This window comes from Mesoplodon bidens, assembly GCF_964165515.1.
Source record: "Mesoplodon bidens genome assembly, chromosome: 5".
Taxonomy (NCBI): domain Eukaryota; kingdom Metazoa; phylum Chordata; class Mammalia; order Artiodactyla; family Ziphiidae; genus Mesoplodon; species Mesoplodon bidens.
In genome coordinates this window covers 117,438,250-117,582,428 of record NC_138161.1, presented here as the reverse complement: position 1 = coordinate 117,582,428, position 144,179 = coordinate 117,438,250, and the positions used below count along the sequence as shown (strand labels likewise).

Genomic DNA, 144,179 nt, shown 5'->3' with positions numbered 1-144,179 from the left:
TGAACTATTAATTTTGTTTGGGTTAAAGCATAAAATGTTAACAGTGTACAGTATCCACAATTTGCCAGTTACCCTTCACAATTCCTTCCAAATACGGATTTTTTCTCACATGACTGAGATTTTGTATAGCATCTCTGTTTTTCGTCTTAAATTCAAGGCAAAAGATAGATGGATTTATTAAACAAGAGTTCCTAGCAAATATCAAATTAACATAAAAAATTTCACGGATTAAGCAATTTGCCTTTTATAGTGCTTTCAATGATTTGGATGAAAATACAGTCCAAAATTCTTGGTCCCCTTCCTTAAGCTTCTATTTATAAAATACATCCAAACAAAGATTCTACTTCCTCATTGTCATTGCTACTTTTTAAAAATCACCGTATTGTTGAATTCTGTCTAAACCATACTAGGCACTATAGGTAGAACCATTTATACAGTTACAACCGCTGCCCATAAAAGACGGGGAGATGACAGTAAGATGGATTCACCCGCACAGAACATGCAGATTAGGAACTATAAGCATCGAATAGAATTCCTACAAGAAATGTAAAAAGTGTTGGATGTTAAATGCTGTGCTCTGGTAACATCTATGCCTTAGGTTTCAGCAGAAAGTTAATTATACATGTGCACACTCACGTACACTCACACACACACACACGTATGCACATCAAGCATAGCAATATAGGTCAATGACTTAAAAATGACTCAAACACAGATGGATATTTCTGCTAGGGGATAATTTCTTACAGAATTTTGGAAGTCCGGAAAGAAGTTGGAAAGCAAATGAGACAGCTGATTTTTACTTTGGTTTAACCAAATTCATTTATTTGTTTATTAAGTTATTGGGTTCTTACTATGTGCCAAACAGCATGTTTTGCTAAGTTCAATATAATTCGTGAGAGAAATAAAAAGCTCAAGAAAGAAATCAGTTCGATCCCTAAAGCACTTTCATTGCAACATTTGCAAACCAAGTGAAATGGATAAGCTATTATATTGTTAATGAAATATTTTAAATCTGATTTTTAAAATCAAAGAACAATTAAAGAGGTACTACCTTAACTGTCTTTTTAACGTTACTACTTGAAATATTTCAAATGTTATCTCATGTGTCCTTTTGTAGTAAACAGAATATATGATCCATGGCATTTAACTTTGAAGATACAACTGATCTGGTAACTCAGATGATCCAAATCACTGTCAGGCTTAATCTTCAGCTGGGTGTCTGCTTCTGAGCAGAACTAGCCATTAGATTTAGTGGAAAGGTAACTAAGAAGGGTTGTGTTCCCAGCAAGGTATGGCCAAATAAATGCTGAGGACATGACCATTAAATTTGCATTTCAGCATCATTTCAATTTGGTGACCTTGGGTCTGGAGATAGCACAATAGATGACATCAGGAACCCTTCCCCACCCCTCCCACAGGTATACTGAGAAAGCTTCATCCTATGGTCATCCCAGCTATAACTAGAGTGATCATACAGCCCATTTGCCCAGGACATCCCACTTTACTCCTGTTATCCCAGCATAATTATTAATAGCTTGCACTCCCTCTTTCAAAAAGGCCCTGGCTAGGGATGATTAATTACTCAGGTCCTCTAATCATAATACAGTCTTTGATACACACTCCAAACCCTGATCCATTAGAACAAATTCCAGTCCAGCCCCAGCACTAGAAATGTGGCAGTCTGCAAAGTTACAGACACTTGCTGGAATTTATCATCCTCTTTCCCCATGCAATGGACATGTTCTTTAAAGAAACTGACTGAACAAGTCTGATTCATGGACCTGACCTATAGACACATGTCCTGTTGAACCATAACTTTCCTCTACTCACGTCCCCCGAATTCACTAAGAATTCCTGGGATGAGCTGAGCTCTATTAGGTTTTGCACAAAGCCTGACTCTGTTACAGACTTCTTAAAAACAGAAGATGCATCTTATTCACCTTGGTGTCTCTCAATGCCTTTATCACTCAGCCTTATTTGTAAGAACCACTCCATAAACTTTTGTTGAAATGCCTGGAACATCCAGTCAAAACACCTGGATGGTTGTCCTCATTCTTTACTTTCCGGCTGTTTATCATCATGTAGATCCAAAGAAATCCAGAAAACCGACAAATGCCAGCCCTGAGAATGTCTGCGGGGAGAAGTACCCAGGTGCACATGGATGGAAATAACATCTACACTTAAACCTTTGCTTCCCTCTTAGTAACTTCTCAATCTATCTTCATGTTCTTTGCTAAGGCAACTAATTAGCCACTTTCTACAAACCAGATATTCTAGAGGTCGGAGCCAGGTCTTCCCCAACAAACCCAGCAACAAAACAGTTGTTTCCACCCAGAGCTCCTGGACAAATAAAGTCAGAGTTCAAGACAGAATCTTGCTAAAGAAATATCAATACTTGCTTTTCCCTTGTACAGCATCCCCAGAAGACTTGACTGCATAGAGGGACCAGTCATAGTGATGGCAGAATAAGGAGGAGATAATGGGAGATTTTAAATGAGTTTTTTGCTCATTCTGACTTTAGAAAAAAGTTGAAGTCTGTCCACAAGTTATTAGTAAGAATTGCAGTATTTGAATCAACCCTTATAGATCGTGCTGAAGCATTTTGCCCCCAGTTTTCACATTCCCAAATTTTTTTTTTAATTCTTTCTTTTTAATTTATTTATTTATTTAATTTTTGGCTGCCTTGGGTCTTTGTTGCGGTGCACGGGCTTTCTCTAGTTGCGGTGAGCGGGGGCTACTCTTCGCTGCGGTGCGCGGGCTTCTCATTGTGGTAGCTTCTCTTGTTGCAGAGCACGGGCTCTAGGTGCGCAGGCTTCAGTAGTTGTGGCCGGTGGACTCTAGAGCACAGGCTCAGTAGTTGTGGCGCACGGGTTTAGTTGCTCCGTGGCGTGTGGGATCTTCCCAGACCAGGGCTCGAACCCGTGTCCCCTGCATTGGCAGGTGGATTCTTAACCACTGGGCCACCTGGGAAGCCCCCCACATTCCCAAATTCTAATTCATGATTTTTGAAATCACATCTTTAGCACACTTGTGTTTTTTTTTTCAGATCACCCAAGCAGACTAAATAAATGAGGTGACTGCGCCTAATGGCTTTTATGAACCTACCATATTGGGATGGAGTCAAAACTGTCATGTGATTTGGCGTCATCTGGTAAGAAAAAGAGTTTCTACAACATCCATCCATGTCTGAAAAACAACAAGAAAGCAAAGTGAATTTCAAGCTGGAAAGAAGGGATACAAAGCCTTGGGCCCTGGATACCAGACTCCACATTCACACAACGTGCTCTTTCGGAAGTTTTGAAGCTGGGAGCTTTCTCCTTTCACTGGCCAACATAAAAGTGGTTTCAGCAAGAAGTAGAGAACAAAGAAAGACTTTCATTTACAAAAGCAGGTCAAATGGCACAGCGTCTGTTAGGAGCTTTTATTTTTGCCGCACCTGGCATTATTTTTAATAATGATGTGGCAGAACAGAATTGGCTGCGCCAACGCTAACCAGGCAAGAGTGTGTCTCGGCATCCATCGCATAATCCCTTGTCATGCACGTTTGAACCCCAGGCTCCCGTCAGCAGTATCGGTCCTGACCGGAGGAGTCCAGCCGAGAGGAGGTGGGCTGGCATTCTTGGTGAGGGCTGGTCTGCCTCTCAGCTTCACCAGGTAGAGGATTGTCACCAGGAGCTCTGGTCTGAGCCCCGCTACAGTTTGTGCCAGCTCCCAACTGCCGTTGGCAAAGCTCAGTGCTTCCCTGTCTCCAGCTAAAATGGTCTTTGAAACAGCCTTGCAAACAGAAGATGAACGAAGCTGAATTGAGGAAATCTTTTCATTCCTCCTGGCCAAGGCAAGATTTTGGACTTTTTAATTGTAAAATCTCTAACTTCATCTGAAAGCATTATCTTTCCTTTTTTGTGTGTGATACGCGGGCCTCTCACTGTTGTGGCCTCTCCCGTTGCGGAGCACAGGCTCCGGACGCACAGGCTCAGTGGCCATGGCTCACGGGCCTAGCCGCTCCATGGCATGTGGGATCTTCCCGGGCCGGGGCACGAACCCGTGTCCCCTGCATCGGCAGGCGGACTCTCAACCACTGCGCCACCAGGGAAGCCCCTCCTTTTTCTTTTTTTTTTTTAACCAAAGAAAATATGAATCAGGTATGTGGTTATGTCTTGCTCTGTTAAGGAGACCAAATTCAGTCGTTGAGTTAGCCTGGTTCGAGCCTAGAGGGAAACGCACAGCACTGGGATGGTGCTTCTTTGAACGTGCCACCTCATCTTTTCGTCCCTCAAACTCTCCCATCGGTACAAAAAGAATCTTGGCCCAGATAATCTCAAATTTCCATTCCGGCTGTAACACGAGTCCATGGTTCTCGAAGAGGAGTTTAACATTACTACCACACCCATTTTAGTTGGTTGTGAACATTTTATTTCGACACGTTTAAATGCTGATCATTAAGGAAAAGAAAGTTTTGAGCTACGAAAACTTCAGATCCTGACCATCAGCCCCAGTAAATTTGCAGATCGAATATTATCTTCTGCTTTGGTCAAACAGAAGCAGATAGAGAGCTAACCAGTTATTCAGACAGAGTCTGACAAACACATCCAGTGGCAAGTTATGTGCCTAATTCGCTCTGAAAGGAGATGCTGCATTTAATTCACACGTAGAACTCAAACCAGGGGTTGGGATTAACCTCGAGGCAACTTTAGATTACAAAAAAAAATAGTAATAATCTTTTGGAACATAGGAAATCTTAAGTTAGAATCACTTCTGGTTAAATATGCCATTACCCACAAAGAGTCCAGAATTTAGCCAGAACTCTGGAGACTCCAAATAGTAAGACTACAGCTTTTTTCCTTGTGGTTTTCAAAATTTGAAAGTTACAAGCCTGTAACTTAGAAAATTCCAATTATAAATTTGCTCCTCTGCCCTAAAATTCCTGCCCACCCTCCATCACATCGTGGAATGACTGCAGATTTGCCTGGCTTTCTGACGGGAGCAACCCCAACCATGTCAGCCAGAAACAAATCTGACTTTAACACATGCCCCTGATCTGCCAGAGTGCCTATAAAATCTCGTTGCAGAGGGCAGTGAAGGAAACAGTGCCCAGTTCCAAAAATCCTTCTCTGCCCTCAAATGGGCAGCTTGCAGAAGTGCTCATGTCCACTCTGGGGTCGTGCCTTCACTGGCTCCCTCGACTATAAGTAGACGTTCCCTCCCACTGCAGTTCAGGCATTTCCTGGGCAGGTAGGCCACCATCTGAGCTTGTCCAAGCGTTTCAATGTCACTGGAGCTGTGAGCTCCATTCCAAGTTTCCCTGCACCACACACTTAGTTGAAGCGAGGAGGGGGTGGGACAGAAAAGATGTACACAGATGTACAGAGTTGGCGTTTATGTCCTGTAAGGATACCCTTGAAACTTGTTAAAAAAGGTCCATCAAGACATCTGGTCAGCTGCCCTAATCCATATTGGGGTTTTTAGGTTACTGTTATGCCCCAATATGCTTTGAACATTGCCAATCTGCTTTCTCCGTAGAAGCAGCAGTGCGTCCCCTTTGGTTCTCAGCTCGTCCCCAGCCCTGGTGTTTATAGCGTCATGTACCGAGCACAATGAAAAACTACATACTGTAGCGCGTGTGTCTGGCTAATGAAACGGGTCAGACAAACCTTGTGCAATCAGGGACAGGGGCCGATTGGCTTAGGCCGGGTCCATCTTGCAGACTGCAAAAGAGTCAGCTGTCGCCAGGGCCATGCGGCAGATGGACAGTTTGCATCCGATTTCCAGGCCAGCGCCAAACCCTTTAGAAGCTTTGGCAGCTGAGCGCCATCAGGCAGCAGCTTTGATGTCCTACAGATGGCTGTGGCGGCCACCGAAACTCTGCATCCCAACAGGCCCAGGGCTTACTTTCAGGCAGCATTCACTCTGGCCGGGGTCCGCGGTCAGCCAGAGACGTGGGTCACTGGGCTGTGGTGTACTTGACGCCAGCCAAGACCTTCCAGCAGCTTCCACTTCCACATGGATAGCAGCTTAAAAATGTTATTTTTTTAAGTCTTTATTGAATTTGTTACAATATTGCTTCTGTTTTATGTTTTGGCATCCTGGCCACAAGGCATGTGGGATACCAGCTCCCAGACCAGGGATCAAACCTGCACCCCCAGCATTGGAAGGTGAAGTCTCAACCACTGGACCTCCAGGGAAGTCCCTGTTACTTTTTTAAAAAGAGTAACACACACACATGCACATACACATACACCCCTGCTCTGATTCCTCCCATTTCAGATTTCCTGACATAAACATGCCTCTTCACCTCTCCCCAGGTCACTATCCAACCCGTAGACACAGTGGCCTTTCTTCTTCCCTGGTAACTGAGAGGCTTCTCAGATATTTAGCAAAACCATCCACCTATGTCCACTTCTATAGAGATGGCACAGGCTCCTGGAGTTTCCTTTAAAACAAAACAATACAGACAAACATTTACAAAACAGAAATAGACTCACAGACATAGAAAACAAACTTATGGTTAACAAAAGGGGAAGGGGGGGATAAATTAGGAGTTTGGGATTAGCAGATACACACTACTTTATATAAAATAGATAACCAACAGGGACCTACTGTATAGCGCAGGGAACTATATTCAATATCTTGTAATAACCTATAATGGAAAACAATCTGCAAAAGAATATATATATATATATATATATATATATATATATATATATATATAGCTGAATCACTTTGCTGTACACCTGAAACTAACACAACATGGTAAATCAACTATACTTCAACAAAAAAAAAATCAGAAGAAAGAAAGAAAGGCAGGGAGAGAGAGAAAAATAAAGTATGGGCTGCTTCCTCCTTCCTCCAGATTTCCTGGTAAATAGTGCATGTTTTCTCCTTCCCAGGTCACAGGTTTAGCCCCCAGACAATCTCAGACTCCGTTTTCCCCTGGCATTGCCACCCAAAGTGGCAGCAATTGCAAACTGGGAGGTTTTGAATTTGGTGTCCATTTTAAGACCCCCCCTTCCCCCTCCCTGAGCTCTGCTTCATCTGGGTCTGACTTGCCCTAAGCCCCAAAGCATACTCTTCATGGCGGTCAGTCTCATCTTGTGCTCTGAATAGCCCAGAGTAATCTGTCGAAAAACTGAGGCTGGAGGTCTTCCAAACAGAGCCCTTGCGCATTTGGTAGGAGCAGTTAATTCTGACTGGTGCTATTAGAAAGAAACCATGTCACTGCACCAGAGGAGCAAGTGTGGGCTTCTCCCACCCCCAAGATCAACCTGGAAAGTTCCCACTTCCCTCCACACCCCCTTGATGAGCGGGCCAGAGAAGGAGAAGTTTAGAGCAAATGGCTGACAAAAATGAAAAACAAACTCAGTGAAAATAAATTCAATCATGTGTGATTTCCAGCCACTCAAAAGTAACAGAAATATTTGGTAAAAATATATAGATATAAATTGCCAGTTAATGCAAACTGGTTAAAGCCAGTAAATAGAAAAAAATTAAAAGTTAATTAGAGCTTTTTGAAGCTTTGTTATATATACATCTTTTGCAGGTGCTACAAAAGTGAAAAATAACCATTATAATTACTAGGATTCAAAGATTCATATTTTTCCCGTGAATTTATTTAGGATTATCAGTTTCCTTGTAGTTATACAAAAGGCCTGTCAAGGTGTATCCCACGTGTTTAGCTTGTATGTTCCAAAAACAAGCCAAAATGCCGTTGTATTTCACCCAGTACAGGGAAGCTACTCTGAGAAAAAATAGGCCAAGTTTTACCTGGATCTCTATCTTGGTTAAATTACCTTACATATGTTTTAATTTTTTTTTCTTATTCTTTCTGTCTTTATCTCTCTCTCTCTTTGTTAAAATACATCTGTGTTTGTTGACTGCCCCAGATTATAGCTAGCTAAGTGAGGCGTGCGTGTCCTAGCACCTGGTACAGTATATGTAGCTTAACAATACATATCATTACATTATTTACACCTTGTTTTATGGTATTCAGTAGTAAACTGCAAATTAACCCTTCAAGAACCAGTTGGAGAAAACGCTCCGTTCGGCATGAGATACCCAATTAAGCTTCTTTTTTTCCCCTGGTAGAATTGTTAAGAGTACATCTACGACTGTATTCATAAACAGGGAAGTGTGTTCATTACAGGACGGATGCCCACCAGAGCCAGCTAATTCCTCTCCCAGGAAATCTGTTTCATAATGATATTCCTTACTACACCACACTTGTACTTATGCTGATAACACAGGTTATAAAAGGGACTTAGGACTGCAGTCAATTAATGTACCGGCTCTTTAACCTCCTTTATTGAAGTACAGGAGGCACCAAAGGACCTCCATGTTATGTTGCTGGCAACAAAAAGGCCCAAGCAATACCATTTCATGCCGCCTCAGCCTTGTCTTCAGTTCCCAGGAATACACAGCGTGATCTGACCTCATTAGGCTCTGATTCAGCTGCAGTCCGGTGCAAGGACACAGGGGGAAGGTTGGTGAGAATGGGTGCCGAGAAAGCACTTTTCCCACGCCTGATAAAGAAATCTCCATCACCGAAGCCTGCGCCAGGGTCGTGATCGACTGTACCTCCTAGATCATCGAGCTCTGCTGACATTTTGTTCACGTTTGGAGGAACCGAAGCCCAGAGAGACAGGAACAACTAACCTAAAGTCACCCAGCTTGTTAGCAGCAGAGCCAAAACCACAGCATACAGAGTTCCTGGTTCCTAGAAGGGAGACCCCACTCGATCCCCAGATGCTTTCTAAATACAAAAAGCAATCACTAATGAGCGATCATTAAGGACTGGACCCAGAGAAGAGAAAGGAATAGACATCTAAATAGAAATGAATTTTAAAAGAGAGATACAGAGAGAGAGAGAGTGCGCAGGAATTTTAAATTGGACTGCAAGAGAAAAACTACGAGTTCCAAAATAAGTCCTCTATGTTAATAAGAAATTTGGTTTGGAGTTAGCAGATGCAAACGCTTATGTATGGAATGGGTGGACAACAAGGTCCTACTGTATAGCACAGGGAACTATATTCAGTATCCTGTGATGAAGCACAATGGAAAGAATATAAAAAAGAATGTATATGTATGTATGGCTGAATCACTTTGCTATGCAGCAGAAATTAACACAACATTGTAAATCAACTAGACTTCAATTTTTTAAGAAAAGAAATTTGGCTTCTCTTTTCTCCTCTAACAAGCATTAATGGGGAAATAAATGTATGTGCTAGACAGAACTCAAATACATTCTTAATAATGTGGAGTTTTCTAAAAGAAGCCTATGATGTAATTTGAGATAAGAAAGAGTCCTTTGCTAAAATGCTACCCAAACACTACTGCTAACCTTTAAGGAACCCAACAGTGTCTTGTTCCTAAATTAATCAGTCTCAAGACTATCAGCAATTTAGCTACATTTTGTTGGTAATTAGTTTGATAAATTAAGATTTGCAATAGAAAACATGGCATCTTATTGTTCCCGAGGTTTTATGGTATTTTTCTAAAAACAGCAGCTTTCTTTGAAAACGTTCATTTCTATTGCAAGGAGACAAACAGCAAAACCCAAAGTTTGCTGAGTTTGGCTCCAGATGACAACAGCCTGCCCCAGATCTGCTGGGCAAAATATCAGAGATTAGCCATTCATAATGCAAACTTCAATCATGTGGTTTAAAATAATATTCAAATCCTAGGACTGTGGGCAGTGGCTTCTAGATAGTGAGAAACTATCAGTTCAGTTCCTTCATGTTCTGCCTTATTTTCTATAATCATGAAACAAATGGGCTGGCGGAGAAATATTATGAAAAATGGTGAAACATGGAGAGATGTTTCCATGTTTATCCAAATGGCTCCCTGTGTATTAGGAGTGCAAAAATGACAAATTAGAAGTTAAGCTATTTTTCATCAAAACTGTCCACAAACAAGATGATTTCTTGGGGCTAATTTCCATTCAGGGGATAGTGAAAGTTATTTTAAATGACCAAAGCCATTTCAGAAGGGTATGAGCATCTCAACATGGCCATAGGGTCAGAACTGCTCCATCTCAAAGACTCAAGATGCTCCAGGACTGCCAGTGATACAATTCCCTCCCTTTCACAATGAATGGAAATGAGAAAGGTATCTTCCTCGGAAACATGCTAAAAATATAGCAATCACCCGATACAGATGTGGTGTTATAAACTCCTATTCCAAAGCATTCTGTTTCAGCCATGATTTCCGTTGCAGAAAACTGTACTAATAGAAACATCTCGATTAATCTGAATTTGAGATATTTCATGCAATGTATATTACCTTTCTGCCGCCTGCAACCTTCTGCCAGGTTTTTTTTTTTTTCTTTTTAGGAGGTGCTTTGAGGGGACCATACCATGAGAACAATACACAGCTGCTGCTGTATAGAGATATCTAATTGTCAATATTGTGGAAATTCTACAGCTTATTACGTGCATTCAGTCTAATTCTGGGCAAATTGCCAGTCACTTCGGGGACAATCAAGTGAGCCCCATTACACGTGGTACAGCATCACAGCTTTAAGATACCCGGCTGTTTTGCCTCTGGCCAGAGAATGTTTGTACCAGTGCTACCAAGTGAAGGGGGGTAACTCCAAATAAAATAAAATTGGTATTTTTTTCAAGTGGGCTACATTTCAAGCCCAGATGTTAGTAATGAAAGATTCAATTTAAGGATTTAAATTACAAATAAATAAAGTATGAAACAGATGTGATTTTTAAGGAAGTTCAAATTATCCAGGAAGAAAAATATCTCTGTGCATGACAAAGTAATCGGGATTGTCTTGAAGGGTCTGTTGAAGACAATCTGCTGAGCACAATTCACCCTTAGGACAGGATTGGTTTGGGATGGGAAGGACTGGTGGAGCTTGTCATTAAACAAAAATTGTGTTTAATAAAACTTTATAACCATGATTAATCCTACGAGGCCCTAAAGGAGTTTGCAGTTTCTGATAAACACATTTTCCTTGTTTGCAATGGTAATGATATTTTGAAGTGAATGGATTAAGAACAAAAACTCTAAGGGTAGAAAAAGGAAGGTTTGGCAGGTTCCATCTAGGCAGAAATTGCAGGGACGTATAAGAAACAGGGGCCACCCATTAAGAGATCGTCTTGATGTGTGTGCAGCACGTGTGCACGTAGACAGGGGCAAATATCACCGAGAAACCAAGCTACCGAGCAGACAGTAATGGAGCACATGTTTATTTATACAGACAAGCTAATAAGACTTTTTTCATTCTAAGCTGATCATTAAGTTTGCCTATCAAAAGGATGACAGTGATTTAAGGCACAGTGTCTCATATTTGGAGACTGTTCCTTGAAAATGAAATCCGAAGGGACCATCCAGAGTTACACTGTCCAGTACAGTAGCCACTGGTCATACGTGGTCATTTAAATTTAAATTCATTAAATTTAATTGAATTAAAAATTTTCATTCTTCCATCATATTAGCCACATTTCAAGGACTTAAAAGCCACCACGTGGCTAGCAAACATCACACTGGACAGTGCTGGTAAAGAACACTGCCATCACTGCAGAAAGTTCTATTGAATGGGATTGTCCAAAAGCAAGGCAGGAAGGTTAGATTTGGATGTCAAGGGGGAAAGAGTTTGACACTCAGCTCTCTTCATTCTAGCCACAGGACCGGGTGCCATTTGGTTCTCCCTCATCTCAACATCCTGAATCTCATGTACACCTGTGTGCGCAGACGCACACTGACAGCCGCTGATGCTCAAGCAAGGCTGACGAAAGTAACCATTATGGTAAGCTTCAGGAGACCCCGTGGAAAAGCAACCCCACAAGCCCAGCTCTGATGACCTGACCTCTCCTGCTGGTCAGTTATCTCCAACAGGTGACTGAGGACAAGCTCATCCTTGCTGTACAGGCATAACACGCATGCTGTAGCACCAACAACCAAACGTAGGCTAATCAAAAGGCCACAAAAGTGAATAATTTTCTGTGGCACCTTGAATGTGGGGGAATGCAAACTGGTAAAGCAATAGCCCTCTAACAGGAGAACCGATTCAGAAGAAAAACATTAATTCCCTAACATAAAAGTGCTAACATGGGCTTCCCTGGTGGCACAGTGGTTGAGAGTCTGCCTGCCGATGCAAAGGACACGGTTCGTGCCCCGGTCCGGGAAGATCCCACATGCCGCGGAGCAGCTGGGCCCGTGAGCCATGGCCGCTGAGCCTGCGTGTCCGGAGCCTGTGCTCTGCAACGGGAGAGGCCACAGCAGTGAGAGGCCCGTGTACCACAAAAAAAAAAAAGTGCTAACAGTTGGTCAGGTCTGTGGTGGAAATCTTACCTCCCGGGCATCTCCTTGGCACCCGTTGGGCATCCTTGGAGCACCAGCTCACACACAAACCCATCCTAGGAGAACCACACAGCTTCTTTGTGCACGGGGCACCGTCCCTCTGCCACGTGACCTTTTTCTGACTCCTTGGAACTGCCAACAGCCCTTCCACTAGGATTCTGGCTGTGACAAAAGCACCACTGCCTCCCTGGCATGAGATGGAAAATGTAATTTGATGAAAACTCCAAAGTCAAAAGCTTTCAAAACTCAAAACCCTTCAATCTGTGCCATACTATTAAGAGAGTTTCACAGGGGCTCCATAACCCAAGAGCACTTTCAAAATTCAGGTATTTTTCTCTGTATTAAAATAGATGCATTTCCATCAGCTCCCACGTGGCCCTCCCCTCTTTCTCTGTTTATTGAAGGATTTTTGTTTCATAATGCCACACATAGTTCTCTCTCTAATAGATAAAGGTAATGCAAATATTAAAAGAATCCTAGCTTATTGGGGACATTAGAGATGTTCTAGTCCAGAGGTCATAACTTGGGGTGCCCAGAAACCTAGGAGATTCAGAAACGGTCTACAGGAAGCATATGAATGTTTCATTGCATGGAAAATTGCGTGTGTGCATTTTTCTGAGAAGAGGTTTCAGAGCTTTTATCAAACTATCAAAAGACCAAAGAAATGGTCAGCTCCAGCCCATTTTTAACAAGAAACTGAGGCTCAGAGAAATGAAGTAAACTTCTAGAAGTCACACTAGTTAGTTGGACTCAAATCAGACCGCAAACTGTTCCCCCGAGTCATAATCAACCACTATATTCACTATAACAGGCTACAGAGGGCATTTTTCTTCTTGCCTGTAGGTAATTCGCTTGCCAAAGTTAATTCAAAATCCTTGGATCTTGCTGTAAGTCAGGAAAGCAAAAAAGCAATCATAATTGACGATTTCACAGAAATGCTCAATTGAAGGAGTGTTATGTTCTGTGCTACTACGACCCAGGCTCTCAAATTGTTACCTACATTGAGGGAAATTTGGGAAATTCAATGTTGCTTTGTAAAACTTAGCTTTTTGCCTTTCCTTAAATTTTAGAATTATTTTAGAAAGAAGCCCCCACCACTGGTTATTTTCTAGAGGCATAATATTTGTTTCATTTTCAAAGACACTCCTTTACTGGATTGTGCTATATACCTTGGATTTGGGGTCAAGATAAGCACATGGAAAACCAGGAGATGCATGTGTGTTAACATTACTTGCTTACAAGCAATTTTTTTTTTTTTTTTTTTTTGTGGTACGTGGGCCTCTCACTGTTGTGGCCTCTCCCTTTGCGGAGCACAGGCTCCGGACGTGCAGGCTCAGCGGCCATGGCTCACAGGCCTAGCCGCTCCACGGCATGTGGGATCTTCCTGCACCGGGGCACGAACCCGTGTCCCCTGCATTGGCAGGCGGACTCTCAACAACTGTGCCACCAGGGAAGCCCCCCAGCAATTTTTAAGAGCTTGAAGAGAAAAGAATTGTTTTGAATTAAAGCTTTTAAGACTCTTGGAGTATGTTTGTTTATTTCTTCCACAGCGTAATGGTTAAAAGCCCAAACTCAAAGCAGATGGACTTGGACTTAATCTTGGTTGCACCCCTCACCATCGCAAAAGCTCTGTGACCCTGGACAAATCACTTAACCTCTCTGAACCACAGCTTTCTCATCTGTGCGATGAAAATAACCATAGGAGCCATCTCAAAGAATTGTGATGAGGATTATTATAAACCAATAAGCTCAAAGACTTTGCACCGTGTACGGCACAAGAGAAAGTGCTCAGTAAAGATGAGCTCATGATTACGATAAATTTCAGATGGTCAGCTATTTTAAGGTATATAAGGGACTTCCCTGGCGGTCCAGTGGTTAAGACTTTGCCTTCCAATGCAGAGGGTGTGGGTTCTATCCCTGGTCAGGGAGCTAAGATCCCACGTGCCTCGTGGCCAAAAAACCAAAGCATAAAACAGGAGCAATATTGTAACAAATTCAATAAAGACTTTAAAATTTGTCTACTTAAAAAAAATCTTTAAAAAAAAAAAGGTATATAAGATCAACAAACCCACTGTAGCAGGTTGAATAATGGCCCCCAAAATGATGCATTGCATCCTAAGCCCAGGAACCTGTGCACGTAAACTGATTTGTAAAAAGGATCTTTGCAGACGTAATGAAGTTAAAGATCTTGAGAAGGTGATCATCCTGGATTATCCAGGTGGACTCCAAATACAATACGTGTTCTTATGAGAGACAGATGGAGGGAGAAGAAGAAGCAGGTGAAGATTCAGGCAGAGATCAGAGCTACACAGCCCCGCTCCAAGGGTCTCCTGGGGCCGCCGGGAGCTGGACACACAAGGAAGGATTCTCCACTTGAGCATGGCTGACCAACACCTTGATTTCAGACTTCTGGTCTCTGGAACTGTAAAAGAACATACTTCTTTTGTTTTAAGACAACACATTTGTGGTAATTTGTTACAGCAGCCTCAGGAGACCAATACACCCATTCTGCTTTAAGTGCAATTATATGTATTACTGATACACACATAGTCTGCCACAATAGAAAACTGGGATGATTTTAAAGTGGGTCTCACACATAATAAAATGTTTTATTTATACTTAACAAAACTGGCAAAAAGTTTAAAAGGACCTCATTCTTCTTGAGCATTTCCCTGACTTCTAGGTCAAACCCAAGAATGACCCCCACGACCACATTAAAGGAGCAAGCCCAGGAAAGGGCAGCCCAGCAAAGGCGTGCACTGATTCAGTCCCACCAATGGAATTTTTCTTCTGCCTCTTTTGAGGATTCAGAATAATCAAAGGAGAGTGCTGTTCAGAAGGGGAAAAAAATTAAAGCAATTTTATTTCATTCTATCGCAAGAAGGTTAAATAATAATCTCTTTTAAGAACGTGCCCATAGGACTTGAGGACATGGGGAGGGGGAAGGGTAAGCTGGGACAAAGTGAGAGAGTGGCATGGACATATATACACTGCCAAATGTAAAATAGATAGCTAGTGGGAGCAGCCTCATAGCACAGGGAGATCAGCTAGTTGCTTTGTGACCACCTAGAGGGGTGGGATATGGAGGGTGGGAGGGAGGGAGACTCAACTGGGAAGAGATATGGGGATATATGTATATGTATAGCTGATTCACTTTGTTATAAAGCAGAAACTAACACACAATTGTAAAACAATTATACTCCAATAAAGATGTTAAAAAAAAAAAAAGAAGAGAAATCAGCAAAGCACAAAAACAAAACAAAACAAAAAAAAGAACATGCCCATAAAGTGGCATTGCCCAGTCGGTACTCAGCAATGCCAGGTAATATTTATTCAGTGACGCTGGTCAAACCAGTTTGGTCACCTGCCTTAATGACCAACGTGGTCAAATGCATGACCCATCTGATCATGTCCGTGCTTGGCCCAGGGCGCCCCATGTCCCCTTGATAGGGTCTGTGCATCCATCCCCCAGTTTCTGTATTCTCCACTTCCAAGTTGCCCATTACAGCTGTAACTGCCTCAAGGACCACCCTTCCCAGACTGGGGCTGCCTCACCTCACATGCTGAAGCTGGATGTTCCTGGGAGTTTATAACCGCCACTCCCCTTCCCCACCCACCCACCCAACAGTCAAAAGTCCGTCACTGGCCCCATGTCACAGAACATCTGGTGGTCTGTAAGGGATACTGTCTTCTCTCTCTTTCCGATACCTCCTTCTTCCCCATGTTTATTCTTCTTGTATTACCACAGGAAGGAGCAAGAGAAAAGGGTTCTTTCCTAATGTGACAGCTCCAGAGAACTGGCTGTTTTCTCTTTTGACAAAAAGCACTGTCACCTTACAAGAACACCCCTCTAGACTGGGCTGTTCCTGGGTTAGGTGCCTGATCTATCTCACGTGAGGCACTTAGGGGTCTCCATCCGCCCCACTAAAGAGGGAGTCCATCCCGACCATTCCATTCCCCCTCCTTTGGTGGTTCCTTGGAAAAAATGCAACTGTATACATGACTGACCCCCGGTGGGTGCTTTCTAATGCATGAGACTCTTTGCCCAGCACTGAAAATCCAGCAGTCCCTACTCTCATCCATCCTCCAAATTGCCCATTCTAGAGCCTACAGGCATGACAATCCATCTTCAATATCTCTAGGGAACTGGAAACTCAAGGAGGCCTCTTTGGCCAGAACCATCACACCGTCTCTCCCCTGTGCTTTTCCCCCACTCAGAGAGCCAGGTCAGATCAGCAGGCCCAGTGGCTCAGAAGACACCCAACCCAGGAACAAGATGCTAGTGTCCTTTCTCTCTCTCAGCTTCTGAAGAGAAGGCCTGGTCAATACTGCCCACAAGGGAGGAAAGATGGCCAGCCTCTGCAGCAAAGTGTGGAGGTCAGCATGGACTCCAAAGCAAGGCCATCTGGGTTCCAGTCCTAGCTTCATCATTTACTAGCTGGATGTCCTGGTTATTTATCTATTTCCTATCATCAATAAATTCATTCTTTCACCCTTCTCTATGATGTACCATGAACTGGGGCTAGCAGTCTACAAAGCACATTTCCAGACTCCCTTGCCAAGCAGCCTACCATTTTACAGATTGAAGAAAAGAGGAAGGGAACTCAAGCTTCCTGCTCCCAACTCCAGTCTGCATCACTCCTTCAGCAAAGGACAGCTATGGCTCAACTGCCTAATTCCTTTGGCATCAAGACTAATAGTAGCCATGCTAGTGGTCCCCATCCCACCTTCATGAGTTGAGCCCCAGCTGGCCTTGTTCCTTTGGCTGCCTGAATACCAATCAAGCCTCCACACCTGCATTACTGGCTGTTTCCCCACTCCCACCAGATCTCAGAGAACCAGTCAGCCATGCCTCCTGCAGAAGTCTGAGCACCATGCCTTCAAAACTCCCTTCCAAGACTTAAACACTTGTGCTGCAGAAGCTCCTCCTCTAAGCTCCCAGCTTCTGGTAATGCTTCCTCTTCACCCTCCAGTAATGGCTGGGTCCTACACCCAGAGATTCTTAATTTATTGGTCTTGGGTAGGGTCTGGGATCGGGATTTGAAAATACACTATTATGCATCCAAGGTGGAGAACCACTGCAATAAGGCATTTTACAAATAATGAGAAAAGTTTTATGCAGATGCATCCACATCTTACCATACTAGTTCTCTAAGACATCTGCAGAAATGTTGTCCACAGGTAAGGTGGAAGCAAGGAGAGCTGTGTAAGAAGTTAGAAAGTAGTTATTGAAATTCCACATGCCCAGCCCTAAGTTGGGTATTACTCAGGACACCAGGAAGTGAAAGATGCAGTTCCTGATCATCATACAACTTTAATTTAGTTAGAGAAGTCAAGATTAATACACAGAAAAAAAGTTAAGGAACTACACGGAGATGTAAGGAGGTAATTGGCCTGAAAACACAAAAGTCAACAGAGATAGTTTAGTTTAGTGTTAAAAACAATCCTTCTCGGGCTTCCCTGGTGGTGCAGTGGTTGAGAGTCCACCTGCCGATGCAGGGGACACGGGTTCATGCCCCGGTCTGGGAGGATCCCACATGCCACGGAGCAGCTGGACCCGTGAACCATGGCCACTGAGCCTGCGCTCCGCAATGGGAGAGGCCACAACAGTGAGAGGCCTGCGTACAGCAAAAAAAAAAAAAAAAAATCCCTCTCTCTGCTTCATGCCTCACCGAAACAGGTGAACACACTTACTCCCCCCGACAGGTCTCAAATTAGACTGCGAATGCTCTACATCAAAACCATCAGTGTCATTTTTAGTTGAAGACTCTTGTGGTCTGAAGCAAGATGGCGGAGTAGAAGGATCTCGAGCTCACCTCCTCTCACAAACACACCAAAATCACAGCTAACTGCTGAACAACCATCAGTAAAAAAAAAAAAAGACTGCACCTACCAAAAGTCTCAAGCCCCACCCTATTGTCTCTGAGTCAGAGGGGCCTAGCAATCTGCATTTTAACTTTCCAAGTGATTTTTTAAGTCTCCAACTGATTCCCAAAGAGGTGGTTTCCAACTATACACAGAAAAAAAAAAAAAAAAAAAAAAAACCCTGGATTAGGGATTACTCCCTTCCATTTTCTTTAGCTAGCAGTGCCCTGCACCTGGGATCCGCGGTCTGGCCTCTCACCCTATGGCCCCCTTTCCTCGCCTGAGCTCCTGACCTCCTTGTCACAAGTTGTCTTTGGTACCAAACAGCTCCTTCAAGACTTGACCAAGAGCTCTGCACCAATCCCACCTCTAATCCCTACCCTCAAGTCATTATTGCTGACCTTGGATTCTAGAGGGCCCGCCAGCTCCCAGGGCCTTCTCCAATGCCTCTTACCTGCCTACCACGGCATTGTCTCCTTGCCCTTAATCTTGCCTCTGAAGCTCACAGCAAGTCTCCCTCAGGCCAGATGGGCTAACACATCTGAGCTGCCCTTCCTGGTAAGTGGGGCTTACTCTGTACCTTGCAGTTTAGCACAGAGTGATGCTGACTGGCCCTCACGGCCACCAAAACTCATAGCCTCAGTCTCATCAATTGAGAGTTTTGAGCTAACCAGCTAAAGGCAGGAAAGTATATTCAATTATAGAAATTACCAAATTATGCCTTCCTCCCTCTTGGGGAGGAAAACAGAAAGAGCTAACGGGCTTTGTGCTGTTCTGAATAATAATACTGCATGTGTGTGACAGTTTCTGCTACACCAGACCTCTCATGTGTCTTACCTCTGTTGATCCCTTCAACAGATTTGTAAGGGAGGCCGTGCTGTTATTTTCATGCCCATTTTGTGATTGAGAAAACTGAGGCCCTGTGTCTAGCTTTGGAGGACTCATGATCCTCCAGAAGGCTCTTTGGTCATCAGAGTTCAGATAGCCCTACCTCAGGGGTAAGGGGCATCAACATGTGCCAGGCATTTTGCACATAGGGGCTTTCTCCTCTCTTCCTGGCTCACTCCTCACCAGCTCCACTGGCTTCCCTGCTACTCCTCCAACACACCAGATGCCTCCTGTCTCAGGACCGTTAACCCTTGCTGGTCTCTGCCTGGGATGAGCCTCCTCCAGCCGCCTATATAACTGATTCCCTTCCTTCCTTTCTTCCAGCCTTTAGTCAAATATTCCTTTCTCTGGGAAGCCTTCCCTGACCAACCTATTTAAAATCCCAACTCCCCAACACCAATGCCTGCCCCTTCCCTGCTGTTTTTTTTTCACCATTTAACACAATATTTCTGTTCATTATTTTCTGTCTCCCCCACAATAGCATCTAAGCTCCACCAAGGAGGATTCTTATCTGCTGTGCTCACCACAGAGTAGGCAGTCAATAAATACTTGTTGAATGAATACATTGTATCATCCAAACCCTCAGCATCCCTGCAGGATGAGTGTTGTTAGTTCCACTTTAGAGATGAGGAAACTAAGACAAAGAGAGTTTAAGTGACCTGCACTCAATCTAGAGTTGCCACATTTAGCAAATAAAAATCTAGGAGACCCAGTTAAATTTGAATATCAGAAAACAAAACAAAACAAAAAATTTAAGTAAGTATATCTCATACTTGGGACATAACTTAGAAAAATCTGAAATTTTATCTGAAATTCAAATTTAACATCACATGCTGTATTTTACCTGATGGCCGTATTTAAATCACATTATAAGCAAGAGATAGAGCTGGGAATATAACCCATGTTTCTTTGCCCCCAAAACCCTTCCCAAAGCCCAAAGTCTCTCATTCTGAAAAAAGAGGTCAAAGACAAACCTATCCATCCCCACAAAAACCAAAGATGAAGAAACCACCTTTTCAGGCCTTGCCAAGTTTCAGTCGAGTCTCTGATACGGTTGTACCTACTCATCAAAGGGAAAAAAGCCCATTTCATTCTCCTGGGCTGTCAGTCTTACAGCTTTCATAAGCATTAAATTAATTTAGAAACCTAGAGCCTCTCAATGGAATTACAGTCCTCTAAGTCAGTTGCCTGTTACTTATTCTGTATTAATAACCCCATTCTATGACTGGCCATTGGATATAGAGGAGTTGATCTCATAAAATTTTAAAGTAAACCTGTTTCATTCCCAGGAGGGTCCAGTGTGACAGAGCATATTACAGAAGATTGACAAGAAAATATTTGGGTAGCCAGGACATTCTCGGGAGTAGCATAAGATATTTAAATGATTTGTTGGAAGTGAGGTGATACTCTGAGAAAAGAATGGGGGCTGACATAAAGAAACTTTTTCTGTGCATAAGTGATCCCTCAACCAATCAGGTAGGGAAACTAACCAAATCTAATGCTGTTTGGCTTCATCATCTCTCATTTAGATTTTCATTAGCAAATATCTTTCCTCACCATTACCAGATATTATCATTTCCTAAGTAGGAAGCTTATTATATATGTGAGGAATTTGAAATCTTGGAAAGAGCAAAGCTTAGACCTCACGATCTTTTGAGGAACTATAGGGTCCCAGAGTGTCTCTGAGTCTTTTCTATGTAGAGTTGCTCTAACCAGTTTGCTTAATAAATCACAAAACTCAGCACAGACCCAACTGAGCTAGGATTGATGCACAGAGGACCTTGGGAAGGCATTCTGCACATCAAGCAGAGGGTGGGGTGGCCTGTGAGGCATCTCCTGTAGAATAAATCACAACTTACTTTTTTTTAATGAGCCCAAGAATTCGTTCCACAGATGCTAGTTTACTGTATTTAAGTTATTCCTCAAGGTAAATTACAAGTTCAGAACCTCTCATGAACTATATTTTATTAATTCTCAGAACATGCCAGTGGCATATAAGAGATGTAGTAGTTCTTGCTGTCTCCCTATCATACCTTTCCTCAACTTCTTCTAAAAGCATAAGTACAAACACATGCCCATGCAGTTGTACACAAAACCCAGCCTAGCAAATCTAAGCCCTCATCCTCAACATCAAGGTGATTGATTGGGAGTGGACACGTGACCTGAAATTGACCAATCAGAGCCTTTCCTTGAGATTTTCTAATTGATACTAGCAAAGGTGTCCTCTTGTCTCTTAGGTTTCAGAGCTAGAATAGGAACCCAAGGCTGATTGTCATCATAATTTCTGGCCATGTAAAGACAGCTGTCTGCCATGGGAAAGAATGAAACTGAGTAAGGACAAGCTGGACAGAGAGAGAGTGTTAGCAGAATGGAGCTCCCGGGAACCCTCCTACACTGTTGGTGGGAATGTAAATTGGTGTAACCACTATGGAAAACAGTTTGGAAGTTCCTCAAAAACCTAAAAACAGAGTTCCATATGATCCAGCAATCCCACTCCTGAGCATATATCTGGACAAAACTATAATTCAAAGAGAAGTATGCACTCTATGTTTATAGCAGCACTATTCACTGTAGCCAAGACATAGAAACAACTTAAATGTCCATCGACAGATGACTGGATAAAGAAGATGTGGTACATGTATACAATGGAATACTACTACTCAGCCATAAAAATGAATGAAATAATGCCATTTGCAGCAACATGGATTGACCTAGAGATTTTCATACTAAGTAAGTCAGACAAAGACCAATATCATATGATATCACTTATATGTGGAATCTAAAATATGACACAAATGAACTTATCTACGAAACAGAAACAGACTCACAGACATAGAGAACAGACTTGTGGTTGCCAAGGGGGTGGGGGAGGGATGGATTGGGAGTTTGGGTTTAGCAGATGCAAACTATTATATAGACAATGGATAAACAACAAGGTCCTACTGTATAGCACAGGGAACTATATTCAATATTCTGGGCTAAACTATAATGGAGAAGAATATGAAAAAGAATGTATACATATATATATATATATGTCTGTTGTGTGTAACTGAATCATGGTGCTGTATGGCAGAAATTAATACAACATTGTAAATCGACTACACTTCAATAAAATAAATGAAAAAAAAAAAAAAAGAACAGAGCTCCTTGGTTTAGTCCCAGGAGCCAAGACTATCCGTTTCCTCCTCAAGCTCTTGCTTCAGACTTTATGAGATGACCCAGAATTCTTCCGATAAAACATTTTTCCTTTAACTTAGGCTATTTTGAGCTGAGTTTCCTATCACTTGTCACCAGAAGAATCCAGGCTTAAACACAGGGAGAAAATATTATTCCCATTTTATAAATAAGAAAAATAAAGCACCATAGGTTCTGTGGCTTGGCCCTAATTGTAAATATAACATCAGACTTTGAAATTGCTGCTATCTATCTGAAAACTAATACTTAAAACACATCTCTCCTAAGCAGTGACTTTCAGGGTCTTTTATAATTCACTTAAAAAAATACATTTTACCCTGTGGCCCAGTATATATATATGTGTATATGAAGCAAACATTTCACATAATACTTACCCTTATTAAATGTGATGCACTCTTTTATTCTCTATTCTATTTCATTCTTTCAAATGTTGTTTGTGACCCACTAAATTGATTCCACCTCCCACTAAGCTGATTTCACAACCCACTAGTCGATCCAAAACTGTAACTGTTCTAAAAAATTTGTACCATAGACCTTTTCACAATATACCGCTAACTAAATAATCCTTTCCCCCACTATAAATTTCCCTTAGGTGAAACTCTAGAATATGTAGATTAACTTGCACATTAGTTGTGGTTTGAGCATATGTAAATGCCAAGTCATTCCTACCAGGAATGATTAGAAAAAGAGAATATCGGGGGATGGAAGGAGAAAGAGGGAAGGTAGGAGAACTTGAAAGCAGGATTTTGCCATACATCAAGCCGCCAGAGAGATAAAGGGAATGAGTTCCTACGATGCCAGCCTGGCCTCCAGTCACTTCCTGTGTGTGTCTGTCTCACCACAGGTTTAACGTGTCCAAACCAGAGTTCTTGGATTTCCTGCCTCCTTCTGCTCCTCTAGTCTTCTGGACACACTATGGCACCACCATCCACCAGAGTGTTCAATGCAAAGACTAGTCTCCAGACCAAGCTCTGACGTCAAAGCGTATCCATAATCCAACCAGCACTTCCAATGAAAGCACTCAAGTTAGACCACCATCACCTTTCACTTGGGCTTCTACAATCGCCTCCTAATGCTTACCCCCAGTCCGTTCACCCGGCCACGATCCAGTCTCCACAGAGCTGCCAGAGTACTCTTTTAAAAATGTGAATCAGGGGCTTCCCTGGTGGCGCAGTGGTTGAGAGTCCGCCTGCCGATTCAGGGGACATGGGTTCGTGCCCCGGTCTGGGAAGATCCCACATGCCTTGGAGCGGCTGGGCCCGTGAGCCATGGCCGCTGAGCCTGCATGTCTGGAGCCTGTGCTCTGCAACGGGAGAGGCCACGGCAGTGAGAGGCCCGTGTACTGCAAAAAAAAAAAAAAAAAATCATTTTGTACTTTGTGTTTGTCTCCCTTCTTCAGACTGCAGGCTCCTCCAGGCTAAGACTTAATCAGTTCAGAAACTTCAGCATTTACTTCAGCTACGCATTTCTGCTGTCTAGTGATGCCCAGTACACACTGGGAACACAATAATGATGCCTAGACAAATGAATGAATGTAATTAAAGAAAAAAAGTTGTTATCCTTAATCAGGGAAAAGGTATGAAGTTACATAACAGTTTAACACACAGGTCCAGACCAAGAAACAGTTTGACACAACAGAAATACAGCCTTAGAACTGCAGAAGGATGCTTGCTCTTTGGGGATGATCAGAAATCAGCCAATAAGGAAAAAGTTTTGGGGTAAGGCAAAGATTGTTCCAATCAGCATTTAGCACAGGAGATACACTTTTAGTCTACCTAATACAATTCAATCTGTTGTAACCCAATAACCATGTTTAGGAATGAGTCCTAAAAGAGAGCTGCATTGGAGAACTGATCCTCCTCATTTCTGGCTTTTTTCCTGCCATGAGAGAACTTGCCTAATACCTGTAAAGAAGAGAAATTATAACAGAACTTACATGTCTCTTTGTTATATTTTTCTAAGGTTTTATTTAAGAACTTGAGGTGGCTTAAAATAAAAGATATCCCCCCAAAAGGTCTTTTTTAGTGTAAAAAGGTGTCACAAAGTAAGGAGGATAGTTATCTGTACCAGAATCCTAGCCCTGAGCATCCTGGTAGCCAAAGCAAGAAAGAAAATTTTACAACCCACACAAATCTTATTTTCTAATAAGGAAATAATACCAGAAAAGAGAAAATGTTCACTATACAATATGCAAATTATAGGCTCATTTGCATAAATTATACAAAGAATTTATGTACAAATCCTTCTATAGGGACCCCAGATATTATGGTCAAAGCCTTCAACCCAAGTTTTATAAAAGCTGAATTTATGCTCTTTAAATTTCTGTTTCTAATATTACTGCTTACTGAAAGCTAAGTCTGCACTGTTAAATCATATGTAGGCAACATATCCAGATAGGAAGCATTTGGTTGGTCTAACCAGATACAGAGATACAACTTAAACAATTTGTAGAAATAAAGTTAGAAAGTCTTTTGGTTCAGCCACTTCAGATATCAACTTGACCTTCACTTTGACCAAAGCTATATAGAGGTCAATTCTAGACTGAGATATAAATGCTCAAAGGGCAGAGATACATCTCACTACTCTTTGTATTCTCCATGCCCATCATGGTTCCTGGCACATAGTAGGTGCTCAATAATACTTGACAAAGAGCAGTAGTGAGTGTGGAGCAGCCACAGCACCCTGAGGTAGAAAAGATGGCCTTGAAGAGGACTCACGTTGGAATCTGGGCAGAGAAGGGTCACACCCTCACTGCCTGTGTTAGTGTAAAATACACTTCTTCAGCTTCAGGACTCTCTGCAGTTATGCAGTGATACCTTCATCTATAATTTTAGTAACATATGAAAGTTAAGTGCTCAATATCTGCACATAGCTTATTCTTTCATAGGGATTTGCCAACAAATCCTTTGCTGTTTCTCTAGGAAAGTAGTAAAAGAACTTTTTCTTTTTAAAAAAAATTTAGTGAAGTATAGTTGATTTACTATGTTGTGCTAATTTCTGCTGTACAACAAAGTGATTCAGTTACATATATATATATATATATATATATATATATATATATATATATATATATATATATATATATATACATATTCTTTTTCAGACTCTAGAAGGACTTTTTCTTTAGCGTCCAATGGATGCTCCTACAGTGTTGTGGCTCCCTAATCAGTGGGATGGGCAACGGGGCCTTACAGCATCGGTTCTCCTACAGGCAACCATGATAACACCAAGATCAAGGTGATTCCAATGACCCGCTTCAAAAATCAACCTGCCAGACAATCAGAACTGCCCTCCCAGGGGCCTTCTTTGTTTTCCCTAGTCCAGTGCAACCTGGAAATGAACACAAAACTGATTTTCTGAAAATATAACTTTGATTGTGTTATCTCTTACCTTAAAAACATTCCATGTTGGGGGAGAAAAAACAAACAAAACAAGAGCTGGGAACTGGAGGGCAAGGAAGGCATCCCTCAGGGACCTCCCCACTGTTATGCCCATGCCCAGATTAAATGTCCAGTAAGTCTTGGGACCACAGGTGGGTCAGAGCACAGGTCAAACCCTTTGGAACCAGAAAGAGTAGTTTTGCAAAACATACTCCATTATGCATCCTCCTGCCCTGTCTTTTTTCCCAAACATTCTAGGAGGGTAGAAAAGGAGGGTCTTCCTGGGAGGGTGTCAGCTTGATAAATGCACCTGTGACAAAAATGCTGTCCATTTGTACAGCAAGATACAGTTTCATATATAATCACATCTTGATTCTCATAGCAACCCACCTCCTGGATCCTAAGACAGTAATCCAGAGCAGGGCTTCTCAAACTATCCCTGGTGATGAATCACTTGATTTTTCTGTTTCCAATCTATTGTATATCAATACTTTTATAAAATAATGAATTATTTCTTCATTTTTATAATAAAAATGTACAAAGTATAAGCCCACACTTTTATTATTATATTCAACAGATATAAAAATAGGCTCAAATTGCTTTAAAAGTGTCTGAATATTTGCTGTCAAAATCTGGACTTGTCATATACCAGTAACGGTTGCAGACTGGCACCAGTCAGGGATAAACACTGAGTAGCAACAGTCTAAAAAGCGTGCTGGCAAACCCCTTAGCACACCAGACAAACTCTCTTTCTCTCTCTCTCTCTGGGCGCTCTGCTTGAGAAAAAAGTCAAACACACATGAAACACAAAATGCCTAAGGATTCATTTTTTAGAGGGGGATAAGAATATATTAATAAATCACATAGGTTTTATGACATGAATCCAGCTTGAATATCATGTGAGTTTCACTGACCTATATCTGTCACTAATGATCAAGGAGAGGTCAGTCCTTGGGATATGGGTGATTTGGTCTCTAGGGACATATTAACAATATATTTAGATCACCATACTAGTGATCATCATAGAGAGTGTGAACTTGTTTAACAGTGTCACATGCTTAAGTCCAAAGCAATTCCCAAAACAAAAGCATCCATCATTCCGAAAAGAACTCTGACCCTCCTGTTCCCCCTCCTGCTTTGAGTCTGAGACACTCTGGCCATTTCAAAGTTCACACCATGAGCAGGAAAGATTCCATGTTCCCATCTATGACAAAGACCATGCAAACTGTTCAACATATTTTCCTTCCAAAGGTAGAAGAGTCAGGGCATAATTCCTAACCCACTGGTTTCTTCTAACACCTCTGTTCATCAAACGATTTTCTCTTCTTCTTGGACTCGTTTACATTCTTCCCTGCAGAATGGGCCGATGCAACGTGGATAGAAGAGATGTGTATCTTATTTCCGGTCCTGTCCAATAGACACCTGCCAAAGCCTCGTCCTTCACGCTCTTTCCCTCTTCCATCAAGGTTGGAAGCTGCCTGCTGTAGATGAAGAAGCCACAAACTGGAGGAGCCAGAGTCCCTGAATCCGAGCTTGGAGGAGCCTCTCCCCAATCAGGAACATTCATTCCAGACACTGAGAGTGAATCTGAAATGGGGTTATGCCTTTGGGATTTGGGGGTTTGTACATTATAGCAGCAGATGTTACCTTAGTTAATATGCCTTCATAGTCAAATATTTCAACTATTTTTCTCCATCATTGTGCAAATTGGCTGGTGAGTTAGAGCTTCTTTATTCATCCATTCTTGTCACGATCCATTCAATGGGCCTGTTCTGGATCTTTTCATTCAAAAATTATTTGTTGAGCACCTACTATGTGTCTTCATTGGACACATTCAAAAATTATTTATTGAGCACTTACTTTGTGTCTTCATTGGGCACAATTATCATATCTAAGGGTCTCTTAAAATGAGACACAAGAGAACAATTCTTACTTCTAATTTGGTTCTAAAGTGACTGGGTTTAGAGCTATGATTACAAAGCAGAATTCATCTGTAGACTCTTTAATGCCCACCCCTTCCCTCCTCTCTACCCTCCTGCCACCACCCCTGCACAGCTGTGTGCCATACCACAGGTGGAGCTTCAGGCTGTATGATTTTGAGGAAAGAAAAGGAAGTGTTCCCCAGGAGGTTTTCGTGCTCATCCTTAGTTCAGATCCACGATTTCACAGGGATTTCAATATGGGAGGATATTGTTTCCATTGCGCTGGTGACATCAGAGAGACACAGAGAGGGAGCATGCTTTGCCTTGGAGAAATGAGAGATTTCGATTCTTTTTATATGTGATCCCGTCCTCTGGGTCCTCGAGTGACTCTCACTAAATGCCCAGATTACTTGTTAAGCCTTTTTAAAGTCTGGTTATTCCTCATTTGGTGTCACAGCCCTGAGACAGAGCTTAGGGGGAGAGCAAAAGGACCCAGAGTTTTAGAGCGTACCTGAATGTGGCATTCCGATGTACAGAATTAACTGGGATTTACCTGTGCACCTTACTCCAGATTCAACTCCCAAGCAGGCGTGTTCCCTGTCCTGTTTCATCATGCATTTGCCTCCTAGCTAGATGTTCTGCAGTCTTTGCAGAAAGTCTGTTTCACATGGACCTTCCTACACAGCTGAGGGGCTCCCTCACGAGCCATCAGATTTGTTTACTTGGAATGGAAAGTAAGGATTTGCAAATCGATTTTGATTTGATTTATTATAAGTAAAAAATGAAGTTTAGATGACTATAACCCAGTATATTTTTATTCTTTCCTGCCCCTTAAAACCAACCTATGGTCCTATTTCTCCAAGGAAAGAGCCTTTTATTGTCCCATTGTCCCATCCATACCACTCCCCACTTCACTGTTTGTAAAAATACTGCTGGGAAATAAAAACAAGAGATGCTATTTTCCAAAGAAACTGAAGCATATCTGAGCTTAGGCAAATGATGCTGTTTTAAGTGATATTGGCAACTCAGAACTGCGTCCTGTACCGTGTTTTGCCCTTTGTAAATGGTTAATTATGGTGATGGAGATTATGCAGACACCCACTGACCTATCAGGAAAAAGGAAAAGAAAGAAAGCCTCGGGTTTCCAGACTGCAGACCTAAATCAGGGACCAATGCTCACTCAGAATGCGGATTTCGGGAAACTTCCAATCACCCTCCATCTGCAGGATTTAAGCCCCCAAGGCCAGAACCTTCTATTTTTCACATTTGGGCTGTGATCTGGGGCTGAAATCAGATACCACGCCCCCTTCTCCTTACCACCCTCCCTTGTGCCTCAGTAACTCTGTTATTTCTCCTATTAATATCTCATCAACATCGGGCAGGTGCTTCCTGTAAGGAGGTTCTTCATTAACAAGTTGTCAGTAGGACAAAGTCAGATCCCCACTGCTGAAGGAAGCTGGCGTTGAGCCCTGGCAGGAGGAGGCCAGAGAACATCCTGCATGATGATTACACTTTCTATCGAGTCCGTGTTTTCCTGTCAAACTTAAATTTGGACTCATCTATCTGACTTCCAAAAACTTTCCTGGCACTTCCTCCTTAAGCAAACATTCGTTCTCAAATTAAATCTATTTTGATGCTCCATGTCATATCTGAATCAGCAGTTTTTAAATACTCGATATATCTTTAAATGCCAACAGACAAGTATAGCAGGTGTTTAATTGTGGTTTAAAGATCCACATTGTTCACATTTTACAATCACAATTAAAATTAAGCAATAACACCAAAGGAGTTCCGGTAGACAGCAATAATACTTACCCATATAGTGAAACTGATAAGGATCCAGATATAATGATGCCCATTGTAGTAACCCTGTGGTGACTGATTGTTATTCTGCCGTTAGGAAACGACCAAGAAATACTTTATTTTTTCAGAATTATCAATTTGTTTCTAGGATATGTGAACAATGGAAACCTTAAGGGAGAATGCAATAGTTAGTGAGGTATTAAAACAGTTATATAACTAATAGAAACACTAAATCAACTTAGATATGCAGCAGTGTGTCATTTCCATTTTAATAAAAAAGTACATTATTCTCTTCCCGAAATTACAAAATTTTATTTTATACTTTTACTCCATGCCAACATACTTGGAAAGTTAAAAAGTCATAAATCTACAGTTTCTGGAATTGTCATTTATGTGATTCTCTAATCTTTAAAAAGATAAAAGAAAAACAGGCATTTTCCTAAAACAATTGATTTGAAAAATTATTTGCATTCGCTGCTTGCAATTTTTTTCTTTGGGAGGCTGGGAGGGGGAGCACAGGGACTTATAAATAAAACACACTTGGTTTTCATGGCATCCCTGTTTGCTGAGCGTTAAGATCTCTGGATGTGCCTGCTCAAATAGGCGGTGTGTGGAAATGCTTTATTGAGGGGAGCTTTCACATCCTTTGTGGCGCAGCCTGCGCGGTAACAAAGGCTCAGGCGGAAGGTCGGACTCTTGTTCAATTAAATCCAGGCACTAGCCAGATGGGAGACAGTAGAGAAACTGAGCCGGAAGGCAGCAGCAGCCTCTCATATTTGCAGGCCTGAGGTGCCTTGGAACTCCCAGTTCCAAAACTGAGCCGAGCTGGCCAGACGTTCCACCAAGAAATTTAGATGTGGGACTTCCCTGGTGGTCCAGTGGCTAAGACTCCGCGCTCGCAATGCAGGGGGCCCAGGTTCAATCCCTGGTCAGGGAACTAAGGCCCCACATGCCGCAACTAAGAGTTTCCATGCCACAACTAAAGATCCCACATGCTGCAACTAAAAAAGATCCTGCATGCCACAACTAAGACCCAGCGCAGCCAAATAAATTAATTAATTAATATTAAAAAAAGAAAGAAAGAAATTTAGATGCATGCATTTTTCTTCTCTGAAAACATAGAGACAAGCTTACCAGCAGGGGCTGCAGGATGGTTTCCAAGCACCCTTGACAATTCTCCTGAGTTTATTGCCTGAGTTGTTGTGAAAACCCTCCTACGGGGAAGAGCCAAAAGTAGCTGTTGAAAGACCTAGCTGTAGAACTGTAGGACTGCAAGATCGTTTGAGAAGAACTGAGCAAGAGGAAAAAGGTGAAAACTAGAAAGGAGCTTTGAATTCATCCAGGGCACTGAGTCTCACATTTCCACCAAAGTACCCCAGAACACTGGTCTCTGCCTTGCCTGCACTTTAGTATCCCGTGGAGAGCTTTTAAATATGTACATATATTGATACATATTTAAAATATATACATAGATTCCAGGCCAGTTGAAGCCAAATCCCTTGGGAACAGAGCCTGGGTGATTCTGACACACACACACATCACCAAGGAACTTGAGGGTGGATCCTCTTGTCTTAAAATTTGTGCACATTTTGTAATTTGACTCAATAAGGCATTTTTGTTTCATTAATTAGATAGGTTTTCTTTGCCACGAATATTCAAGTAAAATCAATGAACCAGGAAGGCATGCCATATGTCCCCTGTGACTTGCCCTGCACCTGAGAGTGTTACAAATGTCAGGGAAGCAAGGGTCTGACTCACTGCATAAATGAAGAAACTGAGGCTCAGAGAGGTAAAGTCCTTTGGGATTTCTGATGACACTCTACCATCTGCTCCTTTGTACCATATGTAAAGGGCAACTTAGTGATGAAATACTCTGGATTCTATTCAAAAGAACATAAGAAAATATGAAATGGCTGGAAAGTCTGATAAGAGAACCCAATAACAAAGGCAGTTACGATTTACTGAGCCCTGCTAAATATCAGAAATTTGCATATTCATGCATTCATTCAACAAATTTTATTGAATATTATCGTAGGAAAAGCACTGATCTAGACAGCTGAGGATACAACAGATATTAACATGAGATGTGATCCCTGATTTCCTGGAACTTCAGGCTACTGGGGGAGACCAAGCTTAACCAAAAATCACAGTAATGAGGAAATAACTAGGACCTGTGATAAATGCTCTGTGGTTCCCTGAGAACAAGAAATATAATCTATGCAGGAGACTCAGGAAAGGAAGAGACCCCTGAGCTGAGAGCATGAAGGATGTAGTTCAACAAATGGTGGGAGATGACAGAGTGAGGAACAAGCATTCCTCACAGAGAGAACAGCATGTGCAAAAGTCCTGTGGTGAGAGAAAGCAAAGCACTTCAGAAGATGTGAGGGAGGGTTAGAGTGGCTGGAATAGAGAGAGCATGTAGAGCAGCAGACAGGAGAGGTAGGCAACAGCCAGGTCAATCTTTATAACCATCTTACATGGAGGATGCCTTGGTTCCAGGGTCTAAATAACACAATCCAAGGTCACATCACTAGTAAGTGGCTGAATGGAAATGAAGCAAATCTGCTTCCCTGAATTACCCCTTTTGCTGTCCTGCCACTGCTCATAAATGCTCAGAGGTTGCCTATTACACTTCCTGTGGATTTCATGCATTGCATAGTGAGCACCAGGCTCAAGAGCTTAGTCGGCAGGGTCTGCCATTGCTGAATGGAGGACAAAGGAAGCTCATAGGACAAGACTCAGCTTGGCCTCTGAATGACCGAGAGTCAAAGAGCAGTGAAACAAAGAGAGAGAAGCTACAGAACAGCTGAGGCAGCCAGTGCCACCCTGAAATCTATGTGAAATGTTTATATTCTTACAAACGACTTCTTTGGTATTATTTTGTATTTTTTTTCTGCACCCCACAGAAAACTCAACTTTAAATGGTTTAAGCAATGAGGATAGTTTATTGTTTCACATAACACAAGTTCCAAAGGAGGAGAGCTCCAGGGATGATTTATTCTGAGGCTCAGTGAGACCATCAAGGACCAGTTCTTTTCTGCTCTACCGTCCTTAGCTTGTCTGCTTTGTCCTCATTGAGCTTCCATCATGGTCACAAGACGGTTGCCGCAACTTAAGTTTCAACTGTAGACAGGACAACCACCAGCCAGAAAACAGTCTGTTTCTTCCTTGTGGCTCCTTTTACAGAGTAAGGAAATATCTTTCCAAATGTCTCTGCACCAGCAGATTGATCCTCAGATCCCAGTAGTCAGAACTGGATCCTATGCCCACCCCATGCCATTAACCATCTAGAGCAATGAAAAGACCACACAAGGTTTAGACTAATCAGGATTTATTCCCAAGCTGGGGATAGAGTCACCTGAAAGGCACTTATATGAACAAAACTGGAGTTCTTTCAGCAAAGAGGTAGGGGAACTTATTTGAGTTAAGGAACCAGTAGTATTGTTTCAACTCTACTTGACCTGATCAGAAGAAGTCCCACCCTCTGGGCAGCAGGAGTTGAATGATTTCAGGTAGATGATGCCTTTAAGATCATTTAAAAATCAAAATGGAGTAACGTGGTTCAGGCATCCAAAATGGAGCCACATGGCCATTGTGGATGTGGTTTCTGACACATACCTGCATCACTGAGAACTTGAATTTTCTCTGAACTGTATCAAACTCAAGGACACCACCAGCCATTTTCAAAACAATATCTGCTAGTAGCTGCCAGCTGCAACCTTTAAGTTTCAAAGACTGCCCCTGCCCTGTGACTATGTAATAATTTCAGACCCCAGTTAATCCTTGCTTAGCAAGCATCCTTACTTCTTGCCAGCTCCAATCCTAATTCTTTTTTAAAAAATTTTATTGAAGTATAGTTGATGTACAATGTTGTGTTAATTTCTGCTGTACAGCAAAGTGACTCAGTTATACATATATTTTTCATATTCTTTTTCATTATGGTTTATCACAGGATGTTGAATACAGTTCCTTGCACTATACAGTAGGACCTTGTTGTTTATCAATACTATATATACTTGTTTGCATTTGCTAATCCCAAGCTCCCAATCCATCCCCCACCCCCTACCACCTTGGCAACCACAACTCTGTTCTCTATATCTATGTGTCTGTTTTCATTTCATAGATATGTTCATTTGTGTTGTATTTTAGATTCCATATAACTGGTATTACATGGCATTTGTCTTTCTCTTTCTGACTTACTTCACTTAGTATGATCATCTCTAGGTCCATCCATGTTGCTACAAATGGCATTATTTCATTCTTTTTTATGGCTGAGTATTACTCTATTGTGTATATGTACCACATCTTCTTTATCCATTCATCTGTCAATGAACATTTAGGTTGTTTCCATGCCTTGACTATTGTAAATAGTGCTGCTATGAACATAGGGGTGCATGTATCTTTTTGAATTATAGTTATGTCTGGGTATATGCCCAGGAGTGGAATTGCTGGATCATATGGCAACTCTGTTTTTAGGTTTTTGAGGAACCTCCATACTGTTTTCCATAGTGGTTGCACAAATTTACATTGCCACCAACAGCGTAAGAAGGTTCCCTTTTCTCCACACACTCTCCAGCATTTATTTGTAGACTTTTTAATGATGGTCATTCTGACTGGTGTGAGACAGCACCTCACTGTAGTTTTTATTTTCATTTCTCTAATAATTAACGATGATGAGCATATTTTCATGTGCTTCTTGGCCATCTGTATGTCTTCATTTTTTTTTTTTTTTTTTTTTTTGCGGTACATGGGCCTCTCACTCTTGTGGCCTCTCCCATTGCAGAGCACAGGCTCCAGATGTGCAGGCTCAGTGTCCATGGCTCACGGGCCTAGCTGCTCCGTGGCATGTGGGATCCTCCCGAACCAGGGCACGAACCCATGTCCCCTGCATTGGCATGCAGACTCTCAACCACTGCGCCACCAGGGAAGCCCTGTATGTCTTCTTTGAAGAAATGTCTGTTTAGGTCCTCTGCCCATTTTTCAATTGGATTGTTTGGTTTTTTGTTATTGAATTGTAAGAGCTGTTTGTATATTTTGGAAATTATGTCCTTGTTGGTCGCATCATTTGCAGATATTTTCTCCCAGTCTGTAGGTTGTCTTTTCATTTTGTTTATGGTTTCCTTTGCTGTGCAAAAGCTTGTAAGTTTGATTAGGTACCATTTGTTTATTTTTGCTTTTATTCCTATTGCCTTGGGAGACTGACCTAAGAAAACATTGGTACGATTTATGTCAGAGAATGTTTTGCCTATGTTCTCTTTCAGGAGTTTTATGGTGTCTTGTCTTATATTTAAGTCTTTATGCCATTTTGAGTTTATTTTTGTGTATGGTGTGAGGGTGTTTTCTAGCTCCATTGATTGACATGCAGCTCTCCAACTTTCCCAACACCACTTGCCAAAGAGACTGTCTTTTCCCCACAGTATATTCTTGCCTCCTTTGTCAAAAATTAATTGTCCATAGGTTGTGGGTTTATATCTGGGCTCTCTATTCTGTTCCATTGATCTGTGTGTCTGTTTTTGTGCCAATACCATGCTGTTTTGATTACTGTAGCTTTGTAGGATTGTCCGAAGTCTGGGAGGGTTATGCCTCCTGCTTTGTTCTTTTTCCTCAGGATTGCTTTGGAAATTCTGGGTCTTTCAAATTTTAGGATTATCTGTTCTAGTTCTGTGGAAAATGTCACAGGTACTTTGATAGGTATTGCATTAAATCTATAGATTGCTTTGGGTAGTATGGCCTTTTTAACAATATTAATTCTTCCAATCCAAGACCATGGGATATCTTTCCATTTCTTTGAGTTATCTTTAGTTTTCTTTATTAATGGTTTGTACTTCTCAGCATATAAGTCTTTTACCTCCCTAGTGAGGTTTATTCTCAAATATTTTTTTGATGTGATTTTAAAAGGGATTGTTTATTTATATTCCCTTTCTGATATTTCATTGTTAGTGTAAACAAATGCAACCAGTTTCTGTATGTTAATTCTGTATCCTGCTACCTTGCTGAATTCGCTTAACAAGTCCTTAAATCCCACAATGTGATATTGCTCACCACAATCACTCTTTAAAGCTTCAATCATACACTCAACACACATTTTGTGTGGAATCTTTAGGGTTTTCTATATATAGTATCATGTCATCTGTGTATAATGACTATTTTACCTCTTCCCTACCAATTCCTATCCTAATTCTTGACAAACAATTTATGTAACCTTGTGGTTTTTGCCTTTTTAAGCCTCCCATATTTTATAGTCTGGTGGAACATAATTCAAGTGCTTCTTGAATCTGCGTCTCTGGGCTGCAGTCCTAACAGACCAGAAATAAACACCTCTTATTTCCATCAGGTCTCTGTTTCTGAAATTTTGGTTAACAAAGTTCATTGACAGTGCTTCTATTCAGTTCGACATGGTAGAAAGAAAGCAGTAAACAATGGGCAAAAAAAAAAAGACAGGGCTTCCCTGGTGGTGCAGTGGTTGAGAATCTGCCTGCCAATGCAGGGGACATGGTTCGAGCCCTGGTCCGGGAAGATCCCACATGCCGTGGAGCAACTAGGCCCGTGAGCCACAGCTACTGAGCCTGCGCGTCTGGAGCCTGTGCTCCGCAGCAATAGAGGCCGAGACAGTGAGAGGCCCCCACACCGCGATGAAGAGTGGCTCCCGCTTGCCACAACTAGAGAAAGCCCTCACACAGAAACAAAGACCCAACACAGCCAAAAGTAAATAAATAAATTAAAAAAAAAAAAAAGACAGTCCAACTTTGAATCCTGGATCCCTCCAAGCTGGGAGGGAGAGAACTGGACCCAATCCTGGGCAAGGCCTGACTGTGGCAGCTGTGAAGAAGTTATCAAACCTGCAGCTGTATCTCATGCACTCCACTGCCCAAGTTAACCTGCTCACACGTGAGGGTCAGTAACACTTTCAGGCCGACCAGCCCTAAAACCAAGGACAGAGTTTAGTTATCCTCAGAGCCTATTATCAATCAGGGGATGAAAATCATGGTGCAATCATTTGGCACATCGCTCCCTCTGTTTCCATCTCAGCAGACCAGAGTGAGCTATAAACATTAATTAGGAAAGATCCGTGACCCTCCTGAGATGATAGCAAGGTTGGAATCACAGATGCCCATCACAATTAGCTCAGAGGAGAAACAGGCAGACCACCTAGCACCTTTCTTGGGACTCAGTGACAAATGAGCTTAAGATTCAACAACTAGTGGGTGACTCAGAAACCACTGGAAGACTTTTTTTTAAAAAAAGTTCTTATGCATCTGAGTTGCTAACAGGACCACCAGCAAACTTGAAGTTAGGGCTCTTCAGTAATGTCGCATCCCCTGTCCTCTGCAGACAACATCTCCCTGTTCAAACACCCTTGATAATTCTGGGCTTTCTGATAGAGGAGGAGTCATGACATAGGTACACCAAGGAGTAGGATCAGACAGCCACAAGACATGTGGGATGGAAGGGACTCTCAGCAAACAAGGATCCTGGGATCAGAAGATGACAGAGGTGAAAGATGTATCAAAAGAGCGTAGAATGACCTCTTCATACCACGCTCCAGGCATCATGGAATCTCTTGACTCCCCCAGAAATTTAGAAAGATTAATACCACTAAAAAATTCTAGAGACCCGCTCCATGGCTGCAATATTATAAACAAGCCCTTAAATCCCATGATGTGATGTTTCTCACAACCATCACTCATTTTTATCTTATTTGTTTATTTATTTTTTTGCGCTGTATCGGGTCTTCGTTGTGACCTGCAGGATCTTCGTTGCAACACGTGGGATTTTTCGTTGCGACGCTCCTTGCAGTGTGCAGGCTTCTCTCTAGTTGTGATGTGCGGGTTTTCTTTCTCTTTGCTAGTTGTGGCATGGGCTCCAGAGCGCATGGGCTCTGTAGTTTGTGGCACACGGGCTCTCTAGTTGAGGTGCACAAGCTCAGTTGTTGTGGTGCTCGAGCTTAGTTGCCCCGTGGCATGTGGGATCTTAGTTCCCCAGCCAGGGATCGAACCCACATCCCCTGCATTGGAAGGTGGCTTTTTTACCACCGCACCACCAGGGTAGTCCCCACCATCACTCTTTAAAGCTTTCATTATGCACTCAACACACATTTATTTGGTACCTACTATGGACCAGTAGCTGTAAAGGTGACTTTAAGGCCCCACACTTGGCATTTTGCGTATGTAATTACCTGTCCTGGCCATGACCCTAAAGGGAAGCTACTACTTACCCCATTTTAAAAGGCTGGTATATTTCAAAACCATACCTGGTGGGCTTCCCTAGTGGCGCAGTGGTTGAGAGTCCGTCTGCCAATGCAGGGGACACGGGTTCGTGCCCTGGTCCAGGAAGATCCCACATGCCGCGGAGCAGCTGGGCCTGTGAGCCATGGCTGCTGAGCCTGTGCATCCGGAGCCTGTGCTCCACAACGGGAGAGGCCTCAACAGTGAGAGGTCCGCGTATCACAAAAAAAAAAAAAAGAAAACAACATAGCTGGTGAGTTTCAGAGATCAGATTGGAATCCTAACCTATCTATGTATTGCCACAAAAATGCTGCCAACAAACCACCCCAAATATCAGTAGATTAAACCTACGTTCATTTATTCTCAGTGATCTGGAGGTCAGCTGAGGGCCATTTGACCCAGGCTGGGCTTGATTCAGGGTGACTCCAAATACCTCTCACTTTTCTGGGAGCATCAGACTGCCTCAGGTTTGTTGTTGTCAAGACCACAGTAAGCACCGTTCAAACGTGGTTACATGGTCCATGCCAACGTTCCATTGGCCAAAGAAAGCTACATGGACAAACTCAGGAAAGGGCAGAGGAATATATTCTACCTTTTAGTGAGAGAAACTGCAAAGTTATATGGCAAAGGGGCCATTTAGGTAATCCACCACAGTCTAACTTCAAAACCTATGCACATTGCTGCCAGTCTCTCCAGATAAACAAATAAATACAATATGTGTAATCGAAATGCATCTAAGATTCTGGGAAACTTTGGTGAAAGGGAAACCTCACTCAGCCCAGAGGGTCAGGGAGGAGGTGCAGCAAGACAGGAGACTGCTAAAAAGAAAGTAATTAAGCTCAAATGGCTTCTGACTGAAGTCAAGGAGAGGGGCAGGCATGAAAATGTCAAGCTCTGGCCTCAGCAAGTTGGTCCCAGTGGGAAGCAGCCTAGGGAGTGGAAGAGGTTTTGATGACTCAGATTAACCCAGGAGACAAGCACACTGGAACTGAAACTTTCTGTGGTTTGCCTAAGCCAGGCATCAGCTCTCTGGAGAGATGGACGTTATGATCAGTTAAACAATTTCATCAAACTTCACACTGTAATCCTTGGGCAAAACCAGAAATGATTATTCACTGGTAGGGCTTTAATAGCAAGAGGTGGGCAAACCAAAATTCTGACGGAAGAGTGGCATCCAGTGGCCAGGGGTTAATTTGCAAGGAGCCACAGATGCAGGCATACAGATACGGCAGTTGCTGGCTAACCACATCTCAGGGGAGGTTCGGCACACCACGAAGAGTGGCAGGCACCAGCCTGGGACCCACAGAGGAGAGAATCCAACTAACGACAAAGACAAATAGGGTCCCCATCCTCCTGGAAGAACTCAGGAACCTTCTGAATTTCCTTCACTCCTGGTGTTCCCATCCAATCAGTCCTACCAAGCAAACTGTATCTTATATACTAGAATGTAGATTTAATTGCCTCACAATGCACATCTCTAGTCCTGGACCCATTAAATTTCTTAAGTAGCTAACGTAAATTTTATCTCTGATTTTTCAGAGTAGTTTGGTCTGCTTTTCCTTTCATTGCTGTAAAACAAAGCATACCACCCATACATCAAAACCTTTAAAAAAGGACTTCTATGCAAGTGATCCACCTTCTCACTCTGGAAAGGTACATGGCTATTGGAGACTGATTTTCCTTTATAGCTGGAGATAATATCTGAGGTCTCAATCAAACTTTAGCTAATTTAAAACATACACACATATTCTCTGACCATAATAGAATTAAAGTATAAATCAATAAAAGAAGAATAACAGGAAAATTTCCAAATACTTAGAAATTAAACAAAACACAGTTAAATCCATGGATAAAAAGGAAAAAATTTCCTTAGGGAATTAGAAAATATTTTGAACTGAACAAAATCCTTAGAGAGAAATTCATAGCATGAAATGCTTCTATTTAAAAAAAAAAGAACGTTCTCTAAGTTTCCACCTCAAGAAAATAGGAAAGAACAAAATGAGCCCCATTTAAGTTGGAAAAGGCACTAATAAAGATAAGAGCAGAAATCCACAAAATTGATAACAGGAAAACAATAGAGAAAATTGATGAAACAAAAAGATTTTTTGAAGATCAATAAAACGGACAAACCTCTAACAATACTGAAGAGCGCAGAGAGATGAAACAAATTATCAGTATCAGAAATGAAACAGAGGATCTCACTATACACCCTCAAAATATTAAAAGGATCATAACAAATGACTATGTACACAAACTCAAAAACTTGGATGAAATGAACCTATTCCTTGAAAACCACAAACTACTGAAACTCACCCAAAATAAAATAGATAACCTGAAAATTCTAAAAATATTAAAGAAATTGAATTTGTAGTTTAAAACATTCTGGAAAGGAAATCTCCAAGCCCAGATAGTTTCACTGGCAAATTCTACTGAACATATAAAGAAGAAATTACACCAATGCTACACTTTCTCTTCCAGAAGGTAGAAATGGAGGAAACATGTCACAAGTAATTTTACAAGTCCAGCATTACCTTTATACCAAAACTAAAGACATTAAAATAAAATGAAACTACAGACAAATATCCCTCAGAAAGACATAAAAATTCTCAACAAAATATTGGCAAATCAAATCCAGCAATATATCAAAAGAATAATACAACACAACCAAGGAAGTTTATTCTGGGAAAGTGAGACTGGCTTAATATTCAGAAATCAGTATAATTCACCATATTAACAGCATAGAGAAGAAAAGCCATGTGGTTATATTAATAGATTTAGAAAAAATATTTGACAAAATACAACAGCCATTCATGATTTCTTAAAATCTCTCAGCAAACTAAGAATAAAAGGGAAGTTCCTCAAAATTATAAAGGACATTTACAAAAAAATTGCAGCTAATATCATACTTAATAATGAAAGACTGAATTCTCCCCCTGTCAATCAGAAACAAGACAAGTATGTTAACTCTCATCACTCCTACTCAGTATTGTCCTGGAACTCCTAGCCACTGCAATAAGGCAAGAAAAAGAAAGAAAAGATATACAGATTGGAAAAGAAAAACCGATTGTCTATGTGGAAAATTCTAACAAACCTATAAGAAAGAAAGAAAGAGAGGGAGGGAGGGAGAGAAGGAAGGAAGGAAAGAGAAAGAAAGAAAGAAAGAAAGAAAGAAAGAAGACAAGAAAATCCTAGAATTAATAAGTGAACTTAGCAGGGGTGCACTATACAAGGTCAACACAGAAAAATCTATTATATATTTTTTAAGTCCCAGTTTACTAATCTGTAAAACAGGGAAAATAATAAATTTTGCCTGTAAGTTTGTTATGAGAAGTAAACATTTAATATATGCAAACCACATAGCATAGTGCCTTGTACATTGTAAGTGATTGATAAAAGTTAGCTATCACTTACTATTGTTAAGTATAGGAAGGTAGATATGGATGCATGTGAAGCTGATATGAAAAAGATCTATGGGTTTCATGGACGAAAATCTAAATGAGGTCAGTGGATCAAGCTACCCATAACTGCTAAGGCAACCTTAGGACTGCATTCTGAGCTCTGCAAAATAAGGATATATTAAGGCAATATGAGACCTCCAACTTGAGTTCTGTGTTCAGTTTTGGGTGCCATATCTTAACAGGTACATTGGGAAAAACACTGACTTCCTAACAGAGTATGAACAGAAGGATGAATGTGTGGGAAACCACGCCATGATCGCAGCAAGGAGGGTTGTTTACAATGGAAACATAATGGTTAACAGTTGTAAGATAGCTGTCCACAAATATCTGTCCTGTGGAATAGGGCTAGACATTCTCCAAAGCATTAACCTATGACCAGAAGGTAAACAGTATACACTTATTTAACTATTATATTAGAAATAATATTTAAAGCTCCTCTCAGCTAAAACAAGTAACCTTGTGGGGTGAACAGGGATTATAATTTGATCCACATACTTATAGATAAGGAAAATTAAGGCTGAATTAAAGTACTTGACCAAGATCTCAAAGCTAGCCTGTACAGAGTCATGATTTAAATCATGGCCTCTTGACTCTATCCAGGGATTTTCATGGTCCTTCAGTAAATCAGAGAGACTAGGACTGGAGTCTACAGTCTTTGGCTCTACTATTTGGTCAAGTGGCCTGGGCCTCATGAGTGAGGCTGAAGATAATATTCAACTGTTTTGAAGCAACATTCTAACTATGCTGAAGTTAGACCATAGTGCTGAGTTTAAATACAGACGGATGCAAAATCTAACCACTCAGCTAGCTACAACCATCCCCCAAATGAATGTGGGGTAGGGTGATGGGGTGTGAGCAGATGCTATTGATGGTTTTTGCCGAGTGTTTGAAAACCCACTGTGAATATTGATGCCAAGAGCTTGTTGCTGGCTCTTAGAAACAAACAGAAGATAGAACAGCCATTTTTTTCCTTTGATACAGGATACAGTTAGCCAAATGCAGAATTTCAGTTTGATTAAGAAACACAAGTCCACCATACATTTGCTCCTATTGTTAAATTGTGGTTGTTGATGCTTTGGGGAGTAGACTCTCCTGAAAGAATTATACTAACCACAGTGTACAGAAGCCAAGGCAACTATGCCATATGTGTGATGATGCCCTATCCTGACAGCCGGATCAGCCAATGAATGGATTTTTTAATGATTATTCAATCTCTTCCAACAGAACCTCATTAGCTCCAACCATTGTCACCTTCTATCCTGCCAATGAGTCGAGTTTTCAGTTCAGTGAAAGCTTAGAATTTTCCTACTCATGCAGGCAGATTAAAGCTCTCAACTAACTCAGGTGTAACTCATTTAATTCACCACCCAACTAATTACTGCAGATGCAGATAAACCAGGCTAAAGGGAAAGAATTCACCTCATAACACAAAACAAAGAGCAAGTAAGCATGTTTCTGAATACCCAGCAAAGGATGTGTCAGATGGCAGACATCTTAAAAAGCAAACAAATGTTCCAATGACTTCAAAACTCAATGAATTCTAAGAAGAAAAAAAATTATAGCACAGTCTTTGTGCATTTGGGGTCTACTTGGTTCAACCTAGAATGCCATCGAACAACAGAAATAAAATCAACTGTTTCAATCAAGTAAAATTTGAATTCATCAGGTTCTCACACAATTCTATATTAAACCATATAGTTTTTCTCCCCAGATTGGGCTTGATTAGCAGTGAATAGAGTATGGGGACTAGAATCAAGGACACTTTTTTTTTTTTGCAGTATGTGGGCCTCTCATTGTTGTGGCCTCTCCCGTCGCGAAGCACAGGCTCCGGATGCACAGGCTCAGCAGCCATGGCTCACGGGCCCAGCCGCTCCGCGGCATGTGGGATCTTCCCAGACCGGGGCACGAACCCGTGTCCCCTGCATCGGCAGGCGGACTCTCAACCACTGCGCCACCAGGGAAGCCCAAGGACACTTTTTAAAATGTGAACTCTCTGTCCTTCGGAGAGGTTAACTTTGAAATATGAACTTAATTGAATGTCTTTTGCTCTAAAGAACATCAATTGGATGTGTCTTATTGTGTTAAAAAAATTGTGTTTCAAAGGGAAATAATTTTAAAAACCAGACTTTTGTTTTGACAGGTCATTTTCTCAAAAGCCATATTCAGGAAATCAGTTATTTGAGTATATACTTTGAAAACAATACAGAACCAATCTTAATCATCCCGTTAGAATAATTCATTTTTTCATTTACAAAGGTTATGGACTGAATAAAATTTCAGTCTTGGCAGAGAGTGGTATTCTTACTTATGAAAGGAAATCTCCATACAATTCTTTCTGTTTAGTAAGTAACTACTACATGGTAACATTATATTCATCATATTCCTACTAACCCATCCCTGTGAGATGTTTGAGGAAATATTTCATGGTCCCATTGGACAAGAACTACAACCCATTCTGAGGAGAATGGCCAAGGAGAACAGTCTGAGAATCAGACAATGTTCAAGGACCAACTCCATCATTCAGTGTGTGTGACCCTAGCAAATCCCTAAGTCTCTGAACCTCAGTTTCTTCACCTGTAGAGTATCACAGCCTTGTAGTAACATGCAGCAAAACATAACAGAAATGAGCCTGTCAGCCAACATTTCATTAAAATTACCAGGTCATTGGAATCTTGACTCAAAATCAAACTGGAGAAACCCATTCAGTCTGAATTTCTATGTGCTATATGACAACACACAGAGAGTGTCTGAAATTAGCATTTGGGATGACTACAAAAGAATGTGTTCAAAATAATTGACTTCTGTTTCTATAGCGAGAATTACAGATGACTTAACACATACAGGGAACCAGATACCAACCTCCAATTCTGTCTTTCCTTCTCTCTCTCTCCCCCCTTCCCTCCCTCCCTCCTTCACCTAAGTGCTCTGTGACTGTGTTTTCTTAAGCAGCAGGCTCCCCAGCCATGGGGCAGCAGGCGAGTTGTTTTTAAACTCTCTTTGATATTAATTTACTTCTAGCTTGGAAGAAAAAAAACATCAACAACCCATTGCTCTCAAACATGGGGGCCATGATTCTTTTTAACATCCTTTAAAATTTGCTCAGCAACCATAACTCAAGATTTTTCCCAAAATTTATTCTCCAGAGTCAAATCCCAAGAGATTCATTGAAAAAACACAGGTAAGGAAGCTCAATGACTAAATGTCTGGGAAACATTGCATACTTCACTTTGCTCTTGGAAATTCTTCATTCTTCTTAGTTTAAAGGAGCTAATATTTGCAGGAAATAAACCTGTTTAACTTTGTTTAACTTGGTATTTCCCAAATGTATTTGACCCTTTCCTCAAGGTAGCTAATTAGAAATCCCACTTTAGTATTCTACCAAACACATTTAGGTAATTCTGATCCAATCACTTGGTACCCAGTATCATGTGGACCAGGAACATTTTTTTAAGACAACAGGAAAGTCTCAAAAGCCTAGAGTTTAAGCAACACTCTTCTGAATAATTCCTGGGTCAAAAAAAAAGTCTCAGAGGAAATTTTTTCTTTATCCTGAACTTTAGAAAACTCACCAGCCATGTTTATCAGTAATTGCTATTTCCAGGGAATTCCCTGGCAGTCCAGTGGTTGGCACTTGACACTTTCACTGCAGGGGGCCTGGGTTCCATCCCTGGTCCGGGACCTAGGATCCAGCAAGCCACACAGCGCAGCCAAAAAAAAAACAAATAAATTTTTTAAATAAATAATAATTGCTATTTCCATAATACCCAGTTCAGTAATTTTGCCTGAATTGTGGTAAACTCTTACAATCCATTGGCCTGGAGTTGTTTTGGTTTTGATGCAAGTTTTCTTCTTACATTGTTTCTGCCTGCTTGAATTATTATTTATCTGCTTTCTTCCCTCTAGTCAGTTTTATCATATTTTTTCCTCTGTGTTCTTAGAGAATATTGTCCTTTAACTCAGTAAATCTGAGTGGGGGAGGAAGGTTTGCAATCGGTAATGTGATTCTCTGCACACAATGAAAGTTTACATTACTATCTGCATCTTAGCCAGTTCCCCTTTTATCCCACCCAGCAACTTCATGGTGTACAGAAAGAGCCACCTGAGATAATGCAGATAATGCCCCTAGCATGGCATCCAGAACAGCAAACATGCAACAAAGGTCAGCTGCTGTTGTAGCCATTATTCCCATTTATATAAATAGCTGAGTACCCACAAAAGAACTAAAGTAATGTTTTTGCAATAAAAAAGATAGTATGCAAAACTAGATATAAAAAGTCATAAATGGATTCTTCCAGAAGACAAAAACAAGTGATAGTCATTAGGTTTCTTTACATTATTTAGATAGTAAAAACAATATGCAGAAAAAATAATGAGACAGGTGCAAGAATCACCATCCATCAACATTTCTGGAATGTCCAAGGTCAGGGCACTCCTCTAACCTCTGCTCAACCCCCTACACTTTGTTCTCCTGTGATATCCAGGTAGTAAATAGTAGGTTACTTTGGCTCTAGCTTGCTGTTCATACCAGGAATAAATGATCAGAGAACTCTAGCTTTAAAAAATACAGTTATTCGAAAGAAAGAAAGAAAGAGAGAATGAGAGAAAGAAAGAAAGAGAGAGAGAGGGAGGGAGGGAGGGAGGGAGGGAGGAAGAAAGAAAGAAAGAAAGGAAGAGAGAGAGAGAGAGAGAGAGAGAAAACCATACCATAAGAAAACTGTTTTTCACAGCCACATAACTGCAACAATAGAGCAGTAATGGCTACTAAATACTACCCTAATCCTACAAGTGAACAGATTATTGAAAATTTCAAAGTGGCAGCTTTGATTTGAAGATTCACCTCATTGACTATCTAATTCATTCCTAATGACATAATCATTGGTGAACAGTAAACGCAATTCAGAGGGTCAGAACTCTCCTATTAGTCATTAGCTTTTAAATCTAGGGTGCTGCTTTACTACTGAGACTTGTATTTCACTATTTAAAAGAAGAAGAAAGTATCCCCATTTCCTAGGTGATGATTGTTAAACGGCTGCCACAAACTGCACATGGTTATTATAGCGCAAATAGAGAGCTGCTGGAGACATACAACAAAACACATTTAAATCTATTCCACCAAAAAAAATATTTTCACAAATAAAAGTCAGCTAGAGAGAAATTAATTACCTTGTTATGTTCCACAAGGAAAACAAGTGTTAGATACCCTGCTGCATTGTTTGTGGTAAGCAATCAATATTTTACTGTCTAACCATATTTAACTTTACGTGTATATCTAAATTCCTTTCTACTAGGAATTCTAATACAATACTCTGAGCATAACTCGTGGCCATATTCAGGTAAATTAAAGATTCCCTGAAATACACCACATGAAGGAAGTCATATTTCATCCACATCTGTTTCTCTTATTCATTACCTAAGCCTTCAACCCCCAATTCTCTCCATGGTTCTTTATTAATTTAAACAAAATGTGTTCAACTGGACTTTTCTTCGTAAGGCATAAATCTGTACACTTACCTATCATAGACCATTAACAAAGACCAAAAAATTTTATATAGTGAGCACTATAACAAAATAATTTTCTAAAATGTTACATGATTAATTAGAGGATTGTACTTGCTTGTACTGAGCATCTTTGAAAGGTTTGCTTTAGATTCAACGGCCTGTAGCTCAAATATTGATCTGTTTCCTGGATTCTGAAGATGGATGGGACAAGGCCATAGTGTTTGGGTTTGCAATAGTTAACCTGAAAGCCTTTCATGGGTGCCTGAGAAATTGTTGAGTGGTAAATATCAAGAGCTCTTTAACCACAGGGAATGTTTTCATACCTACTATTGTATGGGGTTTTTTCTTATTTGAAATTTGCTATCAATGCCTCCATATTTCAAAATCTGAGATAGGGAATAATGTTTTTTAAAAAGAGATAGTGGTAAATAGAAAAAATGGATAAGGATGATATTGGTTTTATTCCTGTGTGTATATTAATGTGATGAGTCGTAGGAGAGGGCAGGAGGGGAAACCTGTCTTTTTGTGCCAGCTCGAAGCTCCTGGACTTGATTTATTTTATTTTACAGTTTATAAGATTAAAGGGTAATGCTCATTTGACTTTACACTTAATGTTTAAATTTAATAAATGTTTTCATCTCCATATCCATATGACTGCTACTTCCTTTTCTCTAAATTTCAAAAGTGAATATTCCCTTACTGCATATTTCTCAGTAGACTCTGAAATTTACACTAATATTGGGTATTTCCAAGGGCTGTCAACAAAGCCTTAGATGAAATAATGGGTCAATAGCCTTTAACATATCCATCCCAATGTTCACAGAACCCTGTCCTACCTCATCTGGAAAGACAGCAAAGAAGTAAAAGGAAAGGTTTCCATCTAATGGGGTTGAGTGGAATCGGTACCCCTATATGAGTGCATTCATTAATCCAATTACATTTATAAAAATGAACAAGTTGTTTGATAGGTGGATCATATAGCTTTGAGCAATGCCGTCATATATATTAATGACAGTATTTTGTAACCCACAGAGGCAAAGACAGGCCTATTCACCAATGGAAAGCTCTTTTGCAGATTTTTTCCCAAGGGCATTAAGTTCTCAATCTAGTACCTTTTCAAAAAGAAAAATTTCAATGAAGATATTTTTATTAGAGGGGTTAGGGAGAAATGTGGAAGTTTTGCCAGAGCAAGATGTTACTCCTATTTTCCCATGCCTCAAAAAAAAAAAAAAACTAAAAGTAGAACTACCATACAACCCAGCAATCCCACTACCGGGTATATACCCTGAGAAAACCATAATTCAAAAAGAATCACGTACAAAAATGTTTGTTGCAGCTCTATTTACAATAGCCAGGACATGGAAGCAACCTAAGTGTCCATCGACAGATGAATGGATAAAGAAGATGTGGCACATATATACAATGGATTATTACTCAGCCATAAAAAAAGAAACGAAATTGAGTTATTTGTAGTGAGGTGGATGGACCTAGAGTCTGTCATACGGAGTGAAGTAAGTCAGAAAGAGAAAAACAAATACCGTACGCTAACACATATATATATATGGAATCTAAAAAAAAAAAAAAGGTCATGAAGAACCTAGGTGCAAGATGGGAATAAAGACACAGACCAACTAGAGAATAGACTTGAGGATATGGGGAGGGGGAAGGGTAAGCTGGGACGAAGTGAGAGAGAGGCATGGACATATATACACTACTAAATGTAAAATAGCTAGTGGGAAGCAGCCGCATTGCACAGGGAGATCAGCTCGGTGCTTTGTGACCACCTAAAGGGATGGGATAGCGAGGGTGGGAGGGAGGTAGACGCAAGAGGGAAGAGATATGGGGACATATGTATATGTATAACTGATTCATTTTGTTATAAAGCAGAAACTAACACACCATTGTAAAGCAAATATACTCCAATAAAGATGTTAAAAAAAATACAGTAAAGGTTATGACACAAGCCTTCAGGAACAATTCAACTTCCAACCGAACCTGGGAAACACTTGCAAATAATCAGATTTTATAATGTAAAAATAACTGCAACATATTATGTGAAACTAAGTTCTTCTGAAGTCTCGATTAATCTAAAGTTCTTAGGAAGGAAGTGACTCACCAGCACTGTCATCTCATGATATTGGAAATGATTTCTCAATCTTTCAGCCTTTATTTACAGTAAATATTTATTTGTTTGCAACCACTTCAACAATGAAGGTTGTGAATAAGAGAGAATACATATGTTAGATTGGACCGTCTCATTGCTCTTTGCCCAAAAAAACCTCTAACAACTGACCACTTTCTATGGATTTCAACTAAAATCCACACCTTGCAATATAACTCTCTTTCTCTCTTATGGCTCCCTAATCTGTATGTAATGGCAACTCTTAATTTCCTCACTTTGAATAAATCCAATTAACTTTGACCATTATTCCTGTCCTGTCTGGTTTAATTCCATCTTGCCAGTAAGTGAGACCCAGAAAATGCCAGAAAAGTCATGATAAATCCCAAGAAATTCCCAGATAGTATTTTAACAAATTTAACATGAGATGCAGCTCATTTTCATCATGTTCATAAAGCTCAATAAAAGAATGTCACACCACAGTCAAAATTGTATCAGTAGGGTATAACTTCAGTGCTCCATCTAGATTCCCATAGATCTCTCAGGAGCTTGTTTTGGAGAACTTCCTTCAAGCCACTGGGCTCCTGTGCATTCTAATGACTGGGAGATTCAGGAGTATGAAAGTCCAGCTTCCTTGCCATAGGTTTGGAAAAACTGCATTTGTAAAACAAGAATTTATTGTCATAAAAAGGAGCAAAGATAAGAGAGTTTGGCAACTAAAACTACAATTGTCATAATAAATTTGACAGAAAAGATGAAAAAAAAGAAGAGTAGGTCTCTCAAAACACTGAGGAGAATTACAAAGAAATGGAAAATACGGGGGGGGGATCAATTGAATAGATTCATGAACAACATACAAGAAGAAACTAAGAAAATGAAGTGAAAAAATAGTTGGAGACAAATTTCCTGAGCTGAGAAAAGACAGCGCCTATGAGATTGAAGGCAACCACAAAGTGCCTAACAGGATGAACTTAGGAAGACTCATCCTTAGTGATACCTTAATGAGATTTCAGACTACTGAAGATAATACAAAGATCCAAAATTGGCCGCCAAAGAAGAACAGGTTACCTGCAAAGGAAGGAGAATCATAGAGACATCAGATTTCTCATCAGCAATATTAGCTGCTAGAAGATGATGGAATCATCCTTTAAAGTTATGAGTAGAAATTATTTTGAGCCAAAACTGTTATTTCATAGCAAAATCCTGCATTTTTAGACAAAATTTTATCTCCACTAATCCTTTGTAAAAAGTAACTTGAGGCTGTAAACAGAAATACGAGGAAGACATGGAATCTAAGAAATATTATTTCTAGGACTTCCCTGGCAGTCCAGTGGTTAAGACTCTGCACTCCCAGTACAGGGGGCATGGGTTCAATCCCTGGTTGGGGAAGATCCCACATGCTGCGTGGCATGGCCAAAAAAAAGAAATACTATTTCTAAAGCAGGAGTTCAGTGAAAACATATCCCAGGAGGAGAGCTGTGCAACAGAACTAGGAAACAATTATTCCAAAATAGAATGGGAGGTGAGGGAATCCAAGAAAATTATGTCTAAGAAAAAGGTGTAGGGATTTCCCTGGTGGTCCAGTGGCTAAGACTCCATGCTCCCAATGCAGGGGCCCCGGGTTTTATTCCTGTTCAGGGAACTAGATCCCACACGCTGCAACTAAAAGATCCCACATGCCGCAGCTAAAAGATCCCACATGCCACAACAAAGAGCCTGCATGCGACAACAAAGATCCTGTGTGAAGTAACTAAGACCCGACACAGCCAAATAAATAGATAATTTTTTTTAATTTTTTAAAAAAAGAAAAACGTGTATCCCATTCCATTCATTTTTTAAAAAACTTTTATTGGAGTATAGTTGATTTACAGTGTTGTGTTAGTTTCAGGTGTACAGCAAAGTGATTCAGTTATACATATACATATATTCATTCTTTTTCAGATTCTTTACCCATATAGGTTATTACAGAATATTGAGTTCCCTGTGTTATACAGTAGGTCCTTGTTGGTTATCTATTTTATATATAGCAGTGTGTATATGTTAATTCAAAGGTCCTAATTTATCTCTCTACCCCCCATGTTTCCCCTCTGGTAACCATAAGTTTGTCTTTGAAATATGTGTCTGTTTCTGTTTTGTAAATAAGTTCATTTGTATCATTTTTTAAAATTAGATTCCACATAAGAGTGACATCATATATTTGTCTTTCTCTGTCTGACTTACTTCACTTAGTATGATCATCTTTATGTCCATCATGTTGCTGCAAATGGCATTATTTCATTCATTTTAAGGCTGAGTAATATTCGATTGTATATATGTACCACATCTTCTTTACCCATTCTTTTGTCAATGCCATTCCACTTTTTTTTTTTTTTTTTTTTGGCTGCGTTGGGTCTTCATTGCTGCGTGCGGGCTTTCTCCAATTGCAGCGAGCAGGGCCTACTCTTTGCTGCAGTGCGCGAGTTTCTCATTGCCTGGCTTCTCTTGTTGCGGAGCACGGGCTCTAGGTGCACGGGCTTCAGTAGTTGCAGCACGCGGACTCAGTAGTTGTGGCTCGCAGGCTCTAGAGCTCAGGTTCAGTAGTTGTGGCACACGGGCTTAGTTGCTCTGCGACATATGGGATCTTCCCGGACCAAGGCTCGAACCCCTGTCCCCTGCATTGGCGGGCGGATTCTTAACCACTGCGCCACCAGGGAAGTCCCCACTCATTTTTAAATAGAGAAGCAAGTTGAGCTTAGCAGTTAGATTAAAACATATGTTTATTTTGTCATGGAGGGGAGGGGCAAAATATCAATTAGAAAGTCCAAGAAAAATTAGTTGTATAAGACAAAAAATGATTTAAATATAAAAGAAACTAAAATATGGCATGATTTTGAGCAATTAAGCTGGGTAAGAACACTAAAGTGGAAGGAAAATATGTATAATGGATACTTTGGTATTCCACCTGTGCCCTTCGTCAGGGCTGACTCACCCATTCCCGCAGTTGCTGGTAATATCAAATGCTGGCTGCTCACATCTTGGTTCCTCACTGGCAATTGCCCTCAGCCTCAGAGAACTGTCTTGCCCAGGGTTACATTCTCTGTAGGACTGTCTGAAACCTCACTTGTAACCACACTGCACATCAGCTTCTCCCAATGCCCGATCCTGCCTTCCTCACTTCTTTGTGAGTGAATCTCCCAAGAGCACTCCCTATGCAGTTCTCCATCTCAGAGCCTGTTTCCAGGGACCCCAATGTAAGACACATTGTAAAGTCACAAAGATAAAAGGGAGAGTAGAGAATTCAGAAAATTGCACGTGATTCTCCCTCTATAACTGGCACATAGCTTTCACGTGGAGAGATGGAGAGGTGAAGAGAGGAAATTAACAGAGATATGTGGAGGCCAGAGAGTAAAGAGATCTGGATGCTACACTATGGAGTCTGCATGGAAAGTCAAAGCTGTATGACCCTGGGCTGTGGTGAGAAAAATGAGACACTGTCTCTGAAAATGCTTTGTGATGAGATTCAAATGTAAATGATTAACAGACTTCAGCCTATGATGTTTGAGCGTGCCCGCAGGCCTGATAAACCAGGCCAACTACAAGTCTATTTACAACAAGAACTAAGAGAATCCTACCCTATGGGGAAAAGGCATCAGATATAAAAGCTGGTCTAATAACAGCGGTTATTGGAAGAGGGCACGATTCTGAGTTACGAAGTGTCACTTGGATTTGTCCACCCTGCCCTCACTGCCCTCCACCCCCAGCCCCAATGAACTTTGTGGCAATGGAGGATGGAGAGAAGGAGAGAGGACAGAGGAAGAATCATGAAGGAGAAGCTATGAATAAAAATAGGAAGAACTGAGGCAGTAGAGCTCTGTAAGGCCGTTGGCACAAATAGCCCTGCTTCATCATGTGACCCAGAATTGGGAGAGACATACATTACCTACTTCTGCCAGGAATACAGTGTGGCTCTGGCATCCTGAGAACTCCAAAAAGCACTATGCACAGTTGCCACCAAAGGAATCCCACACATCTGCAGCAGTGATGCTCAGAAGAAGCGGTAGATCCCATGGAGAGCAGCTCAGCCCCGGGTCCCAGAGGCAGGGAAGTGCCCCATAACTGGAGGCCTACACAGAAGGAAGCCAGAGCAGCAGGGGGAAAAAATGGGGGCCATATGTGGTACCCAGCAGAACCCATGTGGGACTCCCAGCAATAAATACTAGACTCTTTTCCAGAAGCAGAGGTCCTGCAATTATAGATGAGAGTCAGAGAAATCTGTGTTGCTACTGTTAATGTCATCCCATTTCAAGAAGGATTTATGTAGCCTGGGGAAGCATAGTAATAATTACTATTATTATTTACCAGATAATAGCAATCTTTATAAGAAAAAAAATGCCTTTCATTTCTTATTAATCTCTGCCTAGCCTAATCCCCTACAAACAGGTGCTGAATAAATGTTGACTAAATGAATAAATAAGTGCATGACTACTTTATTATCTCAGGTTTCCCTGAAATTGGAACATAAAAGATATTATGTTAAGGTGTAAAGAATGGCACATCCGGCTCATAATCAAAGGATGACTAGTGAATGACATCAAAGTCCACAGATTCTGGGATGTTGCAGAAGCACTGAAACTTCCATGAGTGTATCATCTGTAGTCTGAAGATGCCTCTGGAATTGATCATATTTTCCATCTGCAACAACTCCTTGAGGTGGTAAATGTCATATGCTACTACCTGCTGGGTAAATAGCATATCATTCTCTGTGCCTGTCTAAAACTCTAAGGAGAGTTATTTGTCATCGAGTGTGTCTTTCCACTGGGCAAAAGCTGGGTCCTCAGTGTTTGCTAATCATTCAGAGTGTGTCTTGAGCTATACCAAAACCTGGATCAGTTTCTCCTGCTCAGTAGTGGTGCGTTACAGATGTGGTCCTACCTTCTTCTTGGCATTGCCAACAGCAATGTGCTTTGACCTCTATGGATAAGAATTTAGAACACATTTCCGCCTTTTCAACTAAAATTTTTGTCCCAAGTAAAACTTCTGCCAACTAGACCTCATCTGAATGCTTCTGTGCTAGGCCCCAGGACTCATTTGGGTTTGAGCCCAATCTGTTCAGAAACCACAAGTTGAAAATAAATAAATAAATAAATATTTAGAGTATGGGGGTGTTCAAATAATTGTATGAACCAAAAATATTTTTTAAACAAAATTTTCTACATCTTTTTTCTTTTTTTTTTTTTTTTGTGGTACGCGGGCCTCTCACTGTTGTGGCCTCTCCCGTTGCGGAGCACAGGCTCCGGACGTGCAGGCCCAGCAGCCATGGCTCACGGGCCCAGCTGCTCCGCGGCATGTGGGATCTTCCCAGACCGGGGCACGAACCCGTGTCCCCTGCATCGGCAGGCGGACTCTCAACCACTGCGCCACCAGAGAAGCCCAAATTTCCTACATTTTATCTTTCTTTTTTTACCTGTAACTATTTATTCCCTCCCCTTTAACACACCTTGGCAGGAATAGCCTAACAGGTTTCATCCAATAAACATGGCTCAACCCATTTTTCTTATCAGATTTCTCTCTCCTGAAAAGTTTTCTGAAGTGAGGAACGATATTATTGCCCTCAACTGTAACATGATCTATTTCTCTGGTCTCCTTTAAGCTGTTTATCATTTGCTTCACTATTTCAGATGGAATTAATCTTCGAAAAACAGATAACACTCTAAGATGTTTATGGCTAAAAGCTCCATCAAGACTTTTTCACAACTTGTTAATGGAAGAGAAAGCAGCCAGGTAACTGCACTGCTGGTGCTGTAATAAATGCTTACTACTGCATTCGCTAAAGCCATCAGCGTTGCTTCACAGACATTGAGGAAACCTCTTTGTTTCATAAATCATTGAAATATTTCAGGACCTTTGGCATGAGCCAGAGATATTTTCAGAGAGTTGAGCATCAATAACAATGAAACCAACATGATGACATGCAACAGCAATCTGAAACATTGTATGGGGAGTTCCAGCCTGCCTTTCATTGGAGGAATACTAAAAATAAGTACATTTCACCACCCCTCTCCCAACTCATGGGAGCACGCTACTTAGGCAACTTATTACTTCTAGGGTTAATTAAGCCTTTTTTCCTTAATAGAGACACTATAACCAGACTTAATACATGATGGAAATTTTAAATTTCAATCTACTTATATGGAATGAATCTAAAATATATAAATTAGTTGAACATTTTATGCATTATTGGTGAACTCGACTTGCAATATTTTACAATGGAGGATCCTGCTCAGGGAGAGCTTCTTTTTTTTATTAATTTTTATTGGAGTATAGTTGCTGTACAATGTTGTGTTAGTTTCTGCTGTACAGCAAAGTGAATCAGTTATACGTATACATATATCCCCGCTTTTTTGGATTTCCTTCCCATTTAGGTCACCACAGAGCATTGAATAGAGTTCCCTGTGATATACAGTAGGTTCTCATTATTTATCTATTTCATACATAGTATCAATAGTGTAATATGTCAATCCCAATCTCCCAATTCATCCCATCCTCCCTTCCCCCCTTGGTATCCATACATCTGTCAGAGACAGCTTCTTATTGGCAAAATAGGTAAGTCCCACCAAAAGAAATGAACTTGGTCTTTGTGAGACTCATTCTCTTTTCCAGTTGCTCAGGTCAAAACTCTTAGAATCATCCTTGATTTCTCTTTCTTTGACACCCCACATCCAACCCTGAGAAAACCCCGACAGTCCTAATTTTACATAACTCGAATCCAGCATCTCAGCACCTCCTCAGTCGCCACCTGATGTAAGCGTCTCCAAGCTGGTTTTCCAGCTTCCTCCTTCACCCCTCTATAATCTATTCTCCACCAGAAGGCAGAAGATCCTTTAAAAATGTAAGTCACATCCCGTCACTCCTTGGCTTCCATCTCACTGAGAGTAAAAGCTAAAGACCGACCAAGGTTTAGAAAGCCCTCCGCTGAGGGCTCTCCACTAATTATGCATTTCACCGATAATGCATAATATGTTCAACTAATTTATATATTTTAGATTCATTCCGTATAAGCAGATTGAAATTTAAAGCTTTCTGAGCTCATCCCCACCATTTGCCCTCAATTATTCCCGTCTAGCCAGTCTGGCTTCCTCCTGCCCTTCACCTTCTGCTCTTGCCTGAAGAAGGTCTTTGCACTTGATATGCCCTCTGCCTAGAATCAATTTCTGCAAGATATCCACGTGGTTGGCTCTCTCACTTGCTTCAGAGCTCTGCTCAAACAGTACCTTATTGGGGAGGTTTGGCCATCGTACATAAAAGAGCTCATGGACTGGACCCAGTTTATGTGCCTCTGCAGATTTGTTCTTTTCCACCTGTCCCCAGGCATCACCAGTTTGCCCTGCTTCCCAGGTGGAGGAGCCGCAGTAAATACAGTGCATGTGATCAAAACCCTGATGTCATCTCTTACCTTTGCTGGATGATTCAACTCTTCCTTCTGGGAGAGAGTCAGCCCTCGGCAGTCCCTGAATCCGAGGTCAACCCAGCTGGACCCATGAAGGTTCCAGCCACCCCAGTAGCTGCCCAGAGAGGCCAGATAACACAAACCAGAAGTGAATTTGATCAGCGAGGGACCAGAAATAGAAGGAAATCAACATAAGTTGCTCTCCTTCTCTCCTTCGTTCCCCCAAGGACGAAGCTCCATATGGACTCTCTGGGAATGTCCTGAGTGACCCACCTGTTTCTTCTGAGGCTCTGACCAGTTCAAAAATGCACCACCTTTTATTTGTTTTCCTGATTGCTCTGCTTTGCATTCCTTTCTCCCTCACCTTTACTGCTCTGAGATTGCACCTCCCAAAAGTATTAGGATGTAAGCTTTGTCTCAGGTTCTGTGTCCTAGGGAATCTAAGATATGCATACACGCGCGTGTGCACACGCGCACACACACACACACACACACACACACAGAGAGCTGTACTCCAAACCCTGATCCTGCTATATTTCTCTTCACTGCTTGTAGTCAGCTATCTTTACGTCTATCTCCCACTGTGAAATGGAAACCGCATGAGATCACTGACTTGGTTTCTTTTGTTTGATGCAGTATTCCCAGTAGCTAGAACAGTGCCTAGCACCTATAGGCATTTAATAAAAGTTTAGAAAATAAATAAATGAGAAGTTTGTTTGCAAGTATGGAATTTAGCTCCAAAAACACAGAAACTAGAGAAGTTCAGGCTTTTATACGTGACCTGCCTTTTGATGTTAAAACTCCCATCTGGAAGTTTTCCTATTCTTCTTCCTCTCCTAATTTCACCAAACCTCACTGGCCACCTCTCAACTCAAAACTTAACTTCCGGGCTTCCCTGGTGGCACAGTGGTTGAGAGTCCGCCTGCCGATGCAGGGCACACGGGTTCGTGCCCCGGCCCGGGAAGATCCCACATGCCGCGGAGCAGCTGGGCCCGTGAGCCATGGCCGCTGAGCCTGCGCATCTGGCGCCTGTGCTCCGCAACGGGAGAGGTCACAACAGTGAGAGGCCCGCGTACCACAAGAAACTCATTCATACTAAAATGTTTGGGACTTAACTACTGTATGTTCCCCTCAGAGTTATTTGCCTGGAGGAAGCTGACGTAGTCAATGGCAATGAATCCCTCTGTTACAAGTTCGTGCATCAGGAAGCAAAGACTCCATGGGGAAAGCAAGGCTACTTCCTTCCTCATACTCCTGAATTTACAGTCCTATCCAAAGTAATGATTCTCTGCTTTGTAACTGTCCTGGAATTGCGTCATGAGACTATGTTCCATCTCTTTATGTCATTGAAAGCTCCTTGAGATCAGACATGGCTTTTATTTCTTAGGTGTTCCTGGAAAATGGCATTTGTCTCTTATCCTAGCCTCCCATCTCCCTCTGCTCTAGCCTGTCTGTACTTCTACCAACTGATTCATTCTCCCAGACAGTGGTCTCCAAAGTGGGAGTGCACAGATCCAGGTAATGAACAAGATGATTTTGGGGGTTTGCAGAAACATATATTTATTATGTGTGTGTATGTATATATATATATATATATATATATATATATATATATATATATATATATTTAAAAAATAAAAAATTACATAAGCTTTATTACATTTCATATACATGGACTCATACTGCTGTCTTCCCCTGGTCTATATGTAAGAATGTCAAGGGCACATAGCATACATGAGACACCTAAACACAGAGCAGATGACCAGGACCCTGTTGCCGCTCTTGCATATTTAGTGCTTTACAGTTTAGGCATATCCAGGTAACAGTGAGGTTACAAACCATATAACTGAGTTTTAATTAACTCTGGGAAATGGACACCTGGTTAAATATTCCTGCAAAGAAGCCATCAATGGACAAGAATACCAATTTTGCAAGCTCAAATGAACAAGAAAATGGCAGCATTAACACATTTACCCCAGTACAGATTTTTCATCTAACATTTTATAATATAAAATCAGTGACAAGAAAGTGGCTAAAAAAATTCGAAGCTATCCAGAAGACCATTTAAAACATAGATTTACATTTATTTTCATTAACAGTGAACTACATCTTATATATATGTGTGTGTATATGTATATGTGTGTGTGTATAGTATCTTGACATACTGGTTAATGACTTTGATATGCATATGTAGAATTGTGCTTTGAAGTAAAAGCTAATGATAATTCGAACGAGTCACAATTCACAAGACATTTTTTAAAATAAACATCCGAAACAAAGAGACAAGCCGCTGCAATTTTTGGAAAGATGTTTAAATTAGGCATTACTTAATTCATTGTCTTACAAAATTTCAGGAAACATGTATTAACGGTGAGAAACAAAAGGCTATGTGCAATTACAAATATCCTTTTTTTTTTTTTTTTTTTTGCTTTGGTGAGTGCTGAAATAATACATACAAAATGATATGGTACAAACCAACATGGACACCTTTGTCGGAAAATACAGGACTTTTTAACCAGATTAAAACTCTTCCAAACAAAGAATTTCAGTGGAATCTGAACCCATTTTGTTAAGATGCATGGAAAACATTGCTGAAATTTTTTTTCATCTTTCTATTTTATTAGATTAAAAAACACAAACAAAACCAGTAAGAACTAAGGGAAAAGATGGGGAAAGAAATATAGGAAAGGGCTGGACAAAAATCAGCGATGACAGGAGAAGCGGAAGGTGAGGGGGTGGGGGGAGACATTAAGAGCCCCAAGTCAGAGCAGGAAAGAGGTTTCTGAGGACAAGACATCGCTTCATTTGCTGACAATTTTCTGGCGTATGGCTCAGGGCCTAGAGCCTTAGAGGGGCTCAGGAGGTGATGGACCAGGTTCCCAGGGCTGAGGCAGTGGGCAGAAGCCCATGGACAGCGATGTACTTTTTGTAGGCCTCAGGGATGATCTTGAAGCTGGATCAGTGACGTGGCAGATGTCTGTAACAGGGTCCTGGTTTAGGGCTGGGCGATGGGTCACTGGGCAGACCTCTCCAGCAGGGACCTTTGGGGACCGCCCTTGGAGAAACCATTCCTTAACTGTCCCCTCATCCCTAAAAGTGATGAAGGCATGTGGACCTCCAGCAGGAGGGAGGACGGGTCCAGGGCCAGCGCCGGGAGTCCCTGCAGAAGCTGTGGGAGCAGGATCAAGTCCTTTTCTTTAGGGCCTGGCTCCCCAACAAGTGGCACTGTCACTGAATGGGAGGTGGCGATGGACCCCAGGCACTTCCGCCTCTTGGGAACCTGCTTCTTTCCGTCAGCCTCGGGCCACTCATGTGTCTCCAGTGAATGTCAGTCAAGCTCCTCTGTGATTTTGGCCTCCCCGAGCAGCTCCTCCACTCCCAGTGGGGCCCCTCTCGCCCCGTGGCCGGCCCTGCTTCTCCTGTACCTGAAGGAATGTGGTGTGTGCACAGCTGTAGATGGGCGCAGGAACTTCCCATGGCCAGAGGCACTGTCTTGTAGCTCTGGCGGGAGCAGTGCCTTCTTTTCTCGGCTTTTCTGAGCACCACCAGCCCAGGTGCTGCTGACATTTTGAGGCCTCAAGCTCTTGAGAGGCTCCTTATCCTCCCGTTTTTTTTTTTTTTTTTAAATAAATGTATTTATTTTATTTATTTATTTTTGGCTGTGTTGGGTCTTCGTTGCTGCACATGGGCTTTCTCTAGTTGCAGCGAGCGGGGGCTACTCTTCGTTGCGGTGCACGGGCTTCTCATTGCAGTGGCTTCTCTTGTTGCGGAGCACGGGCTCTAGGCACGCGGGCTTCAATAGTTGTGGCTTGCGGGCTCAGTACTTGTGGCACACGGGCTCAGTACTTGTGGTTCACGGGCTCTAGAGCTTAGGCTCAGTAGTTGTGGCACACGGGCTTAGTTGCTCCACAACATGTGGGTTCTTCCCAGACCAGGGTTCGAACCCGTGTCCCCTTCATTGGCAAGCGGATTCTTAACCACTGCGCCACCAGGGAAGCCCTTCTTATCCTCCTTGATGGGAGCCCCATGCTTCCTTCTCGGCTATTCTCCATCACCGGAGTGTTCAGTCCCATTTTCCATGTCAAAGTCAGAGTCTACGGCACCCTCTGTGTCTGACTGGTCCCCTTGGTCCTCATCATCTCCTGAGTCCTCTTTGAAACCCCATAAGCTATCCGGTAGAGCTCATCCTTCTGCCTTGCCCTCAGGAGCCCAGAGAGCTGGTGCCCTGAGGTCTTCCGACGGCCCGGCCCCCCAGATTCCAACCGCTCGTGGACCCTGCACCTCCTCCAGCCACTGCTCACACAGCATGGTCCTCGGAGGTCAGAGCCCACACCACTACCTGCAGGCCGCCGGCAGCCTGGAAATTATTTTTAAATCAAGAATTGGGACAAATTACACAGTGTTATGAGCTTGATATATAATGAAAGTATCCCTATTTCTATTTTACCAAGTCTCAGCATATGGTTTTTGCTAGGTTGTGTTTCAGTAATAAAATACATGAAGAATTTCTTTTTTTTTTCAAACCGTCAAAGGTAAAATATAGGCATGAGATATATTCTCAACAGTAAATTACTTCTTTAATGGTAAAGCTGTGTAAGTAATGGGGCCACTCCTTTTACCAACTGTTTTAAAGGATTTGGGCTAAGATTACTGAGGCAGATCATATGTGACATTCATTCGTCCTGCTCTGCTCTACACAGGCAAGCACAGAACACTATCAGTGTGGTAAGTTTAAGTTTACTTTTTTAATCTTTAAAATATGTTTTACTCTTTAGGAGCAAATTGAAATGGGAAGTAACCATGAGCATATTTTCTACAACACAGAGATTTGCTTATGGCAAAGTACTCAAAAGGGCTAAAAACATATATTTACAGAAAGACAAGTGTTCCAGACATGCTAAGCTTTTCTATGATGACAAGCAGGCTATCAATAACAAGCTACCTATCAAGTGTTTTTTAAATGACAATAACAATAACATTAATAACGCCATCTGTCCCTTCAAGGCGGAAGTAATGTTTCAATAGTAAATAAGAAGGAACTACCTTTTCTTCTGAAAAAGAAGAAAAGAGAGAAACTCAGGCTACTGACAGAGCACATTGGAAAAGGATATATAGAAAGATGTCGGGGTTTCCCTGGTGGCGCAGTGGTTGAGAGTCCGCCTGCCGATGCAGGGGACAGGGGTTCGTGCCCCGGTCCGGGAAGATCCCACATGCCGCGGAGCGGCTGAGCCCGTGAGCCATGGCCGCTGGGACTACGCGTCCGGAGCTTGTGCTCCGCATCGGGAGAGGCCACAACAGTGAGAGGCCCGCGTACTGCAAAAGAAAAAAAAAAAAGAAAGATGTCCATTGTTATGTAATTTGGATACAAAACTAGATCAGTAAATATATCATCTATTTTTTTAAATCTCATATCAGCACATTCTAAAACCTTGGAAATAAGATTTTTGTAACCAGTTTTAACTCTTCCAAACAAAGAATTTCAGTGGAATTTTGATAACAATGAAAAATGGTAAAACCTATTTATTGCTTTGCAAGAAAAACTGATTGACATCAGAGAAGATGGAAACCTACTAGTCACATTTTAACAAAAGCCTTTCCATAATTGGTGAATGGAATTTATTTAAAACAGCCAATAAAGGAAATTTTCTCTTGGATTTATGTGCCTTTGTGAGATATAGTCCTCAATTGTAAAAACCACTACAACAAAGTACTGGAAAAATAGTGAATTAAGAAAGACATTTAGATAGTTGTATCAGAAAAATTTTAAGTTTCAGAAAACATTGAAGCATATTCAAATTTAACAGTAATTTCAGTGAGAGCAAAAAGACTTTTGTACCATTACTAATTAAAATAAAAATAAAACAATAATTGCTTATTTCATCATGAGCTCAGCCTCTTTGGGTTATAATGGTATAGACTTTATGATATGCATAACAGGTACTGACACAGTAGTTTGTCTATAATTTGGAAATAAATAAATATACATATAGTGAGGATGTATACTGGATTTTTTTTTACTAATAAGGACCTGCAAATAAAACATTTTGGAAGGCCATGTGCCCTATGTCAGGGCTATTCAGTGTGTTCTGTGAACCCACCACATCAGTGTGACATGTGAGATCATTGGAAATGCAAATTCTGAGGCTCCATCCTAGACCTACTGAATCAGAATCTTTGGGTAGGGGGTGAGGAATATGTGTTTTTGTTTGTTTGTTTGTTTTTGTTTTTTTGCGGTACGCGGGCCTCTCACTGTTGTGGCCTCTCCCATTGCGGAGCACAGGCTCTAGACGCACAGGTCCAGCGGGGCCATGGCTCACGGGCCCAGCCGCTCCATGGCATGTGGGATCTTCCCGGACCGGGGCACGAACCCGTGTCCCCTGCATCGGCAGGCGGACTCTCAACCACTGCGCCACCAGGGAAGCCCCGAATATGTGTTTTAACAAAACCTTCAAGTGATTCTCTGATGCACATCAGATCTGTTCAAGACCTTGCTCTTTCAGAGCTGCCTGTTGGATACTAAATTAAGGCCAAACTTCTCACCATATCGTTCAAAGGCTCTCCAAATCCAGCCAAGCCTCCTTTAATGGTCTATTTCCATGACCCGCAACCATGTTGGATGTCCCTGGTGTTCTTGGGTGCCCCCTTCTTCTCTCCTCTCTGCCTTATTTATGTTCTTTTCTTCACTGGATTCATCTCCAGCCCTATTATGTCTGCTTAACCAAAATCTCCACAACCTTCAATACCTGCCTCAAAAGTTACCTATTCTAAGAAGATTTGCATGATTTTAGCAGAAGGGGAAAAAAACTTAACTGCATGGTCTCTCTCCCTTTTTTTTTTAATGCCCAGAGCATCTTGTTTGTTTATTTGCCCTGGCACTGACTGTGTTGCATCATGCATTATAGTCATGCAGGCACTTATCTCATTCCCTCTGTAGATTGCAGGCTCCTTGATAGAGAGACTTTATTCATCTTCCTTTATCCCCTAGTTTAGCACTCAATAGTTTGCTACGGAGTCGAAATAAAATCCCATAACTGAGCTCTGCCCACACCATGGGCTTCCTTCATCATGCTGTTGGGGACATTGCCTCACCATGGAGAACCTGGATTTCCCATGGACTTTTCTGTATACACTGAATGTCTCTTGCCCTCACATTGCATTTCTGAGCTGGAAGAGCCTTCCTTCTCACTTAGTCATGACTGGAGTTCAACACTGAGCCACAAATGATGATCAAAACCAAAAATGGTTATCATGTTTAAGGCTTACCAGTGTCAGACACTCTACCGTGTATGACTATCTCCTTCTGCCCTGGCGATGACTTTATTTGGTGGGCATGTTACAGCTCCCATTTTACCAGGTGAGGAGACTAAGATGCAGAGAGGCTAAGGATTAAGTAACTATCTCAAGGTCACAGGGCTAACAGAATGATAGAGCCAGGACTGGAATCCAGGTTGGCAGGCTCCAGAGCCTTCAGAGTTAACCTCTCCATTACCCTACTAACCACAGGAGATAACATTGCTCCAGGGTCTTCCTTACATCATCTCCAAGTCACCAGCACTCATAACCACATGAAAAAGCCACATGCACTAGATTCGATCTCGATAACAATATAAAAACTATGATTTTACTATGAAATTTCAACTTAAATCTAGATCAAAGATATCTAAATTACTCTTCATTTGGGCTATAAACTCATATTCCAAAACTTAAATGCTTAAAAAGAAAGCTTTGTCTAATTTAAGATTACTAGCTCAAATAAAGCACAGAGTTAATACTACTTTTCCTCTAAAGTAATCAGTACAAAGAGTCCTTTTCGTCTTATAGTAAAATATGTCATAGAACTCAAACTAGTAGGCAATCACTATCTTTTCTTCATAGGAAAAGAAAGCCTTTGAAATATGTACCATAACCTCTGAAAAATACAATTATCTTCCCTAAGAATTGAGGCATTTTTTTCTGACACAAACGATGGGCAATTGATCTATAGTTCTTTTCTTCCTCAAAAAAATTATTGTATATTGTGTAATGATCATTATAATTAAAAATTAAGATGGCTTGCAATAATTTCACCATTATTTGATTCAAAATCTTTATAAAATATTGGCATTTTCCAACATTTATTTTTCCTGTCTATGTTCCACTTAAGGCCAAATTTTCAAACCCAGCTGCCAAATTACACATATAATTACTGCATTTGCGCACAAAAATGTGATAATTGCTTACACAATTTCAGAGGCCAGCTTGAGGCTCCTTTCCAAATTTGTTTCACATGTACAGTGTGGTGTATGTAGTTTTATATGAAAATGGGGGAAAGTAGAATTCATGTTTTGTCTGGGTGATACATGAAAATAGGTACAAAATAAAGCCTTTCTATAAATGTCTAGGTCTGTCTTCACATTTTCTCCCCATAGATCTTTATAAAAGAAAAGTCTCATAGAGCAGCTCAAACTTGAGCTGGAGTTGGAGTCATGGCAATGGAAGGGGATGATGGCTGGTATAATGCTGTGAACAGAACAGATGCCTATTTTGTGGGTGGTTGACATGTTGTCATGAGGCATTCATCTGTCTATGAACTGCCTCTATCAACCTGGCTAAGAAAAGATAAAGATGATATAAGGCCCACAAATGTACAATCAGCCAAGACAACACCAACCTCAGTAGAGCAGAGTGGCTGAGCACTGGAGACTGGGGGTTTATCCTTCCAGCTTTGCCTGATGGTTGACATAATGTTGGGCAAATATCCACCATGGACATAGCTCGCAATGGGTACTCTTAGTGGAAGGTTTGGTTCAAGAGAAAGAAAAGAAACAAGATCTAGGTAGTCATACACATTAGTGAAATGATCTGAGATACTTTTGTTTCTGCACAAATAGGATAGAAAATTATGCCCAGTTCCACATAAGCTAATACCTAGGCTCAAAAAATATACTTGTCAAGCTCAAGGACTATGAATCTGATCTCTGACTAGCAGACATCTGACTGTGGCACTTACCAGAAGCAATTAGGCCAGAAGTCCACTAAACAATGAAGGAAGCTCTATTGTCAAAGAAACCCTCGGAAAGATCATCCTCCCCAAGGCCCAGCTGAAATCATCATAACATATCTTGAGCACTTGATGTATGTGAAGCAATGTTCTAAGCATTTTTCATGCATTCATTCCCTCTTTACAAGCTTAATAATCCTAAAAGATGAGGACTATTATTAACCCCATTTTACATCTGAGGAGACTGAAACACAAAGAGTTTAAGAAATTTGCCCAAGTTCATACAGTTAGAAGTAGAAAAGCCAGTTATTAGAACCCAGGCATTCTGACTCCAAAGCCTTTACTCTTAACCCCAATACCATGTTGCTTATCAGATAAAGCCAAGGAAAATAATGGACAAGGGATAGCCTCCCAAAGAGAAGACCTTAGGCAGCCAACATGGCCCTCCATAGAATTAACTATTGGAATGCAGTTCTCACCATTTCTGTCCAGCAGGAATGCTATCATTGTGGACTAATGGCTATTTTGTGTTGTTTCTCATTCTTCGCTTTTCCAGTTATCCTATTCTTTCTTCATCATGGGGTTTCTATGGGTTGTGTTGTATATGGAGTTATGGACTATTATTACCAATAGTCCTATACCAATAGACTATGAGAAGTTTCACCCAGATGTGATGGAGTGGACCCCACATCACCCAAAAAATCAAAACTTGGAACTAATGCACCAAATCTTTGGGTTGTCTCTACTGGGGAAACATGGATGTTTCTGAGAGGATGAATGGAAAGGAAGGTATGCATGGGTGCTGGGTAGCCAGTGGGCATTCACTGATAACTTGACCAGGATCCACTCCCCCTTTCCAGGTTCATGGGATCCTCATACCATTCATGGGCTTTGGGAGCCATAAATTTCATCCCCAGTCACAGAAGCGAGTGAGTCCTGATTAATGTCCAAATCAGAATAATCACATTCCACCTCCACATCAACCTGGACATGACAATTGGTTTAGGAATGATCAGTAATCCAACTGTAAACCAATCAGTATGTAGCATCTATTCACCATCATTGGTTCTGTTTAGTCCAAACAATGCAAAGAACAAGGTTTTTTTCACTGGTTAGACGTAAAGGTACCTTCTCCTCTATCCAGATGTGAAAGTGGAAACATGTCACCTTGATGACCACTGGCAGCCACTTTACAACCACAAAGAAAGTCAGTCATGGAATAAAGCTAGAACTGGATAGTAGAGTGAAAGAGGGAAGAAAACACACTAAAACTAGGTCTTTGATAATATCACTGAACTGGATCAACCAATAGTGAAACTCACCCAACTCCTGAACTTGCAATTACATGGGCCAATAAGTCTCCGTTTCTACTTAAGCCAGTCTGAGTTTTGTTTTCTGCTAATTGATGTATCTCCTAAGGTTATTTGCATGGTTTTCAGAAATAATAGCCTAGAAAGATCTGATTTCTCTGTAGCCTCCTAAGAAGTTTAGGTCGATACCTGGAATATCTGCTCCAATTCCAGTAGTGCAGACTTCTTGTACCATGAAATTCAACAAGTTCTAAATGGTTTAGGAGGCTCTAAGGCAGTGTATAGCAGTGAAAAACACAGGACTTGGTTGAGCTCAAATCCCAGCTCTTTCACTTACTAGTTGGATCAGGTGACCATAAAATTTATTATCCAAATCAGGATAGTTGTGAGTAAAAGGGAGTGTTTAAATAATGTCTCTGGAAAACAGTCATAAACTGGAATAGTGCCAGGAAAATAGGTGTGAACTGTCCATCTATATCTGGGTTGCTTTGGACAAATCTTTGAGTGCCAATTCACATATCTGTAAAGTGCGGCTAACGGTATTTGTCTCTCATGGTTGTTAGAGGATTCAAGGAGATATGACACATAATAGGTGTTGGAAGACAATTAAAACACCATTGCACTTTTTTATTCTAAACGCTTCTATACTGATAATTGTTTTTAAAAAATTACTCATGGGAATTCCCTGGTGGTACAGTGGTTAGGACTCAGGGCTTTCACTGCCGGGACCCAGGTTCAATCCCTGGTCAGGGAACCAAGATCCTACAAGCAGCTCGGCATGACCCTAATTAATTAATTAATTAATTAAACATATTCACATATTTACTGGTGATTTAGAGATTTTTCTTTAGACTATAAATATTAATGAAAAGAAATGAATACAAATAAGAATCTATGAAAACCTCACAAACTTTAATAACATGAAAACCAGGGCCAATTTTGCACATAGGTATGGTAGGTTACCACCCTTTAGACAATTTTCAGGGGTGCAGAAAAATTCCCCTTCCTCCCAATAAACTTTTTTTGTGATGCCTAAAATTCTCCAACTATTGAAAATGATTAGCCCTTATATTTCTACAGCATGCAACAGTTTAGAATTTGCTATAGCATGAACTTACAATGTAATCAGTCAGTCTCATAGCAGTGACCGTAGAGCTGGGAGCAAGCTCCTAAAGAAGCGACAACACAGGTTACCCTGTCTTGAGTATTTTCACCCTCTTCCCAATATGCCCAACCCTGAACATTGCAGTCCTACAGATTTTCAAAGGATTTTGTCATTCTTATCCATTCTATCATCAATCCAAACTTTTCCTTGCTAGCATGTGAATGGATCTTACAAAGTCAAAAGAATTATTTTTCAGCACCCCCATTTGATCTTTACATCATGAATTTGAGGTCACATCAGTGTTAGCAAGACACTTCTCTGAGGCCTGAATGCGGAACCTGTATCAGTCAGAATCTACTCCGAAGACAAAATCGACACCAGTTATTCAAACAGAAATATTAATATATTTGTTAACTGACTAAAAGTTAGAAAGAACTCTAAGGTATCTTGGAGGTAACAACTTCAGGAAACAGCTACTGCCCCTAGGACTGAGGGAATAAAGAGAAGAGACGGAAATTATTAAAACTCGAATTATTAAAGCGGACTTTGAAAAGGGGCTCCATGGAATTGAAGCTCAGGCCTCGGAGGAGGGAGCACTACTCACCTGTTCCTGGTGTCCCTGAGTTCAGAGGAGGGTCCTGGTGGCTGGGAACCAGACTTCTGAGGAGGGCACTCCAGCCAAGTGACGCTGGCATCTCTGAAAAGAGCACAGTGAAGGTTTTACAAGTGCTAGAGAAACAGCAAACTAGATTCCGATGCTGCTCTAGGAAGGAATTGCCCCTACCTGGGTAAACAAGCATGGCTGGGGTTATAGTCACAGGAACAGGAAGGACCTTGCAGTCTTCCTCTAGTGCCCCCTATTGACAGAGCCTACATGCAGTCAGTTTACAAAGCCGCATGTGTTTTGCAGAGCCCCAGCTTCAGGATCACAAAGCAAAGGACCGGTTTGGAGCTTAGAGATAATACCTTAATGACTAACACAGAACAGCAAATTTTTATTGTGTGGAAGAGGAACACATAATCTGACTCTCAGGATAAAAATATCCAGCTCCTACAAGACATTTCCCATGCCTTCTACACCACCACCAATGAAAGTATTTTGAAAACTGTGACGTATCATTGAAAGAAAAGTGCTATAGTTATTATTTCTTCTGGAAGACAGATCTGAATAGGCAATCCCTAACAGTTTGGATATCAAGAGCTGACTTGTTGACATCTTAGTGACCATTTTTGTCATATGAACTATTACCAGCCAGAGACATCATAGTATTTCTGTTCCTACAGAAATTGTGAGGATGCTTTTTTCCCCAGGAAGCATCTTAGACATTGTGATTATTCTCCGTAGATATTCATGGAGACATGATTTGAATATCTCTATTTTCTCGGGGAGCTGAAGGTGAGAATATTGATTATGGAATATTCTGAAAGTCACACAGTGTGTATAAAGCTAATAAAAAGGCATGCTGTGGTCATCGTAGAATTTTCAAAGAGGTCATGATCATGGCTTCACTGTTGTGCCTACCTGTTTGGCACTTCTTCTTTTGTATAAAGTGTCATTCTTTATATTGTCTAGGTCTTTGTTGACTGAGTTTGGACAGATTTAACAAGACAGGAAAATCTGTATTCATATACCAATTTTTGACAACCTTAATAGACATAAAAATCCTTCTGATGTCTTTCCTGGGGCAGTACAATGAGTGGCCAACCACAAACGTGTTCAGAAACTTCCTTTAACTGGCAGATTGGAAGACTGGCCTTGGACCAGTGCTTTGAACTCCAGTATTCCTAAATGAGACCTAAAAGATACATATAACTTGAACACAGTTTGTTCTGGGAATCTCCTTCCGGATAAATGGGAGCAGAGCAGGGCAGAGAAGGAGAATGACAATTGTCTTAGGTTTTCAAAGGCCTTAAAAAGCCATAAAAGTTAGACAAAAAGACAAGAAAGAGGCAAGATCTAAGGGTTAATCTAAACCCCTGCCCAGCATGGAGGGATAACATCATGTGGTAAATGCAGCTCCAGCACTTAGCAGTCATATCTTATCATATCCTACGTATGAGTAGTTCACAGAATGGAAACGTATAATAAATGTCTGAAAATTAAGATGTTTTCATCACAGCCACTGCCTAAATGGCTCATGTTTGGTTGAGAGGTCACTAAAAATAATGTAATAATTTAAAATGTGGTCTCTGGAACCATGCTGTCTAAATGCAAAACAAGGTACCTCTTATTAATTAGCTACACTATCATGGGCAAGTTACTTAACTACCTGTGCCTCAGGCTTTCATCTGTAAAATGAGGACAATAATATACCTACCTAAAATTAATTGGGGTAAATAAAGTGTCACAAAAATACAATGGCTTAAAGATTATAGATATATTATTAATATTATATTCACTGTGACTCTTATAACTAACCATGTTTCCATCTTTATATTGGCTGCCAGGGAACTCAGAGTCAAATTTATAATACTCTCTCAGCAACTACATAGTAATGACATGAGCATTTGTGTCATAACCAAATCTTTATCAGAATTCCATTCCCACTTTTACTCTTTACTTAATTTTCCAATCTCTGTATGTTTTTTTCCTGTATTGTTATAAGTATCTTTATAGGTGTCCTCAGAATCATTTTGAAACACACACACACATGCATGCAAAAATAAATATTTTTATCTTTTTAAAATTGTCCTCAGACTCCTTTTGTAACAATAAAGCATAAATTAAGTAAGTGACAGTGTTTTCCCAGACAAGACTATGAATTCCTCAAACACAAAGGGCCCATTTATCTGACTAGCAAACATTCAAAAGTATGATAACACTCATAAGGCTGAGGGAAAACAGGCAATTCAGTAATAGTTATCAAAATCACAAATTCATGAAACTACTGACCCAGTGTTTTCTCATCTAGGCATTTATCCTACAGATATATTAGTACCCAGACAAAATGACATATGTACAAAGTTACTCACTTCAGCCTTATTTCTAACAAGAGACTGGAAACAAAATAAGTGTCCATCAATAAACAGCTGGGTAAATAAATTATTTATTTCACTTCTCAAACATTTGTATAGATCTTTGGAATGCTCACAGTCTTGGACACTCAGCCTATGATGTCTGGCGATTAAATTGATCCCAACAGAGCCAGTAAGCATCAATCTTCATCTTACTTTACCACAATGCTTTATATTGCCAGGCCAGTTTTTTGCTGCCTATAAGGGTCATTGAGAGTAAATGAATTCCTAGTACACAGATAGCACACTGTTTTCATTTATGCATTCAGTCTCATAGATTGCTTATAGGAATGTAAGTTAAACTCTTACAGAAGGCACTGGTGCATTATATTCCAATGCAGAACCTTAGAAAGAGACTTGGACTACTAATATTAGGCCAGACACTCTGTCTTTCTTCCAATATCTGAGCATTTTATATAACACAATCAAAAATAACAACCACCACAACACTCTACATGCTGTGATAAACCAAAACCAATAGGCTCATTGTATTAGTTTTGCTGCATAACAAATTATCCCCAAACTTAGCAGCTTAAAACAATAAACACTTATCATCTCACATAGTTTCTTGGGTAAGAGATCCAGGAGGGGCTTAGATGAGTGGTCCAGCATCAGGGTCTCTCATGAGGTTGTAGTTAATTTCGTCTAGGGCTGCAGTCATCTGAAGGCTTAACTGAGGCAGGAGGATCTGCCTTCAAGGTGGCTCACTCATGCCCGACAAGTTAGTGCTGGTAGGAGGTCTCAGTTTCTCACCACATGGACCGTCCCATAGGGGTTCCGTGAGTGTCCCCATGACACGACAGCTGGCTTCCCCCAGAGAAAATGATCCAAGAACAAGAAAGGTGGACGTTGCAATGCCTTTAATGACTTAATTTCAAAAGATACACACCATCTCTTCTCCCACATATTGTTCTTTAGAAGCAATTCATTGTCTGGCTCACAATCAAGTAAAGAAGAATTAGGCTCTATCTTTTGAAGGGATAGTTCCAAAGAATTTGTAGACCTAGTTTAAAACCATCAAGATCATTTTGTATGCTTCTAGTCCCCCAAATAAAAAATCCTTGAGTATTTCCTGTAAACTCTGCAACAAGAACAATTTTATCCCCAACTTTGGCTAAGCTGGTGTCTGAAGATGTATCATGACCTTGGTGGATATGATAATCATGTGAGCAAGTTGCTGTTTTCACCATGAATAGATTAATTTTGCAGTTTTTCCTTAAATACTGGTTATGTTTTTGATAGACCAGTGAGTCTTTCTGAAGTCTGGCTCCTTTGCACTCTTTGCAAGTGAATATTTCTCTCTTTTTCTAAATACCTCTGAGCATCTCTTTGATAATGTCTGAGTAGGACCTCCTACCTTACTCTCTAATTCTTCCATCCAAACTCACAGAGGAAGAATATTGTAGAAAAAAATGGGAAATAAACTTGCCCAAGCAAGATCAGAGAGCAGCAGGAGCACACAAAGGGGGAATCATCATATGTTTCTACTTGCCATCCTACACTTCTGCCATTGCTGTGAGAAACACTTTCCCCAGGTAGGTCCTGCTCCATCAGCCTGGGTCCCAGAATGAAAATGCATTGAACAGAGCCATCCCAGGAAGCTTCAGACCTGAAGCATGAAGCAGAGAAGTCCAGCCAACACTCAGACTCTTGAAGAAAAATAAATATTTATTTTAAGACATCATATTTTGATGTAATTTGTTAGGCAGCATAAGCTAGCTGATACACCCAGTTTTATTTAGATGGCCACTCCCACACCAATAATCTGTGACCAGCAAGTGTGTCCGTGAAAGAAAACTACATCTTCTACACATGTTTGAAAGAGAAGGTGGAAATGGTTCTCTGAAGAAGGTTTTGGCAGGGAGTGGGGAGAGTGCCGGGCACACAGATCAAGAGAGATGCACCAGAGTCTGGAATTCCCTAACCTCCATCTGTGTTCTCATTCATTTATTCAACAAGCATTCTATCCAGTGAATTCTTTATTTTTTTTTCTCACTTAAAACTCTTCTGCTACATTTAACAAAAATGTCTTTCTGGAGTTGGTGTGATTCAAAAGAAGACTGAGAAAAAAGAAGACTGGTTTCAAGCAAAGGGCTCAGCAGCATGCATGGGAAAGTGGGACCAAGGGGTGAGGTGTATGTTGGAGAGGATAGGAACCAAAGAGGCTGGGGTAAGTGATGGATTGTATGCAAAAATCTGACCATGACCCAAGGAAGCGCACGTGTGGCTGGCTGGTCTAGTCTTTCTCGCCTCAGCTGCATCCTGGGGAGCACACTGGCAGGGTTCTTTGAGGAAGAATGTTGGTGAAGCCATTGAAAATGGTGCCAGGATAAAGCCAGAGAACTGAGGGGCACAAAATGACAGCCATCGTAGCATTTTCCCTTGTTCCTATAAACCACGTTTCTGTCATTCCTTCTTTCTTGCCCCGCACACCACCGCCAACAGAAGTACTTGGAAGTTACAAAATGAATATTTGAAGCCCCCATTAGTGCTCTCCCTCAGTTATTAGAGTAGCTTGTTCTTTAAATTAGAACTTTCCTGTAACATATCCCTGATCATTTGGGGCTTTGATTCCTCTATTTGAAGGGTGTCACATGTCCTGTCAAAATAATTTCTTATAGCTCCCTAACAACTGTGGGTGGCCTGTGATCACCTTGTCCAAGTGTCTTTTACACCCAGAGCTGGTTGCCAGATTCCACGTGACTTACTTGCTGGCTCCCCCTCCCTACAACTTATGCTCCAAATATCATCTCCTTCCTGTTTTTTTGTTTGTTTGTTTTCTGTTTTTGTATTGTTTATTTGTTTGTTTGTTTTGCTGGCAGTTGCTGGGGCCGAACAGCAATTTGCAGTTATTTATGCAGCTTAAACACTATTGTCAACATCCTTATCCTCAATACACAACCAGTCCAGGGGTGTGAGCTGAGCTTTTCGGGTGTCACCATGAGAAGGGGAGGGAGATGGGCCGAGGTTCACAGAAGCAAGGCTTCCTGAGGTCCTCAGCCAAAGCACACATCATTGCCTGAGCTGCTTTTTCTCCTTCTCACCTCTATTTGGGGTGGATTTTCATTTGGAATTATAAACAGATCACAGCTTGCTGTTTGTTTGCTATTGTCAGTTCAGACCCAGCACTCAGGGAGAGGGTGGCATCGCGGAATTTTCTTGGCCATTTAACAGGGATGATGGAATTTGCCTGCATTTGTATAGCTCCTTCTCTCCCAGACTCTCAAAGGCCTCCTCAAAGAGAACTTAATCCTCTCCAACATCAGGTATGGATGGAACATTTTCCCCTTCCTCCCTCAAGCCCATTTCAGAGGGTATAGTTCAAGGTAAACAGGTGAAAGCAAATAGGAGGAGGGGGAGGAAGGCTGACACGTCCTTAGAGAACCACAGGTGTGGCCTTTGCACTGCTTACACAGAAGTACCCCTTCTGGGTGGACATCTTTCCAAAAGGCATGCTTCCGTCTACACTGATGCAGTCCCATGCCAGGGCACAGCTTGGTGAGTGGACTATGAACTGGATTAGGCACCCTCGTCCCCTCAGCCAAGCATTTTTGTACATGGCACAACTGTACAGGTCAGCCCTGAGTTCTTACACCCAATGAAGTGAATTAGGTTTTTGTACTTAGGGTGAGAATTTTGTCCCAGAAATTCACTATATCCCCATTACACTGTTGACCAATTGAAGAGACCATCAGTGCCTTAACATCTAAGTTGAAAATTACTGTTCAGAGACTTTGCAAGCATCATCTCATTTATTCAGTAAATATTTATTAAGCACTTATGTACAAAGCACAGGCCCCCTCCAGGAGCCTAAAGCTCTTTGGAAAGACCACAAAAACTGCGATAAATCACTGTCGCTGTGGCAGGCAGCTTCTGACACGGTCCCCAGTGATCCTCACCTCCTGGTATTAATGCGCTTGTGTGAGCTCCTCCCCTTGAAAATGGGCCAGACCTATGGCTAAAGGATTCTAACACATTCTAAAGAGCAGTCTATAGCAAAAGTGATAGCCTGTCACTTCCCTGATAAGGTCACAAAAAGCTGACTTCCATCTTGCCAGTTTCTCTCACTTGCTCATTCCGGTACAGCAATCCACCATATTGTAGATGCTCTATGGGGAGACCCATATGGCAAAGATCCGAGACCTCCAGCCAACGGCTTGTGAGGATCTGAGGCCTCAGTCCAACAACCCATGAGGAACTGAATTCCACCAACAACCATGTGACTGAGCGAGGAAGTGGATCCTTCCCAGTCAAGCCTTGATATTAACGCTACCTTGTGAGACCCCAAGCCACACAGGACCCAGATGCCTCACCCACACAAACTATGAAATAATGCATGTATGTTATTTTATTTGGGAGTAATTTGGTATGCAGCACAAAGCTATAATCACAGGGTGTCAGGCAGCACCGTGGTCATCTCCAGGCTCCACTTCCTTGAGTAGGGAAGGATTCACTTCCACATCCACTCACAAGACCGTTGACAGAATTCAGTTATTCAAAGGCTGTTGGCCTCAGTTCCTTGCTGGCTCTTGGCTGGGGACCACCCTTAGGTCTTTACCACATTAGTCTATGGGCTAGCTCACAACATGGAAGTTGTCTTCCATCAGAGTGAGCAAAAGAAGGCAAACAAGGCAGAAGCCAGGGTCTTTTTGTAACCTAATCTCAGAAGTAACATCCCATCACATTTGCCATTTTCTATGGGTTAGAAGCCCACACTCAAGGGGATGAGATTACACAAAGACAGGAACTCCAGGACGTGGAGCTCATGGGAGGCCATCTTTGAAGCAACCCACTGTGTCTTCTCTGTCATTTCCTCACCCCATTCCTTCCCCAGGCCCTCACAAGGCCTGGCAGATTCTCTCTGCCCCACTGTCTCTCCATTCTCCCATCACCATGTTAATTAGTACACAGCCTTTGCAACTATGTAGATTCTGGCCAAGCCTCCTAATGAGCCCACCTACCTTCTTTCTACTCTCCCAACTGGTACTCAGAAAACTGATTACAATTTTCAAGACATCACATTGTATCATATAATTTTTCTATTTGAAAATGGTCACTGGCTCCCAAATTCCTCTTCTATCAGTAAAGACTTTTCTCAGACTAACTCAATTACTGTTCCAGTAACACTTTTCTTCCCACTCCCCTCCAACCATACAGGTATACTCATTGTCCCTAGATCACAGCCAATCAATCTCCCTTTCCATGGCTTTGCGTGCTGTTTCCCCCCCTTAAATATTCTCCCCCTTCTCTCCAGCTATCTGAATTCTCCCCCAAATTTCATGACTCAGCTCAAGTCTGTCTCCTTTCTGAAGCTTTCAAACTTATGACAGAGTGTCTGGACATAGCTGGTCAAGTAATCTATGTGTTAGCGTAGTTTGGTTCATTCTGGAGCCAAATGGCCTCTTCCTCCTCCTGATTCTTGAATTACTCCTTACTCACTGAACCTCTGGTGTGACACATCACAGACTTCCATTAGTTTTCAGTTCAGTAGAAAAATAATAAGCTATCTATAGCTGCATATTAATTGAGGGTGTGAAACAAGTTTGGAGAGAGTAGAATCTACCATCAACCTTGACCATAGTCATGATATGTTCTAGAGCTGTCCTATCAACCTTCATAGGATTCTATTGCTTATTATCCTGTTTTCAGGGATTCATCATTAGCCCAGAGACTGTACAGCAATTTGCATTCATAAGCATGAAATTCTTGGAGTTCTCAGACACTATTTCTTAGCTTCACCTATAATGTAGTGTAACAATCTAACAGAAAAGAAAAACTAATAGTTAGTGTCACCTACTAAATACCGTAGATTATGTTGTTCTATATAATCCTCACAACAGCCCATTTTACAATAGAGAAAATGGAGACCCAGAGAAGTTAAGTAATTTGCCAAAGGTAAATTACTTTTGGTGACTGGTGAGACCAAGATTCCAACACCAATCTGACTGATTCCAAATCCCATGCAACTCCCTCTTCTGGACATGATAACTGGGAGATATGGCCTCATGCATGTTTAGGAGAAATCATGTTTATTTTGCATGGTTATTGTTGGATGGAAGGCAGCCTATAGCATTCTCCCTGAAATGATTTTATCATCTTTTAGCAGCTGTGCCAATCCAATCTGTGCTGTAGGAAAATCATCTTTCTCTACAAACTCCAGATGAAATGATGTGCAGACTAGACAATGCAACAAGAAAAATTAATTGTAAAGAGGGATGGATGGTGGAAGTTAATGGCATCATCCTATCCCACACCAGGTCCTCTAATGTCATATTCATATTGGTCTTGGAAAAAAACAAATAGGTTTTTTTTTTTTCCCCAGAAATAAGTTGCCTTCAGATCCTATCTTCTGAAAGAGCTTTTCTGGAGAGATAACAGCATAATATATTTTAAAAAACAAACACACAAATGTGTTTCCCAGAAATGGAAAGGGATATAATGTACAGCTTCATTTCAAATTAGCACACATTATCCCAAAGATATCTCAGGTAACTGCTTGATTAGTACTCTTTCCTGGGCTCTCCAGAGCCATCCATTCAGAGACTGTCAAATGACAGTGTCTAATGTTGACATTAGCTGAGACCATCCATCTGACAAAGTTGAGGGTGCAGAAAGAGTCAGGGGGATGCTAAAACTGGATTGATGGAGGTCTGGGAAACATCTGTCTGGGAACCATGAGTGTGGCCCGTGGACAGAGGGGGGCAGCAGAGAGCTGCTGGAGAGGTAAGCTCATCAGGGAGCTTCCAAGGGGGCAGGTGGTTCTGGTCACCATGGAGACCTTGGCTGGAACATCCTGCCCCAGGGTCAGTAACCCAGCTGAAGAATTAGTCCTGTTGAGATTCCTGGCGGGGATTCACACATAGGACACTCCATTTTCCACACTGTGGCCAGAGATCTTCATAAACCTGCCTCTGATCATGTCATTCTCCTGCTAAAAAGGCATTTTAATCAATCTCCCCACTGCTTAAAACAAGTTCTCAAGCTTTAGTGTGTATCAACATGACTTGGAGGACGTGGTAAAACATAAATCACTAGGGCCCCACTCTCAGAATTCATGATAGGCTAGGTCTGGGACGGAACCCGAGACTTTGCATCTCTGACAAGGTCCAGGTGATACTGATGTTGCTGGTCCCCACTGGTCCAGGGACCACACCTTCAAACCACCAGCTTAGAAGATGCAAAGCCACCATCCCCCTCCTGTCTAATTCCTCTTGTAACCACTCACTCCCACCCTCACACACTCTGCTCTACCTGGGAACTTCCTTCAGCTCCCCAAGGGAGCCGTGGCTCCCCACACCTCTTGGCCTGTTCACATCTGCCCTCTCTGCTGATACACTCACCCTCCATCTCTTCACCTGGCTGATCTTTACTTCTCTTAGGTCCCTAGTTAGATGCCTCCCGCTTACGATCTCCCATAGCGCCCTGTGCTTCACCTCCTACACTGTGTTGCAAATAACTGTGTGTGTGTGTGTGTGTGTGTGTGTGTCTATCAGCCTTGTGAGAGCAGGGGCTCACCACCACACCTGCCACGCTCAATCCACCATCACCCCTCTCATCTGGATTCTCACAGTAACCGTGCTACTTTTCTCTGACCATCTTCCTTTTCTGTTCTCGACGACTGTTTCAAACAATCTTCATTCTCTTCAGATATCTAACCTTCACACCTCCTCTATCACACTAGACAGATGGACTTGCCTACTCCCTCATGGAGAAAATAGAAGCCACCAAACAGAAACCTCGCAACTTCCCACCACCAAACTGACAAACCCACCAGCATCTGTACCCACCGCATCCTCCTGGCCTCCTGTTACAACAGAGGAACTGCCTGTACTTTCTAAGTCTGTCTAAAGCCAGACTCTCCATCTATGCAGTGGTTTCCCCTCTCCTGCTACCTCAAAAACCCCCACTACCAACATACCTTCTCCATGTTTCTTCAACCTCTTCCTCTCCCCTGATTTTCTACCTGCTATTTTCAGAACTCACTGACCTTTCTCTTCTATAAATAACCATTCTCCTTAGACTCCATGTCACCCTGAAATTACTGTTTGCTCCTGCCCCTCCAAATATGTCCAACTTCATGATTTCCATTTCCTCATCTCCCATTTACTCCACAAGACATTTTTCCTCAGAAACTGTACTAAGGTTGTGAAGGAACTTTCTTTAGCTGAATCCAAGGATGCTTTCAGTTCCCATCATCCTTGCCCCAGGTGACTCCTTCTTCCCTTAACTTCCATGAAATCCCAGCCAGGTCTTCTACCCATCCACCCGTTCCTCCTGTACTTCACTTGTAAATGCTGGTATTCTGTTGGGTAAATCCTAGGGCCCCTTGTCTGAAGTCTGCCTGGATAGCATGTCCATTACCATCAATTCACTTACCTACACACATACCAACCACTCCCTTTACGGGAGAGGTCTCCAGCTCTCTGACGTCCAGATTCAGAAAACAAATTGCCCGTTCTATGTATTTTTCTTTGGTGTTCAGAGGTCCCTCATACTCAACTGAACTTATGAGCTGCCCCCACAGATGCTCCTTCTAGGTGCTTGTTATTGAAGGAAATGGCCCCAGGCACGTGGCCTTGACACCTCCCTCTGCCTGCTACTCCCCACTCACCAAATCCACAATTCCTCAATTCTACTAGACTCTCTCCCTCTCCCCCACCACCACAGCCCTAGCTACTATCCTATCTCTCACAGCTACAGCCATCAGGCTCCTTGAAATATCTCTGTCCAATCCATTTCTCCCACTTTGCTGGGGAGGTCCTTCTAAAAACAAATGTCACCTCTTTGTTTAAACCCCATGATGGATATCCATCACTAGCGGGATACTTCAGTCTTGTTTTGACCCCATACCCCAGCCACCAAGCACGCGGCCCATACCCACCTCAGGGTCTTTACACATTCTGTTCTCTCTCTGGACTCCGGCTCTCACATCCATCCTTGCCTAGTAAACTCCCACTCATCCTTTAGGGCTCAGCTTTAGATTCCCTGAGGGAAGTTTCATTGACCGCCCATCAGCGCCCACTACCCTCTCCGCCTACACACTCTCCCTGCATCTCTTGGTCTGGCTGAGTTAATTTTACCAGTTAAACACTCTCACAGCACGCTGTACTTTGCCTTCATAGCACTCAGCACAGTTGCGGTCCATCAGTTATTTGTGAAAATATTTTTTAATGCCTCTTTCTCTTCATCTAAGCATCACACAGCCGAGGATCAGATCTTCCTTATTCTCTGCCGTATCTCCACCACCTTTTATGATGCCTGGCTTGTACTGAGCGGACAACAAATCTTTGTTGAAGAAATAATGAATGATTAGAGAAAAATATGCCATAATTTGAGATTCAACACCTCCTGGACTGATGCTTTGCTGATCCTCTACATTTCACAATTTCCTCTGTATTCAGCAGATAATAAATAATAGCTCATATTTCTTCGGAGCTTTCTGTTTGTCTGTCACTGTCCTAAGTGTATTACATTCTCACAAAATTCCTGTGAGCTAGATACTATTATTATCTCCATTCTATGGTAGCAGAAACTAAGGCACAGAAAAGTGAAGAAACTTACCCAAGGAAACAGAGCTGATCAGTAATAAGCTGGGCTATAAATCAAGATAGTCTGGCCTACATCCTGTGTTCTTAAACACTATGATATACTGTCTCTCAAAATCTTTGTGGTACATACAAGGAAGACCTCTGTTAAGTGTGGAGACTTTTGCATTAATAAGGCTGCTGTTAACAGAGAAAGGAAGACAAAAACATTTTGATACATCAGTGGTTCTCAGAATTTAATGTGCATTACAATCACCTAGAGAGATTGTTAAAATACAGATGCCCCAGCACCAGGTGCACCTGGTCTGAGGGGGGAGGCCCAAGAATTTGCATTTCTAGCAAGTTTCCAGGAGATGTTGATGCACTTGGTCCAGGAGCACACTTTGAGGACTACTGCAGGACAGAAAGGATTTTCACAAGCTTTCTCAATCTTTAAAAATGCTTGGTACCCTTCCTCTGCAATCTACAACTTCTTTGAAGTTGGTTGCTATTGATTTCAAATGTATAGTGAAAAAACTCAAGATTTTGAATCAAAGAATCATTAGAACCTCTCTAAGAAGTATACAGCCCCACAAAATAACCACGGAATGGTTTGTATTTCTTGAGCCACCAGACATACCACATCTCCTCGCCCTCCTGGTGTGGTTGAGGAAGACTTTTAGAATTCCCTGCAGGGCTGTGAGGCCATCCATCCCCCAGGACTAATCACAAATATTTTATAAAGATGAAGTTTCGCTATATCTTTGTTCTTTGTATCTTGGCTTTTGTTAGCGCATTTTAATTAGGATCTGGTATCTGCAATAAACAGTAAACATAAAGAGCTTTGCAAAAATGTATTAGACTGTTTGTTTTCACACTCTAATGCATATTTGCACAATTTTACCATGAAAAAGGAAAACATGCTAAGCTCTTGGGCTCTATCCCAAATGTCCTGGAATAGAATCCGGAAATTACTAAAAATGCATCATATTCCAGCAATTAACCTAAGAAACGAGAATCCATTCTCTGTGAGAAAAAAAAAACATTTTTGAGGGGAGAGGTCTGTGGAGGAGAAAGCTTCTCGGTAACACATGTATCGCATTCTCCAAACTGGTTTTGAAATTTGGACTATTTCCCTTTCATGCTAAAAGAGCTTAATAAACAAATTAAGTTGAGTAATGTTTTGTTTTTCTCTTTCAGAGTGTTAAGAAAGCCGCTTCTACTAAACGAAGACGGGAAGGACTGCTAAGCATGAAACGAGAGATAAAATAATCACATGTGGTCTCCTTTTTAAAAGTTGCTGGGGATTAATAATTTTCTTGCTAAATAGTTATTCACTAGAATGAATTATTATTAAAACGGTAGAACCGTGGTGAATGCTGATGACAAACAATAGTTTGGGGGATTATATTTGAACATATTCTAATCAAAAAGTAGCAAAAACTTTAAAAATCTCCAAATGTGGCTCTTGTGTACAATTGTTATTGATAGGACACCTTGATAGTGTTTGAATACAACACAAAAAACATAAAAGTGTGAGCAATTCAGAGGCAATAAAGTGATTTTCCTTCTGTATCAATCCCTTAATATGTTTCCAAATAAAACACAGGATTAAGTAATTTATTTTGTTGCATGATTTATTTATGGATTGAAACACAGTAAACAATAGATAAAAGGCATAGTCCCAGGCATCAATTTAAAGTATAAAAATCATTTTATTTTATTAGAAGGAGATACATAAAAATGCCAACGTGATCTGTAAAGAAAGGAAAAGTGTTAGCTCATAGGTCCCAAGTCTAAGTTAGACTTGGTTTTTCTAAATCCCCTTTAGGGGAATGATATGGCTGAATTTAATTAGAAACCTGTTTTTGTAAGCTTAAAGTTGTGAAAAAAGTTAAAAGGTTGGATCATGCAAAAATAAAAATGGCTGTGAGGATCTTAGGGAATTTGAACCGGTAAACTTAGATTTTATTTCCTGCCAACTGTTTTCAGGAGGATTAAGAGATGTACACGAATTATTAGTTTCCGATAAAAGCCAGCATTTTATAAAGCAATTAATTTTTCATTAGTTCCACATAATTTTGGCAAAATATAGTTTTTGTTCCAATAAAGCTATTACATTTCAAGAGGTTACTCTAAACTATAGCCATTAACTTTGCATTAATTCACCAGATTTATAATAGGTTAAACTACAGGCAGGAAAGCAGTGAAATTTTTTTCAGAATATATTAGAATTAAAAGGAAAAAATTAAGATGAAAAATATTAAAAAACAGGTCATAAAACTTCTAAATTTCTAAGCGTGCTTATGCATTTATTTAAAAGACATTTTCCTATAATGTTTCTTAAGCATATAAAATGAATTGTACAAAATTCACCTTAAGTTTTTGCATGGGGTTATCTTGGAAGTATCAGATATTTCATTACAATACATGTATGTTATAATTATAATAAATGTATGTTATAATACAATAATAAAATATACTTTAAGAATTAAGAAAAATACTTATTAACACTGAAAATCTATTCACAGAGCCATAAACTACCCTTCTCAATGCTAGAACTACTTCAATGCATCCACAAAATTCCACTCAGATGGCCCATTCACCCAGATAACTGGAGTGTCTCCCCTCCAGTTTGAGGTCTTTAAACTTCACCAGAATGACAAAGAAGCCTAGTTGAGTGAGGATAAGAGACCTCAAAGTCCCAGCAGGAGAATGTTTCTTAACTGTTTACCTCCAATTAGGCCTCAATGGACAACACACTCATCTCTACCACCAACCTGCTCCAGGCCAGAACCCCCTCGCTCCAGCTCACTGCAGTATTCTCCTACCAACTCCCTCAAATCCCATTCTTGTTCCCCATCGCAACTCAGCTTCCATACTGTGGACAGAAAGACCTTGTAAAAAATGTAAGTAATGGAAGCAACCTAAATGCCCATCAACAGATGAATGGATAAAGAAGATGTGGTATGTGTGTTTATATATATATATATATATATATATATATATATATATATATATATACACACACACACACACACACACACACACACACAATGGAATACTAATCCGCCATTAAAAAAATGAAATAATGCCATTTGCACCAACATGGATGGACCTAGAGATGACCATACTAAGTGAAGTAAGTCAGACAGAGAAAGACAAATATCATATATATGTGGAATCTTAAAAAAAAAAAAATGATACAAATGAACTTATTTACAAAACAGAAACAAACTCACAGACATAGAAAACAAACTTATGGTTACCAAAGGAGAAAGGTGGGGAAGGATAAATTAGGAGTTTGGGGTTAACAGATACACACTACTATACATAAAATAGAAAAACCACAAGGTCCTACTGTATAGCATAGGGAACTATACTCAATACCTTGTAATAACCTATAATGGAAAAGAATCTGAAAAAGAGTACATATATATTTATACCTGTATAACTGAATCACTTTACTGGACACTTGAAATATTGTAAATTGACTATACTTCAATAAAAATTTAAAAATAAAAAAGTGTTTAAAAAGTAAGCTAGACCGTGTCTTTCCTAAACTGAAAACCCTCCTCTGGTTTCCCTTGCCCCTTGACTAGAATCTCGCTCCTACAGAACCCTTGACTTCTGTTTTTCTCCTCTGAGTAACACTTTCCTTGGCAGTCAGTGCAGCCCAACCCTGTGAGGTTCCTTCAAGGACTCTGTCCCCACTCTTATCCCTGGTCATGCACAGGCACCAGATAAATGCTGAGTTCCTATGTTACCACCACTTTGGTTCTAAGACATTTGTCCCAGCATGTTCTTGATGAGACTTTCTGTCCATCCAGTTTTCAGATTTGTTGACTGGTTTTGTGCCAATACACTCCTTCACATAGGATCCTGACCCCCTCTCAAACATCACATTTTTACAAACCCAGTCTTGTTCAGTGTAGGCCCAGCATCTTCTTCATGAGTCCTGCTTAAATGCGAGGTACTTTTGATTAGGTTATACAAGCACCACGTGGGTCCAGGGAAGAACCTCACAATGTAGTATTAATCTATTCTCTAACGACTGCACATGTGCTCATATTGTCTCCCCCGCCCCCCAGTACCTCATTAGGTCTTTGAGGGTAAGCTATGTACTTACTTATTTACATTATGTTAGTGGAGTGCTGAGGACTTAGCAGATGTCATACCCACCATGTGCCCAGCTCAGGGCATGATGGGTCTTCACAATGAGCTGGCTCCCAGACAGGCATGAAGGCAGGACTGAGGAATCCAAACTAGAAGCGGGCCGATCATTCACTCATTCACTCAATTACCATCCACCCAGCAACCTCTATATCCTGATAGCTATGCTAGATGATGCAGAGAAAGAAATGAGTGAAACATAACTACTTTTCATTTCTTTCCAAATTCTTGAATCTCCGTCAGCATGCACATGGTACATTCACAACACACATGCACACATACATACATTTTTGCTTCTCTGCTCAGTATCTTTTAGACTGCTTTACTAAGAATAGTGGATCATTGTATATGTAGGAAATCCAAGAGGTAAAATGGAAAACAATGAAGACTAATAATAGAATTCACTTAAGTGGTAAATTGGTGGATAAATGTACAAAAATCAATTTCTTATATACAAACAATAATCAAGTAGAAATTTTCCCATTTGTAACACCAATGAAAAGTATATAATAGTTAATAATAAACCTAGTAAGAAGTATGTATAAAGAAAACTCTATAAATTTTTGAGGCACATAAAAGAAGTCTTGTGTGATTTTAATGGAATATAACGTTTCTGTATCAGAAAACTCATGACATGAGGTGTCATTTGACCCCCAAATGATTTAGAAATATTATTCAATGTCAATTAAAATCCTCTGAAAATTTTGGAATGAGGCAAAATGATGTTCTTGTGAAAGGATAAATGGGAAAAATGCAAAAAAAAAAAAGAAAAGAAAAGAATAATTGTGTTAGTTGTCTACTGCTGCATTAAGACTTACCTTAAAGTTTAACAGCTTAAAACAACAAACTTTTTATTATGTTAGTTCCTGTGAATCAGGACACCAAAGTTGTTTAGCTGGGTGCCTCGGGCTCGAGTTCTCTCCCAATGTTGCAGTCAAGGTCTCAGCTGGGACTGTCATTAACTGTCATCTCCTCTAATGACTCCACTGGGGTAAGATCCACTTCCCAGCTTACATAAATGGTTGTTGGCAGGATTTGATTCCTCCTGAGCTATATTGGACTGAGCACCTCAGTTCCTCACTGGCTGTCATCAGGAGACCCCCTTCAGGTTCTTGCCACTTGGCCATATCCACAGGGCAGCTCACAATGAAGCAGCTGGCTTCTCTCAAAGCAAGTGAGAAAACAAGAAAATATCTAAGATGGAAGCCACAACCTTCTTGTAACCAGAAGTGATGTAACATTACCTTTACCACATTTTATTCACCAGGGAGTCACTAAATCCAGCCCACACTCAAGGAAAGGAGAATAACCAAGGTCATGAATACAAGGAGGCAGAGATCATAGAAGCCCATCTTAGAGGCTGCTTACCCAATAATCAAGGGGAACTTGTACTGCCAGCATCAGAATATACCATGAAGCTATAATAACTAAAACAGCACATTACTGACGGCAGAATAGACATTATTCAATGGTGCAAGATAGAAACCTTCAAACAAATAAAAGTATATGTAAGCATTTCGTACGTTAAAGTAGTGATCTTTAAATAAATGGGAAATCTCAAATCATGCTGAGAAAATTGGTTATCCATTTGGGAAAAAAATATATTATATTGGATCTTTGCCTCACTGTATGACCAAGATTAGTTCCAGGTGTTTGAATAGTTAAATATATACTTTTGAGGAGGGACATAAATGGATATTCAGTTCCATCAGTAATATTTTATTTCTTAAGCTAGGTGGAGTATATGGATATTTGTTATATAATACCAAAACGTGTAGCTCACTACACATCAGGCACTGTTATAAGTACTACACATATGTTAATTTACTTAAATTTCAGATCTATCTTACAAAGAAAATTCTACTATTTCCCCATTTTAAAATAAGAAAACTAAGGCACAAGATCTCACACCTTGAAGATTCATGCCTATTGTATTAGTCATCTATTTTTACATAACAAACTCTGCTCAAACTTAGCAGTCTTCAACAACTAATATTTATTATTTCATACAGATTCTGAAAGTCAGAAATCTAGGAGCAGCTTGGCTGATTCTGCACCAGGGACTCTCATGATACTGTAACCAATGGGTCACCTGGGGTTGTAATCATCTGAAGGCATGATGGGGCTGAAAGATCACTTCCAACGCTACTCATGTAACTGTTGGCCTGAAGCTTCCATTATCTTCTTCACTGGCTACTGGTAGAGGGCCTCAGTTCCCCATCACGTGGACCTCTTCATAGAGTTGAGTGAGTGAACTCATGGCATGTCAGCTAACTTCCCCCAGAGCGAGAAACATGAGAAGGGGAAAGAGAGAGAGAGAGAGAAATAGAGAGAGAAGCCTCAATGTCTTATATGGCCTAATGTCTGAAGACATACTCCATCATTTGTACAATATCTACTCATTAGAAGTGGGTCATTAAGTTTACCCCATACTCCAGGGGAAGGAATTTTTTTGGTTGCATGGGGTCTTTGTTGCTGCATGTGGGCTTTCTCTAGTTGTGGCGAGCAGGGGCTACTCTTCGCTGTGGTGCACGGATTTCTCATTGCAGTGGCTTCTCTTGTTGTGGAGCATGGGCTCTAGGCCGCATGGGCTTCAGTAGTTGTGGCTCACGGGCTCTAGAGTACAAGCTCAGTAGTTGTGGCCCACGGGTTTAGGTGCTCCATGGCATGTGGGATCTTCCCGGACCAGGGCTCAAACCCGTGTCCACTGCATTGGCAGGTGGATTCTTAATGACTGCAACACCAGGGAAGTCCCAGACCTCCACCTTTTGAAGGGAACAGTGTCAAAGAATTTTTAGACTTATTTTAAACACCCATGAAATCAGGCTCAGAAGCTGATTAACTATTACATATATTGCCTCTTTTATATTATTCTTCATGCCAGTTTCTATCTGTGAAATATTTCATACTAACTTAAAGGTTAAATATAGAAATTAAAATGATTAAATGAATCATAGGCAAGTATTTTTCAATGTTATGATGGGTAAGGGCTTTCTAAGCATGACACTCAAAATAGAAGCCAAAAAAAAAAAAAAAAGGCTGAAAGGTATAACTATTCAGTATTCTGTAATAACCTATATGGGAAAAGACTCTGAAAAAGAATGGGTATATGTATATGTATGGATGAATCACTTTGCTGTACACCTGAAACTAACACAACATTGTAAATCAACTATACTCTAATATAAAATTTAAAAATTTTTAATAAAATAAATGAAAGGTATAACTAGATATTTTAAACCTACATATCAAAAATCACCATCAGCCAAGTTAAAAGTCAAATGGAAAATTTAGAAAAAAATATTTGCAACATATATGACAGATGAAAAGTTCCTGTCCTTAGTATCAAAGTTGCTTTAAAATCACTAACAAAAAGATAAATACATTCACTGAATAATAAATTGGCATAAATAGGCAATTAAAAAGAAAAAAATAGAAAATACAAAAAAAGGTGAAGAAAATATTCAGCTTATTTGATCTTTAGTAATCTAAGAACAGCAATTAAAAATGAAATCCTTATGTCTTTTCAAGTTAGCAAAGATTGGAGAAACTATGGTATTTTCAAGATTTGGAGGAAAAGAGAATTTCATATGTCCACAGGTATACAAATGGATACAAATTCTGCAATGAAGTTTTCACTATATACCAAAAACTTTAAAGAGTTGTTTGCCCTTTCACACAACAACTCTGCTTCTAGCAATTCATCTTAAGAACTAATTGGACAAAAGTGTACATATACAGATGCTCATCACAGCATTTTTTATTACACTCAAAAAAACTGGAACAGCTTAAATGTCCAAAAAACAAAGGTTTTGTTAAATAAATGATGGTACAGTGGTGAATGATGGAAAACAATGCCATTAAGGTTTTAGAAGTATATTTACTGATATGGAGGAAATTTATGAGATTAAATGAATAATATCTTTTAACTGGCATATATAACATGATACAATTTTTGAAAGAAAAAATTTCAATGTTATGTGCATAAAGCATACGTTAATAGTGTTAAAATGAGCAAAAAGTTAATAACATTATCTTTAAATGATAAATTTTAGGTGATTTTTATTTTCATCTGTTTATTCCTGTTAAAAAAATACTACACGAAATAAGCCCAATTCATAAATCCAGAGTTATTTCTTCAATGACCCCTCAGCCCTTCTCCTTTCTCCCTCGCTACGTGAACAAATGATAGAAGAGGCTGGAACCTGTTATCACCAATTAATAGTCATTAACCTCCTCCCCTCTAGCACCGCCTCTGTAATTTGCATAATACAGAAATGAGTCTGAAATCCTCTGCCCAGGATCTCCATGCACTTTACTGAACCTACTAGTGTTTCTGCTTTTAAGCTAGAACTTTAGGCAGCATTTCCAAAATCATGATATGTTCACATGTAAAACAAGTGACCAAAAATGTACATGAATATGAGCCTGTCTTACACACCTACAAAGCTTACAGTAGCTTTTATCAGTGTAGTTTACCATTTCTCAAAACTGCATCTATGTCATCTGCCTCTGTCATTCTAGAGAAAATTGAAAGTTTGATTTTGAATATGAAAAATTCTTAGACTGCATAACAGGTCTATAACTGATAGTTAACCACTCATATTGAAAGGTAGCCAGGGCCAAATAGACTATCCATTTATTACTCTTATGTTCTTATGGATTAATGTTTTTAATTAATTTGGCCAAATTGTGGTCAACTTTCTGTTAAGGAAATCAAACTCCAAGAAAACAAGTAACCACTTTTTGATGTACAAAGAGAAATTCATATTCACTATTTTAAAAGGTCAAAAATGACCATATAAATTGCATACTACTAATAAAACATATTTCAAAAGCAATGGCCAACATAGAGTACTACTCGCTTTTAAAAAAATAGAGCATTCCTATTTTAGAGCAAGGAAGAATTTGCATACAATGGATAACTTTAAAGATGATGAAATTCTAAATTTTACTTCATAAGAAAGAGTAAGTGAATTTCATCTTCTTTTCTTCCTTAACTAATAAAATCTCACAAGCTCCTTTATTCCTATATGGCAGCACATACCAGATCAAAACAATATAAACTTTCAAAGACTTTGAAATTATGCAGTTAGTTTATTTATTTGGAAAAATTTTTATGAGTGACTTCCTAATAATTTCCCACATCATCATTGATTATCTTTGGAAGAGAAGTATTGGCTGAATGGTACTTGTCCTTTTAGAATATCGAAGAAAATATTTCATTCTTTTAGAGCTATCAATTCCCACTGAGAACCAACTCCTCTGATGGTATTAAATAAATAATAAGAATAAAGTTACAATATCCAATGTCTGATTCAGCACCCATCTTAATGAATTTTAAGGCCATGTTAAGTGCTTTGAAATCTTCAGAGAGTAGGAAGGACAATATACTGTACTACCCATTTGGAACATAACATCATTCTATCAGAGATTAATAATTCAATTCTTCATTTTATTTCAATATTTTCACTTTGATCTCTTTTGCATTGCCTATCTGTATTTTATGGAAGAAGCAGGGTTTAATATAATACAGAAATAAGCAAAAATTCTAAGGAGCTCAGAAATATTTGGGGGGTTGTCTGGTCCTTTCTACCACTGATTTTTAATAAAAACTTATTGCATTAAATTGAACAGCACCAAACTAGTACTTAAAAGAGGCATCTGTCACATGAGAGAAACAAGCTCTGTTTTCTCTATCTGTGGGACTGCTGGCTGATCATGTACCCAGTCAGGGCCTCAGTCGTCTCATCTAAAAAAATGATGGCTGGATGAGACAATCTCCAGCTGCAATATTCTTTGAGCACATGAAATCTAAGTTGAGAAAAACCTGTACTGAACATATCTAATTAGGGTGGCTTGTGCTACAGCATAGCGGTACTTCCTTAGAAATCCCAACCTAAGAATCCTCAATTTTTGAAAACTCCAAAGTTCACACATTGAGAAAACCAAATCCCCTCCCAAGAAAGATAATCACCTTCAAATATCAATTCACCTTGACTAATGGCATAATTTGTTCAAAATATTTCTAGAATCAAACCAGTAATTCAGTCTGAGGCGTATCCCTCCAGAGCCAAAGAAGTTTACTTTTATAAGTGAACTTATCAGAGATCGTCATCTGCAAGCTACCCCTAAGTTCCCAAGGGTTAAGATATGTGGAAAATAAAAATAAACAAAAGGCTTTTAGTAATTATGTAGCCTAACAGTTTCTTCCCTTTTCGGTATCATTAAGAATTCATTTCGGCGAGAGCGAGAGCGAGAGCGAGAGCGAGAGCGAGAGCGAGAGCGAGAGCGAGAGCGAGAGCGAGAGCGAGAGCGAGAGCGAGAGCGAGAGCGAGAGCGAGAGCGAGAGCGAGAGCGAGAGCGAGAGCGAGAGCGAGAGCGAGAGCGAGAGCGAGAGCGAGAGCGAGAGCGAGAGCGAGAGCGAGAGCGAGAGCGAGAGCGAGAGCGAGAGCGAGAGCGAGAGCGAGAGCGAGAGCGAGAGCGAGAGCGAGAGCGAGAGCGAGAGCGAGAGCGAGAGCGAGAGCGAGACCAGAAATTCATTTACACATGGAATAACCCCTACAGAACACCTACTGAACGCCGGCAGAAGACCTCAGACCTCCCAAAAGGCAAGAAACTCCCCCACGTACCTGGGTAGGGCAAAGGAAAACAGAATAAAGAGAGACAAAAGAATAGGGACGGGACCTGCACCAGTGGGAGGGAGCCGTGAAGGAGGAAAGGTTTCCACACACTAGGAAGCCCCTTCGCGGGCGGAGACTGCAGGTGGCGGAGGGGAAGCTTCAGAGTAGCGGGGGAGAGCGCAGCAACAGGGGTGCGGAGGGCAAAGCGGAGATATTCCCACACAGTAGGAGCGGTGCCAACCAGCACTCACCAGCCCGAGAGGCTTGTCTGCTAGGGCCGCCGGGGCGGGCGGGGCTGGGAGCTGAGGTTCGGACTTCGGTCGGAGCGCAGGGAGAGGACTGGGGTTGGCGGCGTGAACACAGCCTGAAGGAGTTAGTGCACCACGGCTGGCCGGGAGGGAGGCCGGGAAAAAGTCTGGACCTGCCGAAGAGGCAAGAGACTTTTTCTTCCCTCGTTGTTTCCTGGTGCGCAAGGAGAGGGGATTAAGAGCGCTGCTTAAAGGATCTCCAGAGACAGGCGCGAGCTGCGGCTAAAAGCGCGGACCACACAGACGGGCGTGGGACGCTGGGGCTCCTGCTGCCGCCACCAAGAAGCCTGTGTGCGAGCACAGGTCACTGTCCACGCCCCCTTTCCGGGGAGCCTGTGCAGCCCGTCACTGCCGGGTCCCGGGATCTAGGGATGGCTTCCCTGGGAGAGCGCACGGTGCGCCTCGGGCTGGTGCAACGTCACGCCGGCCTCTGCCGCCGCAGGCTCCCCCCCGCACTCCATAGCCCTCCCTCCCCTGGGGCCTGAGTGAGCCAGAGTCCCCGAATCAGCTGCTCCTTTAACCCCGTCCTGTCTGAGTGAAGAACAGACACCCTCCGGCGAACTACACGAAGAGGCGGGGCCAAATCCAAAGCTGAGACCCGGGAGCTGTGAGAATAAAGAAGAGAAAAGGAAATCTCTCCCAGCAGATTCAGGAGCAGCGGATTAAAGCTCCACAATCAACTTGATGTACCCTGCATCTGTGGAATACATGAATAGACAATGAATCATCCCGAATTGAGGAGCCGTGTGGATGAAAGGCTCTTGGTGCTGCAGCCAGGAGTCAGTGCTGTGCCTCTGAGGTGGGAGAGCCAACTTCAGGACACTGGTCCACAATAGACCTCCCAGCTCCACATAATATCAAACGGTGAAAATCTTCCAGAGATCTCCATCTCAACACCAGCACCCAGCTTCACTCAACGACCAGCAAGCTACAGTGCTGGACACCCTATGCCAAACAACTAGCAAGACAGGAACACAACGCCACCCATTAGCAGAGAGGCTGCCTAAAATCATAAAAAGTCCGCATACACCCCAAAACACACCACCAGACGTGGACCTGCCCACCAGAAAGACAAGATCCAGCCTCATCCACCAGAACACAGGCACTAGTCCCCTCCACCAGGAAGCCTACACAACGCACTAAACCAACCTTAGCCACTGGGGACAGACACCAAAAACAACGGGAACTACAAACCGGCAGCCTGCAAAAAGGAGACCCCAAACACAGTAACATAAGCAAAATGAGAAGACAGAAAAACACACAGCAGGAGAAGGAGCAAGATAAAAACCCACCAGACCTAACAAATGAAGGGGAAATAGGCTGTCTACCTGAAAAAGAATTCAGAATAATGATAATAAAGATGATCCAAAATCTTGGAAATAGAATAGACAAAATGCAAGAAACAGTTAACAAGGACCTAGAAGAACTAAAGATGAATCAAGCAATGATGAGCAACACAATAAGTGAAATTAAAAATACTCTAGATGGGATCAATAGCAGAATAACAGAGGCAGAAGAATGGATAAGTGATATGGAAGGTAAAATAGTGGAAATAACTGCTACAGAGCACAATAAAGAAAAAAGAATGAAAAGAACTGAGGACAGTCTCAGAGACCTCTGGGACAACATTAAATGCACCAACATTCGAATTATAGGGGTTCCAGAAGAAGAAGAGAAAAAGAAAGGGACTGAGAAAATATTTGAAGAGATTATAGTTGAAAACTTCCCTAATATGGGAAAGGAAATAGTTAATCAAGTCCAGGAGGCACAGAGAGTCCCATACAGAATAAATCCAAGGAGAAATACGCCAAGACACATATTAATCAAACTGTCAAAAATTAAACACAAAGAAAACATATTAAAAGCAGCAAGGGAAAAACAACAACACACAAAAGAATCCCCATAAGGTTAACAGCTGATCTTTCAGCAGAAACTCTACAAGCCAGAAGGGACTGGCAGGACATACTTAAAGTGATGAAGGAGAAAAACCTGCAACCAAGATTACCCAGCAAGGACCTCATTCAGATTTGATGGAGAAATTAAAACCTTTACAGACAAACAAAAGCTGAGAGAGTTCAGCACCACCGAACCAGCTTTACAACAAATGCTAAAGGAACTTCTCTAGGCAAGAAACACAACAGAAGGAAAATACCTACAATAAAGAACCCAAAACAATTAAGAAAATGGGAATAGGAACATACATATCGATCATTACCTTAAATGTAAATGGACTAAATGCTCCCACCAAAACACACAGATTGGCTGAATGGATACAAAAGCAAGACCCATATATATGCTGTCTACAAGAGACCCACTTCAGACCTGGAGATACATACAGACTGAAAGTAAGGGGATGGAAAAAGATATTCCATGCAAATGGAAATCAAAAGAAGGCTGGAGTTGCAATTCTCATATCAGAAAAAATAGACTTGAAAATAGAGACTATTACAAGAGACAAGCACACTACATAATGATCAAGGGATCGATCCAAGAAGAAGATATAACAATTGTAAATATTTATGCACCCAACATAGGAACACCTCAATACATAAGGCAAACACTAACAGCCATAAAAGGGGAAATCGACAGTAACACATTCATAGTAGGGGACTTCAACACCCCACTTTCACCAATAGACCATCCAAAATGAAAATAAATAAGGAAACACAAGCTTTAAATGATACATTAAACAAGATGGACTTAATTGATATTTATAGGATATTCCATCCAAAAACAACAGAATACACATTTTTCTCAAGTGCTCATGGAACATTCTCCAGAATCATATCTTGGGTCACAAATCAAGCCGTAGTAAATTTAAGAAAATTGAAATTGTATCAAGTATCTTTTCCGACCACAACACTATGAGACTAGATATCAATTACAGGAAAAGATCTGTAAAAAATACAAACACATGGAGGCTAAACAATACACTACTTAATAACGAAGTGATCACTGAAGAAATCAAAGAGGAAATCAAAAAATACCTAGAAACAAATGACAATGGAGAGACAACGAACCAAAACCTATGGGATGCAGCAAAAGCAGTTCTAACAGGGAAGTTTATAGCAATACAATCCCACCTTAAGAAACAGGAAACATCTCGAGTAAACAACCTGAACTTGCACCTAAAGCAATTAGAGAAAGAAGAACAAAACACCCCCAAAGTTAGCAGAAGGAAAGAAATCATAAAAATCAGATCAGAAATAAATGAAAAAGAAATGAAGGAAATGATAGCAAAGATCAATAAAACTAAAAGCTGGTTCTTTGAGAAGATAAATAAAATTGATAAACCATTAGCCAGACTCATCAAGAAAAAGAGGGAGAAGACTCAAATCAATAGAATTAGAAATGAAAAAGGAGAAGTAACAACTGACACTGCAGAAATACAAAAGATCATGAGAGATTACTACAAGCAACTCTATGCCAATAAAATGGACAACCTGGAAGAAATGGACAAATTCTTAGAAATGCACAATGTGCCAGGACTGAATCAGGAAGAAATAGAAAATATGAACAGACCAATCACAAGCACTGAAATTGAAACTGTGATTAAAAATCTTCCAACAAACAAAAGCCCAGGACCAGATGGCTTCACAGGCGAATTCTGTCAAACATTTAGAGAAGAGCTAACACCTATCCTTCTCAAACTCTTCCAAAGTATAGCAGAGGGAGGAACACTCCCAAACTCATTCTGTGAGGCCACCATCACCTTGATGCCAAAACCAGACAAGGATGTCACAAAGAAAACTACAGGCCAATATCACTGATGAACATAGATGCAAAAATCCTCAACAAGATACGAGCAAACAGAATCCAACAGCACATTCAAAGGATCATACACCATGATCAAGTGGGGTTTATTCCAGGAATGCAAGGATTCTTCAATATATGCAAATCAATCAACATGATACACCATATTAACAAGGTGAAGGAGAAAAACCATATGATCATCTCAATAGATGCAGAGAAAGCTTCTGACGAAATTCAACACCCATTTATGATAAAAACCCTCCAGAAAGTAGGCATAGAGGGAACTTTCCTCAACATCATAAAGGCCATATATGACAACCCCCCAGCCAACATTGTCCTTAATGGTGAAAAACTGAAACCATTTCCACTAAGATCAGGAACAAGACAAGGCTGCCCACTCTCACCACTCTTATTCAACATAGTTTTGGAACTTTTAGCCACAGCCATCAGAGAACAAAAGGAAATAAAAGGAATCCAAATCGGAAAAGAAGTAAAGCTGTCAGTGTTTGCAGATGACATGATACTATACATAGAGAATCCTAAAGATGCTACCAGAAAACTACTAGAGCTAATCAATGAATTTGGTAAAATAGCAACATACAAAATTAATGCACAGAAATCTCTTGCATTCCTGTACACTAATGATGAAAAATCTGAAAGTGAAATCAAGAAAACACTGCCATTTAACACTGCAACAAAAAGAATAAAATATCTAGGAATAAACCTACCTAAGGAGACAAAAGACCTGTATGCAGAAAATTATAAGACACTGATAAAAGATATTAAAGATGAAACAAATAGATGAAGTGATATACCATGTTCCTGGATTGGAAGAATCAATATTGTGAAAATGACTCTACTACCCAAAGCAATCTACAGATTCAATGCAATCCCTATCAAACTACCACTGGCATTTTTCACAGAACTAGAACAAAAAATTTCACAATTTGTATGGAAACACAAAAGACCCCGAATAGCCAAAGCAATCTTAAGAACAAAATACGGAGCTGGAAGCATCAGGCTCCCTGACTGCAGACTATACTACAAAGCTACAGTAATCAAGACAGTGTGGTACTGGCACAAAAACAGAAAGATAGATCAATGGAACAGGATAGAAAGCCCAGAGATAAACCCACGCACATGTGGTCACCTTATCTTTGATAAAGTGTTTTCACTTTATCACTGGGAACCATTTCTTTGAGACTTGGGTCCCAGACAAAGCTTTGCCTTCCCTGAGAGAGGAGTACACTTCCTCCTTTGTGATGGCTGATTTGTAATTTATCGTACTTCCCTTGTACACCACCTGCCAAGAAGCTTAGACTTAAGGTCAAAACCCAATCACAGCAACCACGTGAACGGTTGAAGTTAGCATTTTTTCCTTGTCCTTTTTCCTATACCCTGCTTTTCTATTTTATTAACTTTGTTGCTAAGTCGCATTTTATAAGTTATTGCAAACTCTTTTGGAAAGAGGTGAAGTACAAATAAATACCACTGTGAAATGAGTGTAACATGTAAAAATTACAGTCTATATTTAAAGAACAACATTCTTCACATCTATACAAGGATATTAAAATTAAAAGTGAACTTATTTGGAAGTGAACAGCATGATATCAGCAAAATTTAGACAAGTAAGTAATTTGTTTATTTGATGCTTCATCAACTGTCTCAATCCATTTTGCTTTATTAATCTCTCAGTGAAAATTGAGGCCTCTCTGAAAACTTAGAGTGTTCAATTCAATATTTTGTAAAAATACATGTAACTAATTTTTAGGTGAATGTCTAACTTCAAAGTGGAAACAAAACTCTTAAGAACTGGAGGCTCTGTGTTATTTAGGGGAGTGCTGGCTGCACTAACAAACCCAAAATGCATAAAGACTCAAACACATTTGAAGTTTATTTTTTGTTCATGTAGGAGTCTGAGCGTTTTTTCTAGTTAACAGGACAATCTCCTCCATGTGGTGCTTTTTTTTCTTTTTATAAATTTATTTATTGATTTATTTTTGGTTGCGTTGGGTCTTTGTTGCTGCATGCGGGCTTTTCTCTAGTTGCGGCAAGCGGGGGCTTCTCTTGTTGAGGAGCACAGGCTCTAGGCACACGGGCTTCAGTAGTTGTGGCACGTGGGCTCAGTAGTTGTGGAGTGCTGGCTTAGTTGCTCCGTGGCATGTGGGATCTTCCCGGACCAGGGCTCAAACCCATGTCCCCTGCATTGGCAGGTGGTTCTTAACCACTGCCCCACCAGGGAGGTCCTGTCCTCCATGTGGTGCTTTAGGGACCTGATTTCCTTCCATCTTTGGCTTCGCCATCCCCTAGGGCACCCAGCTAACAGAAAGGAAAACACTGACCTGAAAATAATATAACACTCCCACTCACATTCCATTGGTGAAGACTAGTAAGGGGGCCACAACTAGATGTAAAACAAGGCCTGGGGGATTTAGGGAGTTGGGACTAGGAAATGTAGTTCATGGCTGAATGGCTGCTTTCCAGTAATGACTCCATACAATGGAAAGGGGTCACATAAACCTATGTGGGCAGCTTGCCCTTTCTGCTACAGATCCATGCCTTTCCACCCTTCTGTTTTCTTTTTCCAAACTCTTCAACCTCTATGCAAGGGCAAACATTCAAACACCCAGTGGTAATTTGGAAGCCTAACTTGGTCTATGTCAGTCTAGGTTGCTGGCAGAGAAGAGCTGCTGGTAAAAGGCAGTTGAACAGAACAAGGAAGTCACATCAAAGACAAGTAAACACCAGCCCTGAGATCGTAAACGGACATCTTCCCTCTGTGCTGTTGAGTCCATGGGAAAGATAAACTGGATAGCCCAGGATAGACTCAAACTCATTTTCTTTTCATCAGTGAAGGTTCTTTGTTCAATGTGTTATAAATATACTTCTGAAAGACTTTTCTTATTAAGAAATTTACACATCAGAAGATTGCCTTTGTTGAGCCATATATCCTGATACTTATTCAGGAGATACAGTTATCATCTGGGTTCTGGGTATAGCTCAGCCAATAAATATATGTGTGACTTTTAGACCAGGTGTCCCCAACCCCTGGGCCATGGGCTGCACAGCAGGGGGTGAGCGGTGGGCGAGTGAGCGAAGCTTCATCTGTATTTACAGCCGCTTCCCATCGCTCACATTACTGCCTGAGCTCCGCATCCTGTCAGTTCAGCAGTGACATCAGATTCTTATAGGAGTGCAAACCCTACTGTGAACTGCACATGCGAGGGATCTAAGTTGCATGCTCCTCATGAGAATCTAATGCCTGATGATCTGAGGTAGAGCTGAGGCAGTGATGCTAGCGCTGGGGAGCGGCTGCAAATACAGATTATCATCAGCAGAGAGGTCTGACTGCACAGAGACCATAATAAACCAATTGCTTGCAGACTCATATCAAAACCCTATCAGTGAGTGGCAAGTGAAAACAAGCTCAGGGCTCCCACTCCTTCTGCATTATGGTGAGTTGTGTAATTATTTAATTATGTATTACAATGTAATAATAATAGAAATAAAGTGCACAATAAATGTAATGCGCTTGAATCATCCTGAAATCATAACTCACCCCCCGCCCCCTGCTGATCCGTGGAGAAATTGTCTTCCACGAAACCGGTCCCTGGTGCCAAAAAGGTTGGGGACTGCTGTTTTAAACAACCCATTTCACCTCTACAGCACTCAGATTCTTCATTAAAAAAAAAAAAAATGAAGGGATTGCACCAGTCACTAACGTCCAATTAATATCCAACTGAAAAACTCTGAAATCTGCATGGCATATAAAGCTAATTCAACTTAAACACACAATATATGCTGGCATCAATGGTAAACCAAGTTATTATAACAACTGCATCCATTGATTGGATTTTGAAGAAGTAATGGTTTGTTGAATCCAAATATTGCCTACAGTGAGGAATATTTCCGTATATCAGATAGCATTTAACCAAATGCCTAATCGACTGCTATAGAATAAGAGTTTAGATAGGCCTTTTCCTCTTTACAAACATGGCATTGCTTTCAATTGAATCGCACGAAACTTCACACACAGCTTCTGAACCTGAAAAGAGAGCGCACTAAAGTTAATTAATCAAGATGTGTTATAAAGTAAGTACCAGTCTACACTCGCTGGGTGTTTTAGAATGTCATTCAGTAAACAGCCGAATGACTAGTTTAGTGAGCTAAATCATAATCTCGTTACCCAATTGGGTAACTGCCTTCCTTAAGCAGTGCCCCAGGACAGGGAGCAGCTGAGGTAGGAAATGTGGCATCTTCACCCACTCCCCCGGCACCACTCAGTGGTCCATGCTTGAGAAAATGTCCTCTGCGGTGTCCTGCAGAACTTTACAGAGGTCAGTATCCACTGTGCCTCCCCCTACAAATAGCACCAAAAAGAATCACCCAACATCTAACTCTCGATTTAAGAATTGAATAGCAAGATCTTTGGGTTTTGCTTAATTTGATTTCCAAACCCTCACTAAAGAAGTTTGCTGCAGTTCTAGAAACCAGTAGTCAGCATTAAAGAGGGAGGGGTCAGTTCTACAGGGGAGTGAGTGGGGTGTTTAGAAAAAGGTTCACAGATAAGGTGACACTTGAGAAGGCCCTTCAAAGACAGGAGGGATAAGGAGGTGGACAAGGAGGGAAAATCTTCCTAAAATGCACAGGCTAGAGAAATAAACCAAGATCACATCATAGAGGACCTGGGATTGGAGGCTAAAGAGTTTGAAATTCATCCTGTGGATGATGGAAAGTTCCTGATGGATTTTAAGCATCAGGGTAAGAAGATAAAACTGCATTTTGCTAAGACTGTTAACCTGGCCAGAGTGTGGAGGAGAAATTATGGGCCAGAGCAGAAACAGGGGGCCAGTCAGGAGACAGTTGTGGTAGTTATTACAAGGTAGGTTTACTATATACACTAGGACAAAGTTCCTGGGCAGAAAAACACCCCTCACCCCGCTCCAACCCTTAGGCATGTTCACAAGCAACAGGAAATTTCACACAGACAAATACTCCTAATCTGTACATAGATGCTTCCAGGCAGTAACCTTAGCTCAAGTTGTATTTATGAAATGCGTGGAGCTAGATGAGAATACCTTCCTCTTTATTGATTACTTTCAATTACACATTGGGATAGTCTTTTGCCAGATATGCCTTATGATTTAGATCAGTGCTTCTTTATCTGTGAGGAAGGACCAGGTTTTGTGTTTTCTTTTTCCAATTTGTCACAGGCTGACACTTTCTTCAAATACAATAATGATAAATTACTAGAAAAATGAAATGAAAAAGCAAAGAATACAAAATACAAGCCCTTTTTCTAATTTTATTGAACAAACAAAAAATAACTCCGTCAAATCGCTGTCAGAGTCTCTGAACGCTTACTGTCAATTTCTGCCCTGTACCAGTGAGAGTTTGCAGACGGGCACAAGTCCACAGACCACACTGAGTAGCACTGGTCCAGATGGGCAGAGCAAGAGGTATGGAGCACAGGAAAAGTGACAACCTCCAAGGGGATCCTAGACTCCCCTAGTTTATTCTCCCCAAAGAGACTGAACGATGACAGTACTAAAACCAGTAGGCAAAAGTGGTCAGACACAAAGTCCAGCTTTGTGTTATGAAATAATGTAAACAAAGCAGCTTTTTTATTAGATTTGGGTCAATGGGGATGTTTCCTTCCTATGTAACTTTGCTTTCAGCAACCACTGAGACCAATATTTAAACATGTTAGCACTCATGAGCAATGCCAGAAAAAAATATAATCAAACAAAGTGACTAAATTAATAATTTATACACTAACAACTACGTGAAAATATAAGGCATGAGGAATTAAATACGAAAAAAGTGTAATCCAAATTAGAGTGCATCTCAATTAAATTAGATTCACCAACAGTGCTGTAAGTTTAGTTAAAGCCCATAGCACTACAATGACCTTAGCATCACTAATGGTAACTAGGCTTGGAGCATATGTGGTATATTTGACACACTTTATAATTACTTATGTGGATGCTTCACTTAAGCTTAAATGGTCATAAGATTCTTCCCAGACCTCTCTTTACAGGGCAATAATAATAGTTATTTATTAAACACTGGTTGGCTTCAGAGACATTCTCTTTAAATACACCCCAACAACCCTGTAAGATAAGTATTCTCCCATTGTAAAGATGAGAAAACTGAGGTTCAGAGAAGGTAAATACCTTACGAATGGTACACAATTGTTAAGAGAAGAGACCATGTTGAAACCCATATCTCTGATACCAAAGCATGTCGTTATAGCCAATATGCTCTACTGTATTCTGCCTGAACCATTCGCTCAAAGTGGAGCTTTGACCCAGAGACTAGAGACAGCTTGGCTGGAGTTGCTTTTTCAGCTTTGACTGAGATGGAGATACACTAGTTCTTGACCCTCACTCAGTAGTAAAATCCCTAGCAATGTGCTACCACCCAGGACAGCCCAATCTCTATAACTGCCTGTCTTTTTTTAACTTTTTATTTTGTAATAACTTTAAATTAATAGAAAAGTTGCAAAACTAGTACAGAGAAGTTCTCATATACCCTTAATCCATTTGCCCCTAATGTTAAACATCTTACATAACCACAGTACCATTAATGAACCCAGGATATTAACATTGTTACAATACTATTAAGCTACAGACCTTGTTTGAATTTTGTCTGCTTACCCATTAATGCCGTGTTTCTCATTGCATTTTGTTTTTCTCCCTCCTCTGTCTCCTCCAATCTGTGACAGTTCCTCAGTCTTCATCTTTCATAACCTTGACACTTTGAAGAGCACAGGTCAGTTGTATTGTAATATAATACAATATAATCTAATAATATATTATAATATAATACAATATAATACAGTTAGAATGTCCCTCAATTTGGATTTGCTGGATGTTTTGTCATGATTACCTTACGGTTATGGATTTGGGGGCAGAACATCACAGAGATGACGTGCCTTCCTAGGGTATTGTCTCAAGCGATGCACATTGTCACTGTCTTATTATTAAGACTATGTATGTCACTATTATTAACCTTGATTAAGGGGTTGTCTACCAGATTTCTCCACTGGAAAGTTACTATATTTTCACTTTGTATTTATTTGGAGATGATATATTTTGAGATCCTCCTGCCAGCCTTTTTAATTTTGACATATCAGCTTGCTAATTTTAGCACAGTTTTTTCCAGTGGAAATGTATTTTAACAGGTGATTACCATGGTTTAAGATATTTACTATAGATATTTTTTGTATTGAATCTGATCAATCCTGACCATCTATGTTTTAAAGACTATATGTATACATGTGTGTGTATCTTTGTCTGCACACATACATATTCAGATCTGCTTTGTGAGCAAGTTGTTTTATAGTTGAAGTATAGCTGATTTATATTCGTTTCAGGTGTACAACATAGTGATTCGATATCTTTAAAGATTATACTCCATATAAAGTTATTATGAAGTATTGGCTATATTCCTTGTGCTGTACATTACATCCTTGTAGCTTATTTATTTTACACCTAGTAGTCTGTACCTCTCAATCCCCTACCTCTATCTTACGCGTCCCCATTGGTAACCGCTAGTTTGTTCTCTGTATCTGTGAGTATGTTTCTGTTTTTCTATATTCATTCACTTGTTTTATTTTTCAGATTCCACATATAAATGAAAACATATAGTGTCTTTCTCCATCTGACTAATTTCACTAAGCATAATACCCTCCAGGTCCATCCCTGTTGTTGCAAATGGCAAAACTTCATTTTTTTTTATGACACTAACTGTTCAGAAGAGGATGGTTGGAGTGGACAAGCAGAGAACAAACCTACCTATCATTGAGAAGGAAGAACAGCCTCTAGGGGACTGGATGAGGAACAGAAAGATGAAGTGAGGATAGTCAAGAGAGAAGAAGTAGAGCCCTAGAGAACTCTGGAAAAAGACTATGAATTGTCCCTGGCCCCATTGTTCAATATTCCCTTGATAATTTAACCCCCACTCACTCATCCTCAAGTTTTAGGAAGACACATTACCTTCCATGTTGAAACTACATTTCCCAGCTAGATGTGGCCCCATAACTAAGTTCCCAACAATAGCATGTGAGCAGCAAGTTCTGGGGGCACTTTATCAGAAGGGCTTTTTCCCTCTACTCTCTTTTCTTCTTCCACCATGATCCTAGAACAGCACTTCTTGTCCATTTTGTATCATGGACTGATTTGGCATGCTAGTGAACCCCCTGAGACCTTAACAGAATGATGCTTTAAATACATAAAGATACAAAGGATTATAAAGGAAACCAGGCATACTGAAATTATAAGAATTATGAAGGAAACCAATCATAATGAAATGCAGTTATAAAATATTTTTTAAATGTATGATACCTTACTCTGTGTATTTCTTTATTGATATATTACATAACAAGATTTAACAACGGATGGGGACTAATGACTAACATGCTTTTAAAGTGATGCATAGAAATGGTAGTTTGAGATAACTGCAGTAACTATAATATGATTTGATAATACATGTGCCTTCCATTGGTGACAAAGTCACTAGTCTGGCTAACATCACTATGGGTTGTTGCCTATAATTGAAGGAAACACAATATTTCTGTTAGAGGTTTTCTAACTCAAGTTCATAGACATCCTAAATTCCATCCATAGACCCCAGATTAGAGGATATTGGAGCAAGAAGACAGAAGGACTGACCCTGCATGACCCATGGAACAAAGCCACCACTTGCTCTGGACTCCCTCCCTATTGATATCTGGACTGTTATTAAAAAGAGAGAAATTTCTATATTGTTTGAACAACTTTGCCATTCTTTTTTCTGTATATGACTCTCAGTTACGATAGCTGAGCTGTACTCCAGCTCACTAGTTCTCAAACTTTTTGGTCTTCAGACCCCTTTACAATCTTGAAAATTGTTGAGGACCTTGAAAAACTTTTTTATGGGTTATGTGTATCAATATTTACCACATTAGAAATTAAAACAGAAATTTTTATTTTTTCATTCATTTAACAATAACAAAACCATTACATGTTAACATCAATAGCATTTTTATGAAAGATAGCTGTATTTTCCAAAACAAAAAAAAATTAGTGAGAAGAATAGGCATTGTTTTACATTTGTGAAAATTGCATTAGTGTCTGGTTTAATAGAAGACACCTGGATCCTCATATTTTATTCTGCATTCAATATGTTTTGCTTTGTTGTTTTGATTGAAGTATATGAAGAATATTCAACTTCACACAGATATGTAGTTGGGAATGGGAGGGGTATTTTAATAGCCATTTGAGATAATCTAGGGTATTTCTTATTGATATTATACTAAAACTTGACAAGTGGTAGTTTCTTAAAAGTTAGTTGTAATATAAAATCTGAAACCATACAAATGAACTTTCATACTCTGTTGCATTAAAATCCATTGGTCTGTCTTGCACTTTGAAAGGCTCTCTTACCCATGCACAATTTTGTCTCATGAATTGGTCATTTTGAAAATATTGGTTCATTGAGTTATGAAGATCTTCCAAATGTTGATGCATCATTAGACAATATGCAAAAATCACACTGGTTAAATTCACCACAGATCTCATCAAAAAAAGTTTTTAAGTATTGGGAAGCTGTCAAGCTCATGGTGGTGGATACAAGTCTTCCACAATTATAATTTTCACTTGAAAGTTCAAATGCTATCATTGGCAACAAATACTGTCAGTTGTTTTCCTTGAAGTGACAGGCTTCCTTAATACAGTCTTAAGGAAATAGCTACCAACCACTATAGCTTGTCTATCAGTCATTCTTTCAAGTAAAAATGGTTTTCTGCAAAAAAGAGGCTAATTCATCTCACAGCTCAAGCAAGCACTTTGTCTTCAGACAACCCTCACAGTTCAGGATGTGAAAAAATAGTTTACATACACTTCCCATTTTGTCCCCCAGAACATTAAAAAGACATGCACTCAAGGGTTGAAATTTGATTAAATTAATTTTGTTTTATTAATTAGTTTAATAAAATTTCTATTTTATCAAAGACATTCGTAAGTGAAACTGACTTTTTAAAAAAATATATACTACAAGGGCCTGGTAGTGAAGAATACAATCGTTACTAGAATTTTGGTATCACAACCTTGATTTGTGCTGAGGTACCAGCAGTTTCACCCTCAGTGCAAATGGCAATACAGTGAAAACGACAAGTAAAATCTTAGTGTTATTATGAAAATAGTTTGACCTGTGGAATGCCTGAAAGAGTCTGAGAGACCCTTAAGGGCCCAGGGACTGGACTTTTAGAACTGCTGCTGTAATTAATACAACCTCCAGGACCTAAAACAGGTGATAAACTGGATGGGAACTGTTCAGGGAAAAGGAACACAGGTGAAATGAGTCAGTATCAAGTTTAATGCTCTGCATATGACCCTGGCCAATGGTCATGACCCTGAAGAAGTACTGTAACAGAGCAGGACCCTATGGGGCCTTTCTGGGACAGAGCGCCCACCACCACCATGTCCTCTGTGACTGCCTCTTGTCTGTAGAAAAATTTTAGCCAAATAATAAATCAGAGAAATGAAAAAAATGCAGAAGCAAAGGAAAGCAGTAAAACAAGACAAAATAATAATACTTTAGCCATTAAACAAAGTCAAAGACCTTTAGTCCCTCCTCAAGGGCTATGGATAATATCCTGAGCCCTATCCTGTGAGCTGTTTTGCAGATACTGAAACTCCCATCAGGTGGAAGAAGTTAATGACCTGATGACCAGACTGTAGCCATGACATAAACTGCTCCATCTTACACAATTCTGAGAACTGGCCTCAAGGAAATGGGAACAAACTGACCCTGGAATTGAAGATTAACTGTACGTAAAACAATCAAGATGAAGCTGATCAGATCACGGCATGACCACTTTCAAGATGACTGTCAGAGCTGCTTGTGCTGTTCTGCATGTAGCCCCCATCCCCACCCCCGCCTGTGCACCCCAAAAGTCCCACTTTAAAAACTCTTGTCCCCAGATCGGCAATGGGGAGTTGGTTCTTTGGGACATGAGTCCACCTTCTCCCCAGGATTGCTGGCTTCCTCAGTAAAGCTATCTTTCCTTCTACCCAACACTTGTCTCTTAGTATTGGATTCTTGAGGGATGAGCAGTCAAACCCAAGTTCAGTAACAGCATGGACCTTGGTTCCACAGGCTGCCCCTGGGCTGGCAGGCACTTGGGTTTCATTAACTTCCCTGTCCTCTCCTGTCACGGCTTTGCCCAGCCAGTAAGCCAGTAAGTCCTCTCAGGTTCTGAGATCTCATAATTTCTCTTGTTTTGTCCATGTAGCATTCCTCCTCACCCCACTTCTTTTCCAGACTGCCTACTTTCTGGAACTGATCCCATCTCCACATCTGTCCAGGTGTTTTGCAGTGGGATGAGTAAGCTTACAGCATGACCCAGCTCTCAGGCTGCAGCTAATCAGTGCAGAGGTGGACCCCAGACTCAAGCTGTGTCCATAACCCTTTGCTGAAAATGTTGACTCTGGGGGTGCAAATGGGTCAGTCTCTCTCCAGATGGCTGACGCTGTAAGATAGAAACCAGTGGTTCTCAAACTAGGCATGCATTAGAATCACCTGGAGGGCTTGTTAAAACAGACTGCTGGGCCCCACCCAGAGTTTCTGATTCTATAGGTCTGGGGTAGGACCTGAGATTTTACATTCTAATGATTTCACAGGTGAGGCTAATGCTGCTAGTCTGGGGACCACACTTTGAGATTGATGTAAAGTTCCAGAACCCTCAGGGATCAAGGGCATGGTTCCCGTTCTAACTAGAGAGGTTGAAAAAAGTATGTCTGGAGAGATAGAGAAAAAGAGAGATAAATAGATAGACAAAGGGAGAGACAGAGGGAGAGAGACAGACATAGATAGAGACAGAAACAGAGACAGACAGACAGCCTGAAATATAGAGGTAAGATTCGTAGATACTATCCTGGTAGTTTTCAAGGGCTATTTCCATTGGTTCCTGAATCTCAGCCACATGCATATCTTTGGGCTCCACAAAATCCCCTGCAGCCTTGGAATATAATAAAATGTGGGTTAAAGTTGGGTTTCTGCCCCGCCAAGTTCAATATCTTCTTAACAGATACACCCTCCCAGAACCATCCCTGCAGAACTGGCTTTTCCCTTAAATTCTATTTGGAACCACAAACCAAGGCAGTGGAAACAGAACAAATGTCATGAAGCTTCTCACAGCCACCAAGACCTCAGCTAAGATCTGCATCAAAGCTGCTAGTTGGTGAAGAAGAGCCCCAAATACCAATAGGATTCTCAGCCACAGCTCAGGGGATAGCATCATGGATGGAAATGCAGGCTCTGGATGAGAATGCACTGGTTTCAACCGCACTCTGCTACTTGCCAGCTGTATATCATGAGCCAATTACTTAAACTCCCTAAGCCTCTGTTTCCTTCTCCATACGGTGAGAATGACAATAAGACCTGCCTCAAAACATTCCTGTGAAAATGAAACAGGATCTGTAGGGCAGCTTAGCACAGCACCTGGCACGGGGTGAGCTCTCAAAAATGTTGATTACAGTTATCTCTTTTTTTTTTTTTGACCACACCACATGGCATGTGGGATCCTAGTTCCCCAACCAGGTATTGAACCCATGCCCCCTGCAGTGGAAGTACAGAGTCCTAACCGCTGGACCACTGGGGAATTCCTATGGTTATTATTAATTATTGTTTCTGGTCTCTTCTCACTGTGATCCTGTATCTGCAGAGCCACATTCATGGATCCTGGTCTCTGATCCCCTGGATTTGGCTTTTAGGCTTGATCTCTCCAGGCTATGTTCTCCCATGTAGGGCTCTTCATCCCAGTTCCAGATCTAAGCAATCTAGCTGATAGATTTACCAGGAGATAATTCTGGCCTCCAAATCATCATGGCTGTTGATTCCATCAAAGGTTGAGAGTCTTCAAGGGAGTGTCCTAGCCCCAACCGTCTGGGCAAGAATTCCAAGACAAAACAAGGCCTGGGAATGGATTTCTGCAAGCTGGTAATAGGAGTCAGCTCCTATGTGACAAGGGACAAAGATGATGGAAGCAAGCTGAGGTGGGAAGAGTTCTGATCCTGGGTTCAGGGGTTATCATGGCTTCTCATGCAGTGTCCGTGGCTTCAGGCATGAGGATCTGGCGTCAGTTAAGAACCTGATAAGGGGGAGATATAGCTCCTGTCAGATAGGACATCAACAGCACCTGCCACTCAACCACGTTGAAATATCAATCTCTGTCTTCAGTTTCTCCTATTTTCAGCTTGCTAGGCCCTGTGCCCTAAAAACCCAGGACAGCCACCTGCTACAGAGCCAACTCCTAGAGTGAGCCAACAGTGATATCCTAACAAGGGAAAACACAGAATAACAGATAACCCAAGTTCTATACCCTTTGGGTATTTCCATCTGTGACCCTCATCTCTGTCATCCTCAGAAATCCTCCTCTCGTGCCCTCATGTGCTTCTACTGCCTCATTCCTCCTCCCCCAGTTCACCTGGCTTCCCGTACTTGCCTTGGTAGCTTGTATCTCTATGTTCCCTGGGACTGCTGGCCATGACTGAATGTGACCCTCCTCCAGGACCAGTGTCTCCTTGACAACCTTCTCAAATTGAGGCTGTGGGTTCTCCCATGATCCCAGCATCCCCCCTGCCTCTTCCAAAACTCCCTCCTCTGAGGTTTTCCCATTCAGCCGTCTCATTCACTCCATGGTCTGAGTTACTGCCTATGTTTTGATGACTACTAAATCTTCATTTCCGTTCCACCTTTGCCTCTGATCACCAGACTCGTATATCTAACTGCCCTTTGAAATCCCTAAAGTTTCCCTGAGGCACCTTCAAATGAAATGCTCCAAACAGAACCCCCTATTCTTAAAGTTGCACACTTAATTTTTACTCCTGTGTTCTGTACTTCAACACACGGCCACATAGCAAGGAGCTGAGGACTTCTGCCAACAACCAACACCAACGTGTCAGCCAAATGAGGGAAGACACCTCGGAAGTGGATCCTCTAACCTCAGTCAAGACTGCAAGTGACGGTCTCGCGAGATCGCGGGCGGCAGCACACGGGGAGGAGGTGGCCTGGTAGCTTCCTCCCAGAGCCGTCTTTGCAGGCTACTCGGATGAAGTTGAAAAGAGCTCGACTAGGTGCTAAGGTGCTAAGAAAGAGAGTGTAAGACAGTAAAATAATTAAATATTTTTACTGAGTCTCTTCAACAGGCCACATTTAAGAGGTGTCTCATAGCCTCTGCTGCCAGAGGCTGGAACACAATGGGTCACACAGGGACACTAGACACCAAGGATGAAGTGGGACCTTTTAACCCATCTTGCCCCAAGTCCTCAAAGTGAAGCCATTGCCCACGAATTGCAGGGGCTCTCCTTGCTCTCCAGTCAGCACCTGCCCCCTCGGAACAAAAGGAAGATATGCTCCAGCCGAGGCTGCAACAAAGAGGACGAGAGGACAGCTAGTGGACCAGGGCATCATGCCACCTCCGAAGAGCCCAGCGGCATTCCAGGAGCAATTAAAAGACTTGGAAGGGGCCAGAACCATAAACTTTTTGAAGCACAAGACCTGGAGCCGACCCAATGGTTCTGAACTTGTCAGGATGCCCATTTTAGAAAGAACGTTTGCAGAGCCATCCTTGCAGGCTACTCAGATGAAGTTGAAAAGAGCTCGACTAGCTGATGATCTGAATGAAAAGATTGCTCAAAGACCTGGTCCTATGGAGCTGGTAGAGAAAAACATCCTTCCTGTAGACTCCAGTGTTAAGGAGGTAATTATAGGCATTGGGAAGGACGACTGTCCTCAAACTCACGGCAATTTGTCATTTGACAAAGACAGAAGTGATGCTTTGTCTCCAGACCGGCCAGCCAGCTAGGAGTCACAAGGGTCAGCCGCATCCCCAAGTGAGCCAAAAGTTAGTGAATTGCCATCCCTTGTGACTACAAACACTCCAGCTCAAGTATCACCTTTCTTGTTTTGACCCCTAAACAGAGGAAGTGCTTTGCTTTTTATATATTAAGGTAATACATTATCACCAGAAGAAAAGTCTGAAAGTGCAGAAAAATATAGATTTTCACATGTTATCCAACCACTGTTAACATTTTCAATAGATTCTTACATTTTACTTCTGTTGTATGTACACATTTTTAACAGTTTTGCAACTTGCTTTAAAATTTTTTCATATAACTTTTTTTGAGATATAATGCACATATCCTAAAATCCACCCTTTTTTCTTTTTAACTATGTTAACCATTTTAAGCATACATTTCAGTAGTGTTACATATGTTCACACTGCTGTGCAACAGATCTCCAGAACTTTTTGTCTTGCTAAACTGAAACTAAACCCATTAAAGTGCATCTCCCCAAGGCTTCCCTGGTGGCACAGTGATTAAGAATCAGCCTGCCAATGCAGGGGACATGGGTTCGAGCCCTGATCCAGGAAGAACCCACATGCCGCAGAGCAACTAAGCCTGTGGACCACAACTACTGAGCCTACGCTCTAGAGCCCGAGAGCCACAACTACTGAAGCCCGTATGCCTAGATCCCATGCTGCGCAACAAGAGAAGCCACCGCAATGAGAAGCCCGAACACCACAACAAAGAGTAATCCCCGCTCACTGCAACTAAAGAAAAGCCTGCACGCAGCAACGAAGACCCAATGCAGCTAAAAATAAGTAAGTAAGTAAGTAAATAAATAAATAAATAAATAAAAAATAAAGTTCATCTCCCCATTCCTCTAGGCCTGGCAACCACCATTCTGTTTCTGTCTCTATGAATTTCACCACTTTAGATATCTCATATAAATGGAACCATACAGTATCTTTTGTGACTGGCTTATATCACTTAACATTATGTCCTCAAGGTTCATCCATGTTGTAGCATGTGACAGGACCTCTAAGTTTTAGGGATGAATAATATTCCATTTTATGTATATATCACATTTTGTTTATCCATTCATCAGTGGACATTGGGCTGTTTCCATCTCTTGGCTGTTGTGAACAGTGATGCTATGTACATGTGTGTGGAAATATCTCTTCGAGACCCTGCTTTTAGTTCTTTTGGGCATATACCCAGAAGTGGGATTGCAGGATCATATGGTTGTTCTATTTTTAATTTTTAAGGAACCTCCATACTGTTTTCCATAGTGGCTGCACCATTTCACACTCCCACTAACAGTGCCGAAGGGTTCCAATTTCTCCTCATCCTTGTCAACACTTGTTAATTTCTATTCTTTTGATAGTGGCTATTCCAATGGTGTGAAGTGATATCTCACTGTATTTTGTTTGTTTGTTTTATTGAAGTATAGTTAATTTACAATGTTGTTAGTTTCAAGTGTACAGCAAAGTGATTCAGTGATTCAAAGAATATATATATTCTTTTTTCAGATTCTTTTCCATTATAGGTTATTACAAGATGTATTGAGTATACTTACTGTGGTTTTGATTTGCATTTCTCTAATTATTAGTGATATTGAGCATTTTTCTTATGCTTGTTGGCCATTTGAATCATCTTTAGAGAAATGTCTATTCAAATCCTTTGCCCTTTTTAAAATCAGGTTTTTTTTCTATTTTTGAGTTGTAGGGGTTTTTTATATGTTCTAGATATTAACCCCTTATCAGATATATGATTTGCCAATACTTTCTCCCATTCCATGTGTCCCCTTTTCACTCTGCTGATAGTATCCTTTGATGAGCAGAAGTTTTTAAGTTTGATATAGTTCCACTTGTGTATTTTTGGTTTTACTGCCTGTGCTTTTGGTGTTACACTAATAAATCATTGCCAAACCCAATGTCATGAAGCTTTTCCCCTGTTTTCTTCTAGGATTTTCATGGCTTGGGGTCTTACATTTGGGTCTTTAATCTGTTTTAATTTCTGTATATGGTATAAGATAAGGAACCAACTTCATTCTTTTGCATGTGGATATCCAGTTTTTCCAACACCACTTGTTGAAAAGACTGTCCTTTCCCCACTGAATGGTCTTGGCACACTTGGAAAGAAAATGTTCAACTCCAATGTACAAGTTTTTCCCATCTGGTTATTTCTCTACTCATTATACCTGCTCTGCTCTCCTTAAGAGATCCGGGTCCACGGAGCTCTCCTTGCCTCCCCCTCTGTAGAATCTCTCAACCCCTTCCTAATTTTATTTCCTTCCTTATCCAGACTAGATCCCATGCTCCATCACACCACATCAACCACTTCTCTGCCGGGACTCTCACTTAGCCTTTACTTTTTGTCTCCAAACTTGGTATTTTCTCCTCCATATGGCTATCGCACACCTATCAGTGCCCTACCCATCCATCTCAGCATCTACCTCCATCTCCCAACGGTTGCTTACCAAGGATACCTACACCTCTATCTCTGATGACTTTGTATGTCTGTGGAGCAGACTCAGCCAGAGTTCACAAGGCAGTCAGTAGTGCCAAGTGCCCTGTAAGCAGCCCTCAACTAATGGTGAGTGAGGAGCTACAGAAAACACCATGTTCTGCATCCACAGTTGATCCTTACCATTGACCAGAAATTCCTCTTTTTTTTTTTGGCCACGCCACGCAGCTTGCAGGATCTTAGTTCCCCAACCAGGGATCGAACCCGGGCCCCAGCAATGAAAGTGCCAAGTCCTAACCACTGGACCACCAGGGAGTTCCAGGAAGTGCCTCTATTTGTGATGACCATCTTTGCCTCTCATGTGCAGTGGCCAGCTCAAGGAATGTCCTCAGTTACCCTCAGTGTCACTCTCTTCCTGCTTGACAGAGAAAGTGGAAAAAATCCAGTAGGAACTACATTAAATTCCCTTTCCTACCCATCTCCTCTGGGGGGAAGAAAAGCACCTTCCTTGCCTCTTTTTCTCACTCATTGGTAGGAAAATTTGTCCCTCCTATCCAAGGTGAGTCTTTCACCTGGATTCTGGATCCCATTTTCTCCCCTTTCATTACTAAAGATCTCAGATCACCCCTGAACTGACACATGTGATGAAAACTTCCCAGTTATCTTAATTTATCTCCCTGTAGCACCTGAAGTGGCTGACCACTCTCTTCTGAAATGACTTCCTCCTTGGTTTCTGTGACATTCCTCTCTTGTAATTTTCCCTCTACATCTCTGGATACCCCCATTTGGTGTTTCCATTAATCAAACACCACTTAAATTTCTCTCCAAAGCACCCACTTCTGTCCCCATCACCACATTGCTAGTCCAGAATACCTCCATCTCTAACCAAGATTACTGAGTGATTCTTCTAGCTGCCTCTTCAGCCTGGCTCGCCCTCCAGCCCAAATCGATCCATGACTCCTTATCAGTTGGGTCTTGTGGATGGCAAGGTTGGTGGCAGAGGTAGGAGGTGCTAAAGCTGGTCCCCTCCCTCACTCTGCTCATCCTGGGAGATGTGAGAGATTTTCCACTGGGGAGCTGCTGCTTCTGTCTTGGAGAAATCTCATCTGCTACAGTTGCACTTGAATACTAGCACTTTTTAGACAATCCCATCTGACTTTCTAACCCAGCAACAACTGTGGAGTACCCCCTAAATTGAATCGTCCTTTTGTCTTGATATCTCACATATCTCTAAATCCCACGCATCAGCTGCAACTTTCTGATATTACTACCCAAGGATTGATACTGATTGGTAACAATTGTGAATTGTTGAATGAATTGTGAACTGTGAATATCCCATTCACATTTGGGATGCTCATGTCTTTCAAGTCTGAAAGAGGAATGACATGCTTCACACAAAAGTGAATGCAATAATAAATATTATATTTTCCCTTTGATTTTGGCCTCCGAGAGTCTCAGAATTAAATTTGTGTTTCAACTTAATAACTCTCCAAAACCCCTATCTGTGGTGTGTACAAAACTTTGTTCTCATTTTCCATTTGTCTGGATCTTAAAGTCTTATTTGGATTTTCCCCCTGATGTATGAGTTCTCTATTGCTGCATACCAAATTACCACAAGGTTAGTGGCTTAAAACAACATGCGTTTATTATCTCTGCTTCTGTGGGTCAGGAGTCGGGCAGAGCTTAGCTGATTCTTCTGCTTAGGGTCTCACAAAGCTGCAGTGTAGGTGATGGTTGGACTGCATTCCTTTCTGGAACTCAAGATCACATAATTGTTTGCAGAATTTAGTTTTGTGCAGATGTTGGACTGAGGTCCCCACTTCCTTGCTGGCCATCAACCAGGGGCCATTCTCAGCTCCATGGAGGCCCTCACGGTTCCTTGTCACATGGCCCTCTCCCAGCCCTCTCACAGCATCACAGCTTACTTCTTCAAAGCCAGCAGGAGAACCTCTCCAGTCTGCAAAGATAGTCTTACACAATGTCACGTAGTCATGGAAGTGGCCATGTTATCACTTTGGCCATCTGATGTAACTTAAGGGAGTAACTATCCCATTGTATCCACAGATCCTGCCCAAACTCAAGGGGAGAAGATTATAGATGACATGTATACCAAGGGGCAGGAATCTTGGGGATCATCTTAGAATTCTGCTAACACTAACCCTAATCTTACATTTTTATTTATTATATTAAAATTTTTTGCATAACTGTATATATTCTGAAATCTATCTCAAATATTTTACAGAATAAGTCAAGAGAACGTCTCATGCTTTATGGTAGATTGATTCTAAAAAGGGCTCACCCCAATTATTCCCTTCCCTGGATCCATGCCTCATGTGATGTGACTTTGTAGCTCATTCCAGAGATTCTCAGATGGGCTTATGTCTTTCTTTGGCCATAGATTGAAGCTGAAACAACAGTATGAGAGTACTGGGCCTAAACTCAAAGAGGGGGTTGCATGTTTTTGCTCTCTTCCTCTTGGACCCACACCACTGCCATGGTAACAAGCCCAGGCTCGCCTGCTACAGAGCAATGTAAGCTCCCATCCTGGCCAGTCCTAGACCACCTGGCCCCCAGCTGACCCATCAGTTGGCCATAGACCCATGAGGGAGCCTACCAAATACTAGCCAAGCCTATTCCAGGTCAGCAGAACCTCCCTGTCAATCTATAAATTCATAAGAAATAATAAATGATTATTGGTTTAAGCTACGAAAATTTGGGGGTTTTTGTTATACAGCAATAGCTAACTGATGGATGTGGGGAAATGCCAGAAAGGACTTGACTGTATAGTGGAAGTAAAGCATCTAAAAAGGCACAATTCATTCACCGTACCCTCAAATCTCTGTGTTTCATGTACTCAATCACTACTGCTGATGGTGGAATATTTTCAACCTATGTGGCCCATAATATTCATTCAAAAGACTGATGTGTGACTTGGAGTCCTTTCTACAATGATTAGAGCAATAAAGAGATAGAGAAATCAAATAGCTAAAAAAAAAAAAAGCATCTTGCTGTGCTGTTCTAGACACAGCTGCCCTAATAGAGAAATGTGCAGTTTTTACTTTCCTTGCAGTTTTTCAGTTCAGAATTACTTTAAAATAAATCCCAATGAAAGCAGTAATCAATTATGTCAAGAAGAAAACAAAGTTTGATCTGAAAATACTAACGGAATCTAACATTTTAGAAATAAATTACTGTGTCATGTCCTATGGCAACACTGCATCAAATTGCTTAAAGATAAATTGTACAATCAACTCCTGGGTATCTGCATGTGGATTATCCTTTTGGTAGACTACAAAGGGAAAACATTTAATTCTAGATTTTTATCCCTCTTCTCTTCAGTGTATTTCTCTACCACCTTTCTAACTACTTAGTCATGGCATGCTAAGGGGACAGAAACTGAGTATAATACAGTAATAATTCACTTATATTGCATCATACAAAAATAAGGCATTCAATATTAAGTAAATTTCCAAGATGATGTAAAAGCACACTTGCTTCAAAAAAAAAAAAACCTGACCATTCTGATATACATTTTTCTAAAATGTATTTTACATTTTCCCTCCTTAGGAAACAGAATGTGCTTTATTCCTTAAATAAAACTTTATTGTACAAGGTACTTTAGCAGTTGTTAAAAGGATGCAAAGGTGAATCAAAACAGGATTCTAGACTCCAGTGGCTTACCACTGAGGGAGGAAGATGGGTAATAAGACATGTACATAGATTATTCTAGCAGTAAGTTCATTAGAATATAAAGAAAATTTTGAATCCATTTAGTGACATGAGAGAAGGCTGTGTGGAGTTGGATCTCAAGGACAAGAGAGTGAAGCAAGAGAGGCACTTGCCCCAGGTGCAGAATTTAAGGGGGTATCAAAAAACTCAGTAATCAGTAGGGAAGGGATGGATTGGAAATTTGGGGTTAGCAGACGCAAACTATCATATATAGGATGGATAAACAACAAGGTCCTACTGTATAGCACAGGGTGTATATTCAATATCCTGTGATAAACCATAATGGAAAAGAATATAAGAAAGAATGTATGTATATGAATAAATAAATCACTTTGCTGTACAACAGAAATTAACACAACATTGTACATCAACTATATTTCAATTAAAGAAAAAGAATAAAATTTTGTTTTAACCAAAAGAAAACCTCAGTAATCAAGACAGGTAATATTTTAATGTATAAATTTTAAAGGTCAAAAATTAATGCAAAAATATCTATGATGAACAAAATACCAAAAATTTAAATAAAGACTGGACCAGTAACAGTACCATGCAGAGCCCTATTGGAGTCTGAGGCAAAAGGAAAAACCCATAAAAGGCCATTTGAGTTGGGGACTAAAGAACCCACTTACTAGGAAGTTATGCCATTTTCTTAAAATTATAGTCTATTGTAAAAAATAGTGGTCTACTGCAAGGAATGATCATTTTTGTGATCATTTAAAGCTTTCTACAATTTTGGGTGCCACACACTGAGTGAAATATTGAGGTGGAGATGGCACATGTGTTGATGACATGCCAACAGTGATGCTGAAAGCTCAGCCTCTCTGCACCAGTGTGAATTGAATCTCAGTGACAGAGTTTTGGGTGAAGTAGAAAAGAATAGCTTTATTGATTTGCCAGGCAAAGGGGGACACAGCAGGCTCCTGCCTCGAAAGAAAACTATATGTCCCAACCTGGGAGGATTTGATGAGGGGTTTTATAACAATAGTTCAAGGGTGGGGTTGCTGATAAGATTAGGGCATGTGCAAGGTCTCCTAATCTTGATGAGCTTCTCTGGTCCCTTTAATCTCACCTCAGGTGGTTTCTTGGCTGCTCCTCCCTTGATTACCAACTCTTCAAATCTGCCCTCAGGGAAGGTCATGGAGGCTGGAGTCTTGCCTACAAGAAACTGGGACAAAAAGGCTTCAGTGCCCAGGAGCCCCACAGGATCCTTCTCTGTTTCAATAGTAGCAGATATTGGCTTCAGGGATTTTGTCTCCTAACCAATTTGGATGATTAGATAGAATCTACAACCTAATACCAACCTTCAAGTTGTAAGTCGGAATATAGGGTCAGAATTGTACGGCTCTAATAATAACATTAATGTTTTTCCCCTGACACACCCCCACCCCCCTTTCTTCTAGAGACAGGTCTCTCTAGGCAGCCTAGGCAGCCATCTGCCTTGGGGGGAATTAGGACTGCTAAACAAGAATTCAAAGAGAAAGAAAGCTATAGTTTAGCCTCTGACTTGGAAAATAGAATTTTCAAATGCATAGCAAGACTGAAAAGCAAAGTTCTGTCAAAAGAAAAGGAATTTTTGGACTTCCCTGGTGGCACGGTGGTTAAGAATCCGCCTGCCAATGCAGGGGACATGGGTTCGAGCCCTGGTCTGGGAAGACCCCACATGCCGCGGAGCAACTAAGCCCGTGCGCCACAACTACTGAGTCTGCTCTCTAGAGCCCGAGAGCCACAACTACTGAGCCTGAGTGCCACAGCTACTGAAGCCCACGTGCCTAGAGCCCGTGCTCTGCAACAAGAGAAGTCACCCAATGAGAAGCCTGCGAACTGCAATGAAGAGTAGCCCCCGCTTGCTGCAACTAGAGAAAAGCCCGCGTGCAGCAGCAAAGACCCAAGGCAGCCAAAAATAAAAATAAATAAATATATTTTTTTTAATTAAAAAAAGAAAAGGAACTTCTGAATTCCCTTATCTCCAGGTTTAACTTATCAAGAGGAGTGGACTCATCTTCCATAGTGAAGCTGAGTAACCCATCCACATTTGGCCAAGGCCACGGGGCCTGCTGCCCTAGGTAAGGAGGATGTGATACCTAGAAAGTGAAAAGCCCAACATATGCTACTTCTTATAGGATTTCGAGAAGAGACGAACGCAAGAGGAAGGAGATGAGCTTCTCTGAAAAAGGCACGGGTTTTGAGAGTTGGACAAAGTGACAGGACCAGAGTGGATTTTCACAAACGCAATTTTAAGGCACAGGAGGACATTGCCTCCCAGGCTGCCCAGACTCCAGCTTCAGGGACAGCCCCCTTCAGGTCAAACAAGAGCAGGGTTAGGCAGAGTAAGAGCCAGGGTTTAGCTTTCTTGAGTCAAAGTTAGGTGTGGACAGAACTTGAAAGCTCTCCCATGACCCCAAGGGGAGATAGAAAGGTAAATGATATGAGAGCCCAGGGGCTTTCTGGCACTCACAGTGGGAAAGGACAAGGTCACCTCAGAGCCGAGACCCTGCGGTCAACTGCCTAAGCCATGAACAGGGGAGGGTGTGCCAATGTGAAGCATGGCAGGTCGAGTGCATAGGCGTGCATATAGGTGCATGGGTTAAACAAGGCATAGTCACATGGGAAGACTCCCAGGTCCTGGCCAAGCCAGTTAACTGTACTCTCAGTTATACGAGCTGCCACCTCTAGCAGCTTACGTAATCCAGTCTGTTCTCTTGGCCCATGTGGTAAGATGCGACCATGTAGACAGAGGACAATTCTACAAAGACCAGGAAAGCCAGAAGACACCATGAGGTGGACACTGTTGATGCTCTGCCCGGATTCCCTGGTGTCTCCTAACAGCCCCACCACCACCCCTTCCAGTGTGCTTTTGCCTCCAATGCCTGCACTTGAGACTCTTACTTGGAGATGTCCTTCAGGCTACTGGAACGACTATGGAGGGAATAAGAAAGCCCAATCTCTTCACCTTAAGTCCTCAAGTGGGGACTACTTTGGGAAAGCACTTAAGACCTCAGAGTTCCCTGCGGGACCAGGTTGAGGCTACCGTCTCCCTGCCTTTGCCTGAAATTGCACCATTACTTGGCTGGCTCTTCCTCCTATTCTTTTACTGCTTCCTCCTGTTTGTTATCGTTCCTCTTGTTCTTTTTGAGTTTCCTGAGGTGAATGCATAATTCACTCATTTTTCTCCTTTTCAGTGTGATAACATTTAAGTGTATGAAATTTCCTCTGAGTGCATTTTTGATGTAACACTCTGAGTTTTAATACGATGTGAATAGGAGTCATAGCTCTAAATATTCTATTACTGTATTGACTTCTTCTTTAATCTAAAAGGTAAATTGGAAGACTGTTGTATAATGTGCAAGTGTTTAAGTTTCTATTTGGTTAAATAGAAATAGCTCTAAAAACATATGTCCACATAAAAGCCTGCACATGAGTGCTCATAGTAGCATTATCCATAATAACCAAAAAACAGAAACAACCCAAATGTCCATCAACTGATGAATCAATAAACACAATGTAGCATATCCACACAATGGAATATTATTTGGCAATAGAAAGGAATGATATACTGATATAGTACATGGATGAACCTTGAAAACAGTATCCTAAGTGAAAGATGCCTGTCACAAATGACACATTGTATGACTTTACTTATATGACCTGTCAAAAATAGGCAAATCCACAGAGACACAAAGTAGATTAGTGGTTGCCAGGATAAGGGAGGAGTGTATGGGGAGTGACTGCTAATGGTGTAGGGTTTCTTTGGGGGTGGTGGTGGTGATGAAAATGTTATGAGACTAAATAATGGTAATGGTGAAACAACTCTGTGAGTATACTAAAAACCGCTGAATTGTACATTTTAAGAGTGAATTTTATGGTACATGAATTATGTGTCAATAAAGCTATTTTTTTAAAGATACCATTGTTAGCACAAAATGATAAAAAATATTGGTTGCTCCTATTTCCATAAACTTTATCCATAGGATCCATATCCATATACCCAATATTTGTAAATTGGTTGCTCCTATATCCATATCCAGAAAAATATATAGATAGAATTTTTTTTTCTTATTTTAGGTCCTTGTTGTTTATCTTTTTTATATACAGCAGTGTGTATCTGTTAATCTCAAACTCCTAATTTATCCCTCCCCACCTCTTGGAGTTTTTTAATATAGCGTACATACATAAATGTGCACTAATACACATACAACTTGACAAATTTTCTAATGATGATGCACCAGTGAAACAGCTCTCTAGATCAAGATGTTACCAGCATGTTAGAAGCCCCCTGAGGACTCCCTCCCAGGCACTCCTTGGGAGCATTTCTTTAAAGAATCCTCATCTCAAGGTCTACTTCTGGAAAACCCAACCTAAGACAGTGTGGATACAAGGATCCCTTTTCTCTGCCCTCCCCCAAATACCCAGAAGCCATTTTTGAGAGAAGAGCAAGAGGCTGAACTTTTACCTGAAAGAATCATCATCAGAGGCTGTACTTCAACTCTCCTGAATGATTAAACTAAGAGAGGTAAAACTGAAAAAGACTCGCCAATAGTCATTGGCAAGTGGGCGTGGCCATAGCTATCCAAGGGCTGGGGGACGATGAGAAAAGTCAAAGCAGGTACAGAGAATTAAAGTAACTACAGCTCCCTGCATATCTGATGCCATGTGAGTTGATCAGGTAATCCCGCCAGGGAGACATGCTATGTAGATCACAGAACTCAGTAACTGGCATGTAGCCATGTCCACTGAAGGTGATTATTCCCCACTGTCTTGCACTGTGACCCCAGAGAAGTAATTTAACCTCTCTTGGCCTTTGAGTCCTCAGCTAGAAATAAAGGGGGAAAATGCTGAATTACATGTGGTTTTCACATCAATGGTAAGCTAATTATAACTGGTACAAAGAACTTCCACATTTTCATCAGAAAAGGCAAAGGCTCATCCTTATAAATAACCAGGACAACATAGGTTCCAGCCTTAGAGGGTCTGTGATGAAATACCCTGTGACAGGCTTCCAGAAGGCAGGGAGAAGGGTCAAGTTCCCCTGTGGGCTTCCTTTGCCTAGGACCAACAGGGTAACCTTTGAGGAGGCACATCAGTCCTTTACAGGAAAAATATGCTGTCCCTTTGAGAATAAACGAAACCCCCTAGGTGAAAAAGACTTGGACGTGGTCAGCTATAAGTCAAACATTGAAGAGGACTGCTTTAAATATCAGATTATTTAAGATGCTGTAGTGGAAGGATTTAGGTAGAAAGGAGACCAGTATTAATGAATATCATGCTAGCGAGATTCTTCTACGGCTGAGTATTCAGTCCTGACATTGTCAAATTTTATAGGATGGTAAAACCCACCTCAACAGAAGAATGAACTCAAAGCTTCTTGGAGTAATAATATTCAGAATTGTTCATGGTCTGGTTCTTCATGCTCCTTTAAAATCATTTCCCACAAATTCTGTTGGCTGTTGGGTCATAGGATATTGCTCTGCTGTTCCCTTTAACCATCCCCTGTGTTTTTATACCCACTACTCTCTATTTTGGGCTTTTTATATATTTTTTATTCAATAATTCCTATTTTTCTTTAAGAGTCAGACTCACTTAATAGCCAAATGGGTTAGATCTTGGCTTTAGGAAAAATACAGCTATAAAAGACAGTTTGGGAGATAATTGGATAATTTGAATATGTCCTGGATATTAACTGATAGTAGGGAAGTACTACTAATAGTATAATCATTATGTAGGAGAATGCCCCTACTTTTAAGATATGTACCTGAATTATTTAAGATGGAATGCTTGACGTCTGTAACTTACTTCCAAATGGATCAGAAAATAGAGAAGATAAAGCAAAGATAGTAAAATGTTAACAATTGTCTAATCTAAATGGTAGGTATTCAGATGTTCATTAAGATGATTTATTCTTTTTTCTTCCCTTTTTTGTTATATTTTTAAATTTTTATTGGAGTATAGTTGATTTACAATGTTCTGTTAGTTTCTGCTGTACAGCAAAGTGAATCAGTTATACATATACATATATCCACTCTCTTTTAGATTCTATTCCCATATAGGTTATTACAGAGTATTGAGTGGAGTTCCCTGTGCTATACAGTAGGTTCTTATTAGTTATCTATTTTATGTATAGTGGTGTGTATATGTCAATCCCAATCTCCCAATTTACCCTTCCCCCTCTTCCCTCTTGGTAACCATAAGTTTGTTTTCCATGTATATGACTCTATTTCTGTTTTTTAAATAGGTTCATTTGTACCATTTTTTTAGATTCCACATATAAGTGATATCATATGATATTTGTCTTTGTCTGACTTACTTCATTCAGTACGACAATCTCTAGGTGCATCCATGTCACTGCAAATGGCATTATTTCATTCTTTTTTATGGCTGAGTAACATTCCATTGCATATATGTACCACATCTTCTTTATCCATTCCTCCATCGATAGACATTTAGGTTGCTTCCATGTCCTGGCTATTGTAATTAGTGTTGCAATGAACATTGGGGTACATGTATCTTTTTGGATTATGGTTTTCTCCGGATATATGCCCAGGAGTGGGATTGCTGGATCATATGGTAGCTTTATTTTTAGTTTTTTAAGGAACCTCCATACTGTTCTCCATAGTGGTTGTATCAATTTATATTCCCACCAACTGTGTAGGAGGGTTCCCTTTTCTCCACACCCTCTCCAGCATTTATTGTTTGTAGATTTTCTGATGATGCCCATTCTGAACAGTGTGAGGTGATATCTCATTGTGGTTTTGATTTGCATTTGTCTAATAATTAGTGATGTTGAGCATCTTTTCATGTGCCTCTTGGCCATCTGTATGTCCTCTTTGGAGAAATATCTATTTAGATCTTCTGCCCATTTTTTTTTTATTGGGGTATAGTTGTTTTACAATGTTGTGTTAGTTTCTACTGTACAGCGAAGTGAAGTAGAGTACCCTGTGCTGTACAGCAGGTTCTCATTAGTTATCTATTTTATACATGTTAGTGTATATATGTCATTCCCAGTCTCCCAACTCATCCCACCTCACCCCTTTTCCCCCTTGGTGTCCATACGTTTGTTCTCTACATCTGTGTCTCAACTTCTGCCTTGCAAACTGGTTCATCTGTACTATTTTTCTAGATTCCACATATATGTGTTAATATACGATATTTGTTTTTCTCTTTCTGACTCACTTCACTCTGTATGACGGTCTCCAAGTCCATCCACGTCTCTACAAATGACCCAATTTCATTCCTTTTTATGGCTGAGTAATATTCCACTGTATATATGTACTACATATTCTTTATCCATTCAGCTCTTGATGGACATTTAGGTTGCTTCCATGACCTGGCTGTTGTAAATAGTGCTGCAATGAACATTGGGGTGCATGTGTCTTTTTTTAAAAAATTTTGTTTAGTTATTTTGGCTACGTTGGGTCTTTGTTGCTGCGTGTGGGCTTCCCCTAGTTGTGGCGAGCAGGACTACTCTTCATTGCAGTGAGCAGGCTTCTCATTGTGGTGGCTTCTCTTGTTGCAGAGCCGGGCTCTAAGCATGCGGTCTTCAGTAGTTGGGGCACGCAGGCTCAGTTGTTGTGGCTCATGGGCTTTAGAGTGCAGGCTCAGTAGTTGTGGCACACGAGCTTAGTTGCTCCGCAGCATGTGGGATCTTTGCGGACCAGGGCTTGAACCCATGTCCCCTGCATTGGCAGGCAGATTCTTAACCACTGCGCCACCAGGGAAGTCCTGCATGTGTCTTTTTGCATTATGGTTGTCTCTGGGTGTATACCCAGTAGTGGGATTGCTGGGTGTATTGGTAGTTCTATTTTTAGTTTTTTAAGGAACCTCCATACTGTTCTCCATAGTGGCTGTTTCAATTTACATTCCCACCAACAGTGCAAGAGGGTTCCCTTTTCTCCACACCCTCTCCAGCATTTATTGTTTGTAGATTTTCTGATGATGCTCTTATTTTCCTTCACCCCCCCTGGATGCCCAGTGTCCTCAGTTGGCTCCACCCCGCTACCATCAACACCAATATTTCACAGAGTTTATGCTTCTCCCAAACAGCTGGAACATGCAAAGTTAACATGCCCAGTATTCACCAACCATCCTGCCACCCTTACATTAGAACCATGAAGCCTCCACCTGCCAAAACAGAGGAATCCAGTTATTTCCAGATACTGCCCTTCCTAATATGTGTAGAGAGACTCATTCAGGTTCTGGATACAGTCCTGGAGTATTTTTTTATAGCTTGTTAATGAGACAGAATGTCAAACACCTTACTAGGATATCTCATGAAATAATTTGGACCATTGTGTGGAGAGCTGAAATGGTCCAGGAAGGTTCAGTGAGGTAGCATCCTGGTACCTCTACCTTGGGCAAGAGTGAAGAGGGAGGGTCATCCAGTCCTGAATATACTAGGCCAGTGCCGTGGGAACGACCAGCTCCAGGCTACAGGGCTAGTCCTTTAGAGAGGGGGCCCACCAGCTGAATCCCAGTATACAAAAAGCCACACTTGGGCTGATGTTGTTATTCAGGGCATTCAGATTGATAGGTAAAGAATAGTAGTAAACTGATGTCTGTGAGACTCACTCTAAGGCCTATCCATTGGTGAGCGCAGGCTTCCAGGTACATCACTAAGCTTGATTAGGTTTGTTCAGGAATAGCGCTGACTTGAGCCTAGCGGTTGAAAGCCTTTAGTACCTGTTGCTAAGCAGGGATAGCACAGGTGAGAAGCAAAGCTACAGATAATTATTTTTCCATGATAGGTAATAGGTTCGGTTAGTTCTTCACTGAAGGGGGTAAATATTCCAATGTTGATCATTAGGCAAATATAGGTCCTCAGACAGAAAAGTGGAAGTTTGCAGACCTGTCCTAGACCTTAAAGAAAGGAGGGTTTTTAAGGTATGGGCTCCTTCCTTGGATATGCTAGACTGACTATTACCCCTGGAGAAAGGTTTAGAGGAAACGGCACTTTGCGGGAGAACGGAGGGGGGTGCTGCAAGTTCCAAAGAGCAGGCCACACTTCAGAAACTAGATACCTGACCTCACAGACCTAGTATTTGTTATTAATATTTGTTTCCCATTTGTCATCTTTTATCTGGCACAATGGTTCTCAACCCCGTTTGCACAGACAATCACCTGAGGAGATTTTAAAACTCTCTGAGCCCCACCCAAAAGATTTTAGTCAGAATCTCTGAGGGTTGGGCCCGAGCATGATACATTCAGTATCTATAATACCTATTGATCTATCTATCGATCAATCTATGTACGTATCTATCTACTGATTTTATATTTACACATACATATATGTATGATCTCTAAGTATACATTGTGTTTGTGTATATATATAATCAGTATATATGTATATATGTAAAATATATGATATTTTATATATATATGATATATATATAAATATATATATCAATATACATATTGATATATACAGATATATGATCAGTATATATGAGACATATTTAATCATATTAATAAAATGATTTTATATGCATATGTGTGTATGCATTTTTTAAAACACTCCAGGTGATTCCGATGTGCAGCCAGAATCAAGAATCACTGCTTTAATAAACTTTCTCTGAAACATCCCCACTCTGCCTCACCTTTGCTGCTGAGAGTATGAAGCAAATACACAAAACCAGAATGGTCATAACAGTGGTGTTATTCAGAGTAGGTTAAATGAGCTGGGGTGGCTAAAGATTTGCGACACAAGATCTAGTTTCCCCTCTCCATACAAATATTGATAGTTTCTGGACATATCAATTGGTTTTTTAAAAAGTAGACAAAACTTTTCTTAGAGCAACTCTCTGAAAAATGACTTAATTGTTAAAACAATTTTAATAACTCTGTGGTAATATATTTTAAAAATTTAGTTCTACCAAAGGTTGTCAATATCTAATGACAAACAAAATGTGTCTAATATTTGGTTTGCTGACAAGCCAAAGGATGATATTTAGGGAATGGGGAGCAGGAACCTCCTGAAACATCTCAGCAGAGAGCTTGCTCAGTTATATAAGACCAGCCCTTCTCCCTGGCACTTTTCCTCCTAAAAAGTGCTTATTTTTGAATGTCTCATTCATAAGCAGCAATCCTCACTTGAAAGATTCACATTGGCTATAGCTCACACAATAGAAGACTATGGCACAATGAGAGTGGGTTATTTTTTTCTTTATCTTTTAATCTTTTTGTGCTTAAAAGTATCTACTGGTGATAGCCTTGGAGGAGATAGTTTGGAGAGAGTTTTCTTGTTTGCCTTTGAAGATAGTCAATGAATATAATATGTATTCAGGAACATATTTAAAATGTTATGTTTTGGGCCTCCCTGGTGGCGCAGTGGTTGAGAGTCCGCCTGCCAATGCAGGGGATACGGGTTCGTGCCCCGGTCTGGGAGGATCCCATATGCCGCGGAGCGGCTGGGCCCATGAGCCATGGCCGCTGAGCCTGCGCATCCGGAGCCTGTGCTCCACAACGGGAGAGGCCACAACAGTGAGAGGCCCGCGTACCGCAAAAAAAAAAAAAAAAATTATGTTTTGTAGATGGAATCCATAAATCAACTAGTTTTTTTTTAAAAGCTATATACTTTGGAGATATTTATCTGGTTGTAGCAATGATTCTCACAAGCAGATTTTTTCCAGCTTTATTGCAATATAAGTGGCATACAACCTTGTGTAAGTTTAAGGTGTACAATGTGATGATTTGGTACTTGTATACATTGTGAAATAATTACCACGAAGGTTAGTTAACACCTCTATCACTTCACATAGTTACCATTTGTTTTTCGGTGCGGAGAGAAAATTTAAGATGTACTCTTTTAGCAACTTTCAAGTATATAATACAGTTAACTATAACTATACAGTGTTAATTATAATCACCATGCTGAACCTTCGATCCCCAGAACTTATTCATCTTCTAACTGGAATTTGGTACCCTTTGATTAACATCTCCCCATTCCCCTCACCTGCCACCCCCTACTAACCACTGTTCTACTCTGTTTCTATGAGTTTGGCTTTTTTTGATTCCACATATGTGAGAGAAAATACAGTATTTTCTTTCCTCTGTCTGATTTATTTCACTTAGCGTATGCCCTCAAGGTCCTTCCACATTGTCACACAAAAGGCAGAACTTCCTTCTTTTTTTGTGGCTGAATAATTTACCACATCTTCTTAATCCATTTATCTATTGATGGACACTTAGGTTGTTACCGTGCCTTGGCTATCATGAATAACGTTGCAATGAACATGGGAGTGCAGATATTGATTCTGAATCACTTTGAGATAGTGATTTCATTTCTTCAGATATATACCCAGAAGTGAGATTGCTGGATCATATGGTAGTTCATTCTATTTTTAATTTTTTCAGGAACCACCATACTATTTTCCATATGGCTGTACCAATTTACATTCCCACCAACAGTGTACAAGTTTTCTCTTTTTCAAAAACATTTTTTAAATCTACTCCATTGGTTTAAAAAAATTCATAAAACCCCTTACACCATATATAAAAACTAACTCAAAATGGATCAAAGACCTAAACTTAAGAACTAAAACCACAAAACTCATAGAAGAAGAAAACATGGGAACAAATCTTCATGATTTTAGATTTGGGAATGGTTTCTTATATAAAACGCCAAAAGCACAGGCAACAGCAACAACAACAAAATGGGTAAACTGGACTTCATTAAAATTAAAAACTTTTGTGCATCAAAGGACACTATAAAGAGAGTGAAAAGACAACTTACAGAATGAGAGAAAATATTTGGAAATCACATATCTGGTAAGGGTTTAACATCCAGAATAAATACAGAACTCCTTCAACTCAGCAACAAAAAGACAAATAATCAATTTCAAAATGGGCAAAGGACTTGAATGAACATCTCTCCAAAGAAGACATACCAATGGCCAGTAAGTATATGAAAAGATTCTCAACATCTTTAGGCATTAAGGAAATGCAAATCGAAACCACAATGCGATATCACTTCAAGCTATTAGGATGGCTATTAATAAATAAATAAATGAACAAACAAATAGCAGAAAATAAGTGTTGGTAAGGATGCAGAGAAATTGGACCATTGTACATTGAAGGTGGGAATGTAAAATGGTGCAGTCAATGTGGAAAACAGTTTAATGGTTCCTCAAAAAGCTAAATATAGAATTACCATGTGACCCAACAATTCTATTCCTAAGTATATGCCCCAAAAGAATTGAAAACAAAGACTCAAGTAGATACTTGTATGCCAGTGTTCACTGTAGCATTATTAACAATAGCCAAAATGTCAAAACAACCCAAGTGTCCCTTGACACATGAATGGATAAACAAAATGTGGTATATCCATACAATGGAATATTATTCAGTCATCAAAAGGAATTCTGATATATGCTACAACACAGATGAGACTTGAAAACATTATGCTAAGTGAAATAAGCCAGACACAGAAGGGAAAATATTGTGTGATTCCACTTATATGAAATATCTAAAATAGGCAAATTCATAGAGACAGAAAGTTAGAGGTTCCCAGGGGCTGAAGAGAGGGAGGACTGGAGAGTTATTGCTTAATGGCTACAGAATTTCTGTGTGGGGTGATGAAAAAAATTTGGAAATAGATAGTGGTAATGGTTGTACAACACTCTGAATATAATTAATGCCACATGATTACTATAAAAATGGTTAAAATGGCAGATTTTATTTTATGTATGTTTTACCACAATAAGAAATATGTTTTAAAAATCCATGAAACCCACTGTGCCATTTACTATCTTCTCCCAATTTACACTGTCAGATAAATGTCACTGAAATTAACAGGAAATGTGAAATTCCTTTTGATAAGAACAAGGAATAGATTACTAATTTATGCCAGAGATCGGGTACAGATGCTGTCATAGTATAAATATTACCACCACCTAACATTATTTCACAGGACACTCAGGAGACCACTCTGAATCTGGAACAAGTCTTCTAAACCTGCACAGATCTAGAAGGAAATGTATTATGGAATATATATGCCCTCATTCTAGAAAGACAAATTCCCTTTTCCTCCTGATTTAATTAAGTTTTTCCTTAAGATAATCTTATTGTGTGTGGACTTATTATAGTTGAAATTAGTTTTTAGAAAGAAATAAACACAGGAGGTAATGTGGTCTTTGAGTAAGAAAATCAATTTAAGTCAGCATTATTCAGAAATGGTGTTTTAAAGGAAAAATCCATAAATTCTGACCCTCTCATGTTTCTATATTCTGAATCTGGTCATCATAATACAGATAATTTAGATGTTGCTGATAGATTCCAGTAAAATTTTGAAACATGGGAATACAGATAACATGTTTTTTAATCACTAGTCTTTCTTTATGCTGAATATATATATATATATATATATATATATATATGAGCATGCAAAAAACAATGTATTTAGGAGCCCATTAGAAATTCAGATGCAGAATTTCCTTTCATCTGATCATGTAGAAGTGGATTAATACAGATAATATGAACAGAGGAAGATAAAACGATGTCATGTTGGATATTCAGTAATCCATTAATCAAGTATAAAAGTTTTCTAATAACCATTAAAAAGAAAATCAAAGAATATATAAATTTTAATTTAGCATAGCATTGCACCACATCATAGCTTATGGGAGGCTTCTGAAGCAGCTAGCAACAGATGGATTCCTGGTCATTCACTAAGAATTTGGAAATGCCAAAGGTAAGGAAAACTGGACTGCTCCAAAAAGATTTTAAATAAAAAGAGTATAAATTCCCCATAGTAAAAACCTTATGGAGAACTGTTATGAGTTTAGGCACTACTGAATAAAACTGCAGTTAAGAAAGCCAGTTATTTTTATAGGGAAAATAAATTTTCCTATGATAATTCAGATGAAACTGGTAAATGGATAACTGCCTTAATAAAAAGGAGAGAGAAAGCTCAACATAACAGCAATTTATACAAAACAAGAAGGGATAGTCATAAAAGAGATAACGAATATCTTTAAGACATATTATGAGAGTATGTAAATCTGAGAACCTGGTAAGTGTGGTAGATTTAGAAAGTTTGGGGGAAAGAATTTGAAATCTTAAATTTCTTCTTAAATGGAAAGTTTTTTTCAAAGATGAAAGATCTGTCTACCTTGAAAGCGTGCAGATTCGATCACCCCAACATATGGGAGGTCTAGAATAGGACCCACAGTTTCCGTTGACACATTTCAACGATATGGAGGACTCAATCCCATTTTGAAGTCGCAGTATTTTACTGAATTGCTCCTAAATCAATTCTCCGGCGCTGTGAAAAAGCATTTACCTGCATTAGTCAGGACTCTCTTCATTATAAATGACAAAAACTAACTCAGGTTGGCCTCCGCAAACTAGCAGACTAGGTTGGTTTCCGTAGCTGGGAAAAGATACTGGATTAGAGAAGCAGGAGCTGAGCTTAAGGACTGGTGATCTGAGTTCACCACTGCCTGGATTTTTTTTCCCCTTTCTACTTGTCTCCAGTTTCTGTTTGCCTTTAATGTCTGCATCCATCTCCAGCTGGACAGAATAAAGCCAAGCCAAGGCAAGCCAGGATTGAAGTAATTGGCAGCAAGAGAGAGAATGAGAGGGGAAAAGTGTCTCTATGGCAGGAGTCCCGAGTTTCAAACTCCGGATTCTGAGATCCCCAGAACAAAGCAAGTTCCTGAAACTCTTCCTCTGGTTTGGCTAGCATTTGCAAGATCCTTCAAATAAAGCCCCCCTTGGGCTCAGGCTAGTCTGAGTTGAGATTCTGTCACTGGTAACCAAGGGTCCACACTAATATCGTACAGCTCTCTGAATAGTGCTGAAGAACTGACTTCCTGGGAAAGGAAATGTGTGGGCAAGTAAACATCAACCTAATCATTTGGGATTTATTACTAAAAGAGGGTACACTTAAGTGAGGCTTCAGCAGAGGGATGGGTGCAAGTTATTCATGAGGCATGAAAGTGAAGCAGAAACTGAAGCAGGGCAAAATTATAAAGAGTTAAAGTAAAAGAAAGGGAGTTAATGATATGGATATGTGATACTGGTCAGCAAAGTTACTAATTTCCACACTCAACAAGCATTCACTGAACATTCTTTATGTGCCAGGTACTGTGGCAGGTGCTATGAAGGCCCAAAATATGTGTAATGCACAGTTCCTGCCCTCAAGCATTGTATACTTTAGTAGGGACACAGAACAGTTCCTCACATTACAGTTCTACAAAGTTGTAGTGATATGGACCAAAAATAAGACAAGACGAAGAATTCTTTATTCTCAATTTTGGAAGAGATTTGTCCCAGATGGGAGAATGGGGCAGGTTCATGGAGGAGTCGTATTAACCTTGATATTGACAGATAGGCATCTTTAGAACAAATAAAGTGGAATGAGAGGGGAGAGAAAGAGTAGTTAAAACACTCCAAATACAGAGAAGAATAAAAGCAAGAGCACAGGAGTTTGTGAACATCATAATTTGCTAGAATGGTGGATTTTGCCAGAAGATATAAAGTCTTAAATATCAGACTCAGGGATTTAGATTTTATCTGGGGGAATGAGGCACCAATGCAAATGTATGAACAGAATGGAGCCAGATTAATAAGACAGTGGTAGATAGGATGATTTGACACCAAGAAGAGATGGAAGTCAGGACAAGTCCTCAGCAGTCTTTTAAATTAGTACAGATGAGAGGTAATAAGTAAGTCACTTGAGAAGTTACTGAGGAAATGGGGAAATAAGAGTAGTTGTGGAAAATATAATGGAGGTAGGACAGGCCTTCACAACTGGTTAGACATAAGGAAAGAGGATGCCTGGGTTGCATGCTCAGGGGCTAGAAGGAAAAGAGGGCCACTAACTGAACTGGGGGAGGGAAGGAACGGAAGCAAGTTTGTGGGAGGAAAGGATAGTTTGGGCCATCTCAGGTTTAGGTGTTTAGGTGTTTTGTGGACATCCTGGGGTAGAAGACCAGGAAGCAGTTAGGTGTAAGACCCCTGAGTTCAGAAGAGAAGTTGGAAACACAGGTTTTTATTTGGAAGAAGTCTGCAGAGGGGAGGTAGTTGACATCAAGGAGGGTTACAATCATACTTCCACTGTCATGAGGACAAAATGAGATGACAAATGAAAAGCACATGGATCACTTCCGGGAACAAGGTAAGTACTCAGTGAGTGTTGTCCTGAAGGATCTGCAGAGTTGATTGTTCTAACGAATGGGGATACTTAAATAAATAATTGTATAGTTACATGATGGGAGATTATTCAGTTCTTTAAAATCATGTTTGTGAAGAATAGTAAAATGACTTGGGAGAATACCTTTAATTTAATATTAAGAGGGAGAATCAGAATATAAAATGGAAATTTTACTAAGTAGAAATATACATACACATACAGTAACACTTGTAGTAAAAAAACGTTCACAGTGGTTCTATCTGGAGAATGGGAATGATGGGAGTGATTGGGATTTAAGTTTTTTCTTATATAATGTAATTTAAATAAATTTAAGTATTTCAGTCTATTATCCATATTTTTATGATAAGTGTGTAATACTTTAGAGTCAGAAAACAATTTTTTAATTGAAGTTAGTTGATTTACAATGTTGTGATTCAGATATATCTATATCTATATAGGTATAGATATAGATATTCTTTTTCAGATTCTTTTCCATTGTAAGTTATTACAAGATATTGAATATAGTTCCCTGTACTATACAGTAGGTCCTTGTTGTTTATTTTATATATAGTAGTATGTATCTTTTAATCCAAAACTCCTAATTTTTCTTCCCCTCTCTCCCCCATTTCCCCTTTGGTAACCATAAGTTTGTTTTCTACACCTATGAGTCTATTTCTAGAAAACAATTTTTATACAAAGAAAGTTTGCTCAATAACATCAAATATTGTAGAAAGTTAAAGAAGGGGGGAGGTCATTGGTCTTGGCAACTAGGTGGTCACTGATGGCAGTTTTAGTAAAATAGTGATGGTGGAAACTTTTTAAAAAATATAATAAATATTTCATGCATAAAAAGTATTTAAATAAATAGAACATTATCAAAATGGTTGAAGCCTTCAGTGTACTCCTTTCTAATAACATTTCCCTTCCTTCCTGCAAGAGGTAGAGATTATTCAGAGTGTTGTCCTTAAAGCCACATTTTGGTAGAGGATGGAGGTAGGGGCTGAGAGGCTCTTTGATGAGTTGGTAGGAAAGTGGAGGAGAATAAGAGGACAATAGCTTGAAGAGGATGCAGAGTGGAGAGAAGCGTTTTAATATAGAATAGAGCAGAAGTGAGCAAGTTTCCAGCAGAAGTAAGGGCACCAGATAGAGACTAAGGATGCAAGAGAGATGGGAAGCTGTAACTAAGACAATCCACTGTGAAACACGTAGAAATGTTTAAAATGGGCACTTTGGGGTGAAATTCAGCTACATCATGGAATGATCCATTCTGGTCATAAGACAGATCCATTCATTGAAATTAATGCATTTATCTTCCTTGTCCTTTATGTATTCCTTCAGGCAAAATATATGTTAACATTAGCATAAACCTTTTTCTTTTACTTTTTTTTTCTTTTGTCTGCATTGGATCTTCGCTGCTCCACTCAGGCTTTCTCTAGTTGTGGCAAGTGGGGGCTACTCTTCAATGCGGTGCATGAGCTTCTCACTGTGGTGGCGTCTCTTGTGGAGCACGGACTCTAGGGTATGCAGGCTCAGTAGTTGTGGCGCACGGGCTTAGTTGCTCTGTGGCACGTGGGATCTTCCCAGACCAGGGATGGAACCCGTGTCCCCTGCATTGGCAGGCAGATTGTTAACCACTGCACCACCAGGGAAGTCCCAGCATAAACCTTTTTCAAGGAGACAAATCCCACTGGAAATTTTATAAAAGCAAATAAATGGTTAAAACTCAGCAAAACATTAGCAGAACAGAGACAAGGATGTTGCTGCACTTCCTTAAAGAAATGACCCCTGTAAAAGAGAATATTTCTTCTTTTTTATTTCAGATAGTGACACATGCACAAATCAATTCATGGTCCCATTTTTACATTATTACTGAAAATGAATAAAAGAGCTCCTTGGCTCTGTTCAAGGTGTTACTCTATTTTTCTCAACAAGATTATGCAATAATATCCAAATTCTAACCAACAGATTGAGTTGGGTTGTGAAACAAATTATTCATAGAGATAGGACTCGCTTCCTAAAATGTTGACTCTCATATCACAATATGAGCAGGGTCTGAGTATTATTAGTTGCGCCCCAAATATTTCATTCCCAGTTCTGATGATAATGAAATATACTAAACTAGCATTTGATAGTATTAAAATGGCAACATGCTTTGGAAGGATTTAAAGGATTTGGTCTCAAGAAATCATTTACAATTCAGCGGGTATGCCTCCTAAAGGCATATACCTTTGAAGGCATTTATTAAAATTAATCAGCATTAACCTGCATTCTTTACTTAAGGGGGTAGGGTGATCCAGAATAACATCTGTCTCTGTAACTATATTTGCCTGATATTAAATTGCTTTTGTACATGTTTTGGGCAAAATAATAATGTATTAAAGTATTATGAACTCAGGCAGCTTTTAATTATTTATCACTGAAAATTATTTACCACTAAAGTTATTTCAAATTTTCTTTCATCTAAAAAATGTAAACAGTGTATTATGTTTTTGTTTCTGAGAGATATTACATGGACATATATTTGAGTCTCAATATTTTATGATTAGAAAAATAAAGTCACAGAATAGATCCCTAAAATTGTTTTCAAACTGATTTCTTTATTAATAAGACAGTGAATAGTATTCATATATAATTTTCATAAGATGATGTACGTATAAAAAACAACAAAATTTTCCTGTATGGAGTAATATTATTATCATCATTTTGGTAAAAATTTGGGACATATTTCCAAAAGAGAAATTAAAGACGTTCTCTAGGGACTACCATTGCTCTTGAGTAAGTTATTTAACCTCTGAGCTTAGACTGGTACCCACAAAAAACTAGCTTATCTATAGCTGTCAGTCATGCACTTGTAGGTTCTACCCCTCGTCCCACAGATAGATCATCACACTCATAGAAAAACCCAGTCATCATTAACCAGCATGCCACTGGGCAAGGGCCTACTGTGCTATTTGATATTTTGAACTATGTCCTTTGATAAAGATAGCAATTAGGTTAAAAAGAAATAAAATTTTAAACACTGGATTAGAACAGAAAAACAGAATTTCTAATTCTGGGTGGTATATCACCCTGAGTCCATTCAGGAAAGCAAAAACCATGCTAGGTATTTCAAACAGAGGTATTTAATACAGAGATTTGTTACACAGGCATTGAAAGGTTGAAAGTGGGATGCTGAGGTAACCTAGAGAAAACACCAGGAAAAACTACCACCTTGAGGGCTGGGAAAACAAATAGGAAGAGATGGTGTTACTAGAACTGGAAAGTTCTGTGGGAGTGCAGGACAAGAAGGGACATGCCCATGGAGCTGATTTTTGCTGAAAAGTCTAAGGAGGGTCATAGCCAGATGGGTGCTAGAAGGTCAAGGAGACAGAACTGGAAGGTAATGAAAATGGGATGCTGGGGATAGTGTGGCAGGTGCTAGGACAGTTGATGGGTGGGGGGTGAGGGAGTGTGGTGGGGCTGTCACTCCAACAGCATGGCTGCTGCATATACCTCGTAAGGGCGGCTGCATGCTGGCTTTGGAAGTACCAAGAAAGGCTGGAGCATACAGCTATAGCTGTTCTCTCCTGCTGGAGGGATTCAGACCTGAATTGGAGGCCAGGAGAGGGCACATTATTTCCTCCACCTGCCTTCCAGTCTCCCATCAATGCCTCCTATTGGTAGAATCTATGTGGAAGTGGACTGGGAGATGAAGTTATGGAGCCTCAGTCCCACTATCACAGAGCAGCCTATAGATAGGGGGGCATGGGGCTGAGAAAAATTAGGCCAAAAAATAGCAAGGTAATTGTGTGTATTTCACAGTTAAGGTATGTTAAAGTTTTTGCCATCAGAAGAATCAGAAGAGACTCATGGTCTCTTGAGAGACAGTTTGGGAGACAATTGTCCCCAGGACTCTTGTGTTTCTGCACGTCTCATGAGCCAAAGCACTGAAAATTTGTTATCCACTACCTTTTCAAGAATGTTCATATAACAGATAGCTTTGGAAGATAGACATAATGTGTCTCTCTGGAATAGAGGGAAGGTATGTTTGCTGTCCAGTATAATAAAGATACTGTTTTCCCCAGGGCAAAGGTTGGAAAAGTTTGCTTGCATGAGGAATAAAGAAGATTATAAAAGATTGAGTTTTCCAAAGCTGTGATTCCTCAGCTGTGACACAAACCTACTGCATAGGTATCGCCCTGATATGTTCTGAATCACCCTCATGAAACGTGGGGGACAAGAGGGCCCGAATATGAAGCTCATGATGATTGTTGTGCCATAAGTAATAAAGCCCTTTGTCTCCGACCCAGGAGTCCCATTACCTCTGTCAACATCCATGTGGCAGGTTAACCTAATTGCTTACAAATAGGGTAAAATCTCAGATCCTTCATAGTTCTTGAGAGAACTTTCCATTCAACTCAACAGACATTTACTATGTTACTGGTGTTTAACCAACCTTCATGGACGTGTCCAGTGTACACAAGATGAGCAGTCTCAGCCCTCAAACAGTTCACAGTGTAGAAGGAGAGGGATGTGCTCCAGCACCACCTCCATCACCACCACCTCCACCCCCACCCCCACCTCCATCACCATCACCACCTCCACCTCCACCTCCATCACCATCACCACCACCACCACCACCTCCACCACCACCCCCACCTCCATCACCATCACCACCACCACCTCCACCACCACTTCCACCACCTCCAACCCACCTCCATCACCACCTCCACCACCACCAACACCTCCATCATCACCACCACCTCCATCACCACCACTGTCACCACCTCCATCACTGCCTCCATCAGTACCACCAGAGCCTGTATCCCACAAAAACTCAGCAGAGTAGAGGAAGCTGATACAAGTCAGTACCTTGAGTCCATCTGCTGTCAGTTTTCCAAAATATTGCTAACAGTCTTCATCTGCCATTGTCTCCTTTCTTACTGTTTTTGCCTTTTGGATTTACTCTTTGCTGTAAATTTGGTGGGGTTTTAGAAGGGGAAAACTGTCAGAAGTCTTCAACATGCCATATTTAAACTGAAGTCTGGAGACTTTCATTTTCTATCTGATGTGTTAGGTACCTATTTTGTTTCTGTATGTACCAATGAACTCTAAACTTCAGGATCCTGCCTTGTAAAAGGAGAACTGCGTTGATGTCACTTTAGAGATGGAAATGGTACATATACCTTCACTAATAAAAACATTTTTTCAGTAACTTTATTCCCTTTGGGGGAAAAATGCTTTGACCTGTTAGCCATCATTAATATTGACATGCAAAGGGGTTTTAGGTCATTTTGATAGGGAGAAAAACCAGAGGCCTCCATTTAGGATCCTGAGTGATGATTTGCAAAGGAGTATCTCCTGGAGAAAAGGGTTGAGACTAAGATCTGAAGATACAACCAACTTCTTTCACAATTTTACTTGGGGCCAGCAGAATATTTTTTCACTGAGCTGAGGTGTGTATCGCTACATGTCTCTAACTTCCCAGGAAGTAAATAATGTATTAAACCCAGTCATCTTACTGAAACTTCAACTACCCCTGAACCATCCTTGTAATGAAGAGAGAAAGCACAGCTCCTGCATCTTCTGCCCATTAAACGAGATTAGTTTATCTTTCCATAAGCTTAAACAAAATAGCAACTCAGTGGGCCTCCTAGGACTAACCAAATAAGAAAAGAGTGCTCTAATCAATGTTACTGCCAGGCTTAATTGTTTTCTGATATTTGGTCTAAATTTTATTGCTGTCAGTTGAGTACCTCTCTTTAAGCAATTCTATTTGCCTCTCAATTACTTGCATATGTTTCATATAATATATCTCCTTGTGGTAGAAGAATAAGGGGACACTGAGAATGCCATTGGTTATTTAGTTTTTCTTGTTATTACAAGCAATGGTTTCTTTATGATCGCTCTGTTCAACTAAGCGTTTTTAAGGTTTTTTTTTATTTTGGGTTTGGTGATATCAGTGCTGCTGTCCACTTACCCCCATGTTCAGTATTTTCCTCCCATCTGATGAGAAAGTCGATAAGTGTCTTTTCATCAAGGTGTTTTTAAGGTAATTTTTCTGTTTTTGTTTAACATTGCTCAAAGAGCAACTCCCCCCCCCCACAAATTAAGATACAGATGCTGATTAAAATACATGGCTGTTTGCTTCCCTGCATATTGGCCCAGCGCCTGGAAGGATCACACACCAGCAGGTAAATAGGATTGTGGCTGATACACCTGGCATGAGAGTGGATGGTAATGAAACCCAGGCTGCCCTCCAGTAAAAATCAGGATCTTCATGTCTTTGACTAAATCACTTCAGATCAATGCTCTATTATGGCAGAGCTAACTAATGGTTTCAAAATTAAAATCAGAAAGAACTTCAGTATCATTATGTTGTTTCTACATATTGCAGGAATTTTAGACTGGGTGGAGGATGGTGCTGTGAAGATAGAGAAGGAAAGGAAAACTACTGTGGTTGATTAATTGCAAAAAAAATAGCTCCGATTCTTTACCCTCCTTTGCCATATCACTTTGTAGTGCCTTCTCAGTCTGACTCTCGCTTGGAGAGGTAACTTGCTCAAGCCAGTGGGATGTTACCAAATATGTGCAAGTAGAAGCTTGAAAAATGGTTACTTGTCTCAATTTGCTTGTCCTGTAACTCCACCTCCAGCATGAGGAAATGAGGGGGGCTATCCTGCTGATGGATGAGAGAAAAATGCCCAGTCACCCTGAAACTGAGCAGACCCTATAGGGCCTTCCCTGGACAGACCCTGCCTGCTTCTTTTTGGTAGAAAAATTGTAGCCTCCTAGGCCTCTCCTGAGTTCCAAAAAACAAATTTCATCAGAGAAGTGAGAAAATGCAGAAACAAGGGAAAACAGTCAAGCAAGACAAAATGATAATAGTTTAGTCAGTAAACAAAGTCAAGGATCTTTAGTTCCTCCTCAAGGTCTGTAGATAATATTCTGGGCCATCTCATTGAGCTATTTTGCAGATACTGAAATCCCCAGCTGGAAGAAATTAACTGCATGCTGACCACAAACAGGTAGACCCCAGACCAGTTGGAACCAGAAGGTTGATGATGCTGACTCCTCACCAGCAACCCATCAGAAGAATGTACATGAGCTGATTATGCACCCCACAACCCTCTCCCTCATCCTGTCTTTAAAAACCTTTCCCTGAAAACCATCAGGAAGTTTGGGCCTTTTGAGCATTAGCCGCCCCTACTCCTTGCTTGGCACCTGCGATAAATGCTGCACTTTCCTTCACCACAACCCGGTGCGAGTAGATTGGCTTTATTGCACGTGGGTGATAGGACCCAAGTTTGCTTCAACAACAACCCCTGTCACCTGGCAATAGTGAGCCTACCATCTGACACATCAACAAGTCCAGTCTGGATCAGGTGAACTACATACCAAGCCCAATCCAAATGGCTGAACCACAGATTATGGAGCTAAATAAATGCCAATTAGTTTAAGCTACTGAGATTTGAGGTGGTACCATTGAGCATTACCATGGTGACTGATAACTAATACTACCACTCTTCAATGCAACACTGAGTGCCTAGTAGGCTCTTTGATGATGCAAGGATGAGTAAGGCATAGACCTGTCTTCAAAGTGCTTATACACTAGTAAGAGACAGACTTTGTAAACAACCTTCATGTAAAGTAGTGCTAAATACAAGCACACATATCTTGCTGTGAAAGCATTACTCAACGATTAGAAAGAATGCTTACAATGTGAAAATGTATTGCATTAGAACTGAATGCACACGTATGCATACACACGTACAATATGGGACATAGAATCAGAGATACCCACTCAAACTGCTATAGCAAAATGAATGTTTACTGGTTTGATGCCTAGGATTCATAATGTTCATGTATCTGTCCATTTGGTGTGGGGGAGAGGATTCCCTGTCATCTTGAGCCCCAATCAGGAGGTTACTGGTCCTATCACTAGAAGGAAATAAGATACCATTCGCTTCTTCAAGGTTTGTGCAAAACTGTAAATAACAAAAAGGGCAAAGAGCCAGCTGGCCACAGAACAGAGAAAGTTCCAGTTAGAAAGGAGAGCTGAAGCATCTTTGTCTAGTACCTTACTACTCAAAGTGTGGTCCATGGACCAGCAGTAACAACTTTACCTGGGAACTCATTAGAAATGTAGATTTCAAGTCCCATCCCAGGCATACTGAATCAGAATCTTCATTATAACAAGGATCTCAGGTGATTCTTATGCACATTAAATTTTGAGAAGCATTGGTCTAGAACACATGCTGCAAACGATTGCAAGGGAGCTTATTGAAGCACAAATGTACAGGAGCAAATGCAAGCCTCAGTCTTTTATGGGGTGTGTTTGAATAAACAATAAAGAGAAAATAAATATTCGAAAAAAGAAAAGTAATAAAAATATTTTATAATTGCTATACCATCAAACAATAATCTAAGAGGCTATTTCAAACAATGGTTTTCTAACTGAGAGATGAGACCTACCAGAGGATTGTGAAATCGATTTAAATCCGTATTTCTTAACCCTGGCTACATGTTAGAATCACAAACGTTGATTTTTAGAGTCCCAAAGCCCAGGTCTTTCCGCAGACCAATTAAATCACAACCTTCAGCAGTGGGAATGGGGGGAGGGAGAGGGAGTAAGGGATAAACCCAGGCATCAGAATTTTTTAAAGTTCCGTAAGTGATCTTAACGTACAGCTAAATTTGAGAACGCAACTTTGAGAAAAACTGAATTAGAAGGTCCCAAGTAGCAATTCTTTTCATAACTAAGGTAGAAGAGTGACATGAAGTAGAACAGAATGGAATGGAATAGGAAAGAAAATGCTAGTGTTTCACATGCAGTCAGGGCATTATTTTGAGACATTTTTGTTCAGTATATATATATATGTATGTGAGAGTGTATGTGTAGTGGATTATACTATAAAATAGATTTCTAACTGAGGGTCACTACCAAGAAAGTTTTTAAACTACTGTTTTAAAGTGAGCATTAAACAATTACATAGCTCAGATGGAGAAATATTCACAAATGAATGTCCCGATTTTTTTTTAAGTTACACCCTAGCACAAATACAGGCCAAAAAAAAAAAAAAACAAACAAATAGGTTAGGACAGAAAAATTACTTATAGACCTTGACTAGACAGAAAAAAGAGGAATCTGGAATGCACTGTACTAAAACTTAGACTGTTCTTGATCTATGCACTCACGCTCAATATAAATATGGAGGAAAATATACATCATGAACTTCCAACAGTGAAAAGTCACTCACAAATCATCTGTTATATCCATAAAATCCTGATTTAGAGAATCTTTTCACATACTGTTAGAGAGATATTTGAAACACGTGGGCAGTGAAATTGAGCAGACTAAACCACAAAGACAACACTCCTTATGACAATGGTTCTCAATTTTGAGTCCCTCTTGAAAATCTGCTAAGAGCAAAGAGACTTCTTTTATAAAAATACACAGATTCAGCTACACACAGAATTTTGCATGAAAATAAAGTACCCCTAAAAAAAAAAAAAAAAAAGGGCTTCCCTGGTGGCGCAGTGGTTGAGAGTCCGCCTGCCGATGCAGGGGACACGGGTTCGCGCCCCGGTCCGCGAAGATCCCACATGCCGCGGAGCGGCTGGGCCAGTGAGCCATGGCTACTGAGCCTGCGCGTCCGGAGCCTGTGCTCCACAACGGGAGAGGCCACGACAGTGAGAGGCCCGCGTACCGCAAAAAAAAAAAAAAAAAAAGAAAAGAAAGTACCCCTAAACTCGTGCACAGACCACTTTTTCACAGTGGTGATCTCCAGATTAAGAGCCCCTAAAAGAATGTGGCTAGAGAAAGCTTATTTCCATGTGGGTGTGCTAAAAGTTATTCAAGTATCCATTAATTGATGACAGCTTGATATGCACAGTTTTCATCTCACTGAATTAATAAAGCAGGGAACAGATGTAGTAATGAAGACTTGCAATAATCAAAGGAGAGGTCCCCGTGGCCCAGTTCTAAGGTTCTGCTAGTGAGGCAGTTCACCTTGCTTGTGCTAGATAGGGCTTTCTTGTCTTCCTTTTCCAACCTCTTTTTCTCTTTCTGTTTTAATCCCTTTTTAAAAAAAATTGTGGTAAAATATACTTAACATAAAATTTACCACTTTACTCTTTTCTAAGTATACAGTTCAGTAGCCTAAGTACATCCTCATTGTTTCATTGTGGTGCAATCTCCACAACTCTTTCATCCTGTAAAACTGAAACTCCATGCCCATGAAATAAGAGCTCCCCCATTCTACCATCCCCCAGCCTCTGGCAATCACAATTCCACTTTCTGACTCTGTGAGTTTAACCACTCTAGGGACCTTATATAAGTGGAATCATGCAGTATTTATCTTTTTGTGACTGGCTTATTTCACTTAGCATAATATCCTCAAAGTTCATCTGTCTTGTACATATGTCAGAATTTCCTTCCTCTTTCAGGCTGAATAATATTCATTGTAAATATATACCACATTTATTTATCTTTTCATCTCTAGATGTACACTTGGGTTGCTTCCACCTATTGGCTACTGTGAATAATGCTGCTGTTTTAATCTTTTAAGAGTTTGTTGCAAAGTTCACCCCAGACAGCAGCCAGGAAGAACCTTAATTTGGGAGTCTGGAGTAATTCTAAAATGAAAGAAAGCACTTTCTAACGATCATCATCAAGAATGAAAACAAGGACTTCCCTGGTGGTGCAGTGGTTAGGAATCTGCCTGCCAGTGCAGGGGACACTGGCTCGATCCCTGGTCTGGGAGGATCCCACATGTTGTGGAGTGACTAAGCCCGTGCGCCACAACTACTGAGCCTGCACTCTAGAGCATGCAAGCCACAATTACTGAGCCTGTGTGCTGCAACTACTGAAGCCCGCGTGCCTAGAGCCCATGCTTCGCAACAAGAGAAGCCACCACAATGAGAAGCCTGTGCACTGCAACGAAGAGTAACCCCCATTAGCCACAACTAGAGAAAGCCCATGCGCAGCAATGAAGACCAAATGCAGCCAAAAATAAATAATAAATTAATTAATTAATTAAAAAGAAAAAAGAATGAAATAAAGTGCAAGCCTCAGATTTTACTTGCCACACGATAACTTGAAGGTGGAATGCTCTGTTCTTACAGAGAAGAGCTGATTTTAAAATGTCTTTTTTTCTGATGATAAAAATAATACCTGATTATAAAAATAATATATGTTCACTGTAGAAAATTTGGAAACCACAAAAAGGGATAAAGAAGACTGTCAAAACTGTCTCTAAACTGTCAGTCAACAAATATCCACTGTAAACATTTTAGTGGTTTTCTTCTAGTTTTGACTGCTATATTATATAAATTTATGTAAATGTTATGCAGTATATATATTGCTGTATACAATTTTTAAAAACAACTGGAATCATAATGCACATAATTTTGTATCTCTTTTCCATTCATAATACCATATTGAATTGTTAGTTTTTTCTCAAGTTATTAAAGTTCTTTGTAATGTCTATGTAATATTCCATTTCATGGATGTATCATAACTAATCCTTTCCCTATTGTTTTTGTTTGTTTGTTTTAATTGAAGTATAGCTGATTTACAATTGAAGTATAGTTGATTTACAATTGAAGTATAGTTGATTTACAATGTTGTGTTAGTCTCTGGTGTACCGCAAAGTAATTCAGTTATACATATATATACTTTTCCATATTTTTTTACTAAGGTTTATTACAAGATATCACATATAGTTCCTTGTGCTATACAGTAGGACCTTGTTGTTTATCTTTTATAATATATATATTATATAATATATATTTATTTTTTTTTTTTGGCCACGCAACATGTGGGATCTTAGTTCCCCGACCAGGGATCTTAGTTCCCGCACCCCCTTGCAGGGGAAGCATTGAGTCTTAACCACTGGACCACCAGGGAAGTCCCATGTTGTTTATCTATTTTAAAGATAGTAGTGTGCATCCCCCTCCCTTTCCCCTTTGCTAACCATAAGTTTGTTCTCTATGTCTGTGAGTCTGTTTCTGTTTTGTAAATAAGAATGCTAATTCCAGTGCTTTATCTATGATAATCTTCTGATAAACATCTTTCTACAAAATCACTGTCTACACTGCTGATTAATTTCTTTTAGATAGATAACTGGAAGTAGAATTTTTGGGCCCAAAGGTATGAAACTATAAAAA

General features: G+C 40.6%; 2 pseudogenes across 2 annotated transcripts; one reads left to right on the top strand and one right to left on the bottom strand.

The window, feature by feature from the left end:
* Positions 1 to 58,935: 58,935 nt before the first annotated feature.
* LOC308617974 (vacuolar protein sorting-associated protein 72 homolog) lies at positions 58,936 to 108,555 on the bottom strand (annotated as a pseudogene). The gene is made up of 3 exons: positions 108,366 to 108,555; positions 60,193 to 60,446; positions 58,936 to 59,690 (listed from the first exon to the last, which is right to left on the bottom strand). The product of its transcript is annotated as a vacuolar protein sorting-associated protein 72 homolog (transcript).
* A 780-nt stretch (positions 108,556 to 109,335) lies between these two features.
* LOC308617973 (myocardin-related transcription factor B-like) lies at positions 109,336 to 109,836 on the top strand (annotated as a pseudogene). The gene has a single exon. The product of its transcript is annotated as a myocardin-related transcription factor B-like (transcript).
* Positions 109,837 to 144,179: the final 34,343 nt, after the last annotated feature.